Here is a 143,258-nt window from a genome sequence, read left to right on the forward strand (position 1 = left end):
ATGCTGTTTCTCTCTCTCTCTCTCTCTCTCTCTCTCAAATAAATAAATAAATAAATAAATAAAATCTTAAAAAAAAAAGAAGAGGAACATTGTTGGGCACCTGACTGGCTCAAGTGGTAGAACGTGTGACTCTCAATCTCAGGGTTGTGAGTTTGAGCCCCTCACTGGGTGTAGAGGTTACTTAAAAAAAAAAATCTTAAAAAAAAAAAGGACATTGTGGACTACTAAATGATCATAGTTTTTTAAAAATTATTTATTTATTTATTTTGAGAGAGCGAGTGAGAGCGTGAGCAGGGGTATGGGGCGGGTGTAGGGGCAGAGGGAGAGGGAGAGAATCTCCAGCAGACTCCATGCTCAGGGCAGGGCTGGTGCGGGGCTCAACCTCACAACCCTGAGATTAAGACCTGAGCGGAAAACAAGATTGGGACGCGCAACCTACTGAGCCACCCAGGGGCCCCAAATGATCGTTGTTTCTTGTCAATGGCATTACATGACTCAAATAGAAAAGTGCTTGGTTCCAATGATATTGGTTTTTATTTTTTATTTACTTATTTATTTACTTTTGGTGGGCAGCAAAGCAAGGTTTATTGAGAGATAGCAAAGTAATAGCACAAAACACCCAAGGAGGAAGGGGACCTAAGAGGGTTGCCACTGGAGTTTCTAAGTCTAGGGAATGATATTGGTTTTTAAAAATTCAATTCATTGAAGTTCGTTCAGCCAATGGTGCTATGTCTGACATTGTGAAGGCTATTGTAAATTCATTTTAAAGTTCAACTCTAAAGAAAATGTCATTTCTTTTTCAGGTGATAATACACACAAAAATTTAATTGGAGCACAGCATCATGATAAAACAATGTTTTTATTAAATAAAAATAAGTAAAATAAAAAGCCTAAGGAAGAGGTGCCTGGGTGGCTCAGTCAATTAAGCATCTGCCTTCGGCTCAGGTCATGATCCTGGGGTCCTGGGATCGAGCCCTGAGTCGGGCCCTCTGCTCAGCCAGGAGCCTGCTTCTCCATCTCCCTCTGCCCCTCTCCCTGTTCGTGCATGCTCTCTCTCAAATAAATAAATAAAATCTTAAAAAAAAAAGCCTAAGGAAAGGTGTACTTAGAATTAATTGTGACACACACATACTTCATAGTTGTCTCTAAAACAAGCTATAATATTAAATATACGAAGGTTTGTACAACTCCATAGAGTAACAAAACTATAAAATATTTTTTTTAAATAAACCCTGTGTCACAGGCTGACTTTTTTTTTTTAAGATTTTATTTATTTCTTTGACAGAGAGAGAGCACAAGCAGAGGGAGAAGCAGGCTCCCCACTAAGCAGGGACCCCGATGTGGCACTCAATCCCAGGACCCTGGGACCATGACCTGAGCCAAAGGCAGACACTTAACCGACTGAGCCACCCAGGCGCCCCATCGGCTGACTTTCAATAGATCACAGTAACGGAGCTGCTCTGCTACGTATGGAATATAAAATATTTTCATGACAAACAAATGATTAAAAAAAAAAAAGAATCCCAGTTCACAACTCTAATTACTAGATAAGTTCCTTAATATATTCCCGAGGTCCACACGAGAACAATGATAAATCCACTTACTCATTGATTTACTCTATAAATGTTTATTGAGTGCAGCCTCATTCATTCCTTTAGCAGACCCTGCTCTAGAGGGCTATGGAGGTGAACCAGACATCTAGCTTCCATTTTCGTGGAACTCATATTCTAGTCCAGGAAGGGGAGGATGGGTAATAAACAAACCAGAATGTGGAATGTAGAGAATATAGAACTTAATGAATATAGAGAAAATAGAATATTGAATATAAAGAATATTAGATGGTGAGAAGTGTTTTGAAAAAAAAAACAAAGCAGATTAAAGGCATAGGAAGTTCTGAGGATGTGGGGTTGTCAAGGAAGGTGTAGTAGAAAAGCTGGCATTTGGGCAGAAATCTGAAGAAATAAAAGAGCAAGCCTTGAAGCATCTGTGGGGAGTCCTGCAGGCAGGAAAGAAACAGCGCAAAAACTCTTGAGGCAGGAGTGAGAGTAGTACATTTAAAGACCATCAGGGAAACCAGTGGGGCTGGAGTCAAGGGAGAGGAGAGAAGAGGGATAGGAGGCAAGGAGAGCAAGATGGGGGCAGATCATGCAGAGCCATGTGCACTGTTGGTAGGACTTTGGATTTATTCTGAGTAGATGGGAGTAGCTGGAGTTTTGTGAGCCAAGAACTGACATGACTGGACTCACCTTTTTAAATGTCACTCAGGCTGCAGGGTTGAGAAAGGACTATAGGAAGGCAAGAGCAGGAGAAACTCTTATAGTGCTGATGGACTGGATGTAGGGAGGACCCCAAGGTTTTTGGCCTGAGCTAAATGCAGACAAGCACCAAGCTACTGGACAGGTGGGGCTTCCATTTGCTGAAGTGGAGAAAATGCAGGAGAAGCAGGCGGGGGTGAAGAGAGAATTGGGAGTTTGGTTTGGACATGTTAAAGTGGGCAAAATCTACAATTATCTAAGTGGAGATGGCAAGCAGGCAGCTGAACATGGAGTGTGGAGCCCAGGAGGCCCAAGATAGTGATAGTGATTTGGGAGTTGTCAACCGACAAGAAGCATTTAAGACTTACACGAGGCAGAATGAGATCACCAAGGGAATGAGTGTGGTCATCTGGAAGGAGAAGGCGTGCTTCAGGAAGCAGGGAGTCAACAGCATTGTCCACTGCTGCTGATCAATCAAGAAAGAATGAGGAGTGACCACTGACCATGGGATTTAGCAACTTGGGCAGTTTCAGTGAAGTAATGGGTACAAAAGCCTGATTTTGAGACCGGGAAGAGAGCAATTTGAGACAGGAGGTGAAAACATTTTTTTTTTTTTGCAGACGTTTTTTGTCAAGAGGAGCAGAGAAACGAGGCACTAGCTAGAGGGGGTTATAGGGTCAATACAGAAGATACCTCTCAAATTTCCTGGAAATGCTGACCCCACCCCACCTCAATGTCCCCATCACCAGGAGTGAAGGCCAGGCCTCAGAGCTCTGTGTGCTCCTCGAAAGGCCCCCTCCCTCCTTCTGAATACTCAGAGCCTCATCACTGCCACCCATCTGCTTTGGAGCCTTTCATGGCCTATCTCAACAGTTCTGTGCGTTTTGTTTTTAAAAGAAAGATATTAATCAGGGGTACCTGGGTGGCTCAGTCGGATAGGTGTCCAACTCTTGCTTTCTGTTCAGGTTGTGAGATTGAGCCCCATATCAGGCCCCGTGCTAGGCGTGGAGCCTGCTTAAGATTCTCTTTCTCTCCTCCCTCTGCCCCTACCTCCTGCTTTCTCTCTAAAAAAAAAGAAAAAATATATATTAATCAGAAAAATACACAAATAACTGTACTGAGACAATATAAGCAGAAAATGGAAAAGCAAAATGCCCTTTGAAAGAGAACAATGGAGAGAAATGGTTTATATTAGAGGTTTGAAGAAGGTATTTTTTTGAAAAGTGGCTTTAAAGCTAAAATCTGAAAGATGAGTAATGATTCACCAAATGGTAAATGATGGAAAGATCATTGCAGGTGGAAGAACATGTGCAAAGGCTCTGTGGCTTTCTCAGTCAGGAGAAAGAGACTAAGCTTTCTTGAGGGAAGGAGGACAGATATGGTGTGTCTTAACCTGGGTTCTCCAAGAAGCAGATCTTGATTGAGTGCAAGTAGTTTATTTCATGTCAGGAAGCACTTGTAGGGGAGTAGGAACTGAGATAGAGAGGGAAGGAGCCAATAAAGTAGGTGATATCACACAAGTCACCAGTGTAGGCAACTAGAGCTTAATTTCACTGGGAACTCTGGGAGCCAGCATAGAGTACAGTGATAACCTGATACCTTTAGTGATATCCTATCTAGGGAGGGGAGCAGCTGAGGGCTGCTTTCGGGGTAGGGTATTTATTAATACTCTGGTACTTTTAGACTGCCATGCTTATGGTTAGAGCAGGCTCCAACAGCCAGAGAAAGCCCCCAGGTAGAGATGCAGTATTAGCAGATGGAAGTCGGGGCAGCTTGGGCTAAAATGGTAAGACCTCAAGAGGTATGGCTGGGGCATTGATGTCCTACATTAAGTTCCACTCCTTGTTGATACCAATTCTTCTAGCTGGTTGCCAGTTATACTTTCTACAAAGAACACAAAAGGGTCTGTGGGACAAGCTACAGGCCCCACTGCTGCAATTGTCTCCAAGGTCATAATTGGTGTTCATCATCTCCTTGTATCACTACTCATTCCAGACAACCCTCACCCTTGAACAGCACTCCTGCATATTGATGTTGCTAGTCTGGTGAAGTAACTGGACCCACATCCCTGGGATGTCTGAGCCCCTGGTCACTATGCATTGGTCAAACTACAATTGCTATAATTGCCCATACTGGTAGTCTCTGGGCAGACAAGCACCAAGAGGAGCCCTAATGAATCCCTTGAGTTCTGGGCACATCCTTCCCTGATCCTATTCTCTATGAGCAGCTGTGTCTCTTCATGATAATCAGGATCTGATATCCCTCCCAGTGTAGGAACTCCTTTCTTTGCCTCCTGCTCTGTTGGCGTGAGGAGCCTAAAATGACATGGTGCAGCCATAGCTTTAGGTGTCCTTGGGAGAAGTACCTCCTCCCCATTCACCACCCAGCCACGGCCAGAAACAAGACTACTAGTCTAGCAGAGCCAAAAGTTACAGGGATTCCTGAAGGGAGTCATTGGACATGATGGTGACAAGGACCCTTCTACTTTTACTCCTTGGTTCCCATGTACTTTACCTGATGGGGCCCAGCACCATATAATGACTGCTATTTCAAACTACACATTGAATCTTTTCTCTTTTTTTAAATATTTATTTATTTATTTATTTGAGAGAGAGAGTGTGTGTGTGTGTGCATGGGGGGTGGGGCAGCGGGAGAGAGAAAGGGGAAGCAGACCTCCCCCTGAGCAGGGAGCCCCATTGTAGGGCTTGATCCCGTGACCCTGAGATCATCACCTGAGCTGAAACCAAGAGTCAGATGCTTAACTGACTGAGCCACCCAGGCACCCCTCGAAGTACACATAGACTCTTAAAAGACAGCACCACAGAGTGAAAATGGCAGAGTAGGAAACTATAAAATCTCATTCCTACATAAAAGGAGGAAATAAAATGGCAAAAGTTGCGAGAATCAACTTTATTGGAACTTGAAAAACTAATGAAAAATTTATAGCAACCAGGAGAATACTTAATTGAGGGGGAAAAAAAAACCCCACCAGAATCTTGATAGTAGAGCTTTGGAGTAATTTGAAGACAACAGCCTACATTCCTGGTATAGGTGCAGAGTACATAAGGGAGCAGAATGGATCTAATTCTCAAAGAATCCCGGTTGTTTTGTCTGTCTTGTTGCTACCTGAGAGACCAATCCAAAGGACTTGTTTTTATTTCAACTACTATTAAAATCTCAGGACTGAGGTGACTACCCAGGGGGCATTTGTCAAACATATTTAAAGGCAAATGTATAACTTGCTGCCACTTGAGGCAAGGGATAATAGTTGGGACAAACTATAGACAAATCTAAAAGGTCTGAAGGAAAATCTGAAGATTGAGACACTTTGGGGAATAGGGTTTTGAAAAGCTCCCACATATTGCTGGGAATCTAGAAGGCCATCTGCATGCCCAGGTCTGGGTACATGTTCAGGAAATATGTGAGAAGCCCTAAGCTCTCACCTATGGCTGACCTTGAGGCTCTCCATAACAGAAAGTGAAGACCAAGGCACAATAGTGAAATGCCTGGCTGAGTGTTGAAGGTAGGCCCAACACACACAGAATCTATTTACACACACTAGGAGATTTTGTATTATTCCAGGCAAAAAATAGAAATCTGTATACTTTGTCATGTATAGTCACTGAAATCTCTGTCAAATCACTAGTTTAGCACAAGCTTACAGAATAGAGATTTAAGTGGCTGTATACAAAAAGAATATAGCCTTTACAAAATTAATTCAGAAAGGAGAACAAGCACACAAATAACAACTGCAACAAGCAGCAATGATAAACCCTAAAGAAGGAGGAGAATATGATTTCCAGAGTTGCCACATTATATTCAAAATGTCCAGTTTTCAACAACAACAACAAATATGGGTCATGCAAAGAAACAAGAAAGTATGGCCCATACACAGGAAAAAAGAAATTAACAGAAATGTGCTCTGAGGAAGCGAAGACATTTTACATACTGAAAAAAAAAATCTATAAATCAACTATTTAAAATATGTTCAAAGAGCTAAAGGAAACCATGAGAATGATGGGTCAAAAATTGAGAATATAAAAAAATCCCAACAAATAGATAATATCAATACAAAGATAGAAATTATAAGAGGAACTAAAGAGAAATTCTAAAGCTGAAAAGTACAATAACGAAAATGAAAAATTCATGAAAGAGAATAAACAGAGTATTTGAGCAGGCAGAAGAAAGAATCAGCAAACTTGAAAATAGGTCGAGATTTCCCAGTCTGAGGAGCAGAAACAAAAAATAAACAAAAATGGACAAAGCCTAAGAGACCTGTGGTATAGCATTAAGTATACCAACATATGTATAATGGGAGTCCCAGAAGGAGAGCAGAGAGAAAAGAGTGGAAAGAATACCTGAATAATGGCCAAAAACTTTGCAAATTTGATGAAAAACCTGAATATACATATCCAAGAATCTCAATAAACCTCAGGATCCTCACTGAAACACATAATCAAACCACTGAAAGCCAAAGGTAGAATCCTAAAAGTAGCAAGAGAAAGATGACTTATCACATACAAGGCATCCTTAGTAATATTAACTGCTAATTTCTCCTCAGAAATCATGTAGGCCAGAAGGTAGTGACATGACATACTCAAAAGAACTGAAGGAATAAAATGGTTGACCAAGAATTCTATATCCAGAAACCTAACCCTCAAAAGTGAAAGAGAAATTAAGATTTTCTCAGATAAACAAAAACAGAGTTTACTGCTAATAGACCTACTCAACAAGAAAGGCTAAAGGAGACCCATCAGGCTGAAATGAGAAAACACTAAATAGCAACTTACATCAACATGAAAAAATAAAGAACACTAGTAAAGATAATTACATGGGGAAATACAAAAGTCAGTATTAAGGTATTTGTGGTTTGTAACTCCTCTTTTTTTCCTATATAACTTAAAGAACTACATAAAACAACAATTATCAATATATCGATGGGCACACAATTTATGAAGACGTAATTTGAGACAATAAGAACAGAAGTCAGGGGGGTACAGAACTATGTAGGAGCAATGTTTGGTATGCTATTGAAATTAGTATTAACTTGAAATAGATTGTTATGAAATAGGATGTTAATTGTCATTCCCAGGCAACCACTAAGACAATAACTAAAAAATACATCTAGTAAGATAAACGAGAGAGAAATCAAAATGGTATACTAGAAAATATCTAACACAAAAGGCAGTAATGTAATGGAGGAATTGAGGAATAAAAAATATTGACATATAAAAAAATAGCAGAATGGCAGAAGTAAGGCCATCCTCATCAGGAGTTATAATAAATGTAAGTGGTTTAAACTCTACAATTAAAAGACAGACTTTGGCAGAATGGATTTTTAAAACTGGTCTAACTATATGCCATCTACAAAAGACCCACTTTAGACCCAAAGACATAAATAGGTTGAAAGTGAAAGGGTGGAAAAAGATACTCTATGTAAACAGTAACAAAAAGAGAGTTGGAGTGGCTATACTGATCAGACAAAATAGACTTTAAGACATAAATTGTAACTAGAGACAAAGAAGGACATTATATAATTATAAAAGAGTCACTATATTAAGGGGCGCCTGGGTGGCTCAGTTGGTTAAGCAACTGCCTTCAGCTCAGGTCATGATCCCAGGGTCCTGGGATGGAGCCCCGCCTCGGGCTCCCCGCTCGGCCGGAAGCCTGCTTCTCCCTCTCCCACTCCCCCTGCTTGTGTTCCCTCTCATGCTGTCTCTCTCTCTCACACTCTCTCTCTGTCAATTAAATAAATAAATAAAATCTTAAAAAAAAAAGAGTCACTATACTAAGAGGATATAACAAATATTATAAGCATATATGCACCTAAAAACAGAACTCAAAAATACAGGAAATAGAAATTGACAGGATTAAAGGGAGAAGTAGACTGTTCAATAATTGGAGATTTCAACACTTCACTTTCCATAATGAATAGAATGACTAGAGAAAAGATAAAAAAGAAATAGAAGGCTTGAACAACACTATGAACCATCTAGAAAAAGAAGAGAATCTAAACCAAAACAAGCAGAAGGAAGAAAATAATGAAGAGATTAATGAAATCTAGAATAGAAAAATAGAATCAGCGAAATCAAAAGTTGGTTCCTTGAAAAAATTTTTTTAAAAAATTGACAAAGCTTTAGCAAGACTAAGGAAGGAGAGAGAGAGAGAGACTCAAATTACAAAAATCGAATGGAGACAACAAACAGCATGGTGGTTAAGATTCTGGACTGTGGAGCCAGACTGCCAAAGGCAGAAATGAAAGTAAGGACATTACAAACAATTTTAAAGAAATGAAAAAGGATGATAAGAGAAAACAATGAACATCAGCATGCCAACACGTAGATCATCTAAATGAAATGGACAAACTCCTAGAAACACATAAACTACCAAAACTAACTCAAGAAGAAATAGAAACTCTCAAAAGACCCATAACAAACAAAAAGATTAAATCTGTAATTAAAAATTTCCAACAAAGAAAAGCTCAGGACCAGATAGCTTCATTGGTGAATTCTACCAAATGTTTCAAGAATTAACACTAATCTTTCTCACTCATCTCTTCCAAACAACCAAAGAGGAAACACTTCTTAACTCATTCTATGAAGCCAGCATTACTCTGATAGCAAAGCCAGACACAGACATCAAAGAAAAGAAAACTAAAGACCTATATATCCCTATGAATATAGATGCAAAATATCCTCAACAAAATACAAATAAACAGATTTTAGCAGCATATACAGAGGATTATATACCATAACCAAGTGAGTTTATCCCAAGAATGGGAAAGTAGTTCCACATACAAAAATTAGTCAATATAATATACCACATTAATAGAATGAAACAAACAAAAAAACCTGTGATCATCTCAGTTGATGCAGAGAAAGAATTTTATAAAACCCAGCACACATTCATGATAAAAAATGCTGAGCAAACTAGGAAAAGAAGGGAAATTCCTCAACATAATAAAGGAAAAGTTAAGGACATCTATGAAAAACCCACAGTTAGCATCATACTTCATGGGGAAAGACTGAATGCTTTCTCCCTAAAATCACAAACAACACAAGGATATCTACTCAGTACTTCTATCCAATATTGTACTGGAAGTTCTACCCAGGGCAATTAGTCAAGAAAAAAAAGGCAGCCAAACATGGCAATACTCCCCAAAGTGATCAACAGATTCAGTGAAAACTCTGTCCAAATTCCAACCGCCTGATTTGTGGAAATTGATGAGATGATCCTTAAATTCACATGTAATTACGAGGGACTCTGAATAGCCAAAACAATCTTAAGAAAGGTACAAAGTTGGAGAATTCACACTTCTCAATTTTAAAACTTACTAAAATGCTACAGTAATCAAAACAGTATTCTACCTACCAGCATAAGGATAGACCTAACAATCAATGCAAAATAGAATTGAGAATCTAGAAATAAATCCATATATCCATGATCAACTGATTTTCAACATGGGTTCCAAGACCCTATTCCAAGAAAGAATAGTCTTTCAACAAGACTACTGGCAATGGAACAATTAGATAACTACATGCAAAGAATGAAGTTAGATCCTTAGCTCACACAATATTAAAAAATTAACTCAAAATGGACTATAAAATTCTTAGAAGGAAACACAGGGGTTAATCTTCATGACTTTGGATTTGGCAATAAATTCTTAGACATGGCACCAAAGCATGAGCAACAAAAGAGAAAAAGATAAATTGAACTTCATCAAAATGAAAACTTTTGTGTATCAAAAAGTATAATCAAGAAAGTTGGAAAGGTTACCTACAGAATGGGACAAAAGTATCTGCAAACCACATATCTGATAAGACATTAATATCTAGAATATACAAAAAAGTCCTATAATTCAACAACAACAAAACAACTCAATTAAAAAAAATGGGTAAAAGACTTGAATAGACATTTCTCCAAAGAAGATACAGCAATGGCCAATAAGCACATGAAAAGATGCCCATTGTCATTAGTCATTAGAGAAATACTAGTCCAAACCACGATGAGATACCACTTCACACCTACTAGGATGGCTATAATTTTAAAAAATGAAAAATAACACATATTGGCAAAGAAATCAGGAAATTGGAGCTCTTAATATACATTGCTGGTGGGAATGTAAAATAGTGCAGCTCCTGGGAAAGAGTCTGGCTGTTCCTCTGAAAGTTAAACATAAAATTACCATGTGATCTGGCAATTCTACTCTTAGGTATATACCCAAAATAATTGAAAACAGATGTTCAAACAAAAATTTCTACAAAGATTTCTTGGCAGCACTACTCACAATAGCCAAAAGGCAGAAACAACCCAATATTCATCAGTGGGTAAATAGATAAACAAAATGTATATCCAGACAATGCAATACTATTGGGCCATAAAATGTAATGAAATACTGACCCCATTTCAACATGGATGGACACTGAAAACATTATGCTAAGTGAAAGAAGCCAGACACAACCCCCCCCCCCCCATCTTGTATTATTTCATTTATATACAATGTCCACAATAGGTGAATCCACAGAGACATATAGCAAATTAGTTGTTAGGGGCTGGGTTGAGAGAGAGAAATGAGGACTGACTGCTGAATGCGTACGAGGTTTCTTTTGGGTTACGAGAATGTTCTGGAATTAGATAGTGGTGATGGCTGCACAGTATTATGAATGTACTAAAAGCCACTGAATTGTAACTTTAAAAAGGCTAAAATGGTGAATTTTATGTTTTGTGACTTTTACTTCAATAAAAAATACAACACCCCCAATCTTACAAGATATCACTCCTAGGCTGGCATCTTAACTTTGCTTTTAAGATGCCCTTCCAACATTCTAGCAGGCCAACAGTAGCTTCCCAGGGATACATTCCATGGGAAGATCAACGGGTCCTGTGATTGTGTGCCCACTGTCCTACATCCTTTGCCATTAAGTGGGTCTCTTGGCATAAGACAAGATAATGTGGGATCTTAGGAAGATAAGTCAGACACTTTGTAAGTTCTCATATGGTGATACTGGCTGAGGTGCTGTTGGCAGGAAAGGCAATGAGAAGTAGATGCTGGCTGCTGGAAGTTGCACCTAGATGCAATGAACCATCAAGGTCTGTTGAGATAAGGATAAGGAACCAAGAGTGCATCTTTCAAAAAAGAAGTTCAAACCCATGAAAATCTTCCTAACCAAGATGTCATAGGCAATTCTAGCACTTTTGAGAGGGGGCCCCTGGAAAAATAGGATGACTTTCTACCTCTGTCAAAAACCAAAGCCTCCATTTGTGGCACAACATGGTCAGCACCTTATGTACACTATCTCCACTGATTCTTTTAGAAGCTCCTCAAGATAAATATCCTCACTGTGCAAATGGGCAGTTACTGTCTCTAAGGCTAAGGCACTGCACTGTGATCCCAGGACTAAGAGGTGAAGGTGACCATGAACAGAGCTGTTGCACTCTGTGATTCATGCTGTTTCTTTAATGTGGCTTGGCAAATACATGGCATGTCTGCCACAATTACCTACTTTAGTGTTCCTGGCAGACATTATTAATCAATCATGGCTTCCTTTCCCTCTGAGTCTAGACTCTGCATCCTCTTCAAGACAGCCACTCTTAATTGTAATTGGCAAATAAGATAAAAACTCCTCTGCCATCCTAGCATCACACACCATACTGCCTGCCTCTCTCTGAACTGGTGTCTCCTGAATCTACTTTTGAGCCAACAGAGAGGCCCAAGTCAATTTAGAAGATCCCTCCAGATGATATGGCCATTTCTTACCTGGGGCCAGAATGAGGTGTGGTTGTGAAGCCCAGAAAGGTGTGGGCCAGCTGAAGATGGAGACAAGGATCAGGAAACGAAAGAAATAGGAGGAATTAAAGGCATGTGGCCATGGTCTCAGTCCCACATCTGCTTCATTCCAGGAGGAAGCAAGTGACTCAGGCCTGGTCAGTCAGGCCTGGTAATTGAAAGGGGCACATGACCTGGGCCAGGCCTATCCTGAATCCAGGGAGTTGGGTTGAAATTTTGGGCAAGAGGCAGGATGGCTAAACCGTAGAATGTCCACTTGGTGCTGCTGTGGCCATTTTTGCCACCATGAAGGGAGCACCTGGCTGAGAACAGAGTCAACAGCAAGTAAAGCAGGGTCAGGGATGGAGCAGGGCAGATTCCTGGTGCTCTTGCTTGAGCTCCTGGATGCAGTCATATCTACAATCAGCTCCCCCCTTGCTCATTTTTTCCCCTAAGCCAGTTGGAGTTATTTTTTGCCAATTGCCAATGAAAAGAATCCTGTTTAACGCAATCTATTTGTCTTCTATAACTGCTCTTTGCCTCGATTATAGTTAAAAAAAAAAAAAGCCCTTAATCTTCTGTGTAGATTAAGCGTCTCTTTATTTATCTTTGCCCTAATTCACTCACCCTCATCCCCACTATGACTGCTGCATGACAGCCTATAGGTTCTTCCTGGGCTGTCTGCTCAAACTCCTCCAGGGTTTATCAGAGATAGTTGCCAGGAGAGCCTCTCTGCATCTTCTGGAAAACCTCTTTATCAAAGACAGGAACTATTGTGTTTGTTACCCCATACTCCCTGTGAAGAAATCATGGCATCAAATCCTCTGAGTGCAGTGCCAGGAAGATGCAGGTCTACTATTATTTCCTTTTCACAGTGAGAAACAGGGACCCTGAGAGATTAAGTTTCTTGTCCAAGATCACACAATTAATCCATGATGGATTCAAACCCAGTGCGTGTGGCTCCTGAGCTCACTGTCACCACTGAAGTAGACTGCTACCATTCAGTAAGGGGCTATGATTGGTATTATGAACAGTAATAATCAGTCATTCCAACAAGGCTGATGATGTGATGGCTTTCTTATCCCTGATCACTGGCCCTGCCCCATCTTCCAACTGCTGTGAATCTGCTTTCTGAAAAGTAATCTATAGCTGGATGAGAGGTAAACTAGCCATGTTAGGGCCTTGTACTTCCAAATGGAGAGAGTTGGTTAGGATGGACTGAAAGCTGTCTTTGTCCATCGTTATCTTGTTCAATGCAATAAGCTTCAGAACCAGTTTATTTGGTCCAGTAGAAGCTAGGTCAATGCATACTTTATTACCTGGCTATCTCTGTTCCAGCCATTTACCAATCTAACTTGGGCCCTGTGGCTGATAAGAATTGTGAGCCTAGGAGTGAAGAAATGTAGGGGCTCCAGGCCTAACTCTGCCATTAACTATGTATAACTGCGGGTCACTTTCCTCCCCTCTTTGAACCTTACCTTCTGCATCTACAAAATTGGTAGGTGTGCTAGGGGGTTGTTTGACTGAAGTGATGTTTCCCAAAGTGTTTTCCAGCAGGCATTTTTCAGAAGTTTGAAAAAAAAGGAGATAGCACCCCCCACCCACCCAGGTCTAGTAATTTTGGGAACACTGAGTAGGGCAAAGTTAAACAAAAGTATATTTACTACAGGACTTCATGGAAACTTCAGTCTGCTCTTGTGCCTTACAACTCCTTACAAACAGGGAGGTAGAGACCAGAGTTCCCAAATTTACTTGACACAGGAATTCTTTCTGGGTGTACTGTCTTATGGGGGAGTTGTTTTGTGAAACAGAATTTGAGAAAAGATTAGGGGATCCAGAGGATCCCTTTCAGCTTTGAGAAGTTTTAATTCAAAACTCATTATTTTGACTTGGGACTCTGTGGGATGCTAAACTACATCCTGAATCATGAAAGCGAAAACAATTACAGTCAGTAAAGTTTAGATGCAGTTCTGTTGTAATCTGTAGAATTCCAGTTGCTGAAAATGAGAGTTCATGGGTGGAATGGATGGTAATGATCCAATAAACTGAACATTTATGAACTTGGACCATGCTGGGCAACAGAGGGAGCAATATTAAAACTGACCCTGCTCTGAGTTTCCTTTATGGAAATTCCAGGATACATAGATTACCCATTCTGTACCACTAGAGTCTGTTTTGAATATGAAGTCATAAACTCATGGCTGGAGGACAGTGACTTAAGAGACTCTGAGTTGTAAAATCAGAATGCCTTTGAACTTTTAGAGAGAGGAAAAAAAATGCCTGGTGTGCATGTTGTCTGCAGGAAAGCAAACAAGCAAAAATGAACTAACAAGCAACTCATTGAACCTGCCTGGGGAAGAAATTAATTCCATAGCAGCCCTTAGTACTAATTGCAAAATTGTGCACAATGCAATTGACATTCTCTTCAGGGAGCTTTATTTTCATATTTCGGTGAGTATGAAAAGTACCTATAGGAAGGGACTTCATGGACTCATTCTTGACTGAAGTCCTCCACGTCCATTTTCACTCAAATCTGAATTTTCCCATCATGGGGATTTTCAGGAGGAAGTGAGGTATAAGGCACTGGAGTCAGACATCGTGTCAATGAAGTGTATTGGGTGACCACTATGTGCCAAGTGTTGGGAATACAGCAGCAAACAAAAGAGTCAGAAGTCCCTATCCTAATAGAGCTGTCATCCTGGTTCTGTTACTTATCAGCTGTGTGAGGTTGGGCAAGTCACTTAACCTCTCTGAGCCTTCGCTTGTTACAACATGATCACAGGATTGCACATGATTCCAGGTTTGCTGGAAAATAAATGTCAGATTTTGCAAGTAGAGTGTCAAGCCTAGGGCCTGGCATTTAAGTGGCTTCTAGAAACAGCAGTCAGTATCATGGCTCTTGCAGCCAGAAGGAGAGAAGGGAGTTCAGATAGATTCAGGGAGGCTTTGCACTACAGGCAGAGCCTTTCAAGAAGGTGCAGGATGAGCAGGGGCATCTGAGAACAATGGCTTACCTCCCCAAATACAGTCCTACTTTTGTTGTCTGCCCTTCACCTGATTCCCCCCAGCTCTCCCAGGTTCACCAGTGTGGGCAGCTGCTGGGCTGGTGACCTTGATCCCAGGGCCTTGCCTGCTGGTTCACATCCTCACACAGGGAATCAGCTGACCTGTCAGACATCCAGCCCCTACTATGCTAGCCTCTTGGATATCCTCTGAGGTGACATGCCTCCATCCCAGCCTCAGGGCAGGGCATCCCTACCAGGCCCAAAGACATCCAGAGGGTGGTCAGCACAGATCTACCTGAAAGCAATTAACTCAGCACATCCCAGGAGTCTGGAGACAGGGGCTCTTTGTCCTGCCTGCCACTGCCTTGCCTCATGCCCCTGAGCTGCTCACTTCCTACCTCTGAGTCAAGTTCTCCTTCACAGACTGAAGGCATGTGATCAGACAACCCTAGGGGCAGTTCCCCGCCCCCCCCCCCCCCCCGCCGCCCAGTTTTGGCATTCTACAAAGTACAACTATTCCCCTCACAGGCCATCTGGCAGAGATTTGGAGCCAGTCAGGTTTCAGTTTGTCTGATATTACCTCCATGTTCTGAGTTGTTTTTCTGTCAGCAAAAATGGAGTTAATAATTCCTACCTTTATTTTCTTTTTTAAATTTAAATTCCTACCTTTAAATGAAGGCTGCGGACACAATGGAAAGAACATGAATCTTGAGTCAGACAGGCTTGAGTTTGAATACTGGCACTGCCATTGGCAAGGCAAGGCACTCCCTCTCGCTAGATGCCTCAGTCTCCCCATCTGTCAAATAGGCAGATAGCACCTGGCTTGAAGAATTGTGCAGGTGAGGCAGACCATGCATCATGCCTGCACATAGCAGATGATCAATCGGCAACTCTTATTGTTATTGTGGTTGTTATTTATTCTAAAAATAAGTGCCTGATTAAAAGCTGATGCTGCTCCAATTTCCACCACCGTGCTTACCCTCTCTAGGTCTTTGACACTGGGGGTCCTCCTCTAATCAGTGATGGGGCTTCTATGGCTGAAAGCTCCAGAGGGAGCTCCAGAGGGAGTTCAGTGGCCACACCAAATTCCTTTTAGGCTAGAGTCCACGGTCCATGCCACATTCCTTATTGAAAGGCGTGTCCTCAAATACACAACACCCTACTTAGCCTCTTCTCCTGGGATCCTAATTCTAGTTCATGCTTTGTAGCGGATATAAAGCCATCCTTTCTTTGAGGGATATGAATCTCAGATTTACGCATGATCTCACCTGTCACCACCTTTGTCCCCATGTGCTGCTCCACAGCTCCGTCTATTCAGAAGAGCCTGTGACACTGAAAGGGACCAAAATCCCTGAGTCTCAGGGCAGGATGAGAATGAACGTTACTTAGTTTAAACTCTCTCCTGGTGCTTGAAATTTCTCTACCCCACCCTCTGCTGAGAGTATAGCCAGCCCATTCTTACTTACCTCTAATGATGGGGAACTCACTAAATGCAAAGGTGTATCATTTCATCATCCACCCAGTGGTCAGTTAGCTGCCTGGCTCACTTGGAAAAAAGGTCACTCAACAGTGACAAAAAGGCTTCCCATGGGTAAGCAATCTGTGAGTCGTAGTTCCAAAAAACAGTACTGTTTTCTTGACCACCCCTCTCCCCAACTCCGAACTTTCTGGCCACAAAAAATGGAGAGATGACATTTTCCTTTGGAATAACAAAACTCTGTTAATGTGTCTCTTTTATTCACCCACCCGCTGGACATTCCCGTAAGGAATCTACTTTAGATGCCCGCAGAGAATGCATTTTCAATTCTAAACACAATTAGCTAACTTCCAGAAGAAGGAGGGCATTTATGGGCATAGATAAAACATATCCTTGGCCAAATACTCTCCTCTACTTTCCAACAGGGAACCCAGAGCAACTTCAGGATACGACTCAGGGGGGTCACATTGTTTTCCTTGTGTAGCTTCAGAAACCAAGGCAGAGAAGCGAAGGTCACCCAACAAATCAAGGGCAAAAGCATGCACTAAATACCAGGAATCTGAGACCTCCCAGCATAGTAATTGATCCTCTAAGATAAATATTTGTCTTGCTAACCAGGGAAATTTACTGTGGTCCTTACAGAGGGATTCTTGAGGCCCAAGATTATAAACAGGGAAACTGGGCCTGGTAATGAGTGGAGTGATTAATTGGCAAAGAAAGCTTTCAAGGAGGGAAAGGATCAATGAGCTGAAGAAAAATTAAACACCCTTCAGGAAGTTTTCCCACTCCCTTACATTGTTTTAATTCTTCATGCTCCGTCTCTTCATTAAACATTTTTTGAAGTGGGTTTTTGTTTCTTAGTTTTTGCTTTTTTGGTTATTTTTCTGGCAAGGTTATTTGATCACATCTCCAACTTATATGATTTCTCAGGCTGAATTTATCTTGACCTTTGCCCAGTGAAGCAGAACAGGCTCTTGCTTATCTGAAGTAAATGGGACCAAGAGGCCATGGAATAATCAAAAACGTAATCAGCAATGGCTGAGATATAGCACGCTCTGTTTCTGTGCCGATGAAAGGGGCACAGTGGGAAGTAGTGTCGCGGTCACAGGACACAGGTGGTGTGGCTCTGAGGGAGCAACCTGAGGAGTGGGCTGACTCACAGCAGCTTCCCTCCCTTGAGGCAGCTTGTCAGAAGCAGTCGGGAGAGCGTGGGCTTTGGACCGAGATTTTGGTCACCTTCCCAGTTGTCCCTGTTCTGGCTGTGTGACTACAGCAAGTTGGGCAACCTTTCTGAGCCTTGGTTTTTCTCAGTCAGCTCTTGCTAATGCAGCATGTCACATGGGAGTAGGGCAGGCGACTGTTGTGTTAATCAGTGTTTTCTTTGTGCCTTGCAGACAACTGGCACTCAGTCCGCATCTGCCAAATGAATCAGTGGAACAAGGGTACCATCACCAGTGCTGCAGGATCATTGTGGGGGTTAAGCGAGAGCCTGTCAATAAAAGCGTAGGGCATTTTCAGGGCGTGTGGCTGGCTCAGTCAGTAGAACATGCGACTCGTGATCTCGGGGTTATGAGTTCGATATGAGTTCGGTTACTTCTAAAAAATTTTTTTAAAAATAAAAAATAAAAGCCTAGGACATTTTAGATGCTCATTAAACAGGAATTCTTACATTTCCAGACTGTCAGTGTCAGGGCTGGGAAATAGTCTAGGTTGTGAATTATAGAGCCCCCTTGTCCTGCAGATGAGATCTGTTTGCTTGTTCATTCATTTAACATAAACCCCCAAGGTGCCTCTTACATGTCAGGCACTATACCGGGGGAGGTATTAAGACAGAAAAAAAAAAAATCTATACTTAACGAAGTTTACATTCTAGTGGGGGGAGATAATAAAGGAGTGGACAAATACATAAACAAGGATAATTTTACATGCTAACAAAGTGCTATGAGGATAAGAAAGCAGGTAATGGGATGGACAGAGTCTGACAGTGGTGGTAGGGGGCTTTGTTAGAGGAGGTGACCAGCCAGGGCCTCTCTGACGAGGCAACGGAGGAACAGAGACCTGAATGACCAGAAGGACAGAGTCATACTAAATTTGGAAGCAAGTGTTCTGGAACACTGCTTCTTCCTTGGCTTATTTTGGCGTTTGTTCCCATATGTCTTTTTTTCGAGGGGGAGGGGCATGATTTTTATTTTGATATAATTTCAAACTTACAGAAAAGTTCCAAAACAGTACAAGGAACTCTCATCTTCTAGATTCACCAATTGTTTATGTTTGCCCCACTCTTTCTCCTCTCTTCCTCTGTATAAATATATAATATATACACATACTTTTACACATACTTTTTCAGAACCGTTTGAGAGTTCATAATGCAAACACATGGTCCCGTTACCCTATACTTCAGGATGTATTTCCTAAAATAAGAACATTCTCTTACATAACCGCCATCCGTATTTAAATTTCATTAGTTGCTCCAACAATAACCTTTTGAAATTACATACATTTTTCCAGGTCCAGGGTCACATCCTGCATGTAGTTCTCGTGCCTCTTTAGTATCCTTTAATCTGGAACAATTCCTTACCTGCTGTCTTTCTTGACCTTGACATTTCTTGAGTGCAGTCCAGTTATTCTGTGGAATGTTCCCCTTGGGTTTCTTGATGATTCTTGAGGACTAGATTCAGTTAATGCCTTTTTGGCAGAAGCAATGCCATGTCCTCCTCAGTGCATTGCAGCAGGAGGTATGTGGTATTGGTCTGTCCCAATGTGGGTGATGTTAACTTTGACTGTTGGGTGAAGGTGGTCTCTGCCAGGTTTCTCCATATCAAGTTACTCTTTTCCCCTCTGTAACCAAGTCATTTGTGGGGAGGTACTTTTAGAACATAAACATTCTGTTCCTCAAACTTTCACCCATTAGTTTTAGCATTCACGAATGATTTTCTTTCTCCATCTTTCCTTCCATACTTATTAGTTAGTATTCTGTTGCAAGGAAGAGTTGTTCCTTCTGTCTCACTTATCTATACGATCATGTTTCTTTATAACACTACAAACTCATCAGTTTTTATTTTATTCAATAGGTTATAATCCACTACTATCAGATTCTTCTCAGATTTGGCCAGTGAGAGCCCTTTTCAACAGACCCCTGTGTCTTTCTGACATGTTCCATCATCCTTCAAGAATTTCCTTGCTTTCTGGCACAAGATATTTCAGGCTCATCTTGCACCTTCCCGGCACTAGGCCTCGAATCAGCCTTTTCTCCAATGAGCCCAGGTGCCTTCGATATTAAAAAGGTATTTAGAATCTGAGATTTAGAATTTAGGCGCCAGGTGGGCTCCTGCTACCAGTGTGTCATGGCTCCTAGGCTCTCTCAGGAGAGAGAGGTAGAAAGCTTCTCAAACTTTAATGTGCCTAGGAGTCATCGGGGATAACGTTAAAAGTACGCATTCTGATTCAGTTGGTAAGGTTATGAGCTGGGATGGTATCAGAGATTCTGCTTTTCTAACAAGCTTCCAGGTGATGCTGACACAGCTGGTCCATAAGCCACATCTTGAGCATCAAGGATATAGGGCAATGGTTCTCAAACCAAGGCATGCACTGGAATCACGTGGAGGGTTTGTTAAAATACATATTCCTGGGCTCTACTCCCGGAGTTTCTCATTCCCTATGTGGGGACTGAGAATTTGCACATCTAACAAATTCCCAGGTGATGCTGCTATTGCTGATCTGGGACACTTTGAGAACCACTAATCTAGACACTGGTTCTCAAACGTGGCTACACATTGGAATTCCTGTGTTGTTTTGTTTTGTTTTTGTTCTTTTGATTTTAAATAGTGACCTTTAAGGTCCCAAAGATTATGATTTAATTGGTATAGGATGTGGCCTGGGCATTGAGAATGTTATGACCTCAATAAGGTCATAATAACCACAATAAGTGGTTCTATTGCTTAGCAAAAGTTGAGAAGATTGTTCTAGAAGAGGTAGGGGTAAATACAAAGGCCTGTAAGAAGGAACAAGCTTGACATTTTCGACTGCCATCAAGGAGGCCAGTGTGGCTGAGCAGAAGGAAGTGAGGTCAGAGAGGTAGGCAGGGTTGGGATCAGGAGGGGATGAGCTGGGTCAGGCATGCAGAGGTTTCTGTGGCGGGATGGGAAGCCACTGGAGGCTTTAAGCAAGGAGGATGTGACCTGAATGCCTTAATCATGACCCTCATCCAACAGTCTTGAGGCCAGCTCTCCTGCCAGGCCCTTCTACCCAAATCAGTTTGGATTGCGACAAATAAAGTATGAAATGGCTTCACAGCCTTCTCTAAATGCCCCCCCCCCCACATATTTTAAGTATTGCCCATGGATTTTGTTTAGAATTACTGTCCAGGGTTTTTGAAATCCTTGAAAGGTAAGTTCAGGCACACTAATAAAGTATTATGTCATTGGAGAAGACTTGGCGGATAGGGGATGTCTCTAATTATTGAAAAAGACATGTAGGAGTGCTTTGCTTTAAGAAAACTAACATATATTGCACAACAATGTGAATATACCTAACACTACTGCTTAAAAATGGCTAAGATGGTAAATTTTATGTGTTTTTTACCACAATTAAAAAAAATATTCATCATATATGTGAAAGATAAATCTGCAAAGCACTGAATTCTTCAATTTATTGAATTTTTATTTGTTCTTCAGGAAACTTACCATGGGTATTTCACTACCATATGGAAAACTATATCATACCATTAAGAATAATAAAGAAGAATTTAAGCCAAGAATGAAAAAAAGAGAAAAGAAAATGTATAAAACCACGAACTTGGGAAATGGACAAAGTTGGGAAAAACTACTCACTTTAACATAAAGATTCTTGATGCGAGGGTTTTTTGCGCCAGGTTGACCTAAGTACTAGTGTCCCTCTAGGGCACTAAAAACATGATTCACTTGACACGTAGCACTGCAGAAACATAACTAGCCTGGAGAGAGAGGATGGTGAGGGGCCTTCTGAGATGTCAAGTCCAACAAAGTGATAATAACTTTGAGATTTTGCTTATCTGCTCTATCCCCTCAAGGCCATTGCACAACATGAGTGTGCTTGGGATGGACAGGATTCCTGTGACACGATTCACTTTCTATTTTGATTCTGGCAGTTGGTAACCTTTCTTCTAGGAAATGGAAAAAAACCTGTTGGTGATACTCTGTTGTCCTGAGCATGTGAGGGCAGCAAGGCTGCCCAGGGCAAACTGAGCAGAGGCAGGTGTGGCCCCTGGGTAATTTTTAGCAACACCCCTGGGCCTGATATTTGATGGTGGCCTGCAACTAGCTCTGTCAACCTGCCATGAAGATGACCTGCCCTTTCCCTCCGTCATTTGAGCCCTGGGTTTTTCCTGGGCAGGAGCTGACAGTGATGTCATCATCTCGTGATGTTGGGTGACCTTGTTCACCGAGCTGGTTCCACTCATTTCTCTTACATCCTAAAGTTGAACTGTGAAAACACTACTGAGAACCAAGCACAGGGAAGGTCGAGACTCTGCAAAAGGGATATCCCCTGGTCCTTCTCACCCGATTTCCAAACACTTATCGTGATCAGCTTTTATCTGACCCAGTTTCTAGCAATCCTCAGCCTGGAAAAGCCATAAAGGAAAAACGATGTGAGAAGAGATCAATGAGATTAGCTTTTAAGTGTAGTGGGCTCAGCAAGGCAGAAACTATGGACTCATAAAAACGACTTTGATCCCTGTTATAAAGACAGACAAGTATTTACGAGTGGTCTTTTCGCACGATGGACCAACCATAGAGGCCTGAAAGGCAGGAGAAAGGAAGCACATTATACAGAGTCGCTGGTTTAATGAAAGGAAACAATGATACACTGAACTCCTACTGCATGCCAGGCCCTAAGCTTGGATGTCTGTTAAACCTTGGCCCCTCTTCATGAGGTGGGCACTGCCATGATCCTCATGTCATGGAGGAGGAAAGAGGATCAGAGAGGCTGAATCTGTTATTCAACTAGTAAGTAGTGGTGTTGGAATACGAACACAAAGTTTCTTGACTCCAAATCTGTATTCTTTACCTAGCACACACAATGGTTGGCTTTCAGATACTATTACCAAGAGTTTATCATGAACTCCACACTTGGGCTCTTTTCATCAGTAACAGAATTATCCCAGGCCTTCCTCCATCACACAGTGTTTGAACTGAAAGGACACTGTACAGATGAAGACACCAAGGCTTTGCACAGGTAAAGGAATTTGCTCTGCAGAGTGGCAGCATCCGGCCTCAAACCCTGACCAAAGTACCCTCCAACCACCAGTCAACTACATGCAAAGGACAGAGTGCTGACAAAAGCCATCTCATTTGGAATGTGGCCTTGTCGACAATCTCATTTTAGCTCGACAGGATGTGGGCACAATCAGAAGGGCATTTTACCTTACAACTTGCTCCCTGGGGCCTAAACAGCATGTTGTTTTCTTTCCTTCTTTGCTCCTGGCAGCAACAGATACTGTTGGCTTGGAATTCCACAAACTGTTTAGACTTAAGAAAATAAATGACACAGACTTTGCTGGCCAGTATTAATATACAATGCAAACCAACAAGAGTAGCAAGTTGAAAAGCACAGAGCACAGCGCCACCTGGTGTTGACTATCGAGATAAGTCAGTTTAGGTGCTCTCTCCCAGCTAGAAGCAGCTTGACTGGCAGAAACCCCTCAGGGGTAAAACTCTCCTCTTCATTTCCCTTCTGGTGAGGAATGGTGGCCCGAAAGGCTGAGAGGCCTGCCAAAATTCACAAAACAGGAGATGAGAGAGCCGAGTCCTGTTTGGTTTCCAACTCTGTGTCGTTTCCACAGGGCCCAATTCGGGGGAAGAGAGCACGGTCATTTTGCCCTTGGTGAACATGGGCTACCAGCTCGTATGGGGTCTAAATGGCAGCTGGTACTCAGAAGGAAGATCCCTTCCTTTGAAAAGGAGAGTAACCTTGCTGGCAGTGGTGACCTCCCACAAGAACATGCCTCCTGCAAAGACCTCTTTCATCCCTCCCCAGAAGAGAAGAAGAAAAACACAAGCGCCAGCCCCAGTTCCTACACCTCATGGATGTGAAGAGCCCAGCATGGTATAAAATCACCACCATCTGTAAGCCAGGCACAAACAAGAGATGCTCCATTCTCCTCTGCCAGCCCACAGGACGAAAGGCAAGGCTTGCAGAGGGTTGCTGCTTCAGACAGAGGCAGCCCTCTGAACCAAGATGAGTGGGAAACCACCCCAATAAACACATTTTGGATAAAAAAGAAAAAGAAGAGGGAAGTGACATAGCACACGAGCAGAAGTTAGGGGGCCGCACCCCTACACAGATTACACCTTGCACAACCCCAGGGACTAGTGTGAGCAGTGCTTGCTGGAGTGAGTCACACAGTGGCCCGAGTTGAGGTTTTAGAACTAGATTAGCTTGGACTTGCTTGTGGCCGTGGGCGGGTCTCTGAGTCTTGGCCTCTTCCTCCCCATGTGTACAACGAGGGTGCTGAATTACACCTGGACCACTGAGGTCGCCAGGATCTGGTCCCTCTCTGACCTCATCTCCTCGGCTCACTCTCCTCCTGCCCACTGGCCTCTTTGCTGATCCCTGACCAGGTGAAACTGTTCTTGCCTCAGAGCCTCTGCATGGGTTCCAGCTGCGTGGACCAATGCTATTTGGCCACTTCCCAACGGGGCCGGCTCCCTCCAGCTCTGTAGATTCTGCTCAAATGTTACCTAGTTGGACAACCTTTCTCTGAGGCCCTCTGATGTTCTGCCTTCTCTCCTGCTACTCTCATGCTCCGTTACCTTACCCTCTACATCCTTCATAGCACTTAGCATTGTGTTCTCGTTTTGTTTTGTTCAGTCCTCTATTGACAGAGCCCCGCACTTAGTAGACTTTGATCACAATCTTTGGTTGAATTATATTATTTCACATTCATGATCCTCCTGCAAACTACCTAGGGAGAAAAAGAGTGGGGATAGTTGAAATAAGATAAATGAATGACCTTAGAAAATGAAACTGGCCTCCAATACAGTCTCCACTTCTGTGGTTTTTGCAACTGGTGCCTGGGATGTGTCAAGGGACATTCCAGGCACTATCCTAGGCTGTTTATATAAATGCTTTCCAATCCTTACCGCTGACCTTTGGGCATATGTAATTTGCCCAGCTGGTACATGGCACAGCTGGGATTTAAAGCCAGGTTTATGACTCTACCACACTTCCAGACTCTCTGGTCAGTTTTCCAACCCACCAAGGGTAACTCTTTGGAGGTGCTGTCAACGCCCAGAGCCCAGAAACCCACAGTCTTGGAGGTGGGTGGAATGGGAGCCAAGAAAAGAATTCCTCTGGAGTAATCAATATCAGGAACTGCAGTGGGGCATGTTGCTTCCACATCCAGCAAGCTTCTAGAAGCAGCCAAGAAAATAAGAGTCTACATGCTCTGGGTATTTAAAAATGAGCAATGGCTCTAAAAGGAATTTAAAACACTCAGCCTTGGCTTCCTCATTTCTTGGTGTTAGTTTCCTATGTAAATTGATAACTAGTTAGGTATCTGCAGTTGGCACATACTGCTATTCTCAGGTAAATGGTAATGGAGACAAGATGGCTAGGGCAAAAAAGTGGGAAGCATTGTCCAGTTTTATGGAGGACATCACAAGTATCTGGAAAAGAGTGTGCCAAGTTCACCTTGGAAGTGTTATTTCCCATGAATGGATAAAGAAGTTGTGGTGTATAAGTATATACGTGTGTGTGTGCGTGTGCATAATTCAGCCATAAGAAGGAAATCCTGTCATTTGCAACACGGGTGGACCTTGAGGGAGTTAACGCTAAGTGAAATAAGCCAAAGACAAATACTACATGGTACCACTTATATGTCGAACCTAAAAGAAAGGAAGAAGTCCAACCCTTAGAGAATAGAAAAATGTTTGACAGGGGCTGGGGGGGGGGGGAATAGGGAGAGGTTGGTTAAAGGGTACAAACTTCAGCCATAAGTTGAGTAAGGTCTGAGGATCTAATGTAAAACAAGTAACTAGAGTTGATAACCCTATATTGTATAATTGCAACTTGCTCAGAGAGAACTTAAGTGCTCTCACCAAAACAAACAAAAAACCCCAAAAAACAAAACCGACCAAATAAACAGAACAAAAAAAAAAACCACTATGAGGTGATGGATGTGTCATTTAACTAGATGGTGAGAGTCCTTTCACAATGTATACATCTATCAAATCCCCACAATGCACACTTATGAATCTTGTAATTTTTTCAATAATACCTCCATAAAGCTGGAGGGAAAAAAGTACCACTTTCCCCTTCCACCCATAGTGTTGTCACTGGTTTTCCTGTGACTCAATGACTCATTCAGCATTTATTGAGGACAAATTCTTGGCCAGCCCCCATGCCAGGGGTTGTGAGTACACGGTCCCTGCTCTTAAGCAGCAACCTGTCCAGTGGAGCTCAGTGTTCTTCACTCATATCCTACAAGTAACCCCCCTGCCTCAGAGCTCCAAGGACCCCAGTATCTCCTCTCGGCCTAATACCCTCCTGTGTGGCAGGTCCTGAACCTAACTCCCAGGGGAGACTCCAACTACCATCAGGCCCAGTCATGGAACAAGTCTAAGCTCCTCCCACACTGACTCCCCCTCAGGATCCAGGGCCTCCTACTAGATTCCAGAGCAACGGCTTCAAATCAGGGTCTCCACTCTAAGGTGTGTTCCAAGAAATTTTACCAATTATCAAGTAAACCAAAGGGGTCTTTGGTCTATAGATCAGAAGACTGCAGGTCATCTCTATCTAACAGGCATTTTTTGTCTCCAGCTCCCACCCTTCCTTTCCTCCGGTTCCCTTTAGAGAACTACCCCCTCCATGTGCAGACCATACGGCTCAGGTGGGGATAATCTTGCTCAGTTCCAGGATGGGCGTGTGGCTCAGGCCTCGCCAGTGAGAGCCCTACATTCTCAAGACCATGATGACTGGCCGTGGACCAGCACATGAACCTACGGAGAGGGACACCAGTGCTATCGGCAGGTAGGTTGTAAGCCTGGTCTGCTACAGGGTAGAGCTTGCCCACACAGTTCATTGGAACCGAGTGACAGAAACACCAACCAAGCCTCTTGATTCTGCCAGGATGACTCCGGGAATTTTCAGTTCCTTTCCCGGTCCAACCCAGATGAGCATTGCTCCTCAGCTGGCAATTGCTCCCAGTGGAACATTCCTCTCCTGAGTATAGGCTAAAAGCATTGTGGGCAATAGGTATTTTTGTAATAAAAGGGTGTACGAAACCAGTTTCTCTTTTGGTGTACAGAAAAATACTTAAGAGTTTATGCAGATCTTAGAAAAATCACTATTTGAAATGTGTGAAAATTGTCCACTTGTAGCTGATTTTAGTCTAAGTCAAGATACTCAAGTTATTTGGGTTTCAATTTGGGCACATTTCATCTCAAAGATAAATGCATGGTCCTACATTTTGTCTGTCCATCTTCCTTTGCAGGAAGCAATGACAATTCATAACAATCTCCTTCAGGAAACCACCAAGACAGGGATCTAGGTGTGGCATCTGCTTGAGAGGCTTCCAAAGGAGAGATGGTCAGAAGGCTCCCCTTGAGCTATGTGACACCATGCTGTAGAAACCTTGTCACCAGCTCCAATGACCACAGGCCATCCAGCTGGCCAGAGCTCAGAGTGCTGTGCAGCCTGGGAGTCCCAGGCAGGGCTCCAGGGTGCCCTCATATTGCATAAACCCTCAGAGGGCAGCACCGTGCAGCCCTGTAGGGGAAGCCTTGATGAGGGCTGTGTCAGGATCTGGTTGAGCTGCCCCTGTTGCAGAATGAGTCCCAGCACCAACCCTCCAGGTAGGTAGCCTGAACCACAAACGGGCTCCCCAAACCCACACTGCCTCCTTCTCCTCTGTCTGCTAACATGCGAGTGGTTGGTTATCCTGCAGTTGACCTTTTATGGCCCCTCTCCCTGTATCTTAGCAGCCAGGAGGTAGGTGGATGTTTCTATGTTGCCGGTGAGTCTTAGTGGCACATGACAGTAGCTGTGTCAGATTTTAAGGCCCAAGGTTTCTAGAAACCTTGGTGTGTGAACAACAGCCCTCACTGCCTAAAGTTCTAGTATAATCTATCACTTCTAGGAGAAAAAGGAGAAAGATGACCAAGAATAGAGAAGTATCCAGGCTCTAATCATGGATATCAGAAGCCACTAAAAATAAACACAACCCTTGAAAGAACTGGAGGGCATGGCAGAGCAAGAGGACCAGATGGCCAGTCATGTCATGGCTGTGGTGGGCATTAGGAGCAGTGTACTACCCAGAGCCAGAGTCTCCACAGCATGCCTACCACCACCTCCAAACCCCCAGGTTGGAGCCCAGCAGATGCACACCCTACTGCCCCATGCTAGCTGTGGGACCACAGGCAAGCAACGTGAGCTCTTTAAGTTTCAGTGTCTTGTAAGATTCTGCAGGAGAGTTGTTGTAAAGATTAAATAGGTATACACACACACTGCTTTTGCCTGGTGCACTGTGTTCAGTACATACGGTAATCATCCTGGATCATCATCATCATCATCTAGGCAAGCGTTCTACTAGGAAAGGGTGATCCGAAGGATCGGCCACTTGCTACCACCAGAAGCACAGGTCCCATTTTTTTCCATTTTCAACAGGCTGATGTAAACAGGTTACTTCCCGGACTACTGAAGCCTAAGGACAAAGTGTGGGGGTAAGCAGAAGCGAAGGAAGGTTCTCTCTTGTCTACTCACGTAAGATAAAACCTCTGTCAGCTTGTCCACACTTGTCTCCCCTTTTCCATTAACTTGCAGGGACAGGTACAATAAATAATGAAAATGAAACCTTTTTACACAATGTTTACCGAAAGTGTCTTTCCTGCACATGGCTTAAAATATTGTGCGTATGTTAGCATTATGTGCTGGATAATGGATTAACAAACACACATTCAGCATATTTACAGGCAAGCCATTCACATATCAGATTTTCTACAGTTCAAAATGGTACAACCTACTTAGGAGAAGATGTCAGGTTCTAAGTCCTATATAAAGTTTTAGAGACTGCAACACATACACTTTTCTCTTTCTCTTTCAAGCATTAAGTGCTGACTGACTGAAGCTAGAAATAAAAAGAGTTTGGCTTTTTAACTACTTTGTTTTATTGTGCCACTCAGATACGTTGTTGCAGTCCTGTCATCATTAATGGTCTGTGATCCAAGAGTGGGAAAATGTTCTTTGAGTCATAAAATGGGCAGCAATGGCAGAGATGACCAAGCCAAACCACACAAGTATATTACCACTGGAGCCTGACCTCAGAGATGGATCAAAGTAGAAGTAACAGAAATCATGCTTTGTAGCTCATGGCCACATTTACAATGGCATGATACCACCCCCACACCCACCCACCCACTCAACCTGTTCTTTGGGTGCTCTTCTCTGTGCTCTTATGACATCCTATATATGCATTATTCTATCAGCACTAATCTCCCTGTCCTCCAATTGTTGGTTTAAAGAACTGCCTCCCCAGAAGACTCAAAGGAAGGACACATATTGGCAAAACGGTAGTTTTCAGTACTCCACTTGGTGCCTCAAACCTAGCAAATGCACAGATAGATGTGTACAAATAAAGTCAATGTAAGATGTGTGCTTGCTTTAAAGAAGTCACAAGACAGGAGACCACATTAAAAAAATATATCAAAAAAGGAAACATCAAATTTAATTTAAAGGAAAAAAATCAGAAATTGAGAAAACAACAGAACAAATCAATTCCTGAAAAAAAGAGTTCTGCATCTTGGTGATCACATTTATTGAAAGGGTTGGAAAAAAATTAAAATGCCCTTTAGCTTAAGAATTTTTTAGTTATCCGCAAATCAACTCGTTTCAGGAGTGGAAGAATCCTTGGTCATTTCTTAATATCAAAATTTACGCAGGTTTCTCTTTTGAATGTCTTCTACATTTAAAGAGGCAATCATACAAAATCTCCTGTATTCCATACATGATAAATTCTTTGTTTCAGCCAACTCTTAAAGGAGGGGCAACTAGTACAACACCATCTCCCCGGACAAAAAGCATTGGAATATTCCGTTTTGTTGACTGGAAGAGGAAAACAAAAACAGAACACATTTATACAGATACATAGTATTATGTATTTTTTGAGAAAGAAATTTGAAAACAAAATAAAAAATAACATAGATTCATCATAACATACTGATTTAAAAACCTGACCACTTACTTACCTTTGTAGCACAAAGAACCACTGTATTAACTGTTTACTTGTTTGTCCTTGATGTCAACAATTGGGGCAAAGACTGGAGTTATCCACCAAAATCCATTCTTCTCCTCTTCCTGGCACACAGCTAGACTACGTTACTAATGTTCCCCTGCAACCAGGTGCAGCCATGGGATTGGGTTTTAACCAATGGGAAGTAAACAAAAGTAAGTGACTGACCCATTAACATTCTATGAATGCCCCACTGCGGTCTTCCCCACTTAACTAGATGAGACTCAGATAATGAACTCTGGAGATGGCAGAGTCATAAGACAGAGGAAGCCTGGGTCCTTGACTGAGTACCTGGAAGAAAGCTATCGTGCTGAACTCAAACTCCACTCAGGACTGTTATGTGGGTGAGAAATAAAATTCTGCTGTGTGGAGCCATTAGCTGTTGCTTCCATGTGCCCTGCACTCACATATGTAGAATGAATACCTTGGGGCAGTAGCCTACAGGTTGAGCCTTGGGCAGTAAGGAAACAGATATGGAATATCTGAAATCCTCTTATGCCTTAGAAAACGTAGGGTACAACTGTTCCCTGCAATGACTTGGAAAGTAGTCTAAGGGCCTCCCAAACCTATAGGTTCTAGGGGAAGAGGCTGGAAAAAGCCAAATGTTAGTTGCTGATACACTCAGCAAGGTAGTATAAGAGATGAACCCAGGCAAGAATGAGCTGGTTTTCAAGCAAAGATTACAAGAAACAGGATTCACAGAGTTCAAAAAGGCAACTGTTTTTAGATCCCAAACTGTAGACAATAAACAGGAACAAAAGCTTTGAGGACTAAGCCCAGTTAAACCTTCTCAGTGAAACAAACTCAGCCCTGAGGCAAGGATCAGATTAAGGGTGCTGCTTTCCCACCCAAATTTACTTTAGCAAATGGCCTAAGGGTCAACATTAATTAGAGGGAGAGGGAGAGGAACAGAGGGAAGAAACCAAAGAAATAAATGCACTGACAGGCCATGTATAGGCAAGAACTTTGACTGAGGTTACTGGCCCACAGAATTTATTGGAAGTGAACAGATGAGACAGAGGTGAAGGCCTAAGCTTTTAAAGAAATTGCATTCAAAGAAACTATTTCAGTCTTCCACCATAAGCAAGAACTTGGTTGTGAAAACTCTGCAGCCCCCATTTAGGGTGGCCAGATTTAGCAAATAAAAATATAGATTGCTCAATTAAATCTGAATTCTAGATAAACAGAAAAGAATTTCTTGGTGTAAGTATGTCCCAAATATCACATAGGACACACTTAACCTAAAAGACATTACTTCTACTACCAGGACAGGACCATTTCACACATGCCCAGGGGATTCTGCTGTTTCCATTCCAAAGGGAGGTTTTTTCTGGCGATTTTCCTGTCCCTGTTCTGCAACAGAGGCTGTGGGAGGGGCAATGGTAATTAATTCATCCTTTTTAAGTTCTAGGAATCTATTCCACAAGTGACCACATGTAGATCTGACAGAGTGAACTGCCTCTCTGCCAGGCAGAAAATATTAGTAATAGCTGTTGTAGAGAGCAAGATGGAGTCACTCATGTCACGGAGGGGCATGCATCAAGCAATGACACGAGCAGCTAAGTGGACTGCAGCTACCAGATACTGCCGAGACCAGCGCCAGCTGACGACACCCCAGGGACTGACCGCAAGCGGAAGAGGTCTGCAGGGGCCCGAGACTGATTAAATCCCTTTAAAACGGGAGGATTTTTGCAGCACTGTCAGACTCCTCAGACATGGACCCCTCTGTCTGACCACTTCAAAATGGTAGCTGCGGCTGAAGGCTCTCTGCCTGACTGATCTCCACACAGAACTGAGATCCTTCACTGAACATCAGAAGCAGGAAGTGCCGAGATGACCCGGACCAGACCGAGGCCTTATCTCCACTGCGTGTCCACAGACTGACCTGGCGTTCGGTTCGTTCACTTCCTGCCCTCCGTGTTATCTTGTTTGTCGTGTGGATTGTCTTATGTTCTGCTTTGTGTGTCATGTAAGAAGCCAAGTTAATTATGGGGTGAAATGTCATTGAGTCTGGAATCCTGAACCTGCTTTATAATGATGCTAACCTTGCTTTGTGACTGAATAAATCTGACATCATAGAGAGACACAACTTGTGTCTTCAGTGTGCGCCTTTACAGTGTGCTCATGATGGCTATGTTTGCACAACTTTTTTTAAAATGTAAAAACTATGTTTTATGAACTTCTTGGGTACTGGAACTAACATAAAATAACCCCTCACAGTAAAATTCAAGTAATACTTATAGGTTTAGTATACGAAACTCAAGTACACTTACTTGTCACTATCACCGAAAAAGTCATTTGACTCTTCCCTATAACACTCTCTCAGGGCAGTGGCTCTCAAATTATAACGTGAATAAAAAATCACCTCTTTAATAGCTCCTAAGATGGTTTCCTAGGCTGCAGGCCCAGAGTCTCACTTAGTAGGTCAGGTTGTGGCCCATGAGTTTGTATTTCAAACATGGTCAAAGGTGATGCCAATGCTCCCTGCTTTAAGGAACATACTCTGAGAATCGCTCTCCAAGAAACAAGTGTCATATGACTGCTGTCTATTATGAAGCAGTACTTCCTTCTGGTTTCCTTCGTGCATCTCGTTTGAGGACAGCAAGTTTAGGGAAAGAGTCTGTGCTCATCAAAATAATTGATATATTTTACTCAAATTCCTTACTCAGTGGTCATATTTCTGAACTAAAAAGTTCCTTCTCTTCCTATGGAATCCACTTCATCTGCAATGATTCTCCATTAAGTCAATGACAGTTTTCTGGAGATTCAGTGAACAGAAATGAACATGGCAGCATTTTCCAAGGCAAAGTAGCTTCTACAGTTGCCCTTAATGATCCCCATGCTTCCTGGTGTTCACACCCTTGTGAAATCCCCTCCCTTTGAGTGTGGGTGAAACTTATGCCTTGCTTCTCACCAAAAGAATGCTGCAAAGGTAATGGGATATCACCATCATGATTAGGTTACATAAGAAAGTGACTTCCATCTTGCTAGCCAACTCTCTTGCTAGGTTTGATGAAGCAAGCTGCCAAGTAGTGGAGACCCATGTGGCAGGAACTGAGGCTTTCAGTTCAACAACCCTCAAGGAAATGAATCCTGCCAACAACCATGTAAGTGAGATCAGAAGCAGATTCTTCCACGGCTGAGCCTTCACATGAGACTGCAGCCCTTGTGTAGCCTCATCAAAGACTCTGAAGCAGAAGATCTAGCTAAGCTGTGTCTGGATACCTGACCTACAGAAATGGTGAGGTAATAAATGTATGTGCTTTTAAGCTTTTAAGTTTTGGGGTAATTTGTTATGTAGCCATATGTATTCTTAAGAAAAAAGTACTGTGGTTATATAAATTTGGGAAATACTGCATACTATACACTTTTTTGGAGATAGTAATGTCAATTAGCTTTAACCTAGGCCTATTTTACTGAGCTGTTAGAATTATATACGATGTATATAAATGGACAGCATAGCACTTGACATCAGCAGGCACAAAGGTTAGTTCTCTAACCCCTCCCGTTTCCACTTTTTACTATTAGAGTAAGTTTACGTTATGATAGAATGCTTTTCTGTATCTAGTGTTATCTCTCTGAAGCTATTTTGCCTAACTGATCACATTCAAGGCACCCACAATTTTTCTGTATAGTAGGCACTTTCTAAATTAGATTTTAAAGCCCACAACAGCAGGGACCGAGCATGGTCTGCCAGATCCTAGAGATTTATAGACTAGGCAGTCTACCCATGTTAGCTCAGCTATTGCTGAGCTCTCCAGAAGAACTAGTGCTATCCTGCTAACTTCAAGATTTCACTGTCCATCAATTCCATCATCAACTACTTTGAGCCCAAGGCCCTGAAACACAGAACTGAACCCACCAGGCTTTGATCCAGTTAGGCTGGCACTGGAAATCCTTACCATATCTCTTCCTAGCTGAACTTGGGTTTCCTGGGATAGAAAGGGGGAAATAACACCACTGGCCTCACTGTTACCAGATTAAGTGTAATAAAACCTGTAAATCTTTGGCCCACAGCAGTTATTTAACATGTATTAGTTTCCTTTCCCCCCTTTCTCTATTCTCTTCCTGGATATTTTCTCTCTACTTTTATCTCTTTTTTTGTTCTTTGACTTATTATTTTTTGACTTTACTGTGGTGTGAAAGCACAAAGCATTCACAAGTAACTGTACTTCAAAATTTGAATTTTGTTCTTTTCCTGGGCTTAGTAATATGCAGTACGACACTCTCCCGTGATGCTGGGCAGTGACAGCAGCCGCAGCTCCCAGTCAGCCATGTGATCAAGAGGGTCAACAACCAATACACTTAAAACCATTCTGTTTTTTACTTTCAGTAACTTATTCAATAAACTACATGGATTATGCAACACTTTATTACAAAATAGGCTTTGTGGTAGATGATTTTGGGCAACTGTACGCTAATGTAAGTGTTCTGAGACGTTTAAGGTAGGCTAGGCTAAGCTATGATGTTTGGTAGGTGTATTAAATGTATTTTCAACTTATAGTGGGTTTCTAAGGCTGTAACCCTACTGTAAGTAAAGGAAGATCTATACTTTGTTATCTCTACTTCCTCCCCTCCCCCATATTCCTCTAACAACCTGCACATATACTCATCACCCGTAGCTAACATGGCACTATGGGGAACAGAATGAATAATGTCCTGGGCTCTGCTATCAAATAGCTCACATGATGAAAAGGGATATAGAAATGAAGAGTCAATAAGATCAATGTCAGCTCACAGTGCCAAAGGTTAGAGGATCCAATCAAATGAGGAAATGACCAAAGGAAGAAAGAAGGTCCAGATGGTCAGAGAAAGTGTCACTGAGGAGTTAGGACTAAGGCAGTTCTTGAAACAAGCTTTGCAGGAAAAGAGACAAGGGTGACATTCCAGTTAGGGGACACATTATGGGAAAAGACATAGAAGGACTACAGAGGGCACACTCTGAAGACAGTGAGTGGACCAACGTGGCCAGAGGAGTCATCAGAGAGGAGACTAGAAAGTTTCAATCACACAGTGGAGGGTCTTAACCTAGCCTGAACTTGTGCTTTGCTCTACAGGCCACTGAAAGCTTTAAATGTCTCTAAGCATGACGGTAACAAATGAAAGCATTATTTGAGGACAATTACTTTGGCAGTCAGTTGTGCATGGGCTGAAATGGAGGTGGACATAAAGGGAAGTGCCTGAGCTATAGTCATGGCAATAGGAAAGAAAATGACACTTTAAATCAGTGTGAAGGAAGAATCAACTGAAGTACTTATTGATCACTGTGACTGAAAGAGAGAAGTCCAAAAAAATTCTGCAATTTATGGTCTAAATAACAGAAAACCATGAACAGAAATAGGAAATAGAGAATGACTTTTTTTTTTAAGATTATTTATTTATTTGAGAGAGAGAGAGACAGCGAGAGAGGGAACACAAGCAAGGGGAGTGGGAGAGGGAGAAGCAGGCTTCCCGCAGAGCAGGGAACCCGATGCAGGGCTCGATCCCAGGACCCTGGGATCATGACCTGAGCCAAAGGCAGATGCTTAACGACTAAGCCACCCAGGCGCCCCGAGAATGACCTTGTCTTGAAGGTGAAGAACACCAGCAATTTAGCTTTAGATGCACTGAGTTCAAGATAACATCCAAAGTAAAAATATTTTCAATTAGAATACTGGATATGAAAGAGTGAAGCTCAGGAAAGGAAAGAAACTGGAGACACAGATTTATCCACAATCATAATGGCCACCAATCACCACATGCCAAAGCTTTACACACACCAAATTTAATGCATCTTGTTACAATCCTAGGAGACGGGCACAGTTGTCATTTTACAGAAGCCCCCAAGGCTTAGGAAGTTTCTCTAACTTACCCAAGGTCATGAAACTAATCACCAGCAGCAAAACGTTGAGCCTAGATCTGTGAAGAGCTCAAGCTTTGGTGCTGTACTGATTACTGGTATGGACTCATGGCTTATCAAATATGACAGTGACTAAATGACATGTCTGAGGGAAAAAAAAATGTAGACCAAAATTTTAAAGCCCATGTTCACAGGGAGAAAGAAAGAAAATCTGCAAAGGAGTCAGCAGTGGTTGAAGACAGAAGGAAAGCCAGGATAAAGCAGAACTACAAAAACCAACAAAGGCTAACAGTTGAACACTTACTATGTGCCTGTCGCTAATCTAAAGGCTTTTCATGTAACCTCTCAATAAATCCTCAATACTTGCATAAAGTGGGTCCTATTACCGACCCCATTTTATAGACAAGGACACTTTTCACAGACAGGCTGGGTAGTGTGATACAATTAAATAGCTGGTACGCAAGGGAGGCAAGATTTAAATCCAGTCCTACCATCCGAGTCTACATTTTAAACCACTATGCTCTAGGAGAGTCAGAGACTGGCTTCCCAATACTTCAAAGACTTAATGTGATGTTCTCTTTTTATATTTAACAATGAAATATGCCAAGTTTCAGAAGATCTGCATAACTCCACAAACTAATATTTTCCAAATGACCAGTGCCTGATGTTACAGAATCCTGCATTGTAAAAGATCCACTAAAAGGACAAAGGTAGACCAATTTGCACATAGTAAGAGTATGAAAAGTTCACTGATAATGGTCTCAGATGCCACACTGCAACTAACCTTTTTTTTTTTTAAAGATTTTATTTGTTGGCGCCTGGGTGGCCCAGTCGTTATGCATCTGCCTTCGGCTCAGGTCATGATCCCAGGGTCCTGGGATCGAGCCCTGCATCGGGCTCCCTGCTCCGCGGGAAGCCTGCTTCTCTCTCTCCCGCTCCCCCTGCTTGTGTTCCTGCTCTCGCTGTGTCAAATAAATAAATAAAATCTTAAAAAAAAAAAAAGGTTTTATTTGTTTGTCAGAGAGAGAGAGAGCACAAGCAGGGGGAGTTGCAGGCAGAGGGAGAAGCAGGATCCCCAATGAGCGAGGAGCCTGACGCGGGACTTGATCCCGAGACCCTGGGATCATGACCTGAGCCGAAGGTAGACGCTTAACCAACTGAGCCACCCAGGCATCCCACAACTAACCTTTAAGAAACTACCACTTGTTGAGTTTTAACATAGCATCAAAGGCAAATATCCACAAAAAATACTCCTTTTTCTAACTACCCCTCTGTGAGGCTGTATTTTCTTCAACTATAACATATCATAACAGATTAAATGCAGAGAAAGATGTGAGAATCTAGATGTTATCAATTAAGCCAGGCATTAAAGAAATTTGCAAAAAGGTAAAATAAAGATGCTTCTCACCATTTTGTTTTAGTAGTTATTGTTAATAAGAATGTTACTTACGTTAACATGTAACAGGCTTACTATTACTTTTAAGGAGTATTTTTAGAATTTCTCAGTTTTAATTACTGATAGCTCAGATCCACATCAAATTAAGAACACTGTCCAGCATTACTCATATATTAGCACACATAGGCATCTTACACTCACATGTATCCATGAATACTGGCAACCCTATGAGGTAAGTGGTAGTATTTTTGCTTAAGCCTGAGGAAATTAAATCTGCCAAGTTAATTCTCTGGCCCAAGGTACCCCAGATAGGACATGGCCACATCAGGACTGGAAACCAGGTCTGTCCGACCCCAACGCTTTTGCTTTTGATTGCTATACTTTACTGAGTCCAATTAGGTATCAAATCATGACAGGCTTCCTGTAAGTAGTGAGAAACTGTTGGATACTAAGAACAATTGACGTTTTAAAAGTGAGGAACAGAACTGCATGACTTACTTTATATATCTCTTCGTATGTTTCCTCATCAATTTCTATAGTAGTCACAGTTTCTTCCACATCTCCCAATATCATATTTAAATGCTGATCATAAGCCTAAAGTGGCAAGGTGAGGGACCAAGAAATTTAACAATCAAATTAAGAAACAATGAACAGGCCTTCTGCACAATACTTATACCACAAACTTTTATACGGAAGTAAAATATAATTCTGCTAGTAATACACTGTTTCTTCACAAATTATTTCCAGTGATAATTTAATTGACCTGATAAAAATGCAAAGCTGTTTATATTGGCCCAAAATGAGTTTACTCAAAATAACTTGAAAAATTTTTTTTTTAAAGTGTCCACCCTACTGGTCATCCATGGCAGTCACATCATTTATAATATTTAATTATGAAAAAAAAAGCAAATTCATCACTTCTCAGTAGACTTCTTTCAATTCCTGCTGTAACAGCATGACAAGAAAGAGGCAGTAAAGGAAATAAAATTCTTTAACTGCTAAGAAGATGGTACTGTGGTCTCCCAAAGGCATAACACGCTGCTCTTCAACCCTCCCTTGTCCTACACTAAATACCACCATGTAAAGTAAGTAGAGCAACACCTTGCCCACTTAAAACCTAGCCAAAATAAACTGTGTCTGGCACCCGTGGGCTCAATCAATAAATGTTGCAATTCCGATATTCAGGGATGTCCTCAATCCAAACTCCAAAGCTCATATATTTTACTAAAAGATCTAACTCCAGGGGCCTTGTTCAGAACCCACTTAGGCTTACTTCTAACAGTGTTAAATGGTTTACCAGCTCACATCAAAATAAAAGTAGCCCATCAGCCATGTGGGCAACTGGTAGCAAAGCACACTAAGAAGAGCAAAAATCTGTACATGAGGGCCAGAAAACAAACACACAAAAGGCTGGGGGCCACTGAGTATAGAGGCAATCAAGTTTAGCAGGGAACTGAAGAAGCCTCCAAGAGCTTAGCCAACATATCTGTCCCGGGGTGTCTGTCCACATGCCACTGGCCCAGTGATAAAGCACAATTCCATTTTTCTTGGCAAAGTTGTCACTATTCCATTTCCTGGGGTTCCTCTTCTTGTAAAGCTAGCTGCATATTAAGACTACTGTCTTCCTAGGTCCCTACTTCCTTTCCAAATACAGGAGGTTCTTTACCTTTAGGTTTTATGGAAGGTGGAATCAGCGTACTTAAGAGTAGGGCTGTAGTCAGACTGCCTAGGTTCATATTCTGGCCCTCCCTTTACTGGCTGTGTCACCTTAAGCAGGTAACTTCACCTTCCTAAGCCTGAGCTTCTTCAAATGCAAAACAGGACTAATGAGTATCTACCCTCATAGGATTGTTATAAAGGTTAAATGAGGTATTACATACAAAACACGTATTTATTTATTTTTTAATTATTTGAAAGAGAGAGAGCACAGGAGGAGGAGCAGAAGGAGAGGGACAAGCAGACTCTGTGCTGGGTGTGGAGCCTGAGGTGGGGCTCAATCCCATGACCCTGAGATCATGACCTGAGACAAAATCCAGAGTTGGATGCTTAACTGACTGAGCCACTCAGACGCCCCCATACAAAACACTTATAATGAAAGCACTTGGCATGTAATTAATGCTCAATAAATATTAGCTATTTTAAATCACTTTAAGGTAGAATGGCAGTAATAAAAACAATATATTCAAGAAAACAACAAGTCATCAAGAAAAGGCAAAACATTCAGTGGAATAAATTAGGAATTACATTCATAATTATGAATTATGAATAAATAGGACCATTTCAAAGGACCAGTCCTATAGAAATATTTGCAGACATACATAAAAAAAGGTACAAAAATACATACTACAGCATTATTTTTAATAGCAAGAAATAGAAAACAATCTTAAAAACCACTATTACTATATACAGAATTCTATAGTCATTAAAAATAAAGGAGACTTACACACACTCATGATCAATAATTTTCAAGAAAGATTAAGTGAAAAAGAAAGGTGCTCAAAAAGATGTATAGTAAGATCCATTTTTATTTAGAGGTGGTGTATACAGTGCAAATATGTGCATGTGATCACATATATGTATATGTGTGGAAATATACAGAAAAGATCTAAAAGACGACAGACCCATTTTTAAGTGGTTAGCAAAAGAAAAAATGGGATTTCACCTTTTACTCTATGTACTTCTGGGCTATTTAATTTTTCTCACAAGAAAACAAAAATTTATGTACATATCAGTAACTGAAAGAACACTGAAATAAGAATGGAGCGTAATTGCTATTTACAAATAAATAGAAGGGAAAAAATGAAAAAATGAAAATGTTCTTTAATAAACACATCATTTTTGTTAGGAGAAAACATGTTAAAAAATATGAACAGGGGCGCCTGGGTGGCTCAGTCATTAAGTGTCTGCCTTCAGCTCAGGTCATGATCCCAGGGTCCTGGGATCAAGCCCCACATCGGGCTCCCTGCTCACCGGGAAGCCTGCTTCTCCCTCTCCCACTCCCCATTTGTGTTCCTGCTCTCGCTATCTCTCTCTCTCTGTCAAATAAATAAATAAAATCTCTTAAAAAATATGAATAAAATGCAGTTGTACTTGGCTCGTACAAATACGAGTGACCTACCTTTCTCTTATCTACATTCAAAATACTCTTCTACATGGGACAGTGTTTATATTTCAAAGGAGTAGGGTTAGGAAGGGATGACAAGGAAATAATCTGATTTCAAAGTAATTTGATAAATTTACTTACATGTAATCTGCCTCGAAGCTCTCTGTCATTTCTCATTTTCACATAAATTCGCTCATCCAGGCTGAGCCTGATGAGATCCAGGGGCTCTTCTACAGTGTTGGTAGTTTGTTGCTGATAAAAGAAACAGGCTTAGTAATATAGTACTAGAGAGTGCAGTGTTCAAATCATTGCTATACTGTGTGACTGTGGGCAAGTTACTTAACCCCTCTATGCCTCAGTCTCTGAACCTGTAAAATGTGAGTAATAATAGTGCCTACCTAATACTGTTGTTGTGAGGCTTAAATGACATTATGAAGGCTTAGAACAGAGTCTGGATCATAGTAAGTGCTATATAAATGAAGGCTGAAACATACATATACAGGAAGGAGTTATACAGCAAAATAATCATGACTGTACTTCGTTTCCTCAAAATCCAAACTGCCTGACCAAATTTCAGTTATAGGAAGTCACTCTCTGAGCCTTTAACCTTATCTCAAATATCATTTAGTGATTTGAAAAACATTAATGATTACCACACACTAATCAGAATGCTAAGGAAAGATGAAAGTTTGAAGGAAGATTACGGGTTCAGTTTGGGTCAGGTTGTTTAGGGTACCAACTGGCCAGCAAGATGAATAAGTAGAATGTTGGTCGAAGGCACTAGCTTTGAAGTCAGGCAGTATGGGCTCAACTCCTGAATCTGATACTTATGAATTCACACCTGTATTATTAATTTATGAGACAGCACATGCTGTCACATACAGAGGGGCAGAAGGAGAGACAGAATCTTAAGCAGGCTCCATGCCCAGTGCAGAGCCCCATATGCGGCTTGATCTCACCATCCTGAACTGAAATCATGAGTCAGAGGCTTAACCGACTGAGCCACCTAGGCGCCCTGTGACACTTATGAATTCAGATTAAAAATCATGCCATCTCTAATTATCAGCTTCCCTGTTTGTAAAATGAGGAAGCCCTATCTTCCCTTCATGATTCTTTTGGGTATTAGATGAGCTAATATATTAAATCAACATATTTAATGTATTTAAAATAGTACCTGGCAATCTGAGAGTACTTAGAAATGGTTCTTGTTATTACCAATTAAAGAACTGTGACAGATCAGGGCTAAGATGACTTTGAGTCATCCAAACGCAAGAGATGGCTGAAGCCCGGAGTTGGTAAGATTATTCAAGGAGAGCTTCTTCAGTGAGTACATTAGGCTAGTGGAGGTATGTGACCGAATGTTACAGGCTCTACAGCCTTAAAAAGCTAGACGGGGGGAGGGCGGGGAGGGAGGCAAACCTGACCTGAACTGGTCCCCATCCCCAGTTAAACAGGTGTTTGTTAAGAACCAGCTAAGTAACTACTAGATTAGGATAGAGAGGTCAGTCCCTGCCCTCAAGCAGTTCATTCTAGTGGGGAGAGGCATATTAACAAATACACAGTAATTCTATAACACACACACCACAGAGCCCTAGTGCTCCTTTAGCGGGGCCAGGACTGGTAGTGGAGAAGCCGCTTTGGAGCGAGCCCCTCAAAACTCACTCACCTGGTCCACGTCGTCCGCCATGTTTCAAACCTTGGGCCTTTTCCCGCCTCTCGCGAGAGTACGCGAGCCCCTCACTATTGTCTAAGGAAATGCGAAACTGCCATGCGCCGGAAGGAGAAAGAAATCCGCTACACGCCGTCTTGCTTCGTACGGTTTGTATTGGTCATTTGAAGCTGAGGCGGAGCTTCATGGGCGTAGACTAGGTCTGTAAGGAAGGGCGTGGCCGTGCCTGGCCCCGCTTGGGGCGGAGCCGGCGCCCAGCTTCCCGCGGTCTTGGTGCGTCACTCTCGAGGGGAGTCTTACCTGGGCAATATGGTTCGGAAGCGCGCGGCCGGTAGGAAGGCCCAGGGACGCGAACCGTGCGGCCGGAAGGCCAAGGGCGAGAACATGGCCGGGCATGAGGAGAAGGAGGCGGGTGAGAGCGAGACCCAGCCGGGCTTAGGGGGAGATGCTGGAAGAGGGCAGGAGGCAAGGTGTGGGGAGCGGGGAGGCCGGACTCCTGGAAGTGGGGGGCGGAGGCTGCCCCGTGCCCATCTGCCGGAGGATACGACGTTACGACTGCAGGGGGAGGCAGGCGGTTGTGTCGCTGCTCTGGTCCTTACCGACGTCGCTGTGCTTTTAATCCTCGCGAGGAGTGATGCGCCCGGGGCGATTCCCCCGGAGCCCTACCTGCCCATTGGCTCTCCCGCGTAGCCTCATTCCTGCTCCCTGTTGCCCAAAGGATACAGTGCAGCCTCCTGCAGATGCAGAGGGCTGAGTAGGAAAAAGGCATTGCAAGTTATTTTGTGGCCCCAGAAGACGGATGGATCAGAGTGCTGTGGTGTGCGGCCCCCCAGAATAATATCTTCAGTTAAATCTCACCCCAGAGTTCCAGAGTCGATCCGACCTGACTTCTCCACCTGGATATCAAATAGGTTTCTTAAATATTTGTCAAGGGCAAAGCAAAACTCTTGATTTTCCTCTTTAAACCTGTCCCTGCCCCCACCTTTTCCCATTCAATAAATGATCCCTTCACCCACTTGTTAAAGTAAAGCCCTCCTTTTCCTCACACGTACACATGTAATGCGTCTGTATTTCAAATCTCTTCACCTGTCTTTATTTCCATGGTCACAATCCCTGCCTAAAGCCACCATCACTTTTCAGTTGAACGATTACAGATGCCTCTTTACTGGTCTCCCTACTTCCCTTTATCCCCCTGCAGTGGTTTTCCCACCCAGCAGCCCAAGTGATTAAAAAAAAAAAGTCGGATCATGCCATGTTCCTACTTCAAACCTGGGGCTTCCCATTCATTGCTCCTGGCCTAAAATCCAAATTCTTTACCATGGTTTGCAAGACCTTACATGATTTGGGTGCTGCTACTTCTCTTGTTGTCTCCTATGACTCTTTTCTTTGCCAGATACCCTCCTTAGTGGTTTCCTTTCCATCCCTCAAACATGCCATGTTATTTCTCACCTTGAGCCTTTGCCTTTGATGTTCCTTCCTCCATGGGTCTAGGGTGGCAGATTTCTTCTGTTCTTGAGAATTCACACCGCTTTGAGTGCCTTATCTAAGGTGATCTTCCCCAGGTACTCCTTATCACAGGCCCTCACAGCCTCTGTCATATAATGTAATGATCTTGTTAATTTATTTGCTTCTTTTTTGATCGCCTGTCTTACCACAATTTAACTTTATGAAAACGTGTTTTATTTTTTGCTGTGTCCCATATAGTTCTCTCCTTCCCTGCATTTATTAAGTGCTTAATAAATATCTTAAATAATTGCATAATGCATGCTGTAGAAGGGATTTTTCTGAGGTTCCTAAAATAATCTGGATAGATAGGTAACCAGCAAGGACTCCTATGACACTAGATTCAATAATCCTGTGATTCTTTACATAAGGTCATCATCCATTAGTAAGTAGGCAAGTGGAAGTCATTTCTAAACTTAGAAAGTGATTTACCTCACAGTTAATGCTACGAGTTCCATTTTATTCATTTACTCATTCAGATAACATTTTTGGAGTACCTGATATGTGCTGTGCACAAGCTAGTTGACATGGGAGATAGAGATTACTTGGAGAAGCTTAGAGTGCTGTAGTGTTGAGGTTTACAAAAAATACTCAAGAAAGAGTGTGATATCTTGGAAGAAGGTAGCAGGCTTTGTGGCTTCTGAAGGAATAATCAAGTTTGACTGGAGAGATTGGGAAATGCTCTCTGAAGGAGTTATGTTAGATCTGCGACTTTGAGAATGGGTAACATTTCAGCAAATGCCTGTGAAAAGGGTTTTTATTCCAGTCAGAGGGAATGTATTCTGAATATGTGGCAATTCAAAAATTAAAAGTTGTGATCTGATGGAAATTCCACCTGCCTGGGTACCACTCCTTCCAGCTGAACACTTTATCTGGACTCCAGGTTGGTACAGCTCCAACACTTAGTAGTTGTTTATATGCACTTGTGTAAATTATTTTGGACAGTTTAGCCTCTCTGAACCTCATCTCTGAAACATAATACTGTCTTTCAGGGCGGTTGTGAGTTTTCAGTGAGATAGATGCCCCTGCCATGGTCCATGTCAGGTGATCAGATGGGCTAGCTTCTATCAGTTCAGCTTAGGTGTAGGCAAGGATGCACCCAAGCTTCACTGAAACTCAGCCAGAGGAGCTACCAGTAAGTTCCCAAGGCAGCTTTCAGGAAGAGTTACAATCTCTCCTGTGGTTGGGTGGAGGAAAAATCTGGTTGTGGTTTGGGCTACAGTTGACACTGACTCGATGACCTTCAGTGTAGTTTCTAACAGCACCTCAGTGCATGCCAAAGAAAGTGATACTTGGCTGCATTCAACATTTAGGGTCAAAGAAAACAGTCTTCCACATTATTTCCTCGTTTCTATTAGGGCATCTCTAATTTCTTCATGTTTCTTCTCTGTGTTAATGCTTTCATTGATGTGAATCATTAATTCCTTCAACAAATATTTACTGAGCACCTGCTATATCTAAGGATTATTGTAGGCACTGAAATTCTAGTAGTGAACAGGACTGGCAAGGTCCCTGCTCTCATGATGCTTACACTCTCTGGGGAGGGGTTGGTAGGGCAGACAATAAAAAGTTAAATAAATTCACACGGTGATGAGAGTTACAAAAAGAGTAAAAGAGGTAGTAAAACTGACATGGTGGTGGGGAAGAAGCAGCTAAGAGTCAAGGGAGGCCTTTTTGAGGAGGTGATATTTTGAACCAATTACTGAATGTCCCGAAGGAGCTATTCAAAGGAAGTTCTCAGGAAGAGTTGTAGGCAGAGGAATCAATAAGTTTAAAGACTTAGGAGGAAGTGAAATGAGCTTGGTGGGCTGGCTGGACATAGTGAGGGGCAAATAGGAATTGAGGTGGGAAAGGTGGGCAGGACCCTTAGTTTGGAGACCCAGTTAAAGAGTTTGTATTCTAAGTGCTATGAGATGCCACTGGCAGTTTTAAGCAGGTATTTTAAAATCTCAGTAGAAGGCCAAGGAGAACCAAGTGATAATTTCTGCCTTTCTGAAATTACCACATTGAGCTCAAGGAGACTGGGTAGGTAGCTGTAGATCTTGGAGAGTCCTAGGAAATAGCTTCTGGATTCTCTGGGACCCAAAAAAATGTAAAGAACTTTTTAAAAAGTAAGTATTACAACTATCCAGAAATAATGGTATATTTCCTTCTAGTCTTTTTCTAAGTAGTGGAAACCATATAGTAAAAACAGTTTTGCATGCTTAACATTTTATCATAGGTCCTTTTCCTTTGTCTTAAAAGATGACTGATTTATATTCCAATGTATGTACATAATGATATGTCATGGTTAGCATTCATATTTTAAAAATCTGGGGGTATTACGGTAGTCCCTCTCCTTATCCGCAGGGATGTATGTTCCAAGACCCCCCTCCAGCGGTTGCCTGAAACACGGATAGTACTGAACCCTATATATGCTATGTTTTTTTCTATATGTACATGCCTATGATAAAGTTTTATTGACAAAATTGGCACAGTAAGAGATTAACAATAACTAATAAGAAAATAGAACAGTTAAAACAGTGTACTGTAGTAGAAGTTACGTGAATGTGTTCTCTTTTGCTCAAAATATCTTATTGTGCTGTACTCAGCCTTCGAATTCTTACGGTGATGTGAGATGATAAAATGCCTAGTGATGAGGTGAATGACTGAGGCATTGTGACATAGCCTTAGGTTACTATTAACCTTCAGGAGATTGTCAGAAGGAGGATCATCTGCTTCCACACTGGTTGATCCCCGGTAACTGAAACCACAGCTAAGGGAGGATGACTGTATGAAAATAATACTATGGAAATTTTTTTTATTCACAGTTTTTTGTTTCTGTTCTTGCTCCGTTCTTGCCCCCCTTTTAACTCCTCTAACTCTTCAAAGCAAAAAAATTTACACAGTTGTGCTTTTTAACCAACCAAATAAGTTTGGTGAGGAAAAAACGGTGCCTTTGAAGTATACTCCCACCTAATTTAGTAAAAATGAAGTGTTTCACATCTGTTCATAGAGGGCTAAAAAGCGTGAAAAGATCCAGAAATCCTGATTTCAAGGACATGCTACTCAAACTGTCAAGTCATAAACCTTTAAGCAGCTTCTGGCCTTGGAATAAGAAGTATCTCCAGATTCTAAAGAATTTTGAAATTGTGTTTCTGTTAAAATGTTTAAAACATTGGAATGCATAAATTCCTTTTATAAAACATTCTAAAGAAACTGAACTGAATCAGTGATTTTATCTAGTGTTAGAACAAATGCCCCTCTACTATGAGAAATTTATTAAAATTATGATTTTATTTAGATCAAAAGGGAGAGCTTTTCCCCCATGCAAGAGTATATCTTGGGAAATATAAGTATCTATCTGTAGAGTCAGTAGGACAAACTGTAAATGAAAGGAATCAATATGATGGCAGGTTAATATTGCTGCTTCTTTTGGAACCTCAAAAAAGGCTAAAGTATTTTTGTTTTCCAAAATAAAGTGAAGCAGAGTCATGCAAAGGCAAAGGAAGGTGCTTTATTTTAGATTCAGATTTATTTTTATGAATATATTTGCAAAATAGAAGATATTGTCCCCTGCCATGTTATTTATTCTTTATTGAAAATTGATTTATTAATATGCTAAGAAACAGACCATACCTTTAGATATCCTAATTTAACTAAAGCCCACAGCCTGTGCATTTTTAAATTTTCCCTTTAACAAAAACCAACAATTATTTTAAGGAAATAAAGGTATTTTTTAAATTTACTACTGTCTTTTTCCAACCCTAAGCTTGCTGAGATGGTTGGTATATGAATATACTTTTGGCTTAGATTGGAAAGGTTTCGTGAAGTATGTTTTGAGCAGGGGTTTGGTTTTGAAAGATAGCAGAAACATGGATTAGTAATAGTAAAGTTGTGATAAAACTTGGACATGTTTATGAATTCAAAACATTTCACTTAATAGTGGGTTACTCCTAAAATAACTAGTCTTGGCAGGTAATAAATAAACAAGGTATTACTTAGCAGATTGATGTATTTTTCCTTCCTGGCTATTAGCTGAAATTTGAAATTTGGAAGCCAGATTTTATTGGAGTCATGTGGCAGTTCGTGTTACCCCACAAGGGAGTGGAATAAAACCCTGATAAAGGAAGCCAGTTTTTACTGGGAGTGCAGGGTGTCAACTGGGCTGGAGGCAGGAGGAGGCTGGAGGCTGCTTGTGGAACAAACCGGGGACGCTGCCCCGGCGATGAAGATGGGGTCTGGAGGGAGGTGACAGAAGGGGGCTTTTCATCACTTGCCTGTGAAAGCACACCCCCTCCGCCTTTCCTGTGTCCCTTACCTCGTGTTCTGTGTGGTTATCTAGATGTCTTGGAAGACAAGAAACCTCTAAAGAGGAGCCTTCTCTCCAAAGTCTCACAAGGCAAGAGGAAGAGAGGCTGCAGTGATCCTGGGGGTCCAGCCAAAAAAAAAGCGGCCCAGGTGACTGTCAAATCTGAAAATCCCAAGGTCGTGAAGGATGAAGCCCTCAGCGATGAGGAGGAGTTCAGGTGAGAAGGCTGAAAAGCTTCTAGCCACGTCTTGATTTCTGCCCTCCGGGAACTGTGAGTCTCTTTTTGCCTATCTCTGGGATCTGTGCAAAAGGTGGGGTCTTTAAACTCCTCCAGCTGGAGCTCAGACCACGAGTAAGATTCTTCTTAGCAATTACCGTAGGCCCTTGACCAGCCAGGTTTGAACTGCATGGGTCCACTTCTACATGGAGTTTTTCTGATAAGTACAGTAAGCACTGTAAATGTAGTTTTTCTTGTGATTATTTAAAAAATAACATCCTTTTCTCTAGCTTACTTTATTGGAAGGATGCGGTATATAACACATATAACATACAAAATATGTGTTAATCAACTGCAAGTTATTAGTAAGACTTCCAGTTAACAGTAGCCTGGTAGTAGTTAGCCGTTTCAGGGAGTCGAAAGTTCTGTGCGGAGTTTTGACTGTGAGCAGTCGGTGCCCCAACCCTGCATTATTCAAGGGCCAGCTGTATATAGTTTGTCTCCCAGACTTCTCAGATGACTAGGAGAGCTGACAGAAAGGGGTTTATCTGGTTACGTAGCTAGACGGTGGCAAAAACCAGATGAGACTTAAGCCTTCAGACTCCTGGTCCAGTGCTCTTTCTACTGCGCAATGATAACTACATACCTAAGATATTGGCCTGCCATTCCAGCTTTCTCTTGTACTGCTCTCCTCAAGTTCACTCTGCTCCCACCCAGCTGGACTTCTCACTCACTCACCACGTGCTCAGTCAGACTTTGCTACTTCTGAATCGGGCTCGTTCTTCCTTCTACCTGGAATGCTTTCTTCCACCTTGAAGATGTGGATCAGAATCCATCCACTCGACAGTCTTCATTGATTTCTTCCCCCTTTTTCCTCTGATTTCTTGAACTTATTTGTGCCCAGGCCACGTACCCCTGCTTACTACCCAGCAAGCTCTCCGAGGCCTGGAACGACGCCTGGTTCGTTCTTGTAGGCCCTGTGGCATTTAGGGCGGGGTCTTTTGTTTGGCAGAAACTGAGCCAGGATTTTTGCAGTTGAATGAACATGCATAGTAATACGTTGGTGAACAATGACTGCAGCCTAGTGAACACTTGACTGTCCACTTCCTGGGAAAGTTGTGGGGAGGGGAGGAAGAACAGAGAGGTAGTAGGTCCTTCAGAAACCAGTCTTCCGTCTTAGTGCTGGCTTTCCCAGCAGGCTGCAGTCCTGGCCGAGGAAGGCAGCCTGGGGAAGGGCCAGCAGTAGACAGGAGCCATGAGAAAGCATGGGAATTTTGCACTCAGGTCATCTCTTCTTTTCCCTTAGACTTTTCCTGTGAATGCACGCCTCTGAGCTTCCTGCTTCCTGGTTGCCTCTCCCCACTAGTTGAATTCTTTCTCCAGAGCAATCCATGTACACATAGACCAGGATGCTGGCGGATAAAGCTCTGGGCCCCTCTTTCCCTCTCCGCTGAGAGTTGACTGCCGTCAAATCCGTAGCACATGGAAATTCCTGCTACGTTTATTCTAAGGAGAAATTTTTGCTGCTGTGGTGTTGAAAGTGGTTGCAAAGAGAACGCGTGTATTTTTAGAGCTGAAGACAGGCTCGCTTATTTTAAATGTCTGAGCTCAGATCTTAGATGATGTTCTCCCTTGATACCACACATCAGACCTTACAATAGCTAAAAGTAACTGTGCTCTAAACACGTTTATGTATGAAATTACGAAAATGGATTACGTATTAGCAACCATTGCGTCTTCAGCCAGTATTCAGCTAGCTGCTTATCTGTGTAGTTACCTACTTAACCAGGTAGCTATCCATGCTTTTGTTGTTATTTGTGACATACCTGTGTATGGACACATCCCCACATACCTTGAGGTTGGAATTCTATCAGCTTCCATCTCCTTACATCGTAGAGGTGGAGAGAAACAGTCATCCGAGTTGGCTCATGTTAGGATTGGCAAACGTGAATTCCCGCTTCTTCAGTGTGGTGTCCACCTGTGCATATATAATACACGTCACAGCTTTTACTTCTGGAACTTACATTGTTATTGTGGTTTCTTCTAACTTTTCCTGTACCACTTCCAGGCATGGCTGTGTTTTCCCTCATGCAGCTCTAGGCTGTAAGTCCATTGCATTCTTTCTGTTTGACAGCACATCTAGTGTTAGACTGATGATCAGAGCACGTCTTGAGGAGCCCTTGAGACCCACAGTGGTGGAGGGAATGAGGCTCAGAGCTCACCCATTATCTTTAAATAATTGCAACAGGTTCACAATAAATGAAAGAAAGAGTCCTTAGGATTCCATTTGGCTTAACTGTAGCATGAGGATGTGCGAGCCTTCTTCACCTTCCCCGCTGTGATCTTTACGCAGGGACTCCGCCCGTGCCCGCAAGAAGGCACAGCCCTTACAGAGAGAGGCTGCCGTGGCCAAAGGCCGCTGTGAAGGAGACGAGGAGGAGGAAAGCGAGGATGATTGGGAAGAGGTCGAAGGTAAAACACCATTGCTCTGTGATCCTATTTCCCATTTGAGGCTGCTCGGGGTCATGTCATTTAGTTGCAATTCCGTTGTTTCCTTTTAAAACTAAGTAGGACCAAATAAGGTTACAGTAGGGATTTGCTTTTGATGCAAGGAAAAATTCATGACCAGGTTACCAAAGAAGGCTGTATATTCTCTTCCTCTTGTGGCTGTCCGTGGAGTAGATTGTGAAGTAGAGAGGCAGCACCATCTTATAGAAAGCGCGTGGGCTTTGAGAGTAGTGAGATCTGGGTTCAGAGCCCAGCCTTGCCGCTTGTATAGCTGTGTGAACAAGTAAATCCACCTGTCAGAGTGGAGTTTTTTCACCGATAACAGTAAGCATTGAATGCTCACCATGAGCTGTTCACAGGCTAGGCTGCAGGATTGTAGTGAAGGAAGAAGGTTTGCGAATGTAATGGGCCTAGAGCATCATATGCTCACAATAAATGATAGCTAATGTTATCATCCCTGACTCCTTCTGTCTAGCCTAACTTTATCCCAGCTTTTGGTTTTGAAAAATTTTTTTTTAAAGATTTTATTTATTTATTTGAGAGAGAGGGAATGAGAGACAGAGAGCACGAGAGGGAAGAGGGTCAGAGGGAGAAGCAGACTCCCCGCTGAGCGGGGAGCCCGATGTGGGACTCAATCCTGGGACTCCAGGATCATGACCTGAGCCAAAGGCAGTCGCTTAACCAACTGAGCCACCCAGGCGCCCGAAAATAATTTTTGAAAACCTACAAAAAGATTGAAAATGTAGTACACTGATAATGTAGTACATAGACTCTTCACTTAGATTCAAGTAACTAACATTTGCCATAGTGAATGTATCTTTCTCTCTGTAAATATGCATCGTGGAACCATTTGAAAATGAGTCGCAGACATCCCGGCACTTGACTTGTAAATACTTCATACATTTCCTGAGACTAAGACGTTCTCCTGCATGATAAAATATTTTCACGCTTAAGAAAATGAAAAGCCCCTAATTGTTACAAAAATATCCTTCATAGCTGTTGTTTGCTTGTTTCTAATCCAGGATCTAATCAAGGTGTGAGTTATACCTCTTTAGTCTCCCTTAGTCTAGAACAGCGCACCCCACCCAGCACCTTCTTTTGCTTTTTGTAGCACCACTGTTTTTGAGGAGTCCTGGCCTCTTCTTTTGTGGGATGTCTCTTATTCTAGTTTTGTCTGATAAATAGGCACCTCAGGGTGGTGGTAAACGTGTTTCAGTATCCCCTGGGTTCTTATAAACTAAGTTAAGACTTGATTGAATTTAGGTTAAACTTTTTTTTTTTTGCAAAAATACTTCATACCTTTGTACTTCATACTGCATCCATTAAGAGGCTCCTAATGTCAGTTTGTCCTACTAGTGATGCTAAGTGTGATCATATAAGGTGGTTTTGCCAGATTGTGACAATATAAAGGTACATTTTTCCTCTGTAATTAACCATCTCGGGTGGTACTCTGATTCTGTGTGAATATCTTATTCTTCAGTAACTTTTTACTTCATGATTTTCAGTATGCATTTATCTTTACTGAATCAAAGATTTTTTTTTTTAAGATTTTTATTTATTTATTTGACAGAGACACAGCGAGAGAGGGAACACAAGCAGAGGGAGTGGGAGAGGGAGAAGCAGGCTTCCCGCTGAGCAGGGAGCCCGATGCGGGGCTCGATCCCAGGACCCTGGGATCATGACCTGAGCTGAAGGCAGATGCTTAATGACTGAGCCATCCAGGCGCCCCTGAATCAAAGATTATTTTAATGAGCATCGCAAATTGGAACTTTCTGATTCTGTCATCTTGTCATCTCATATGCATTTATCAGATGACTTTGTAAAGAAGAGCTCTCTCTTTTAAGAATTGTATTTATTTTGAGTATCACTATGAACTTAGAGATATTTTAAAAACTCATATGTTATCAGTTATCATCATTATACTTTTTGATCTTCAGATTGTCCCGGATTGGGCTAGTGAGAGCCCCTTTAAGCCAGCTACCTTACTGTGTCATTTTGACATGGCCTCATTCTCAAAAATGTTTTTGAGAACATTTTTGTTTTCTGGCACAAGAAGATGTTCCAGGCCCATCCTATATTCTTCTTGCTCTAGACCTATAATCAACTTTTGTTTCTTCAGGAAGCCCTGGCTCATTCATTAGTGACTGGTATGTAGAAACCATATCTTGGCATTCGGTGTGTTCATTGCCAATGGGGTGTCACTGCTTCTGGGCCCAGAGCCTCTTTAAAGGGGCCTTTGCTAATGAAGTTCACAGTTAGATCCAGTTTAGTGAATTCAGTTTATTTCAGCTAGTGTTTACAAGTGATAGAGAGGATAAAGAGATAAAAAAGATGCATTCCTTATCATTACAAGTTTGCAGTTGGGGCTGGAAGACCACTAAATCCTGCCTGTATATGAAGCAAATTGTGATATGCGTTATTGTAGTAATACAGAATAGGAAATTGTTCTTTGGGGGTTTTTTCTCTTGGAGAAAACTGTCTCTACTAAAACACACACATGAGCATTAATTCTTTGATACCAGAGGTGTGGTTCTAATTCAACTCAGTATCTCTGTGCCTTAGTTTCCTCCTCTAAGGGCTGTTTCTCTGGGTTGTTCAAGTTAAATGAGAAATAAATGTAAAACAGCACAGTCTGTGGCATTTTTTTTTTTTAAGATTTTATTTATTTTTCAACAGAGAGAGACAGTGAAGAGAGGGAACACAAGCAGGGGGAGTGGGAGAGGGAGAAGCAGGCTTCTCGCTGAGTAGGGAGCCCAATGTGGGACTCAATCCCAGGACCCTGGGATCATGACCTGAGCTGAAGGCAGATGCTTAACGACTGAGCCACCCAGGCGCCCAGTCTGTGGCATTTTTGAGATACTCAAAGCATTGTAGGAGTAGGGGTCTCCTAGCTTGCATCTGTTCTTCACTCCCCGCAGAACCTCCATTTTGTTCAGTATGATAGCTATCGTAATAATTATTATTATTACTAGTTTTTTAAAAAGACTTTATTTATTTATTTTGAGAGAGAGAGAGAGCGCAGTGAGGAGGGGCAGAGGGAGAAGAATCTCAAGCAGACTCCACACTCAGCGTGGAGCCTGCTGTGGGGCTCGATCCCATGACCCTGAGATCATGACCTGAGCTGAAACCAAGAGTTGGCCACTTGACCAACTGAGCCACCAGGTGCCCCTATTATTACTGATTTAAAAAAAAAATTATTGTTGATAGAACTTGGTGAACCTGTGCCAGGTGACGTGGGAGAAAATGCGGCCTTTTCTAAATCTGTCCTGCCTGTGAAACCAGTGGAGATAGAGATTGAAACGCCCCAGCAGGCGAAGGCAAGGGAGAGAAGGTAAGATTGTCTTACCTTGTCTATAGATTCCTGTCACGCATAATGAGCAAGAGCTGCTACTTAACGCAAGTTTTTAAGAAACATGCAGGAGACCGGGGCTGAGTACCAATGTGGTTAGGAGCCTCAGGTGAGAGAGTCCCAGGTTCGAGAATCCTGGTTTGTTCTCTGGCTGGGGCAGGATGCGGGAAGAGGAAATTCTTACGTCTTGAACATCGGGTGTGTGTCGAGGACTCTGTAGATTGTCTGTTGTCTTACTTATACTTGAAGATAGTGTGTGCATGAAATCGTGGAGGCTCAGAGAAGTTAAGTAACATTTCAGGAGTCACTCAGCCAGGGAGCAGATGAGCCAAGATCCAAATCCCTTTCTGGCCAACTTGACACTCATGCTTTCGCACCACATTACACTGTGCGATTTGAGCCAGTGCCCCCCTATGGTAGGGAGCCCCCACTCCATCCCAGGATCCCCAGGACCACCAGCAGCCGCTGGTGGCTTGGGAATGTGAGCACAACGCCCGGCAGTTAATTGGCGAATGAGTGCCACTCTGTGTGCACTCTCCACATTGATGGGCACATCATTAGGCACGAAGGAGGAGGACAGATGCATGGGACACAGGCATGAAAGAGATCGCACAGCAGAACAGCACTGAAGAAATGAGTGTGCCCCAGTTTAGCATGGAAGTACTGGTGCGAAGGACAGAATCCGTAGTCGGGAGGTCACACAGGCAGGGAAGCTTCCTTGGAGGGTGTGTGTTTCAAAGCACGGCTGTGAGGCATGACAGGTGGAGAATGTCCCAAGCCAAGGTGTGCAGGTGAGAAGGAGCAGAAAAGCCAGTGGAAAACAGCCAGCTTGCTGATGTGCCCAAGTAGCACAGCCTCGGGCAGGAGAACCAGGAGAGTGATTCAGGAGCCATGACGCGTGATTGGGGGCTGGGCTCAGGGCTCAGTCTCCCACTTCATTATCGGATTTTTCCATGTGCATGACAGTGAAAGGATAAAAGTGGAGTTTGAGACCTATCTTCGGAGGATGATGAAACGTTTCGGTAAAGAAGTCCGTGAGGACACGCACAAGGTAAGGGCAAGGGCAGGGGGCGAAGGGACAGTGTCCTCTCTGTCGAGACAGGGCGGTGTGGTGCACACAACTTCGGTTCTCAGTCAAGCCTGGCTTTGTTTGGCTCGTCTACTCACTGTGTGGCCTTGGCGAGTTTCTTTGTCTCCCTGAGCCTTGGTTTCCTCATCTTTGAGGTGGGGGGTGATAAGTGCCTGCCTCGGAGGGGGGTTGTGGGGATGGAGCAAACATGACACACAAGGTCCGGAGCACAGAGCCGGCACGAAGCAGGGCCGGACCCACAGGCACTCTCCTGCCATCCGTTCCTCCACCTGCCATCCCTTCCTCCACCTGTTTCCTAACCTCAGTTCCCACCACCACTGAAGAGACGGTGTCTTTGACTTCCGTGGGGCAGTTATTGAACCACGTCATGGACCTAGCAAGGTACTTGGCGTTGTGGGGTTAGAGACTTGTATAAAGCTTCTTTCCTGCCATTATGGAGCATCTGATCTCAGAGATGGAACAAGACAGACTTCAAAACAAGACATTCAAGACTCAGAACGCAGAAGGGGACCGGTGTAGGTCAGGTGGCTGAGGAAGGCGGCTTTATAAAGAGAAAGACCAGCGGGGAGCGGTGGGAAGAGGGCGGAGCTGGGGAGGCTGCCCGCGCCAAGTGCAGGGGGCACGGCGGGACAGCCCGTGTGTCTGCGTCTTGCACAGTGCGTGTGTTGGCGGCCCATGAGGGAAGGGCACTGGATGTCCCCCTGATGGGCAGTGGGCAGCCAGAGCGGGTAGAGCTGGCAGGGCTGGAAGAGACGGTGTGTCTGTGGCAGCCGCAGAAGTGGGGAGATGAGCACAGAGTAAGGACAGTGAGGAGACGAGACACCCGCCTCCCTGAGGCCTTGAGCATGTGAGACAGCTGTGCTGCTTGTAGCTTTGGGAAGAGATGCAATGAAGGAAAGAGTTCATATAACTCCGAGACGGGAAGCTCAAGTGAGGGGAGAAGAGCAGAGCCATTGACTGAAATGGGGAGGTCATCGGTGGGGAGGAAGGGAAAAAGATGTAAGGCTGTGGAGGAGGTGGTGAGGAGGCATGTGACCATCTCTGCGGCTGGCGGGGGGGGGCAGCTCGCCTTGAGGTCTGCAGCGGAAGAGACTGGGTCCTGGCGCTGAGGGAAGGGCGCAGAGAGCCGTCTGGTGAACCCACGCTGTCCCCCAGCTTGGACAGCTACTGGCACTTACGCAGTCTCTCCCTTCTCTCCCTCGACTCACTTTTCCTCCTGATCTTTTTGGAACAAATTCTGCAGCATATGTCTAAAAGACAAGGCCTCTTAAAAACAAGAAGTTTGTATTCTGCAATTTTGAGATTTGGTTATTTCTTTGAGGGAATAAGTATCTAGGGGGAAGACAGGGTGAAAAACATGGTCTTGGGAAATGGCTAATGTTGGGATTTTTACTTCCTTGCGTGTAGAAATAACAACAGATGATTCCCGCCCACAAAACGTCTCTCAGTGTGGCAGCAAAAACCCTTCTAGTTCTCGGCCTGCCATCTTCCCCTTCTTTCCAGGTTCACCTATTGTGCCTGCTGGCAAATGGTTTCTATCGAAGTAATATCTGCAGCCAGCCGGATCTGCTTGCTATCGGCCTGTCCATCATCCCAGCTCACTTTACCAGAGTGCCACCTCAAGACGTGGATGCCTGTTACCTGTCAAACCTGGTGAAATGGTATGGCCCTCCGGCCCATCCTGCAAAGCCCTAGTATGGGACTGTGTCTCTCAGAGGCTGGGGGCAGGTCAGTTCCACAGACCTTCCCTGAGGGATTCTTATATGCCGGGCCTTGAGCATAGCCTTGAAGGTAGAGACACATCAGGCGTGCTTTCTGCCCTGGAAGAGCTCCCAGGCTGGCTGGGGAGACAGATGCACCCCAGGTAGTCAGGGTAGTGTGAGGAGCGCTCGGGAAGAGATCTGCTGGGGCGTGTAGCTGCACAGAGCAGCTGAGGGGCTGGGAACCTCCCAGGGACATGAAGTCTACTAGGGTCTTCAGTGGTGAGCCGGGGTCAGCCACACAGACTGGGAAGATGAGAACAGAGGCAGGCAAGGCTCATGATTCTCTTCTGAGACTCTCCTGTCTCTTTTGCTTGGCTATAAAAGGATAGCAAGCATTCCTCTTTGCCCTGACCTGTGACACAGGGAACGCCTGGTTTCTCTCCAGGTTCGTTGGTACATTTACAGTTAATGCAGACCTATCAACCAACAAGCAAGATGGTCTACAGACGACATTGGAAAGGAGGTTTGCTATTTACTCTGCGCGGGATGATGAAGAGTTGGTCCATGTAAGTGATTCCTCCTGGCGCCACTATTTTCTAGTACTGTGAGCTAATGACCATGGCAGTCACGTGCCAGATACCATTCCGGTGTTTTCCATGTTCTTCCTTATTCAGTCCTTGTGAAATAAAAAATAGGTTCTGAAGCTCAGAGAGGCCAAAGAGCTTTCTCAGGGTCATTCCGCTGGTAAGCACTGGAGTCAGGTTCAGGACCAGTGTGTGGATGGAAAGCCCACATTCGCTGTTGCTTGGTGTCCTGGGGCATTAAGCACTTACTTTTTGGTCATGTGCCCTAGAATTGTTTCCATTAACTATTCAAAAATTATGTTCAGAAGTCCCAAGGAAATGTTTTTTCAAACCTTGTCTGCTGAAATCTGTCAGAAAGCTTTTCCCTACCTTCCGACTGGAGAAGTGACATTGGCTGGCAACAGTGCAGTGAGGAGAGTTCTGTCTACCGAAAACAGGTGGAAATACGGCTTTATCCCCGAAAGATTCCTATTCATTACATATACTTGTATCTGAGCTCCAGCTTCTCTGTTTGTTTAGGGAAAGAGACCAGACTTCTTGGATCTTAAAAGCCCAAATGACTGGCATCTTTACCTCTCTTCTGATTCGACTTGAAAAAGTCTTAAGATATCTGACGTGGCCAGTGATATTGCCCTAATACCACCACCCAGGGAAAAGCATTAATATTTGAGACTTATCCTCCCAAACTCTGTTCCTGTGTATATTTCCAAAATGTTTTACGCCCCCCAAAAGGCTACCATGTGCCCATTAAATAGCTACTCCCCATTCTACTCCCTCCAGCACCTGGCAGCCACAGTCTGCATTCTGTCCCTACGCATTTACGTATTCGGGATGTTTTTCATGAAAGAAGTATCATGTGACCTTTTGTGTCTGGCTTCTTTCACTTAGCATCGCGTTTTCAAGGTTCATCCATGTTGTAGTGTGTGTCAGCACTTTGTTTCTTTTTATGGCTGAATATTATCCCATTGTATGGCTAGACCACATTTGTGTATTTGTTAGTTGATGGACATTTAGATTGTTTCCACATCTTGGCTGTTGTAAAGAGTACTACTATCAACATGTGTACGTACTTGAGTACTTGTTTTCAATTCTTTTAGGTATATACCCAGGAGTGGCGTTGCTGGGTCATTTTATGTTTAACTTTCTGAAGAATTGTCAAACTTTTCCGCGGATGCCCCATTTTACATTCCCACCAGCAGCGTACAAGGGCTCCAGTTTCTCCAGATCTTCTCCAACACTTGTATTTTCCTTTTTTCTTTTTTATTCTAACCATCCTAATAAGTGTGAAGTGCTAGCTCATTGTGGGTTGGATTTACATTTCCCTGGGGACTCATGATGGTTATTGCTTTCATGTGCGTGTTGGCCATTTGTGTATCTTCTCTTCTTCAAACTCTATGCCCGTTTTTCAGTTGTGTTCTTCGTCTTTTTGTTGTCCGGTGGCGAGGGCCCCTCCTGTATGCTAACCCGCTCTCAGATATGTGCACGTATCTTCTCCTATCCCGTAGGTTGTCTTTTCCGGAGAAAGTGTGTTGAGGCACAAAAATTTTAATTCTGATGAAGTCTGCTTTTTCTGTTTTTCTTTTATTCCTTATACTTTTGGTGTCATATTTAAGAATCCAGTGCCAAATCTAAGGTCATGAAACTTTTCCCCCTTACGTTTTCTTCTAAGTGTTTTACCGTTTCAGCTCTTACATCCATTTTGAGTCTTTCGTACATTTTGAGTTACTGTTTATATATGATGTGAGGTTGCTGTTCGACTCCATCCTTTTTGCATGTGGATATCCAGTTGTCCCGGTGTCCTTGGTTGAGGAGACTATTCTTCCAACTGTTTGTTGTGTTATCTTCACTACTGGTTGAAGAGACAAGTCTTTAAATGGGGGTTCCATGGCCTTGGCACCCTCATCAAAAAACAGTTGGCTGTCAGCATCTGGTTACTTTGAATTGCCTTTGGCCATCAGGACTCCTTCGTCTCCTCCATCTGACAGTTTGTGGGTCTTCCCTCATCCTTCCTATCTTGACACTTTTCAGACTACTGCTTAGGAATTTTGTAGAGTGTCCCTCAATTTGGGTTTCTTTGATGTTTTCTCATCCTCCCCACCAAGCCGCTTTTAACTCCAGCAGAAATGGGCAGAAGTCATTATTTTTTTTTGATACCACACAGCGTCTCACAGAAAACACGCCCTCCTGTTTTCTGGCTTTCTCAGTCGGGCATTATAGTAACTCATGAGACGCTGAGGTCTGCGTGAGAAGATCTTGCTCAGGTGCTTTATCACTGTCACCGTTTTGGAGGTTCATTCCCCTGAGGAGGCTCCCCTCCTTACAGGTAAATAGAAGTTGTAGAACTGCAGCCTCCAGTGGAAAGATTCGTTGTGGGGAAAATGGTAAATGGAATAGACTTTGGAGATCTGGTGATAATGATGTTTTCCACTTTTTCTTCTCAAAGTGATACTTCATTTGTTTTATTTTATTCATAAGCACAACACATGTTGAATGCAGGAGCTAGGTAAGCTGAAAAAAAAAAATCACCTGTAAACACCCATAACCCAAAAATGGGTTTAGAAAAGGTTCTAAATACACATATATGTTTATATGCTTTTTTTTACAAAAATTAACATTACACATTAAAAACCAAATTCCCTTTCCCTCTAATACGTAGTGAACATCTTTGCATTTTTCTACAAAGATAAATCTCTTCAGCATCATTTTTAATATTGTGTAGGGTTCCTGGCTCCTGTTGTTCAGTTGTTTCTAACTTTTCCCTGTTATAAAAAATAAACTACCACAACAGACACCGTGGAATTAGTTAAATCCTCGATATTTTTTTAGGATAAATGCATCATTCTTTTTCCCCTGCAGATATTTTTACTGATCCTCCGGGCCTTGCAGCTCCAGACCCGACTGGTGCTGTCTCTACAGCCGCTTCCTCTGAAGTTACCTGCAGCAAAGGTGGGGTTCTCCTAAAAGGCAGTTGGCTCAGTGGGGGGGGGAGAAATTACCAGACTTCCGACAAAAAAATTGGTCATTGGACTATTTTTACGGGTTGGCATTCATGGAGCATGGGCCCCTTGGAGCCTGCCTTGCTCACCCCTGTGTTGGGAAGACTGGACACCAGTGGGCCTCCAGCAGCCTGAGCCTGGCGTGCACAGAGGGGCCCGAGGGAGGGCCTGGTTCCCTGGTGGGTTAGTTTCTGCCTTGTGATGCAGTGGATTGGCCCCATCCTCCTGCTCCTTGGCTGTGCAGAGTGGTAAGGGGTGAGGGACTCTGCATTCTGCTGTCATCTAAGGAGGAGGCTCAGCATTAGACTCGCTGTGCTGTCAGCACCGTCTGAAACTTAGTGGTCCAGAGGAGGATTTAATTCCATATTCTTAATGCTGCATCTTTATTAAGTCCATCAGCATTTGCTCTCAAGGTACGTTATGTTTGAGGTGGGTATTGCCGAGGAAACTGAGACTCAGAGGTTTACACGTAAGTAATAAATATTTGAGAAAATGTGAATAAACGTATATATTGTTGACTGAAACCACATAATGAATGGGAAGCAGAACTGGAGTTGGAACCCAGGTTGGTCTGTTTCCCTTGCTGCCCCCGCTCCCTTCCCCGAGCCGGGCACTAGAGTGGAAAGAGTTACACTGTGGCTTAGCTAAGATGCCACAGATTTTAGTGAATACACTCTTACATTCCTAAAGGATTGCCAGCTCAACTCTGTCTGAGCTGGGGACATCCTGTGTATGCTGGTTCCGTAGCCAGTGACTTAGCCCTGGCAGATTATAGGATCTCTATCATATCATGAGCACAAAAAGAAAAAAACAAAATTTCCTGTTCCATTTAAGGGAAAGAAAGCTGCCAAGGAGACATCTGCAGAGGATCCTGGAGGCTCCTTGGAAACTTGCAGCCCAGTTCCAGAAAGCCAAACCAAACCCAAGACCAGCCAAGGAACCGGACAGGAGGCCACGTCTTCTAAGGTCTCTGGAGGTCCAAGTACCAAAGGGAAGAGGAGCAAGGCAGCCGTGGTCAAGAAGAAACGGAGAGAGCCCTCCTCCAGTGGGGAAGAAGAGCACAAGGCGGGAGGGCGGCAGGAGAACACCCAGAGACGTCGGCCTGGCCGGGAGCGGCAGGTGGCCTCCAGGGTGTCTTATAAAGAAGAGAGTGGGAGTGACAAGGGCAGCAGCGGCTCTGACTTCGAGCTCTCCAGTGCGGAAGCCCCTCATTCATCTGATGAGGATTCTGAGCCTGGCCTTTCCAGGCAGAGGAGGGCCCCAGCCCCCCAGAGGACAAAGGCAGGGTCCAAGAGTGACTCCAGGACCCAACGTGGAAGGCACCCTCAGCACCCCAAGCACCCCGGCTTTCCAGCAGCATCCACAAGTTCTTCAAGCAGTAAGAGTAAGCGAGGCAAGAAAATCTCCAGTGATGGTGAGGGGGCAGAAAGAGAGAAAGCAGCTGGTATAGACCAGTGGCTAGAGGTGTTCTGTGAGCAGGAGGAAAAGTGGGTGTGTGTGGACTGTGTGCATGGTGTGGTAGGCCAGGCTCTGGCCTGTTACAAGTATGCCACCAAGCCCATGACCTACGTGGTGGGCATCGACGGTGATGGCTGGGTCCGGGATGTCACCCAGAGATACGACCCAGACTGGATGACTGCGACCCGCAAGTGCCGGGTTGATGCCAAGTGGTGGGCTGAAACCCTGAGACCATACCAGAGCCCATTGGTGGAGAGGGAGAAGAAGGAAGACTCAGAGGTAAGGTCTTGGCTGCCATGGGCTCGAAGGCCCATCTTGGCGCTCCTTGTATATGCCCGGCCCCGTGTGGGGGTATTTTTGTGTAATCCCCTGGAATTAATCACAATACTTTAGACCCGGGATGACTATTGCCTTAATTTTACCAGTTAAAAATGGAGAATCTGAGAGATTAACTGCCTTGGTATTTGGACCCACATCTCTCAGGCTTCGAAGCCGTTATACAGCATACTTTCAGTTATTGCCTAGTTGTAAATTTGGAGCTTTAAAATAATGTATGCAATCATACAAATTGCACTGAGTGAAAGAAAAAAAACTCATGAATGCAATGGCCATCTGTCACCCCGCCCCACGTGCACGCTCACAGAAGCACACACGGACATCCCTTCTTGGCTCTAGAACACTTGTCTCCTGGGAGGAAAGGGACTCAGGAGGGCGCATGGGGAAGCAGACCGCTAGAACAGTACAGTGTGTGCTAGGACTGCCCACTGACCCGAGCTCCTTGTGCATGACAGTCGAGTTGGGTGGAGCTCGGCATTTGCCCGGATTTGCCCACGAATGATTCCCACTTTCTTGGGGCAGGTGAAGCATGGGTGTATTTAGCGTCCCCCGTAGCAGTGCAGTTCCCTAGTTCCGGTGTGTTGAGAGGGGGTGTCCCTGGTTCATTTTACTTAGATGTGACTGGGTGAGTGGGAATTGTGCAGATGGTGTCACGACTATTTGCAGTGGAAGCTGACTGAGCTTAGCCAGTCCGCGCTAATCTGCTGGGGCTGTTTGAAGAGATGCCAGGGAGAGCTCAGGAGACCTTGATGACTAGCGTGTGACTTACCGCAGTGGAATTGTCCACTGAGAAATCAGAATCCTGAAAGAAGTACTGAGAGCACGAGTTCCTCACAGGGGACTAAAGAGAGTTACATGGTGCAAAGGGCCCGTTTGAGTTTCCTGAGCAGGGTCAAGTAGGCCTGCATTGCAGAGGAGGTAAGGCCTTCCTGCAGAAAACCGTGTGTCTTCCCTGAGGCCTAGAGCAGGCCCTGATCTGCTAGGGCTGGCCAGGGTGTCTGAGCACTGAGAATGAGTAGGTTAGATGACTTTTCACAGTTGCCACAAGCCACAGGATTCCATGCTTTATTTAAAACCTGCCTAGTACCAGACTACAGACGCAATGTTACTGGTGCTTGCGAAACCTCTGTTCCACCATTTCCTGAACAAGGTGGTCTAGGGAATTGCCCGCCTCAGACCTCACCTCCTCTTCCAAACATGCTCAGTGTTGTCTCTCTGGCCTTTGCAGTTCCAGGCAAAGCACCTGGGCCAGCCTTTGCCTACTGTCATTGGCACATATAAGAACCACCCTCTGTACGCGCTGAAGAGGCATCTCCTGAAATACGAGGCCATCTACCCTGAGACAGCCGCGATTCTTGGCTATTGTAGGGGAGAAGCAGTCTACTCCAGGTGCGTGAGGCAGCCCAGTGGCCCTGTGGACTCCCGCGGGCCTGGGATGAGCAGCCTTCTGCGGGAGGGGCTGCTTACGTCAGCCCTTTTGTCAAACGGGATGAGCCGTGGTGTGGGTGTGTGTGGGAGTGTGGGGGTGTGTGCGCCCACCGTCCCATGGGGGGCACGTGGTTGAAGATGAAAACCACAAGGGCTAAAAGGCCAGCAGGTGCAAAAAAGTTAATGGGGGGAAAAATTAAAAGTATGACAAGGTTTATGTGGGACAATAGAAAATATACCCTTAAGATGTAAGTTACAAAACTACAAAAGGAGGGAATACAAGATTTGATCATGAAAATTAAAGGGAGCAGATTCTTCATGGGAACAGGGCTTCTGTTTGGGAAGATGGAAAAGTTCCGGAGGTGCGTGGTGGGGACAGTTACTCAACAGTGTGAATGTACTTAATGCCACGGAACTGCATACCTAGAAATGGTTAAGATGGTACAGTTTGTGTATATTTTATCCACACTAAAGAAAATTGGCAAAGAAGAGGGGAAGGGAATAACAGAAAAATAATGTAAAATATATACAAAATTTAAACAAAAGAAATTTTTTTAAGATTATTTACTTAGAGAGAGCGTGCGCATGTGAGAACATGCAAGCAGGGTGGGGGCAAAGGGAAAGGATTTCAAGCAGATTCCCTGCTGAGCACGGAGCCCAACGCGGGGCTCCATCTCATGACCCTGAGATCATGGCCTGAGCCAAAATCGAAAGAGTAGGACACTTAACCGACGGCAGCACCCAGGCGCCCCTAAAACAAAAAATTTTAGGGCACCTGGGTGGCTCAGTCATTAAGCATCTACCTTCGGCTCAGGTCATGAACCCAGGGATCAAGTCCCACATCGGGCTCCCTGCTCAGCGGAGAGCCTATTTCTCCCTCTCCCATTCCCCCTGCTGTGTTCACTCTTTCGCTGTGTTTTTCTCTGTCAAATAAAATCTTAAGGTGAAAGAGAAAAATAGAAGCAGAATTTTTAAGAAAAATAGTAATAGAAAGAAATTACAGTAGAATACTACTCAGCCATCAAAAAAATGAAATCTTGCTGTTTGCAGTGACGTGGAGGGAACTCTAGAGGGCATTATGCTAAGTGAAAAAGTCAATCAGAGAAAGACAGTTATCATATGATCTCACTGATATGTGGAATTTAAGAAGCAAAACAGGATCATAGGAGAAGAGAGGAAACAATAAAACAAGACAAAATCGGGGAGACAAACCATAGGAGACTCTTAATCATAGGCAACAAACTGAGGGTTGCTGGAGGGGAGGGGCGTGGAGGGATGGGGTGGCTGGGTGATGGGCATTAAGGAGGGCATGTGATGGAGTGAGCACTGGCTATTATTATATAAGACTGATGAATCACTGACCTCTACCTTTGAAACTAATAATACATTATATGTTAATTAATTGAATTTAAATAAAATGTGCCTCTAAAAAACAAAACAAAATGGTAACTAAAAGAAGTGGCTTTTTAAAACACTGGAATGAAAGACCAAAAAAAAAGAGTAGAGGATGTTCTTAATAAATAGGAGAAGAAAGAGAAAACAAGGCAACAGGGAAATCACAGGAGTAGGTAGTTCAAGGGCTCTGAGTGGGTGCAGCCCACTTCCTGCATGCAGCCCTGCAGGGACTCAGCTTACACCCTCTGTTCAGGGTCTATGGCTGAGGTTTCTGTTCCGTGTCAGGAGGCGTCAGGCCTGATCAGGGCCTCAGCTATCGGCAGTTAGGAGGCCCCGGGGCCCAGTCCCCCTGGTAGAGGTCGTAAGGGACAGGCTTCCTCAGGTGGTTGAGGCAAAGCAGGTCCTGTGGGAAGGAAGCAGGTGTGGTCCACAGGGACCACCATGTCAGTCTTCAGAGAAAGCATTAGAGGTGGACAGTTTTTTTGGTAGTGAAATATACAAAACCACGTGTACCATGTAACCATTTGTAAGCATACAGTTCAGTGGTGTTAAGTACACTGACTGGATCGTACAACCATCCCCGCCATCCGTCTCCAGAACTTCTTCATCTTCCCAAGCGGAAACTCGGTCCCCATGAAACAGGATCTCGCCCCTCCCCCCCAGCCCCTGGCGGCCACCATGCCACTGTCTGCATTTGACTCCTTTGGGGACCTTATGTAAATGTGATCGTGCAGTATTTGTCCTTTTGGGACTGGCCTCCAGGGACAGGCACTTGCAGTGCTTCCCCTTTCGGCTGTGGTGAGCAGTGCCGCTGTGAACATGGATGCACACATACCTCTTTGAGATTCAGCTGTCATTTCTTTTGGGTGTATGTGCCCAGAACTAGAATCGCTACTCACATGGTAATTCTGTGTTTCACTTTTTGAAGACTCAGCCTCCTGCTTTCCACAATGCCTGCCTTGTTTTACAGTCCTACCAGCAGCATGCAAGGATGCCAGTTTTCCCACACCCTCGCCAACGCTTCCTTTCGGGTTTTTGGGTAATAGCCGTCCTAATGGGTGTGAAGTGGTTAGAAGTCGGGGTTTATCCTGACAGGGCTGTGTCCACTTCCCCGCTGTGCTCCTTGGAACATCCTGACAGTGCCCGCCTGCTTCCCCCCCGCGCCCCCATGTGAAGACCATGACTGTGACATAATTGCTCCTCTGGGTGATCAGAGCTGTGCAGCCTGCCGGGGGTCCCAGCCCTGACAGGACAGGCTCTGCTCCAGCACCCAGAAAGCGTCTGGTCCTCCTGCAGCCCGGCAAAGCAGAGAGGACAGAGCTCACTATCCCTGGCTGATAGAGGACGCCGCTGAGGCTCAGGAAGGGACAGTGGCTTGTGCGGGGCCCCCCGCCAGGCCGTGGCACAGAGGAGGCACGCACCGCATGCCTCTGATGGGGCAGGAGCTGGAGGGCCTGGTCTGCGCACTGGAAGGGAACTTCGCGCCCTCGCGCACTGGAGCCCGCTCTCTGGCCAGAGTGCAGGGCTGCGAACTGAGGAAGAGATGAGTGTGCCCTGTCAGAGAAGGCTCAGGGAGGAAGGCATTTGGAACTCTGGAAAGTAGTCTTGCAAGGCCAGGTACAGCTCTTAGCTCTGGAAGGAGAGCGAAGCCGGAGGCTCTCTGTAATCACAGGCTGCCGGGAATTTTGACTGTTCCACGGGCGATCATCTTCATTCCGTGGTAACTCAGCAGCTCCTGGTCCCAGTGTAAGTGGACACATCCCCGAGAAGGTAGGAAGTCCAGGTTAGCCGTTCGCCCACCGCAGGTCCCCTGGTTCCCTCAGGAGCCGGGCCTGAGGAGAGAGTCGAGGGCCAAGCCCTTCCTTCTGGGAGGCCTCGCACACACAGCTCCTTCGGACCGGGTGTGAATTGAGTTTGTTCTGTGTCTTCCCCTGTTGGCTCCCGCAGGGATTGTGTGCATACCCTGCACTCCCGGGACACGTGGCTGAAACAGGCAAGAGTGGTGAGGCTGGGAGAAGTGCCCTACAAGGTAACCACGGGGGGCGCCCTGCAGGCAGACGCCTGGGCACTGAGGGCTGTTGAGGGCGCGCCGGGAGAGGCATCCAGGGCTGACTTTTCTGGCTTGAGAAAGACTGGAGGAAGCAAAAAGCATTCAAATATCTTACTCTAATGGGGAATTTGTAAGATGGATCTTTCAGAGCAAGCAAGACGTGACATTTAAGGGTTGTAAAACAGGCTGCACGGGACCCTTTCCAGAAAAATGTGCCGAGCCCTGCGCTAGAGGTGCCCGGGGTGCCTGTCCCACTTCTCCTTGGAGCACTTAGGCAGCCTTCTCGCTTGTCCTCCCCAGTGAGACTTTTGGCCACTAGACATGGTCGGGGAGTGTGCGAGGGGTCCCAAGCTGTCAGTGCCTTCCAGAATGCACGACACAGCTAGTTCCTGGGTTTAAATCCTGGACCTGTCACTCACCTGGCCATGGGACTTCAGTGACTGCATCTCCGACTTCCAGTCACCCTGTTCGTGATGAAAGTAGAGAGCGTGGTGTGGCGGGTAAAAGCCTGGTTCCGGACTGTGCTGTAGGCAAATGGTTTGCAGCTCCCGGGTCGCTCATCTGGCTGTGCAGTGGAGACAGCGATGGGAGCCCCTTGCTGGGCACAGCCTGGGGCAGGGAGCATCTGCAGGTGTTGGCTAGCGGTGGCCATCCCCAGGGTCGCGCTGGTACTGGGCCCTGTAAGGGAGTAAGAAGCACGTGCCTCTCGGGTCCGTTGTGGAGGTTAGATGAGGCCATGGGTTTAGGAAAGCCCTCAGCACGGTGCCCAGTATACAGTAAGTGCTTAGGAAGCGGCAGTCCTTCTGTCAACTGGCTCTCCCTCCGGGGCAGATGGTGAAAGGCTACTCCAACCGGGCCCGGAAAGCCCGCCTCGCCGAGCCGCAGCTGCAGGACCACAACGATCTGGGCCTGTTTGGCGAGTGGCAGACAGAGGAGTACCAGCCGCCCGTGGCTGTGGACGGCAAGGTGAGGGCAGCGCTCCGAGGGGTCGGGACCGGGCCGCCTCACGCTGCTGCTGGCTACACCCGCCCTGCCACCTTCTGCAGGTCCCCCGGAATGAGTTTGGGAACGTGTACCTCTTCCTGCCCAGCATGATGCCTGTCGGCTGCGTCCAGCTCAACCTGCCCAACCTGCACCGCGTGGCCCGCAAGCTGGACATTGACTGTGTCCAGGCCATCACTGGCTTCGATTTCCATAAAGGCTACTCCCATCCCATGTGCGTGAGGGGCCTTCCCCGGCGGCCGGCCAGAGGGCTGGGGCATCCTGGAGCAGGGGCAGGAAGTCCATGTGTGGGTTGAGGCCATTTTCCAGGTTTTACTCTGCATTTGCCAAGTCAACCTTAACACTTTACCTTTTACTTCCACACTTCCACTCTGGCGACTCTGCCCCCACGCAGAGGCAGCAAAACCAATGAAACTGCATGCTCATGATGCCAGATGGAAACCGTCTCCTGGGGGCGGGGGCGGGGGAGCAAGCAAGGTCAGCACGCTTCCTGGTTAGGTGGCCTCTGTCCTCCCGGGGCGGGGTGGGGGGCCTGGGGAGGACGCGGTGCCAGAGTCCACAGGCCTGCCTTGTGCGTGGGCGCTGTCAGCAGCCGTGGCTGGGACTGCGGCGCCTGACACCGGAAAGCCTTCAGGGCTCCGAGCGCCTGGGAGCCGCTGGCCGGCCTCCGCAAGGGGGAGGAGAGGCCAGAGCAGGCTGCAGCCTCAAGTGCGGCTGTCCGCGTTGCATGCTTACAGAACCGACGGGTACATTGTCTGCGAGGAATACAAAGACGTGCTCCTGGCCGCCTGGGAGAATGAGCAGGCGCTCATTGAGAAGCGGGAGAAGGAGGTGAGCCGTCTGGCCAGGGCGGGGGCCTGAGGTGTGAAAGCAGAGTGGCAGGGGAACACGAGCCCCCAGGTGGGGCAGGTGCCTCACTTGATGGTGGGTTAAAACAGGAGAGGCCACGTGCCCCAAAGCCCTTTCCGGCTCTCGGACTTTGCAGAAGGCACCCTAGGGAGCCAGCCCCAGATAAACAGGGTCCTGCCTCCACCTCACTGTCCAGCATCTGTGTCCACCGTGTACTGGACCCCGGCTCCAGGGGCTACTGCACCTGCCGTCCACGCCTGACTCTGCTGAAGGGAACTGCTTTGGTCCAAGCCTCCTCCTTGAAGATCCTAGGGTCACTACCAGTTAAAAAGAGGCTTCTGTTTTGCTGCCTTTTATGTGCATCACTTTATAAATCACACTCCTTTTAAAACAGACTCGGCATGGTTGAGGGACTCTTTTAACCAAAAAGTCTTATTTTGGATCTTTATATGTTCATAGACTCCATCTTGACACTTTTCCTGAAAGTGACAGTACTTAACATTTTGTGTTCTCCGTTTCATCTTGCCTGCAGAAAAGAGAGAAGCGGGCCCTGGGGAACTGGAAGCTGCTGGCCCGGGGACTGCTCATCCGGGAGAGGCTGAAGCTTCGCTATGGGGACAAGGTCAGTGCAGCTCTTTTGGAAAGAAGACAAGCCCAGGTGGGAGAAGGGGACCCAGAACTATGGGCCCGGATTCTGCCCAGAGATGCCTTGTGTTTTGACACCACAGTCCTGTGTCTCTGAGACATCTGTGTGCTAACCTTGTTGGGAGAGGTGTCCCTGGAGTCCACCTCAGCTGGCTCTTCCAGCCCCCAGCCCGACCCCGACATCCCTGTCCTGCTCCCGTCTGCCACAGGCAGGTGTCTGCTGGGGGTCTGATCTCGTGCTAAACCGATCCAGGGAGAGACGGGCTCCCTGCGCCTGTGGCCGTCCTCCAAGGCCTGGGGTTGCTCACTTAAGTCATGTTTCATGGCACCTGCCCTGGGCTGGGCCAACCTGTGCGGAGTTGACATGCAGCCCTCAAGGGGCTCCCAGAGGGGCAGAGAGGCCCCTCCACGCGGCGGGTGTGGTGAGATCAGTATTGGGTCAGGCACACAAATGTGCTCTGGGAACAACCATAACCACACCTGTTGTCTCCCCGTCTCCAACCCCGAACTGCTGCCAGTTTGCCTTTAAAAGTGGCAAAATATTTTTGTCACGCTCCTCCCTCACATCCCTTTGGTGACCTCTCACCAGGCTTTATGTTGACTCCGTCCCCCCATGTGCTCTCACCTCGTGCAGCCAAAGCCTCCATGCCCAGCTCCCCCGCCCAGCTGGCCCTGCAGTCAGGGAGCGCCTCCTCGGAGCACTTGGCAGGGAGAGCTGGTCCGGGGCGGTTAAAGACATGAGTGCGCTTCTGTACAGAAGTGAGGTAAAGAAGTGCAAAGCACCAGTCCTGGGATCTCTTAGGTTGGGTTGTACGATCCTTGAGGGCAGTCTCCTGCGTAAACATCTTTGCATTTCCCAGCCCTGAGCCCAGGGCAAGTTCTCCAGTACCTGCTTGACGGAGTCCCCAGTGTGAGGCTCCCCCAGCCCCACGTGGTGCCCCTGTCCTCCCAGAGTCACTGGCTCAGGGCCGGCTGCTCCTGGGCGCTTGACCGCCCCCTGGCGGTGCTCCCTGCCATCTGATGGCTGACTCCCGGCCTGCTGTTGTCCCTCCCTCTCCAGAGTGAGGCAGGAGCTCCCCAAGCACCTGCCGGAGATGGACTCTCTTCTGATGAAGAGGAGGGAACCAGCTCTCAAGCAGAAGCATCGAGGATCCTGGCTGCCTCCTGGCCCCAAAACCGAGAGGCTGAAGAAGAGCAGAAGCTAAAGTGCCCTAAGAAGACCAAAAGGGAGAAGGCGGCTGCGGCCTCCCACCTGTTCCCCTTTGAGAGGCTGTGATGGGGGTGGCCACCTGTCGCACCCTGTGCGACGCGGGGCCCCCGGGGGGTGTGCCGGCCCTGGTGGTGGTGGCGTCTCCCCTGAGAAGACCCAGAAGCTGTGTGCACCGTGGATGAGGGCTGGGGGACAGAGGGGTCAAGCTGAGGTGGTGTCGTGGGTCTGGGCTGGCCCCGGGCCTTGTCAAGACAGACCCAGGGTAGGGCTTTCAAAGCTGTCTGCTCCCACACCCTATGCTTTGAGCTCCAGAACACTTCCTAGGAGACTGCCCCGCCACCTAGATGTTGCTTGGCCCACCTTTGAAAACATGAGTCCGTTTTTTTCACAGAAACCAGTGGGCAATTTAGAAATGCAGCAGCAGTACCTTCTTCTAGGTGAGTTCTTCATCTGTCAGACCCTCGTGCTTTTGCCTCTCCTGCAGACATGGGACCCTTTCCCTGCAGGCCACACCTTTTTCCCTCAGCCAGGTGTACTAACACTGCCTGACGCTGCCTCTTTGTGGTGTGGGGGAGAGCAGGTGGGAAGTAGGGGCATCTCAGATTAATGGTGGTGGTGGGATCTACTTTTTGGAAGTAATGCTTCAGGGTGGCAGAAGACTGGAACAAAGAGCTAAAATCAGGGAAGAAAAGAAAAAACACTGAAAGTTAAAGAAATGTTAGTCAAAGTGGATCAGTGTTCAACTAGATTTTATTCATCATGGATAAGTTTATAAAAGCTCTATGCATTGTAGATAATTCAGGAGAAATAACTTTTGTAACACTTTGAGGAAGAAATAAAACATTTATCTAAAAAGACTCAGCTCTGCCTTTTCTTCCAGATTTATGGTCAGCTAAGAACACCTGCATGACAGTGATTTGTGCGCGTGTTGAGACTAAAGACCAGGTTTGGTTCTCAGGTAGACTGGGAACTCCTCATTCCACACATGGAAATTTTTCTTTCTACGTTTAAGCGAGGAGAGCTGTTACTTAACCTTTGACGGGAGCCATTAAAACTCTGAGCCAGTTCTCTCCAAGGGAAACAAACAAAACACTTGCGGTGTGACTCATCTGCAGCAAGAGCTTGGCTGGAAGGCTGGTGTGGAGAAACCAACCGGGGTTGCCATGGAAACCACAGTGCCTCAAGCTTCCGGCGCCAGAGCGCACTCTCTCCTGGAAGTCAGCAACTTGTTCTTCGGGCAGATGTCAACTCCTTGGAGGCATGAGGGAATGGAACCTCAGGTCTGAGAAAGAAGAGCAGGTTTTGGGAAATCACCTGCTTCAAACCTTGTCACAAAAAGTGACAGCTCCAGAGTGGCCCGTCAGCAGCTACCTATGGATTCCGAACAGGAGGCAAAAGGGAAAAGCTGCTGGGCCGTCCATCAGGCATTTCGTGGGCCTGAGCTCATCGAGTCCCTGCTGCAGCGCCGTAGGGACAAAAGCCATTTTCACTGCCATCTTCTAGATGAGGAAGCTGAGACCCAGAGATCGCAGACTCGCCACTGTCACAGCCAGGCAGGGGTAGGCTTGGGGCTGGAACTCGGGTCTGTGCCAACCTAAAGCCTGGGCGGGGGGTTGGGGGTGGTCAGACGATGTCCCACTGGGGCTCCAGCCACCTCTTCTGACGCATTCTGAAGCTGGGGGACGTTTGAGTCCTTTAAATCAATCCAAAACAGTGGGCTTTGGTAGATAAGGCTTGTAAGTGCTAAAAATACCGAGTTGCCCTTTTAAGAAAAATTGAAACCTATTTTAACCACTAAAAGCTACTTAAGAACTGAATTCTAAAAATTCATACGGTTCTTAATCAGTTCTACGGCTGAATTGTTTAAGATAGAAATTTCAAAAAAAGAGTAACGGCAAGGTCCTGTAAAAGCTATTTCGAAATTTATTTTGAAGTTTTTCAAAAAATACAAAGATAATACAAATTTCATGGTTTCCCAAAGACTTCAAATATTTCTTAACATTCTTTTGCTCTTTTTAAAAACACTATTGAAATTCGTAGTAATTTAAAATCCGTACTAGGAAAAGTTACACAAACCAAATCCCAGATTTTGTATGTAGCTACCACCTAGTTATATTTATTTCCAGAAGCATCCTTTAAGAGTTGAGAGATTCAGTGACAACTGCAGTAGTGAATACTATTTCAGTTCTTAAATCCAGAGAAGTCATCTCTGGGGCCGGCTGTTGTCGGCATGAAGAATCTCAAGCCACACCACAGACCTCGCAGGCTAACGAGAGATTGTCAGGCTGCTAGTTTCAGGAGTTCTTATCACTTACTCAACCACTGACTAATTTGCGAAAGCAGCTGCTCCCAGCCAGGAAGAACGAGTCCAAGTCATAAAAAGATAAAGGGTACAGGAAAGATCTTTTAAACCATCAAAGTGACAACATACTTGCTCTTTCACTGGGGGTGAGAGGGGACGGGGTGAAGTGCAGGTAGACTGTACGTAGGAGTGAAGCTGCAGACGCACATGTGACAGGAGTCAGAGGCAGGTGCCGGGGCCCAGCGGCTAACTCGAAAGCCCCCACTCCACACCCCTCCATGGAAGGAATGAGGCCTGGGAACTGCACAAGCCTCAGGTCAGGCCTCCAGTTCCTGATTCAGATTGATGGGGGTCACTCTGAGGGAGCCCACTTAGGATCAGAAAGCTTCCAGCCTCTTCCTTAAAGGTTGACTAAAAACTCAAAACTCATCTTCAAGGAAATCGGTAGTTTCTGATGCCAAAGGATGAAAGGAAATGCCTTTCTCTGCCTTGTACAAATCCCATCTCCTCCCAGAGTGGAATCCCTTGGCTAACACTGGCTTCAGAAGCATCTTCAAGCCTCCCACTGGCCCCGAGTACTGCCAGAGGTAACTTTTTAAGCCAGCACGTCACACCCCGGTGTAATACCTTCCTGTGCCCGAATTAACTTCAACGGACAGATTACAAAGTTTTTCTGTAACAGTCTGAATTGCTCATCATTCAAGCAGTGCTTTGTTTCTTTAAATCTTGATTTGAAACAACCCCGTCTTCGGGTAGGAGATTACCCATGAAGTGTAACAAAGGCAAACATAACCGACGGGACCTTTGGAAGTCCTACACACGAAGAAGTTTCTTGCCAAACCATAAAATCCGTGTCAGGCCCACCAAACGTCCAATTTTGCTCCCAGTGACCTCAGTGGTGGTGTTATTTTTGAAGTACCAAGGCGGGTTCTGTGCCCAGGCTGGGTGTGTGGCGCCATGCGTGGGTGGCGTGCCGTTTAGTCCGTCCTGGCACTCAGCACTGCTCAGAGACAGCCGAGGACGCTGGCCCCGTGGGCTCACAGAGCGGGTGGCAGCTGGGGCAGAGCCCTGGCACCTGTCTCCAAGGAGGAGGGGCAGTGAGTGACCAGGCAGCAGGTCTGTGCGGAGTGTCACCACCTCCCTGTCTGCAGACTTCAGCTAAGCGAAACACGTGAACCGGCCATACGCGGTCCCAAGGGAAGGGAAGGAAGCAAGGAGAACGCCTGTCACACCGCCAGACAGGAGCTGCCTTCTGCGCACCAGAGGCGCCCACTGGCAAGCAAAAGGGTGGGGAAGACGTGAACCGGTGAACACCAAACCTGACCTCCATGCACACTGCCAAGTCTGGCCCCTTGAGGAGCAGAGCAGGCGCAGAACCCAAACTGACTCGCAGTCAAGAGGGGCGGGGTGGGGGGGGGGAAGGAGCTGGATCCTGAGGATCATGCAGGTGTGGGGCGGGTGCCGGCGCCTGATTCACTCCAGCTTTTTGGATGGCACCCGCGTCCGAGCAATGATGATGGGCACCAGGGCCAGGGAGCCGATGAAGAGAGCCCACAGGGGCCGGTAGAAGAGCCAGCCGGCCGCCACGGTCAGCAGGGTCAGCGAGGTGGCCACGCAGAAGGCAAAGGCTTTCAGGCCGATGTTGACCAGGTCTCGGAAGACAGGGAACCAGTCCACTGTAAGGAAGAGAAAGGTGGTGAGGCTTCCGAGGCCACCACGCTCTGTGTCACAGAGGTGAGCAGATCATTCCTCTGTAGACGAGGATGGGCCCGTGTTGCCTGGTCCGGGACAGGAGAGGGCTCAGGGCGGAAGGCAAACAGCCTCCTGTGAGAGCTGGAGGACCCAGGTAAGGCGTGCACCCCTCGCGCCTCGCCCCACACACTGCTCCCGGGAGCAGGCCGGTGGAAGTGCCTTGTCGCCCCTAAAACTATGGATGTTGCGATCAGTCTGAGGCCCAATAGAAAACATCTGCCCGTGATGGTGGCACATTCCATTTGCTGCACACTAACAAAGGAGACTGGGCAGAACCTTCTGTGGGTGCCTATTCGGGCTCCTCGGCCATTCCTGGAGGTGTCTGTTCACTCCAGTCATTACCAGTTATCTCTGTGCCCAGCTCTGTGCAGGGCGGAGGGAAATAAGCCTGAGCCGGCCCCCCTCAAGGATTTCACTAGCTCCCGGCCCAATATGGTAAAGTCTAGGATCCAGCTAATCCACCTGGACTTACACTGTCCTTGGCCTGTCTAACCCTCCAGGTTGGCATCCCATAGCTGACGTCAGTCCGTGGGGGGAGCCTTCCCTCAAGTTCCAGGAGGCCCCAGTGGTCTGCTGCCACTGGGTTTGCAGAGCAAGGCCAATTGCCCTAACATGACTAAAGGACCGTGCAGGCCACCTCTTGGCTCATCTTGGTCTGTTCCCACATATTGCCCACCTTGGCCCCCCTAATAAGCAGAGTTCATGTTTTTGTGCATTGACCATGCATCGGGCACTATGTGGACCATCTCCTCAAATCCTCGTGCCTGCCCAGGGAGGCTAGTACTCTCCTTACCCTCATTTTACCCACAAGGTCACCAAGGCCCAGGCAGTTCAACTTGTCCAATGTCCTGGAGCTAGAAAGTGCCAGAGCCAGGATTTAAACCCAAAACTGTCTGACCCCAGAGCTGAGCTCTCAGCCATGGTTCTGAGCCTTGAAAGGGACAGGGACCTTCTCTGTCCTGCTCACTGCATAGTCTCCAGGGCCTAGAGCAGTGTTCTGCACACAGCAGGCACTCAATAAGTACTTATTGCCCGAACAGAGGAGTGAATGAGTGCTTCTGTCTTGTAGCTTCCCCAGTCACCCCACCTGCACTTCCGACCCCTCTGCACTCTGACATCTGTTCTGGGTCTGAGCATCAGCATTCCAGATGAGGAGAGAATCAGAGGGCCCTCTGAGCCGGACTCCCACTTCCTCATCTGACGATGGGGGATGAGGCTCCAAGTGGGGAAACGGCCTGCCCAAGGTCACCCAGCCAGGAGGGGCTCAGTGCAAAGGAAAGATGGAGGATTCTGATCAGATTCCGATCTCTCTCAAATGGTGTGCAAGATGCGGCTGGCTGTTCTGAGCCCAACTCAGCGGTCCAGAGAAAGCCTTGGAGGGGAAGAACTGTGCTTTTCCCTCCTAGCCTGGGAGATACTGTGGCCAGACCTCTTCCCAGCGGGAAAGGGTAAATGGGGGAGAGGTTTCTGTGGGGCCCAGCGCAGGCTGGACGCAATCATCGGGTGGAGTAAAGGTTTGTATGCAAGTCCCCTGAGACGCGCCATGCTGCCAGATCAACAGTGTGGGGCCAGCACTTACTCAATCACCCAGGGCCTCAGTCCTACGCCAGGCTGGGTCACTTGGCAACTGCTGGGCTCACAGGTGCCGACCGGGCCAAGTGAGTGGCCCAGCACTCTGCCTTGTGCTCCAACTTGTTGGCTGCCCCAAATCAAGCCCAGGTCTTGGGGTGGGGGAAGGAAGCATTATGGTTTGGGGGTGTTTCCTATTTGTCAAACATTCAGAAAACTCTGCCCATGAGGTGTGAGGTCACTGAAACTGAGACGGGAAAGGGAACGGCCCAGGTGTCCAGAGCTCTGGCGTAACCGATTCTGGGGCTGGCTCAAAAGGCTGGCTAGTCTCCTCGCTGTGCCCACTCACTTGTGGAGTGAAAGGCTAGGAAGCAGCAGGAGAGCTGGGGCCAGACAGGCCAGACCCTCAGATCACGAGGCCTAGATCACCCTCCTAGGAGCTGGCATTCCCACCCCCACCCCTGAAGCACCTGTCTCTCGTGTCTGCCTTCCTCGGCCCGTTCATCCCAGTGCCGTGCAGTGGGACACAGACATGGCCAAATGCCCGGTCTCTGCCCTGAGGATCACTGCAGCAGGCCGAAAAGGGCCAGGGGTGGCGTGAGAAGCGGAGAAGGCTCACGGGCTGCACAAGGGTGAGCAGGACCACCCCCGCACCCACCGGCCTGTCTCCGCACACCTACCCAGGGTGTAGAGGATCCGGGTCATGAGGTTGAGGCCCATGAACATGGCCATCCAGCCAGCGGCCCGCAGGCCCCATGTCTTCATGGAGTTGCTCTTCTGTTCTCTACGGAACACCTCCTGCAGGACAAGGTGGGGGATGGGTGTCACGCCTCATGTCTCTGAGGGGCCCCCAGCCTCCCCAGTTGGTGGCGCAGGTGCTGAGGGATACATCCACACCAACCTAGGAGCTTTTGGCCGTTTCTAAGCAGAGGAGGGGAGGTAAGGGCACCTCTCCCACCCAGGCCTAAGCGTCGGCCCGTGTGGCACAGCACAGGACGGGGCAGAAGACAGCAGTGTGGAAGGTCAGGAGTCCTTGGCCCAGTGCGTCAGCTGGAATGCACCCGGCCCTCCCTACGACAGTGCTTCCTTTCTGGGGTCGTTCACCGCCCCCGCCCCCACCCCCCGACAGCGTCACGTGTGGTGCTTCACCTCGGACACTCTTCCCGTGACTCTGGGACACCTCGCTCTCCGCATTCCCCCTGCTTCTCAGTGGGCTGCCATCTGCATGCTGCACTTCTGCGGCGGATTCAGTCTCTCACCTTCCCCGCCAGCTCCATCATTTCCTTGGCGCCTCCCCACCAGTGTCCCCCGGCTTCGAGCTGCAGCCCTGGGCCTTCCACTGCCCACTGTGCCGTCCGACACCGACCCTGCAGCCTCCCCCATCCCCCCAACCTGTTCCTCTCTGTCGAGTCCACCTCAGCGAATGCTACAGCCACCTCCCACCTGCACAAGCCAAAACCGGGGTGTCACACTTGGCTCGCTCCTCCCTGCAGGGACCACCTCCCATCCGGCCATCAGCAAATCCTGTCAATGCTGTGTCCCTGTTTCCCCAAATCGCTCACCACCGTCACCCTCTCTCACAAGGACCACTGCAAAAGCCTCCTCCCCACTTCCACCACCTTCTCCCCACGGCCACCTGCCAAGGCCCTGCCGCCTGTCCGGGAACAGGTCAAGGGTCCTCCTCCTGCCCCCGGGTCTTTGCACATGTGCTAGCTCTGCCTGGAGCAGGTTTGCCCCCAGTCATGCCTGGCCAGCTCCTACACATTGTTCTGGTGTCAGCGTGAATGCCATTTCCTTAGAGAGCCCCCCGTCATTATCTAGGACAGTAACAGTAACAGCAGCTAACACTTACTGCCTACCATCTATTAGCTGCTGTCCTCAGTGCTTTCCAGTATTGCTTTACTTAGTCCTCAAACTAACTTCACAAGGTAGACACACATCTCCAGTGTACAGATAAGGAAACTGAGGCTCGGAATAAGTGGATGCATAATCTTTACAACAACCAAATAAGGTAGGGATCATAAGTCTTATCCTCCAAGAGGATAAACAACTGGCTTTAGGTCCTATAGCCCATGCAAGGCAGAGTGTGGCTTGAGCTGGGGCTGTCTCCAGTGTCCACACTTGTCCACGTTGAGCCCTCCTGCCTCTGGGACTAGAATCTGGGTGTGCTGACTTGCAGGGTTCGTGTTCCTCCTCAGGGCCCTCGCTACCTCTTCAGCTCAGGACCTTCTCTCCCTGCTTGGCAGAGACCCCAGACACTGTGCCGGAGGCCCACAGTGGTCAGCCGGGTCTGAGCCTTCCCTCCTGGGAAGCTTGGAGGCCACTCCTCTCTGGGGAAACAGCTGGGAGACCCAGACCTCCACCTGCAGGAGGCTGAAGTGTGGGGTGGGGCCGGAGCTGCCGGAGAGAAAGGAGGCTTGGGCAGGGCCTCCTAATTTTAGAAACTCGCTGAGAGCTGCCGATGGAAAGGGTGACTCATGCCTGTCCAAGTGGGAGGTGGGAGCCCCTCCCTGAGCTGGTAACTGGGCCCGTGCGCGGCGGCCTGTCACACCCTGGTCCTGGATAAAGGAGAAGGCGGGGCCCATCACCACCTGGGGCTGGGGGCTGAAGTGAGAAGGATGGCAGCAGAGGGCCTAATAACAGGGTCATAGGGCCACAGCCACGCCCTGTCCCCTCCCCACCACCTTTCCATCTCAACGCCTTATGGATTGAAAAGTCCTGCAGTCCTGCTCCAGGCAAGAACAAAATTTCCCACCGGTGACACACTGTTCATCAACAACACAAAACGATTTTTCCATTAAAGAGAAAGGTTTTTGGGGTGGCTGAGTAGCTCAGTCGGTTAAGCGTCTGCCTTTGGCTCGGGTCATGATCCCAGGGTTCTGGGATCGAGTCCCGCATCGGGCTCTCTGCTCAGCAGGGTGTCTGCCTCTCCCTCTGCCTCTCCTCCTGCTGGTGTGCGTGCACTCGCGTGCTCTCTCCCTCTCTCTCTCTTCTTACTCTCCCTCTCTCTCAAATAAATAAATAGAAATCTTTAAAAAAATAAAAAAGAGAAGGGTTTCTGCCTAGAGAAGAGAGGCTAAGTTTTAGGGCGTGCAACTGAACTGACCGTAATCAGCACAAGAATGGGACTCAGGTGAGGCATGACCCTCCCCAGTTTACAGATGGGGACAGGGTGCCGGCCCTCACTCCAGTGCCAGGACCCTGGAGCTCTAACCCCCACCCCTCACGGGGGCCCCGGCCCGCCTCCTGTCCTGGCGGCATCCTCAGGAGTAATCCTGGTGCTCCTGTTCCTGCCTCAGTGACTGCCTGGCCGCCCCCATGCTGCCGGCTCTGGCCCCTTTCTCTTCACTTGTGACACAGCCCAACTGTCACTCAGGGAGGCCTGCCCTGACCACTGTCAGAGTCAATCTCCCATACCCCTGTCTGCTTTTCAGGGCACCCGCCCCCGGTTCACAACCCTCAGCACAAGGGGGTCCTCACTCTTTGGTTCTCCTGACGAGCGGCCCCCGCCCCCCGCAACTGCCCGCAGGAGACGGAAGCCCGAGAAGGAGGAGTCTGCGGGGCCCTCTCTTCCACCCGTCGGGCTGCGCAGCCCGCTGCAGACCCTCACGCCCTCCGTTTCCTCTCCCCGCCTGCGCACCGGCTGTGCCCTCTCGGGCGGGCGCTTATCGAATAACCCCGGGCAAGGACAGGGAGGGGGAGACTCCTGCCCCTCACTCACACAGATGGGCGACAGCGACTCACCTCTGCTGAGAAGTCCCCATGGTGTAGGAGAAGCAAGGTGTCCCCAGACGTGGTGGAGTAGGGGAGTAGCTGGTCACCCCGCTGCCGGGCGATCACAGTGACCTGGTCAGAGACCTCAGCGTCAGAGCCGAGGGGATCAGCCGGCCCAGCCCAGCACCCCTCGCGCTGTGTGCCCGCTGCGGGCGTGAGTGAGGAGATCCTGCTGGCCCTGAGCTTGGCAGGGCCGCTTCGTTCCAAGCTCAGGGGAGTACCCGGCGCAGCAGCCTGGGGCTAGGGCTGGGACTGCAGGTGACAGGGTCAGGCACCTGAGCCAAAACTAGGGCTGGGGGAAGAAAAGCTGCCTGCGATTGGCAGCACTCTCACCGCATCATTAGGAGGTCCCTGTAAAGCCGCAGGGGAACAGCCCCGTAACCTGGGGCCCCCAGATGCCCACGGACAGCTGCGGGGCACACAGGGCTCCAAAGCCGCTCAGAGGCACGGCCGAGTGTAGAGGGAAGCGCATGTGCACGTGGCCTAGAGGAAGGGCTCTGAGTGCTCAGGACACCGCACACAGGGGAAGGGTAGGAGGCCCTGCCTGGCTCTGCCCCCGGAAAGCCGGTTACCACGTGAGCTGGACCCAGGTCAGGGTCATCGCCGCTCAGCCCCGCATAGGAAAAGGACACGCGCAGGTCTCCGACCTGGGAAGAAAAGCAGGCTGAGTGAGGCCGGGAGCAGCCAGCCTGGGCCTGTGTCCCTGGCACCGTCGAACCCCAAAGCTCACACGCTCTTCCCGCCTCCACGCTGTTGCCCAGCTGCTCCCATCACCTCGAGGCCTCTCCCCTCCAATCTCATTCGGCCAAGCAGATTCAACTGAACCAAATCCACGTCCCAAGCAGGAATGTGCCACCTGTGTGTTGTCCGAGGGGCAGCACTCCCAGGGCCCTGATCTCCGCTACGTGAACAGCTCACGCCCCTGCGTACCTCTGGATACTTGGGGTTTTCGCTATGGTAGAAGTAGTCTCCCCGGCGAATGATGTCCACATGCGGGTCCTCCAGCTTGGACAGGCTCAGCGGTTTGAAGTTGTCAATTTTGTCAATGAGGCCTGAGGAGGGTGCAGTGGTTACAACAGTAGTGTGCAAACGAACATCACCCCCCATCTGCACACCCCTCAGCCTGACCTCCTTCCCACCATGAGTGCCCTTCTCCAATCCCTCCTTCCATATTGCCGGCCCCCTTTAGTTTCCGCCTCCTCCAGGAAGCATCCCTGCCCGCCGCCCCGGCCAGCGGGAGCCACGGCAGCTCTGGGAACAGCCTGAGCCCCGCACCTGTTCTGCCTCGGATGCAGTCACCCGTCCGTGCCTGGCTCTCCCCAGCTGCGTGCAGTGCACTTGAGGCCGGGGCTGCCCAGCACAGCAGTCCCCAGCTGAGCGACAGGGCAGGCGGCAGACAAGCCAGGCGCTGGAGCATCCTGGCGGAGCACTGGGCCTCCACCGCTCCTCCCTCACCCTGGCTACTTGGGGCCTATGTGTTTTCTCTCCCACCCCAGGTGCTGTCTTGTCCCTGGACAGCCTCTCTTTGGAGTCACTTAGGTGGTGGTGGGCGGGGGGGGGGGGGTCGCTTGCAATGAACTGCTAGATGCCGGGTGGGGCTCAGAGGCGGAGCCCTTGGGGGGCAGCCTTGTCTCTACCACTGGCTCTGGGGCTGCTTGAGGGCTCTCTGCTCCGTCTGGTCAGATCGGGCAGCAGGGCCTGGCAGTTCTCCTCAGGAAGAGCCCGTGTTTCAGAGGAGCCTGGCCGGGGTGGGGCTGTTCTACACAAGGCCCCCACCTCCTGGGGACCCGCCTTCCCTCTGGCCCCCAGCCCAAAGTTCGATGCTGGGAAAGTGCAGGCTCATCCCACACCCCGAGCTCCTGGGAGGTGGCCAAGTGGAAGCACAGGGCCTCTGGGTACTGCTGGATCATGTGAAGGGCCAGAGACTTACCTGCCGAGAGGAAGAATCTGCCAATCTGGACAAAGGGGGCCGTTGCTGTGAACGACTCCACTGCCATCGCGCTGTGGGAGAGAAGGAGCTATTGGCAGAGCAGGGCGCTGGCCAGGGTCTCTCTGGGTTATGCCTGGCAGGGTTCCCACCCAGGGGGCTCCCGCAAATCCAGACCAGCCCAGGCACTGTGGACATCTTGTCTTCACCAGGCCTACCCCCCAGGGCGTTCCTGTCCCCCTCACCTGAGTGGAGCACCCTCCTCCCATCTCCTCTCCCCCAGAGCTTCGTACCTCCTTGCCTAGACCCCTACCGGCCTGTCCCTCCCCAGGCACCCGTTATCAGATGGACCTTCTGTGGACTTCACACCCTCCCTGACCCTTCCCAGCCCCAGGGAGCTCCGTAGCCGCCCTGCCCCAGCCCCTCCCCCTGCCCCGGGCACAGCCGCCCTGCCCACAGCTCCAGCCCCACTCCACGCTAAGCCCATCTCACCACCTCCGTGTCTCTGAGCTAACCGCCCTCTGCCAAAAGCCTACAAAGGCCCACATCAAATTCCACTGCCTCCTGAAAGCCCTTCTTGATTGTCTTCCCACCCCCGCGGCTGTTAACAAAATGCCTCCCTAGCACTGGACATGCAAGTCCCTTCAGGCACTCAGTCCAAGCCTTACATTCATGACTTGTTTGAGGGGAGCCTGTGTGGGCTCAGGAAGTTGGGTCTTGCTTCCATGTTCCTGGGGCCCCATGCAGGAGCTGGCCGCAGAGCCACATCCCAGACTTCCATGAGCTCAGGAGACAGAAGGAACTCAATCCCATCACTCAGATGAGGAAGCTGAGGCTGGGGACCTTCCAGTGGCAGCCAAGACTATGCTCAGGCCTGGGCACCCAGCTCTCACCTGGGATTCTTGTGGCCAATCTCTCGGTCGAAGTTTCTGCTGTTGACAATTTCTGACCTCCATTCGGTGTCTGTCACAGGGAGAGGGAACAACTCAGAGACCATGGTTAAGAGTGGCCATGTGTCTGAGGCCCACTGGCTCTGTGTCCTGTCATCCAAGCCCATGGCCACTCCAGGGCCAAAGGGGCGGCTCCTGGAGCCTCGCTGGAGGGATGAAGAGCAGGACTCTTGAGGCCTAGCACCCAGGGTTCCCTACGTCTTGTTCCACACCTTCCCCAATGCCGTCAGCCTCCGCTGAGGGCAGAGACCACATGTGTGCGGGGATGGGGGGGCCCGGTACTCACTGTAGGAGTACCTTGTCTCTGTCTTCACCTGCCCATCTTCAGTGTACTCCCTGCGGGGAAAGCACAGGCAGCCCCAGAGTTAGCCACTCACCCCGGAGGCATTCGCATCTCTAAGCATCTGCAGCTGGAAGCAACTGGGGGTGACCAGGTCAAAATCCCCAGATGGAGCCGCCTTGTCTGCAGCAGCCAGGAGACAGGGTGCTTACTCCCCGCCACACAGCCAGCTCCATCCCTCAAAGGCCCACACTGGAGAAAAGAGCTTTTTTATTCTGAGCTGAAATGTGCCTCCACTCGGCCCACACCAAGGGCTGCAGCCCTGACCTCTGGGCTCAGAGACCTGGCTGCACCGTCTGCACCAGGACAGACCCACCGGAGGGCCCCGTGCCAGCTGCCCAGGCTCCCCAGCCACCTCCCCACCTCTCACTCACAGTCCATGCCGCTCAGCTCCAAGTGACCCCTGCCTGCCTAAGGACACCTGTCCTCAGACTTGTGCTAGAGTGGACAGGACGTAAGCCAGGGCCACGTCTGCTCTGGCCTGGGCAAGAACACAGAGCCCCCACATAGGAAAGCACTGTTTGCGGCCTGGATCTGGGCATGCCCGGACGGTGTCCTCCAACGGTGTCCTCCACAAGGGGGCTGATTCATCCTCCCTCCTTCTTGGAACCACTCTCATTAGATTGCTGCCACCGCCAAACAAAAGATCCCTGATGGGGAATTTCAGGATAATCCGACACTTCTCGGACAGGAAGATTTAATACTTTAAATTTCAGAAGTGTCAAAATCAAAAGGCACCTGCATCGTATCCTCACATGTGTATCTCCGTTACCCCTGCCTGAGGCTTCACACCCCAGCACCTCACCTGGACGCCTCGGTTTCCACCCACTGGTACATCTCCACGTGCCGCCGCAGCTTCACAGCCGGGAGGTGGACCCCATAGTTTGGATCAGACAACAGCTTCAAAAAGAATCACACAAGTCAAAAAAACAGAATACAGGCCAAGACTCACACGAGCCCAGGATGCCAGAGGAAGTGGGACTGGACAAGAGACATGTACAGAGGCCAGGGACAGGATGGAAACCACCACGGCTGCTTCAGGCGGGGGAGTCAGGTGAAGCTGCCTGGCCTAAGTCCTTCACACCCACTGCCTGGGGACCAGGAGTCTCACGGTCCCAGCTCGGGTGGCACGGCCCAATGGCATGGTGCCAACAACAGTGTATTTAGGGTTCAAACAGGAGAGGTCTGATAACCAGAGTACCTTTCAGCCCTGCACTAGCCACACATGCAAAGCATAATTGTTAAAGCACCTCCTTGTAAGGTTCTGGCCGTGTGCCAAGCACCATGCCAAAAGGTTAGCTATCTAATCCCACTAACTCTTAAAAGCCTCCCCCCCCGCCCGCCCCCAGGTTGTTACAGGTACTCTCTGCATTTTACAGATGAAGATGCTGAGACTTGGGAGTGACTGGTTCACATAGCTGTTGAGTGGTGCAGCTGGGAGTCACACCCGTGTGTCCATCTCCAGAGCCCATGTGCTCAAAATCCTCAACCAGACAACATCCAGCAATTTGCCCTGAGCATCTGGTGCCCTGAGCAATGTGCCCTGAGGATCCCCAAACCTACCTTGGACGTCCGCAGGGCCCCAATGATGTGCACCAGCCGCCCCTCGTTCTCTGGGGCCACGCTGTGGATGCTGTCGGGGGACACGACAAGCGAGAGCCCCTCGGCCAGGGAGGTTGCTGTCTTCAATGCGTGGCCCTGTGAGCAAAAGGGAGTGAGGATTTCAACTCAGGTGTGGTTCAACACAGCTGTGCTTACTGCAGTGCATTACGGGAAGCATGGAGACTCATATCCCCATTTTACAGTTGGAAAACCAAGGACCAGCAAGTGGCACAGTTAGAACTGGAGCCAAGGACTCCTGCTTTCCCAGGCAGCCCTCTTCCTGCTGCACACCCCACCCTCCTAATTCTCAGCACTACTCCACGCTGGGAACAGCTGGTGCTTGTCTGTTGTGTGCCCCTTCCCCCATCTTTCTCTGCCTTCTCCCCTCCCCCCCTCAGTCCTTGTAGTTTATATGGGCCCTCTGTACTGCTGCCCAAAACATGTGACCCAGGCCTAGCCAATCAGAACATGGGCCCACTGCCACAGGGATTTGTTCAGAGAGAGGACTGAGACAAGCCAGGACACTGAGATACCTCTCTGCAACTGTTGCTAAATTGATTTTAGAAGAGATCAGGCTGCTAAGTTGTTGGATGTGACCCTGGAGTTGCTGGGCCACCTTTACCACCACAAAAGGAAAAGCCTGTCAAAGAAAAATCCGTAAGAGAGAAAAAGAGGCAACAGATGGAAAAATGGAGATTCCCAGTGACCCAACATGAACACCTGGATCCAGCCATGCCTGAAGCTGTTGCTACCCCAGGATTTCAGGCATGTGAACCAATTCATTCATCTTCCTACTTAGGTCAGTTATGAGATGGGTCACAGAGAAAGAATTCTGATTAATTCAGCACCATTACCCTCCCTCCCCCCTCCACCCCACCTGTTGTAAAATCTAGGTCCTGTTACCACATCTAGCCTCTGGATTCATAGCCTTTGCTTTCTAATACTGCAGGGATCCACACTCTGCACAAAAGGATGCCAAACATTTTACCTCATTGGCGAAAATTAAGTAGAAGGAGAGCAGGAAGGTCATGAGCCCCACAAACATCCCACCCGAGGTCTCGCTGAGCCGCTCCAAGAAGCCTGGCTGGGGGTTGGTCGTCGTTTTGACATGTTCTCTCCTGTTAGTCGTACTGGAATACTGAGGAAAAAAATATTTTAAAAAATCAAAATGAAACTTAGTTTTTTAAAAAGTAAACTGAATTTTGCTATTTGTGTATACTGTTCTCATTGAGTTTCCATTATATACAGTAAAATGCACAGATATTAAGCATACTGTGTGATAGGCTTTGACAGATGCTTACCCCATTTGACTGACATCCAGATCAAGATACGGAATGTTTCTATTATCACAGAAGGTTACCTTGTGCCTCTTTCCTGCCAATATTCCCTGCTCCCCAGCCCCTAGTGGTAACAACTATGTGAATTTGTATCATTATAGATTAGTTTTGCCTCTTATAGAACCCAATATAAATGGGGCCATCATACAGCACTAGCTCTTTTTTGTCCAGATTCTGAGGGTCCTCTACACTGTGGTGTATAGGGGTAGCTCATTCCCTTACATGGCCGAATAGTACTCCATCTAGGAATATACCACGTTTGTTGACTCAGTCACCAGCGCGTGGGTATTTTGGTTGTTTCCAGTTTTTAGCTTTTACAAACAATGCTTCTATGAACATTCCTGTACAAGTCCTTATGAAGACCTGTGCTTTCATTTCCCTTGGGTATTGGGTAATGAATACTAACGTAGGAGTGAAATTGCTGGATCACAGGGACGATGTGTGTTTTTAAGAAACTGCCAAACTGTTTTACAAAGAGGTTATTAGACATATATTATTAATTCAATTCGCCAAATGGTGGCTCAGCTTCCCAAGGGCCATGCAGGGTCTTCTTGTAGGGGTGAGGCAAGGAGACAACAGGCAGCAGGGCCATCAAGTTGCAGGCACAAACAGTACTAAGCCATGCTGAGTGCTTGTTGAGGAGCAGATCCTGTGCCAAACGAGGGACCCCTTCCGGCTGGGGGATCACAGCAGGCTCCCCAGAGGAGGTGGCATTTGATTGGGATCTCAGAGGCAGACTCTGGAGTAAGGGCATCCTTAGCAGGGGGAACTGTCTGAGCAATGGTGAGGGAAGTGCTTCCAGGAGCAGAGCTGCCTATCTGCTCTGGCTGGGTTTGGGGAGGCCTGGGTGGAGGGAAATGAGGGCAGCTAGACACATCCACGCAGGTTCATGAGAGGCCTCAAGCTCCAGCGTCAGTGGGTCAAGTTTTATCCAACCAATAACAGAAGCATGGTTTGAAGTGTGTCCACTGCTGACTGTGATTATCATCGTTAAGGGCAGAATTCCAGAGCCAGAAGGAGTGGGTTTCAATTCAAGCTATGGGACCTTGGGTGAGCAATTAACCCCTTTATGCCCTCCATTTCCTCATCAGTAAAATGGGGATAAAAATCCAGTACACAGGGTTCTGGTGAGAACCAAAGGACTTAATTATCAGACAGTTCAGTGCCTAGGACATAGGACGTGATGTACAGGCGCTGAGGGTGGGAATGTTAACAGCTTTCTTTGCAACTGACACCAAGACTGGTGCCATGGCTGGGGGTAAGCTGACAAAAGTCACAAAGGTGTAAAGTGGCTCTGAGATGTGCACTCAGAGTGAGCCAAGGCCCTGGCACAGGGGGCGAGAGGAGAGATTCAGGTTAGTCTCTGCCTGAATAAGGCTGATGCCATATATTCTCTGACTGTCCCACAATGTCCCCAGCCCAGGCCTGCCAGAGTCCAGATGTCCACTAGATTCAGAAATGGTCTTAACTTTCCATACCATTGGGAAACATTAGTAGAGCAGTTCACTGCCGGCAGGTAGGTGACCACCAACCATCAAAATGATGACAGCGGCAACATTCCAGTCTATCACAGGCAAGCTATCACTATCCCATTACACAGATGAGAAAACCGAGGCTCATCAGTTAAGTCATCAGCCCAGATCACTCAGCCTCTAAGAGGGAGAATTAAGTTTCATATCTGGACAGAACAGAGGCCACTCTCCTACCACTTTGCTCCAAGCCTCATTCCTCACTTCTTGGGCTGTAAGGAGAGCTGAACACTGGGAGCCAGCTGCAGAGACTGGCAGGAAAAGGAGCCCGTCCTGCTATTAGCAGTGCAGCCCCAAACTTGGTAGCCAGAAAGCATAACTTCCTTCTGGGCCTCCCCTCAGCATACATCTAGGAGCCAACGTCAAAGAGAGGAGCCCATGGAAGGCCTTGGAGGGAAGAAAGAAAGGCACGGGAGGGTGTATCTCAGTCTACGGGAGGGGTAGGCTGGGTAGTGACAGGACACACTCGGCCCACATTCCAAAACAAAATCCTAGTAACCATTGGAGGGTCTTGGAATGGAGGATGATGGTGATTTCCTCCACCCATCTCTCACTACCGGACTATTTCCCTAGCCTGAGGGAGACCCTCCAGTGCCTCTCTTCTTCCCCTTCAAGGCCATCTTTGAGCCTCTTATCTTGATGTTGGCTCCTTGATATGTGTTGAATACATACAAGTGTCCTCAGTAAGCACTCTAGGCCAAGGAGCAAAGAGCAACGAGTGATGGTATAGAGGTTGATACACAGGCCCTGAAAATTACTTGCTGTGTAACCCTGCGTTAGTTGCTCTACCTCTCTGATCCAGTTTACTCACATATAATATGGAGATGGTTCACAGTACCTCTGTCACAGGGCAGTTTTGCTGTTATACCAATTAAGAAATTTTGTCACCTCCCTGCTCCACCCCACCATCTTCAGATCTTTCTTCCTCACCGGGCCTGGTGGCTCCTGTAAACATGCACCCAGCTCCTGGATGACTCAACAAAGGTTTGGCTGCAGAAAATACCCACATTCATACACATTCCTTGGCAAAGGTCAGGTGCCAATATACCCAAGACAGTCTCTCCCCACCAGGGCCATCTGTGTCAGACTGTGAACATAGATTTTTTTTCATGTATTAAGCACCCTCTATGCACCAGGCACTGTGCTAAGCACAGGCTGACTCCCTTAAACTTCACACTAACAGGTCCCACGAAGAAAAACAAACCCAGAGTGTTAGGCCACACAGCTTCTAAGAGGAAGAAACTGGATTTGCCCCCAGGTCTGCCTGACTCCAAAGCCTGCTATCTTCAGCATCTTCCCATGAAGTAGCTGGCCAAGCTGGGCAAGCGCCTTCACCTACTGGGGAAATTCTCCATCTGTAAAACATGGTATGGGGGCAGACAGGAGTCTACCTCTGGGGGCACGCTGGTCTCCTGACTGTCCTCTCCCCTGGCAGACCCTGGGTCTCGGACCATCTCTGAGGCTTTTCTAGGTGCAGCATTCACAGTTTCTAGGTCTCCCAGACAACTCCAATTGAGGCAGAGCACACTAGGGCTGTCAGTGATACAAATCCTCCTCTCCAAGGGTGTGGGGGGCAGAGAGGGCTCTTGGGGACAGAGGAGGGGCTGGAAGGAGGGTGTAACAGTCCAGGGGAGAGTGGCTAGGACACTCCAGCAAAGCAGGAGGGAGGGAGTGTCCTGGGGCTGGCAGGGCACCAGGGCTGGCTCCAGAAGCACTTTCACAGAGGAGGGGAGTGGTGAGTCACCAGACTCTCCCACACCCAGCACCCCTGGTGGGAGGTGCTGTTCGGTTTGTTGAATGAATGTTGGGCTTAAATCTTAAATGGAAAGATTCCCGAGACAGGCTGGCTGCACGGAGAAACAGCCAGAAGGCTTTTGAAGGGAACCACCTTCAGCCATGGCCTCTCTAACCAAACACACCTAGGAGGACAAGGGGCCAGGCAGTGGGGAAACGCTCCCTCTCACAATCATCCTAACTCCTCCGCTCCCAACCTCGCCCGCACCCCTTTGCAGCATCACAGCCTCGGTTTACATGCTTCCCTAGGGCGTGGAGCTCCCTGCCCGCCCGCACGGTCCAGTCTGTCACTTGATGGACAGCTCCACCTGAGTGGTGTCGGCTTCCCCACCCTTCCCGCGGACTGGCTCCCCCGGAGGTCGCGTCCAGCTCTCACAGCCCGCAAATGAGAAGCCCAAGGGCCCAGGCGGGAACTGAGAATGAAAGGAGGGGCTGCGAGAAGGCGCCTAGCACAAGGAGATCCCAATGCCGGGAACAACAGCTCCTGAGTCTCCCTCCCCGCAAACGTGCGGCCCGACGAGGAGGTCCCGACAGACCAAGAGAGGTGAACGGACGGGCTAGCTGCCGGAAAGCCGGAACAAGGGCATGCAGAGGGAGATGGGGCTGGCCGCACAGACGAGGGGCCGGCAGGCAAGATGGACCCAGGAGGCCCCTTCGGGGAGAGGGGGAAGTATGGGTGGGGTCCGGCCGACCAGGAGACACTCACGTTCGTGGCCATGGTGGGACCCGGCTGGGCGCTCACCGTCGCTCTGCTCAGCTACGGAAGGGGTTAACGGTCTGAGTGCAGAGCCCAGCGGTCTCTCGCCCGACGAGAAGCTGCGAAAATCCGCGTGAATCCTAGAATCAGGGAGGACGCGCAAAAGTTGCCGCCCCGTGAGCCACAGCTTTTCTGCTCATGCGCGCCGCAGGGCCTCCTGGAAAATGTAGTCTGGGATCAGGCGCGTTAGCCCCTAAGTTGCAACACGCACCGTACCTCATTGATGCGCCTGCGCACTGCAAGTCATTCCGGGATATGTAGTTCCACTGCCTTGAAGAGTCACCGACCAGCGCGCGGCTTCCTGGGAAATGTAGTTGCCGGCTGACTGGGGCCGGGGTAGGGTTGGGAGGGCGCAGAAGCAGGCGCGCGGCGGGCAGGCCTGGAGGGGGCGGGTCCGCGTGGGCCTCGGAGCCGCCCGCCCTGCCTGAGAAGAGGTCACAGCGTGAGCCCGCCGCTGCCTGTGCCGCCGCCACCCCTATCGCTGCGAGGTCTGAGCGCCGGGGCTGCAGCCATGGCCTACTGCCGGCAGGAAGGTAGGCAGGGCGGGCTGCCATGGAGACCGGCCTACGAGGGCCTGCAGGGGCCAAGCGATTTTGCCACCCCCGCGGCCACGCAGGCCCGGCGCCCCGCGACCCCACTGCAGGCGCGGGAGACTCGAGGCGCGGCCCGGGGTACCCTCTTCGGGATCCTTGGGAGGGCTGAGCGGTGGGGTCGCCACCTCCGTTTTGCGGATGAGAAAACCGAGACTGGGAGGAACGAGGCTGGTCCAAGGTCACTGTGAGACTCGAACCCGGACCTCAGAAGGACCAGCACGTGGGAGATTTCATAAACTAGGCCAAGGGGGCACGGGAAGTGCTGAGCACGCTTCCTTTGGCTCGTAATTGGGAATTTACTGTTTTTACTATCGCTTTTACCACCCACCACCCGTGTCCATTTGTACGCGCCTTTCAACTGTCCCTCCTGAAAAGTTGCCACTCGGGTTAGGGGCTGTGCTGGAGTGGTAAAAGTGCCACCCACGTGGACATTTACTGAGCCCCTACCACCGTACCAGACACTGTTCAAGAGTCTTTATATGGCTTTTTTCATTGATCTCGCAGCGATTTTTAGAATTATAAGTGAGGCTCTGTTACCCACATTTTACCGAAGAGTGGACGTTAAAACACAGAGGTGACTTGGCCTGAGGCAAGTACTTGACCAGTGGGTCAAGTACTTGTATCCTGGAGCTGGGGTTCAAGCTTCATCAGTCTGATCACAGAAACTGCACCTTTCAGTCTGGTGCCCCCTGGATTCCAGGGAGCTCTCTGCTAGGACCGCCCCTCCCCCGACCTTTCCAACAAAGTGCCCATCTCCTCTGCCTATCTCCTCTGCTTCATCTGTTCTCACCTCTACTGAGGAACCCAGGAGTCTCTTGGCTGGAGTCCCAGGGCCTCCCCACACACTGGCACTAACTAGCTTTTTGTCCCTGAGCTGTCACCTAACCCTTCCAGGCCCCAGTTTCCACTCTTGTAAAATGGTTTTCATTCATTCAGCAGATACTCACGGGCATCTTCTCTGTGCCTGGCAATTATGGTGGACACATGAGAATGTAAAACTACAAAGAGAGTTGGAGCTCACTCAGATTCTTTGGTGACTAGTCAGTCTGATTCCCTCAGTTTAATTCAGGGAATCTGAAGACCAGAGAAGGGGATGACCTACCCAAGGTCATACATCCGATTAGAAGAACAGCTCAATCTCAATCTAAAATATCAAGCCTTTCCTCCAGTACCTCATTCTCCTAATAGAACCACTCCTTTCCTGGGTCATAAAGCCATAATACTCACTGATGTCTCTCCTGGGTACTCTTTTTATTGATTAATAATTGTGCCATGAACAAAAGTCCTCTGCCCTCACTATTTTGTTAGTAGGTCTCTTGTTTTTAATTTTCTTTCTCTGGGTTTCTGATTTACTTCATTTAGGAAATAATTTTGAGCTTTTTCGGTATAATGAGGCTGTGCCAGATGAATAAGGCCTCTCCTTGCCCGTGAGGATATCTAGGAATCACAGGTTCTTTGGGAAGGAAAGGCATTTTCCATTCTGCCACCCAAAACATGGATCTTCATCTTTTCCTGGGTCAAAGATCTCTCTCTTAGTTTGGGGATGAGAATTGAAAGCCCCTGCGTGATCTGGCTCCAGCCTGACTTCTAACTACCCCGTCACTGTTGAGCTACACTGGTGTCTTAGTTGTTCCTTTGCCTGGTACCTCTGTCCCCCAGCTCTTCCCATGGCTGGCTCTTCATTCTGGGTTCTGAGTGAGTCACTTGCCTGAGCAAATTTACTTCAGGGGTTCCCCCCCCCACCACCACCCAGATTTCAGGTTAAAAGTTTTGATATCCAAGTGTTCCATGGCGTGGACTCAGCCTCACTCCCTGGCCTTAGACCACCCACACTTTCTGTATTAGTGCCACACTAATCCTTTCTTTACTTCCCTCTTTTCTGTTGCTGTCTGCCTTCTCCAGTTCCTCAACAAACATTTATTGAACACATGTGGTGTACCAGCCCCTGAGCAGGGGCTGGTGAGTGCAGGTGACATCATCTGCTTCCTGGCTTTGGGGAAGAGATGGGCTCTCCATCTGGGTTGGATCTGCTGAAGATTTTGACATGTACAGATCCCGTGCATGTTCCTATTCCTCTTTCTGGGGGAAATGAGACCACTTATCCAAGGTTGTTTTGTTTTGTTTTATTTTGTTTGTAATCTACTTAATGGTGAGAACCATTCTGTCTTCCTGCTTTCTCCTGAGGTCTTCAGTTTGGTTTCTCCTTTCATTTGTTCAACAAATATTGATTACCCACCATGTTCTGGACACTGTTCTAGGTTCTGGGGATACTACAATGAATGGAATAGACAAATCCTTACCCTAGAAGAGCTCATACTTCAGTGGGGGAAACAGGGAGTAAGCAAATACGTAATATGTTAGGTGAGGAAAAGTGCTTTGGAGAAAAGGCAGGCCAAGGGAGATGGGGAATGGTCGGAGAAGGCAGCATCTGAGCAGGAGGTATGAAAGCAGGGAGAGGGTGGCTGTGGGGATATCTGGAGGGTGCTCCCGGAAGTGAGGACAGCCTGGGCCCAGGCCTAGAGGTAGGTGTGCCCCCAGTGTGTCTAGCAAAGGCAACGAGGTGTGGGAATGGAGGGAGCGAGTAGTGGGAGATGGGATCTTGGCGGTGAGGGGGTGAGGGGTGCAGATCTTTCTGGCTGTATCTGAAGGTAGAGCCAACCAGATTTGATGATGGAGGTTGAGAGAAAGGAATCAAGGATGGCTGTACAGAGAGTAAAAAGGATGAATTGGGGGTGTCTTGGTATCCAACTGTTTAATCAGACTTCCTGTTCTCAGTTTTTCCCTTAAGTCCTGCTTTCGGAGTGGGCCCTGGGGCCCCTGATTCCTGGCCCTTACCGGGGTACTAGGGTGAGGATGGATTTTCTTCTAGCTGACTTCCCCTCCTTGTGACTTTGGGTTCAACTTTGTGTTAAGTCAGAAAGCACTCGCTCTCAGCTTGCCCACTTCCCAAACTATCCTGACCTCTCTAGCCTGTCGTTGTCTCTCTTTTTGGCCCTTTTATCCTTGTCATTTAATGCCTTTTAAAAAAATTACTGTCCCTAGAGTGGGATTTCAGGTGAGAGCAGAAACTCATTTCACCTCTTTTGTTTAAGCAAAGTCTCATGATTCTTGCCCTGACCATGGGAGGAAGAGAGGCTGAGCTGCCGGGGGACAAGAAGGTGCCTGAGATCACAGCTGTTACGTGCTTATGCTCACATTTGAACCCCAGGCCTAAAACTCTGTGATACCGATGCCACTGAGCCAGACCTCCCGAAGCGGGTCTTCCATCTCACCCTTAGAGCTGTGCTTCTGTTCTTTCTACAGATGGTTTCTAGCCCTTAATGTTATTTGTCCATGAAACAAAAGGAGCTCCATCTGGAAACCAGGATTGGGGATGCAAAGATACATCCCTGCTTAGAAACCACAGTCAGATCACCCAGGGGATCTTCTTCCTGCAGTTTTCTGGTACGAATGTGTCCCCCCAGTTTCATAGGTTGAAATCCAAACCTCCAAGGGTGATAGTATTAGAAGGGGCCTTTGGGAGGTGCTTAGGGAATGAGGGTGGAGCTTTCATGTTTGGGATGAATGCCCTTATAAAAGAAGCCCCGGAGAGATCTCTAGCCCCTTCCACCCTGTGAGGACACAACGAGAAGGCAGCTGCTGTGACCCAGGAAGGGGCCCTCCCCAGAAGGTCACCATACTGGGGCCTTGATCTTAGACTTGCAGCCTCCAGAACTCTGAGCAGTAACTTTCTGTTGTTTTTGAACTACCTCAGTGGTGGTATTTTGTTATAGCAGCCTGAATGGACAAAGACACCTATCCAGGGTAGGAAAAGTGCCACTCAGGGAGGCTTGGAATCCTTACTTTCTCTGCCAGCCAGCTCAGCGGGACTGTTCGCCCCACACTTCATTTCTGTCAGCGAAGCCTCTAAGACTTAGGTGAAGTCACCATAATCAACTAAAGGTATCGATAAACTTCAACCTAATTTAAAATGTGTAAGTAAACATCCACTAAGTAAAATGACTGGTAGAAGAGGCAAGGAGCAGCAAGATCCAGGACTTTGCTCTCAGGCTCTTGGATCCGAAGGATGGTCCAGATGAAGCTATTTTTGCTCGTGTAATGACAGAACGTGGGTGCCGAACGTGGGTGCCGACAAGGACACCAAACCTCAGTCAAGGACCCAGAGGGGCTGCATCGTGCTTTGGTGCGAATAGCAGGCAGACGGGCCTTAGCTTCTTGTACACTTACCAGCTGTGTGGCCTTGGCCGGACAGAGGAATTGAGGAACCCAACCGTGGAGTTCACGGTCAGGGACAGGACTGCATTTCAGCACACGGAGAGAGAGCTAGTTTGACAGGCAGGAAGGAGCTGGTCACAGGACGGCCGAACCACGGGTGGACTGGAGGCCCAGTCCGCGAGCATGCCAAGGGTCGGCTGTCCTTACTGTTCGTTACCCCATGTGGGAGACCCTGTGGAGGCATGAGAAGGGTGCCTTCCCTCTGTCCCCTGAACTGTCTTCTCTGGAGGTGTTGCTCTGCTTTTAGCCCCTGTACTTTCCTCAAGCCTCTTCCGTAAATACTCCAGCTTGGTGTGGGCCCAAACCTTTTTCTTTGGTTTCTCTTAACAAGCCTGTGATGGAACTTTCCTAAGTGTAAAGGGAAAAGAACTGAGATAATCAGCGAAAATGCCAGCAGCTCCCAGAGAGCCAAACTTCAGCAGGCCCAGCCTCTGCCCCCATTGTAGCTGACTCACTGCAGGCCTCTGATGAAGGCCCTGCCCGAGGGCCAGTGGGGTTGCGACCTGGAGAAGGCACTTCCCATGCCCTTCCAGATGAGGTCCCATTGTCCCACATCTCCTGGGTGAGAATGGGTAGTCAGTAGGTTTGTTGCATTTGTCCTTGCCCTTCACCGCGTGGCTACCCAGGAGCTTAGAAGAAAGCTCCTGTTCATTCACTTAGCAAACATTCTCTTGATTCTCAGCTTCTTGGGGCTTATTGTACAAAACATTTATTCCTGCTGCAAGCACACAAAGCTCTCAGGACAGTGTCTGAGTCATGCTAAGTACCCAGTGTTAGCTATTGTTTTTATTCTTGTGTGTCCTGGGGGTGGGGGTGGGGCAGTGTGGGTCTGGCTAAAGGATCTCCACAGCGTGGCCTTTGGAAACACACAGAGCTGGGTTCAAATTCCAGCCTGGTGTGGGCTCAGGTACATCCACTTCCCGTAGCCCTAGGCTTACCACCGTAGAATGGGGCTCCTGCTGGCTCCTCTCAGGGTGGTGATGGGATGGCAGGGGCTAGCTGACACGCGGGACCCAGAGAGGGGCCGGCCTCAGTCTGCCCTCCAGGAACAGCAGGGGAAACTGATGACATGCAGTGTGTGGGGTGCTGAAGACAAAGTGCTCCCAACCACAACAGGAATATCAGACAGACTGTGGTTAGCTGATGGCCACAGGTTCTAGGAAGGTGAGGTGTGTGGACAGCTGTAAGGTGTAGGGGAGAGAGCCGGGAGGGTGCCGGGTAGCAGAGGTGCCTGCCTTGCCCTTTCCAGCTGGTTGACTTTGAGTAACCACTCTCTCTGGGCTTGGTTTTCTATTGTGTAAAAAGCCTCGGATGACACTCATACCAGTTCAGTCAACACTGATTCCCGTTCCTGTGCCTATGCAGCCTCCCACGAGGAGCTTCTCCTCACACAGCATGCATTTGGCTCCCGCCAGCCTGGAGGCTCAGGACCCTCTGGCAGCCAGGCACATACGGCCAGGGGCTCTGGCCTGATCGAGGTTCACATGAAGAGCTGGCTTCCTGATGCTGGTCCTTGCAGGGCCTCAGTCCTGACCCTAACACTCAGCCTATCATGCTTAGGTTGGGTGATTGTTCTAAAACATAACTGCAGATTGTTACAGAAGTTGATAACATCAGCACTTCATAAAAATCCGCCTCCCGCCCCGCCCAGTCATTCCACGTGTCGGGAAATCTCCCCAGGCCTTGGGGGCCACGGGGAACCTCCGTAATGTTCCCTACCACCATGACCCCTTCTTTCTGGCCACGATTTGGGGCCAAGAGGCCAGAGGGAGTCTTGATTGTGGGCACTCTCAGACCACCTGTGTGCCCAGCCTTTCAGGCAGGTGACTGGGATATTTTTGCACAGGGCATCTTCTCGGACACACTTCGGTGGCTACATCAGCCGAGTGGGCTTTGGTGGGCTGCTGGCCAGGCACCCACATCACTGCCCTCTCTTCTTGTCAAAGTTCTCAGTCTCCTCAGACTTCATCTGCATTCTGAATGCTGTGGGTAAACCCTTACAGGGCTAGAAGCAAGTCTTTTCCTGCATGCCTTTTTCCTGTCCCTTCCACCCCTTCCCTGCGCACATGCACTGGAGCCCTAGTGGAGTGGAGCGGGGTGCCCAGCGGCAGGCACTCTGAGGCCCTAGTGAGTCTTCTTCATTCCACTAGAGTTGTCTGAAGGCTGACAGCTTGCAGCTCCCTGCTGCAAGGGAGGGAGGGGAGACGGCGGCAGGTTGATGAGGCCTTCATAGGTTGATGGGACATAATGGGGACAGTCCGAGCACCATGGGAGTTCTGAGATGAGACTGCCCCTTTCTTGATGGGAAGAAGGAAGAATTTGTTGCACAACTCTGTTATCAGCAAATCTGGGGCTAAAGCAGCTGCATTTCATTGGATCAGGCATTTTGTCTCTTACCTTGAGGGTGCCTACGGCATCTTCTTCCTTACCCATGACCTTGGTGGAGTTTTTGTTCCAGTTGTAGGCACTCAGTACAAGTGGCTGCTAGACCACACACAGACTCAGTGAAAGAACCCAGGAAGGGCAGTTTGATGGTCACCTCGCTTTGGGGTTTTGCATAGGACAGTCTTAAAACTTGCTTTCTGTGGTTTCTTTTTTTTTTAAATTTTTTAAATTTATTTTTATTTTTTATTTTTTTATTTTGTTTTAGCTTTTTGTGGTTTCTTTGGGTTTGGGGCTGTTTGGCTGCTCTTGAGTAAAATGTTTCTTTCTCTATTCTCCAAACACTAGGGAAGGATCGAATCATATTTGTGACCAAAGAAGACCATGAAACTCCAAGCAATGCAGAGCTGGTGGCTGACGATCCCAACGATCCGTATGAGGAGCACGGTAAGTGACATGGTCCTCCCAGGGACCCACGGACCCTTCCTGGGGAAAATGTCCATAATAGTTTTCCCATTTTGTCCTGGCCAAGGTTGGGTTTTCAGGTGTCCTTCCCAGCCATGGACTATCTCCAAGGACAGTGCTTTCTAGCCCTCATGCTGATGCACTCCCCTGGCTATTGGGCCAGAACCTAAGTTTCTCCTGAATTGAAGTCTTCTGTCTAAGTTTTACACAGACTGAGTTGGTTGGATGCTTCCCGATGATGAAGGTTTAGGCCAGGGTTGGGGGGTGGCCATGGATTCCAGCGTGGCAGGCGGGCAAGGATCCTGCACAAAAAGCTCACTCGAGATTGAGGGACAATTTTCCAGTGGCAGGATCCAGCTCACCTAGTCAGAACTGTTGCATACAACTTATTAATGGTCAGTGGTCTTTTGGGCCTGGATGCCATTCCAAAGGCTCTAGACTGCTGGGCTCACTGGAACTTCCCTGGTGTGTGTAAGACTGACCAGTGTGTGTGTAGGATTTATAAACAGTCCGTATCATAAACAGTACTCAGTTGACCAATCTAAAGCCATTTCTGACACCCGTGATGATGATTAGCAACCCTTCCAGTGCTGACTGGTGGTGAATGTGGTCGAAAGAGTTTGCAGCAGCAGCCCATGGAGTGTAGGCTCCCGACTGGAATTTTTCAGATGCTAATTGAAGCGTATGTTCTCAGGGAGAACGTCTTACTGCTCCAGGGGGTGAGAGTCAAGTCCAGGCTGCGTGTTGAGAGCACTCCGTTGGAAATGGTGGGAGGCACAGGTCTTCTACGAGAAAGGCAGCTATGGGAGTAATCTTGAATCAGCACTCTGGCGAAGAAAAACAAGTCGCCAGTGTTCTGCCTCTCTTGAGGTCCATATTAGTTAAGCACATTTTGTGGGGCCTACAGAACAAATCAGGCCGGATTTTGTTTGTCTCGTGGCGTTTTAAAATTGAATGTGTCTCTGCTGAGCCTGTGCATTCGCCTTCAGTTCCTGCCAGGCCTTATCATCCCTCTTGTTTTCTGTCCTACCTGCTCTGTCATTTATAATAGATCTGCTTGGACATAGAGGTATTTGCCTTTGCAGCCCCTTATAGTGAATGATTGTACCCAGAAGCATATACAACAGAGAGCTGTGGGACCCAGGTTCTGAGCTCTCAATGGCAGAATCACTCAGCAGACTAAGTAGGCCACCAATTCATGCCAGCCGCCTGCATCCAAGCACCCCAGCTCTGTGGCTAAGAGCACTTGTTGCGGCTTAGAGTGGCATTAGAAAGGTGGCAGGGGTAATTTTCATCCACTCAAAAAGACTGGGGAGGGCCTTAAAGATCACCTGGTCTGGGGGAAAACTGGGGGTCCAGGAGGAGGTGAGGACTGGCCAAGAAAGTGGCAGGGACTAGAACTGCAGGGTTTTGATTGTTTGTTCCCAACCTGCTGCGTCTGAGCCTAATTTTAAAATGTTGACATCTGTGTGTGTTTACATTTTGTCCTTGAAATGCAAATTGGCTCCCAAAGCGCCCTCTGGGAGGAGCTACCTCATTCTAGCATGCCTTCCCCTGAGAAATAAGGAAGCATAGACTTCCTGCAGACCTGGGCTGTTATTTTAAAAAGTTGGTACTACTATTTCATTTGGAAATTGGCTGTGCAGGTTTCCTGGTCTTGAGCCTTCTGAGGGCAGCATTTGTATACAGGCCTGGTTTTATTGCACTTTGCAGATACCACGCTTTTTACAAATTGAAAGTTTGTGGCGACCCTGCTTGAAGCAAGTCTGTTGGTGCCATTTTTTCAACAGCATTTGTTCACTTCATGTCTCTCTGTCACATTTTGGTCATTCTTGCAGTATGTCAAACTTTTTTGTTATTGTATATGTTATGGTGATCTGTGATTGGTGATCTTTGATGTTACTGTTGTAACTGTTTCTCGGGTGCCATAAGCCATGTAAGATGAGGAATTTAATCGATAAATGTGTGTTCTGACTGCTCCACCGACTGGCTCTTCCTTGTCTCTCTCCCTCTCCTTGGGTCTCCCCATTCCCTGACACGACAATACTGAGATTAGGCCAGTTAGTAACCCGACAGTGGCCTCTAAGTGTTCAAGTGAAAGGGAAAGTTTGCAGCCTCTCATGCCACATCAAAAGTTAAGAAGTCATCGAGCTTAGTGAGGAAGGCCTGTCAAAAGCCAAGATGGGCTGAAAGCTAGGCCTCTTGCACCGAACAGTTAGCCAAGTTGTGAACGCAAAGGAAAAGTTCTTGAAGGAAATGAAAAGTGCTACTCCAGTGAACACACAAATGGTAAGAAAGTGTAACAACCTGAATGCTGATATGGAGAAGGCTGTAGTGGTCTGGAGAGAAGAGAACACCAGCCACAACATTCCCTTAGCCAGAGCCTAATGGGGAGCAAGGCCCTAACTCTCCGTAATTCTGAGAAGGCAGAGAGAGGTGAGCAAGCTGCAGAAGAGAAGTGTGAAGCTAGCAGAGGTGGTTCTTGAGGTGGAGGAAAGAAGCCGTCTCCATAACATAAAAGAGCAAAGGGAAGCAGCAAGTGTTGATGTAGAAGCTGCAGCACGTTACCCAGGAGATCGCGCTGAGATCGTTAATGAAGGTGGTTACACTAAACCACAGATTTTCAGTGCAGATGAAACAGCCTTCTAGTGGAAGAAGATGCCATCTAGGACTTTCAGAGATAGAAATCAATGCCTTCTTTTGAAGCTTCAAAGGACAAACTGACTTTCTTATTAGAGGCTAATGCAGCTGGTGACTTGAAGTTGAAGCCAGTGCTCACTTACCATTCCAAAAATCTTAGGGCCCTGAGGATGGGCCTGGATGACAGCACATCTATTTACAGTGTGGTTTACTGAATATTTTAAGCCCACTGTTGAGACCTACTGCTCAGAAAAGATTCCTTTCAAATTATTACTGCTCTGTGACAGTGCACCTGGTCATCCAAGAACATTGGTGGAGATGTACAAGATTGTTTTCATGCCTGCTAACACAACATCATTCTGCATTCCGTGGATCAAGGAGTCACTTTGATTTCAAGTCTTGCTGTTTAAGAAATACATTTCATAAAGCTATATAGCTGTCATGGATAGTGATTCCTCTGGTGGATCTGGGCACAGTCAATTGAAAACCTTCTGGAAAGGATTTACCATTCTAGATGTCATTAAGAACATTTGTGATTCGGGGCGCCTGGGAGGCTCAGTTGGTTAAGCGACTGCCTTCGGCTCAGGTCATGATCCTGGAGTCCCTGGATCGAGTCCCGGATCGAGTCCCGCATCGGGCTCCCTGCTCAGCAGGGAGTCTGCTTCTCCCTCTGCCCCTCCCCCCTCTCATGTGCTCTCTCTCTCTCTCTCTCTCTCTCTCATTCTCTCTCTCAAATAAATAAATAAAATCTTTAAAAAAAAACATTTGTGATTCATGGGAAGAGGTCAAAATATCACCATGAACAGGAATTTGGAAGAAGCAGATTCCAAGCCTTGTGGAGGACTTTAAGGAGTTCCAGACTTGAGGGGAGCAAGTAACTGCAGATGTGGTGGAAATAGCAAGAGAACTAGGATTAGAAGTGGAGCCTGAAGACGTGACTGAACTGCCTCGATCTCCTGATCAAGCTTTAACTGATGGTTGCCGGGGGAGGAGTGAAACGGGTGAGAGTGATTAAGAGCACACTTACCTTGATGAGCACTGAGAAGGGTATAGAATTATATATTATACACCTGAAACTAATATAGCGCTGTATGTTAATTATATTTCAGTTAAAAAAACTTTATCAGGTGAGAAGTTGCTTCTGATTGATGAGCAAAGAACGTGGTTTCTTGAGATGGAATCTACATCTGGTGGAGATGCTGTGAAGATTGTTGAAATGACAACTAAAGAATATGACATAAAGCAGTGGCATGGTTTGAGAGGATTGATTTCAATTTGAAAGAAGTTCTGCTCGGGGTAAAATGCTATCAAACAGCATCACATGCTACAGAGAAATTATTTGTGAAAGGAAGAGTCCATTGATGCAGCAATTTCATTGTTGTCTTATTTTAAGAAATTGCTGCAACCACAACCTTCATCAGTCAGCAGCCATCAGCATCAAGGCAAGACCTTCTGCCAGCAAAAATGTATAACTCACTGAAAGCTCAGATGATGGTTAGCATTATTTAGCAATAAAGTATTTTCAATTAATATATGCATGTTGTTTTTATACATAATGCTATTCACTGAATTCACTGTGGTGCAAACATAGCTTTCATATGCACCGGGAAACAAGAAAGTAATTTGATGTGCTTTATGCGATACTACCTTTATTGTGGTGTCTGGAACCCAACCCACAATATCTCTGAGGTGTATCTGTAGGTTTCCAGCACCATGCTGGCCTGTGTAGGGAGAGGTGGTGAGATGTGGGGGGAGACAGCTTGGGCTCTGGGAATCCTTTGGGCCCTGGCTGTAGTCCTGACTTGGACCCCACTGAACCACAAAATCTCCTGTGCAAACTGGGATTTGTAGTACGTATTGAAGAAGGTTGTCAAAAAGGATTATGTGTTTTACCACAGATAGTGTGGTACTTGAGAGTGTGCCCAGCAGCTATTGATGGTCTAGTGGTGAACTACCTGCTCGGGGTGCAGTATCCATTGACATCTCCACTGTTAGCCCATTTTACAAGTAAGGAACTGCAGTAGCAGATCTTTTGATCGTTGAAGTTTCCTGGGCTAGAATGAAGAGATGGGGTTCAGCGTAGGCCTAGGACTTTGGACACTAACTCAGAGTGCCACCGCTGGGTACTTGGTTAGAGTGAAAAATTGTATAATTTCACTGGGCATTTTAGAGTCTTACAGAGTGCTCCCGGTCCTATAAAAGACTCATGTGAGAAACTTCTGTATGAATCGTATTTCCCTGTCTGTTACAAAGCTGGAAATGAAGTCATCATCTTGAAAGCATTTTAGAAAACCAGGAAATACTATTTAGATGTGAATAAGGTTCAAAGACAAGAAAATGTAAAATTCAAAAGTAAGGGGGCCTATAGAATATTGCAACTGAATGTCAGTCTGTAGTTGCACCCCTCCCTGAAACACACATGCTGTTTAGCCGTTGGGTTAGTATGGTTAATATCCCTCTAGGTTTTCTCACTGTTACAAGACTAGAACCACACCATCTGGTGTGCCACTAGCTTTTTCCTTATACGACATGTCTTGGATATCTTCCCGTCAGTGCAGAAGGCTCAGCCTCCTCTTTACCAGTCCTCACACTGAGCTGAGCTTCTGAGAGCAGTTGCAGAGCCAGAGGGGCTTGAGGGGGCAAGGTGCCTTTTTTGGAGGCAGAGTGTGGTCTGGTCCTGATCATTTGAATGGGAGCAGAGCAGAGAGCGAAAGGAGATCAATACCTCAGCTCCTTAAAGTGTTGGGGCTTTGAAAAAGCTTCTTGCTAACCAACCCAATGATGGTTTCTTCTTTGGATTAAATGGTTTCCAGTATTTAGCTCTTGGAGCACACAGCCAGAGCCATGGGAGGTGGCTGAAAATATAGATCAGGGTAGAAAGTTGGCATTGGTGGCTTCTCTCCAGCCAAGCCAAGGGACGCTGTGTTTGCACAGGCATTTGAACCCAATCCAAATTGAGAGGTAGGCAAGGGCCTACCAGGCAGCAGTTCTGTACCTCCCAAGTATCTTTCAAGGACTGGACTTGGTTTTGCTTTTTCAGAAACCTTCGAGACTCTGTCTCACATTTTCCTTGCCCATTTTCCCGTTCTAGGATTGATCCTGCCAAATGGAGACATTAACTGGAACTGCCCGTGCCTTGGGGGAATGGCCAGTGGCCCCTGTGGGGAACAGTTCAAGTCAGCCTTTTCCTGCTTCCACTATAGCACAGAGGATGTCAAGGGGTCAGACTGTGTAGACCAGTTCCGGGCCATGCAGGAATGCATGCAGAAATATCCCGACCTCTATCCCCAGGAGGACGAGGAAGAGGAAGAGGAAGAGAAGAAGCCAGCAGAACGTTTAGAAGAGACAGCTGCCACTGAGGCCACTGCAACCAAAGAAGAGGAGGGGTCAAGCTAATAAAGGCCACAAGGCACTGGGCTCCAGTCCTTCTGCTTCAGAGTGATATGAACCTTTTGCAAAATGCCTTTTGGTCATTCTCCGAGAAAGTGTTCCTCTGTTCTGTGCACTATAATGTACAAAATAACTTATTTTGATGATCAGGGATCTTGGTCCTTTGAATACACACTGGAAAAAATGTATGTGTGTCTCACATAAACCTATCAGCAAATGTAGCTGTTACTTTTGAATTCTCTTCTCAGATTACCCTGAATTTTGCCACTTTGAAATAATGTGCTGACTATGCTCAGCAACCACCAATCATTATTTGGGACTGTCTTGTGAGTGAGCTGATTTATTCTGATTGATTATATCCCTTTTAGATTTTTATACCCCTTTGGGAAATGAAATAGAAACAAAAACAGCTTTCTTTCAAAATGCTGGACTGGGGCCATTCCTAACACAAGAAGCCAGCTGATCAGATACTTATTTCTCAAGAACCATCTTGACCTTGAGTATATGAGGAAGGTACTATATTTCATTTCTGATGCATTTGGTTTCCATTTTTACGTTGAGCTCCAGGTTTTCTGTGTTTGGAAATTGGAGCTTTAGACCCTCTAATTCAAAATCCCTTTCCGAGTGAAGAGAAAGGCTGGTTTTGCTGTTCTCGTTATTCCAAAAGCCCTGGTTTGGGGCCTGTGTTCACACCGGCTCTGTGTCAGCCCGTTTAGATGCAATGTTCTTGAGAGGTGGGGACCTAATTGTTACCAAAGTAGCAGCCAAGAGAAGAAATGGTGTGAATTAAGTAGTCAATTAAAGGAAAATGTGATTTTTACCTGATGTTGAGTATGTCCTGTGTTTTTACTAATTACAAATATTTTTGATACAAGGAAATAGAAATACGAAAAATTCCCTAAAATTCCTCCTTGAAGATACTGGTAAGCTGGTTTGAGTCTTAAAATTTTCTGTTGAATTCCTAGCAAGCCAGTTGTTTTTGTCAATGAGCAGATCCTTCATACAGATACCACAGTTAATTTGTGAGGCTGGGAAGGCTCTTCCCATCTTGAAGATAAGGAACTGCAGCCCTCACAGGTTAAGTAACTAGCCCAAAGCAACTGCAAGACAAATTTCAGGCCAGGGTGTAGTAATACCTCGTTTGTCCCTGGTGTATTATCTATTCCCATGTAAAAAATTACCTTAAAACTTAGCAGCTTGAAACAAACATTTATTATTTCACAGTTTCTGTTGGTCAGGGGTCTGGGCACAGCTTACCTGGGTCCATGGCTCGGAGTCTCATGAGGCTGTGATGGAGGTGTCGGCCAGGGTTGTGATCATCTCAAAGCTTGACAGGCCTCCCAAAATCACTCAGGTAGTTTGGGGCAAGATCCAGTTCCTTGTGGGTGCTTGGGCTGAGGGCCTCAGTTCCTCACTGCCTATCTGCCAGAATCCTCCCTCAGTTCCTGGTCACATAGGCCTCTGCTTAGGGCAGCTCATAACATGGCAGGCGGCTTCTGTGAGAGCAAGTGAGAGAGCAAGATGGAAGCTCTCAGAAGAGCTTCTGTGACTCAGAATCACAGTGATTTGCACCAGCTACCTACACACAGTGTTTTCTGTGTTTTGTTATTTTGCGATGCAGGCCAGTGCAGCATATCAGCCAGGCTTCTTAGCAGAACATTGTTCTGTTCATTTTTGTTCTCAGTAAGTTCTATGATCATACAGATTTTAACTTAACATTTTGGTAAGCCATAAATGTTATTAAAATAACATTTTAATAGCCCAAACTATTAGGAAGTAGCCCTTATATAAAAATAAAAGCCTTCTCATTCACCTGGAAGAACCAAAGAAAAGTCACATGCATTAGATAATTTCACTCATAACTTTCAAGAGCTGCTATAGGCCCAGAATAGTAATTGTAGAAATTACTTGTTAGTGTGATATAAGTAGACAGACTTTTTCCTCTAATCAACCAAAGGGGAGAAAAACAGCGCATAGTTTGTCAAAATCGGGCATTAAGAAGACAGAGTAGGGCTGTTCGGTGCTGGGTGCAGCCTATCAATAACCGGTGTTGTGGCTGGACCAGCCCTTATCATTCTTATTATATGTTTACAAGATCCCCTGTAGCAGTAACCATCAGGAAACTGGGGGAAAAAAAAAAAGTTTATTACCTACAGGACCTGAAATTATATGTGCCACACAGGTTGGGGGGAAAGTTGGGGAGAAGAAAGAGAGTGAGTGAGCAGGCCTGGGGTTATGCTTTTGTCGGGGTTGAGGGTGGGGCCTAGGGTTTCATGGGCTCACATTTTATTGGTGAATTTAAAACCTAAGAGTGGGAATTTAAAGTGCTGGAAGAGAAAAAACAAGTGGCCTAAATGGTCAGTTATAGAAACCAACTAGGATCCCTAAAACTAAGCCTGGGGCAGAGGGGAGTACAGCCTGGCTCCTTATGGTGGTGGCTGGCAATGTGTGTATTCGAGACTGCCATCTTTGAAGTGGATGGCTAGGCAATCAAAGCTTCAACCAGGCACTTACCTTACAAAAAAAGAAAACCCAACATTGTCAGGGCTTATACTACAAGGGGTATCTATGAACTATTAATTGAATCACTCTAATTTCATATCTGTTTGAAATTTTCCATAATGGATAGTTAAAAAGAATATGCTAAGCAAGAATGTTTAACCACTCCTCATTACCTCAAGTCAGTGGAGGCTCAGAGCCAAATTACTGCTGTCCAAAATAATGGCCCTATAGATATTTCTCTAAAGATACGTAAATGGCCAACACGGAAAGGTGCTCAACATCATTGGTCATTAGGGAAATGCAAATCAAAATCACAATGAGATAACCACTTCACACCCATTAGGATGGCTATTATTTAAAAAAAACCAAACATGAAAATAAGTGTTGGTAAGCATATGGAAACGTAGGAACCTTGGAGTTTCTTCAAAAAGTTAAACACAGAATGAGCATATTATCCCACAATTTCCTTAGGTACATTCCCCCCAAATTGAAAATGGGTATTGAGTCACTTGTTCATTAATGTTCATAGCAGCACTCTTTACTGTAATCAAAAGTGGAAACTACCTAAATATCCATCAGTAGATAAATGGATAAGCAAATTGTGATATATACATATAGTGGAATATATTCAGCCATAAGAAGGAATCCAGTACTGATACATACTACAAGTTGAATAAACTTCAACAACATGCCAAGTGAAAGAAGCCAGACACAAAAGGTCACATACTGTGTGATTCCATTTATATGAAATTGCTAGAATAGCCAAATCCAAAGCAACAGAAAGCAGATTAGAAGTTGCCAGGGTGAGGACTATTGGCAAGATGGCGGAGGAGTAGGAGACCTAGATTTCGTCTGGTCTCAGGAATTCAGCTGAATAGGGATCAAACCATTCTGAACACCTACGAACTCAACAGGAGATCAAAGAGGAGAGTAGCAACAACTATCTGAACAGAGAAGCGACCACTTTCTGGAAGGTAGGACATGCGGAGAAGTGAATCCGAGGCGATATTCGGGAGGATAGACGGCGGGGGAGGGGCCTCCGTCGGCCGCTTCTGGCAAGTGATAGAGCCGCGGAGCACAAAATCGGACCTTTTAGAAGTCGGCTCCGCTGAGGGACGTCGCTCCAGTGGCTAAGCGACGGGTGGAACCCTCGCGGGACAGTGGGGTCTCAGGACCCTCGGGGTCACAGAAAGACCGGGGGAGCCTGAGTGCGCCAGAGCTCCCAGGTATCGGAGCGGGGAAGCCAGCTGCAGAGACGGAGCCGAGGCGCGGGCTCTCAGATCGGGGTTGCCATAAACTGTGATCCGCGGCCCAGTCGGGCCACTGCTCCTGCAGCAGGGACCCAACAAGCGGCAAATCCGGGGAGACTCCCCTTCCTTCCCGGGGAGGAGCGGCGCGGGAACGCACTGCAGGGATCTGCTGGGTTTGGAGACTCCACACGGGGTCGGGTGCCAGAGATATAAACGCTCGGTCACAGGCCGGGTGAGCACGGAGAGCGGCCGGAGACTGGGGACAAGGGAGTGACTGCTTTTCTCTGGGGGCGCACTGAGGAGCGGGGCCCCGAGTTCTCAGCTCCTCCAGGCGGAGATTGGGAGGCCACCATTTTTGCCCTGGTCCTCCAAGGCTCTTACGGAGAGCTTGCAGGGAACAAAAGCTCCTGAGATCAAACCCGAGCAGCTTGCTTAGCCCGGACCGACAAGGGCGGGGCAATTCAGCCTCCGGCAAAGACATTTGGAAACCACAGCAACAGGCCCCTCCCCCAGAAGATCAGCACGAACAGCCAGCAAGCCAAGACCAAGTTTACCGATCAAGGAGAACGGGAGAACTCCAGCGCTAGGGGAATACTGCACATAGAATTCATGGCTTTTTTTTACCATGATTCATTAGTTCATCAAAGTTAATTTTTGTTAACTTTTTTTTCTTTTTCTTTTTCCCTTTTTCAACCAACATCTTATCAATCTTTTAAAAAAAAAAACATTTTTTATTTTTCATTTTTAGAGTCATATTTTATCCCTTCATAGTAGTTACCCTTATTTTTGGCATATATATATATAAGTTGTTCTCTCTTTAAAATTTTGAGATACAGCTTCTTCTGACAGATAAAAATATACCCTAAATCACTAGTGTATGGTTCTATTCTAGTCTCCTGCCTGATCACATTCTCTCCCTTTTTTCTTTTTTTTTTTAAATCTTCTTTCTTTTTACAAACAACTTCTTATCTTATCAAGTCCTTTTATAAAATCTTTTATAATTTTCATCTTTACAGTCATCTTCTATCCCTTCATTGTATCAACCCTTATTTTGTACATATATGTCTTTCTTCCTTTAAAATTTTAGGAGGCACTTTTTTCTAACAGACCAAAATACGCCCAAAATCTAGTGTGTGGCACTGATCTATGCACTAGCCTGATCATATTTGATCACATTCTGCTTTTTTTGTATTGTTCTGTTTTTGTTTTTATCTTTTTTTTCCTTTCTTTTCTTTTTTTTTTTTTTTTTCTCTTTCTTTTTTCTTTCTTTCCCTTTCTTTTCCCCTGGTTTCAGGTCTTTTCTGATTTGTATACAGTATATTTGCTGGGGACGTTGTAAACCTGTTAGCATTTTGTTCTCTCATTCATCTATTCTCCTCTGGACAAAATGACAAGACGAAAAAAATCACCTCAGCAAAAAGAACAAGAGGTAGTACCGTCAGCCAGGGACCTACTCAATACGGACATTAGTACGATGTCGGACCTAGAGTTCAGAATCATGACTTTAAAGATACTAGCTGGGCTTGAAAAAAGCGTGGAAGTTATTAGAGAAACCCTTTCTGGAGAAATAAAAGAACTAAAATCTAATCAAGTCGAAATCAAAAAGGCTAATGATGAGGTGCAATCAAAAATGGGGGCACTAACTGCTAGGATAAATGAGGCAGAAGAGAGAATCAGTGATATAGAAGACCAAATGATGGAAAGTAAAGAGGCTGAGAAAAAGAGGGAGAAACAACTACAGGATCACGAGGGCAGAATTCGAGAGATAAGTGATTCGATAAGACGAAACAATATTAGAATAATTGGGATCCCAGAAGAAGAAGAAAGAGAGAGAGGGGCAGAAGGTATATTGGAGCAAATAATAGCAGAGAACTTCCCTAATATGAGGAAGGAAACAGGCATCAAAATCCAGGAGGCACAGAGAACCCCTCTCAAAATCAATAAAAATAGGTCAACACCCCGACATCTAATAGGAAAACTTACGAGTCTCAGAGACAAAGAGAAAATCCTGAAAGCAGCTCGGGAGAAGAGATATGTAACGTACAATGGTAAAAATATTAGATTGGCAACAGACCTATCCACAGAGACCTGGCAGGCCAGAAAGGACTGGCAAGATATCTTCAGAGCACTAAACGAGAAAAATATGCAGCCGAGAATACTATATCCAGCTAGGCTGTCATTGAAAATAGAAGGAGAGATAAAAAGCTTCCAGGACAAACAAAAACTAAAGGAATTTGCAAACACGAAACCAGCCCTCCAAGAAATATTGAAAGGGGTCCTCTAAGCAAAGAGAGAGCCTAAAAGCAGCAAAGATCAGAAAGGAACACAGACAACATACAGTAACAGTCACCTTACAGGCAATACAATGGCACTAAATTCATACCTTTCAATAGTTACCCTGAATGTAAATGGGCTCAATGCCCCAATCAAAAGACACAGGCTATCAGATTGGATTAAAAAACAAGACCCATCCATATGCTGTCTGCAAGAGACTCATTTTAGACCCAAAGACTCCCCCAGATTGAAAGTGAGGGGGTGGAAAACCATTTACCATGCTAATGGACACCAAAAGAAAGCTGGGGTGGCAATCCTTATATCAGACAAACTAGATTTTAAAACAAAGACTGTAATAAGAGATGAGGAAGGACACTATATCCTACTTAAAGGGTCTATCCAACAAGAAGATCTAACAATTGTAAATATCTATGCCCCGAACATGGGAGCAGCCAATTATATAAGGCAATTAATAACAAAAGCAAAGAAACACATTGACAACAATACAATAATAGTGGGGGACTTTAACACCCCCCTGACTGAAAGGGACAGATCATCTAAGCAAAAGATCAACAAGGAAATAAAGACTTTCAATGACACACTGGACCAAATGGACTTCACAGACATATTCAGAACATTCCATCCCAAAGCAACGGAATACACATTCTTCTCTAGTGCCCATAGAACATTCTCCGGAATTGATCACATCCTAGGTCACAAATCAGGTCTCAACCGGTACCAAAAGATTGGGATCATTCCCTGCATATTTTCAGACCACAGTGCTTTGAAACTAGAACTCAATCACAAGAGGAAAGTCGGAAAGAACTCAAATCCATGGAGGCTAAAGAGCATCCTACTAAAGAATGAATGGGTCAACCAGGAAATTAAAGAAGAATTTTTAAAATTCATGGAAACCAATGAAAATGAAAACACAACTGTCCAAAATCTTTGGGATACAGCAAAGGCAGTCCTGAGAGGAAAGTATATAGCAATACAAGCCTTTCTCAAGAAACAAGAAAGGTCTCAAATACACAATCTAACCCTACACCTAAAGGAGCTGGAGAAAGAACAGCAAATAAAGCCTAAACCCAGCAGGAGAAGAGAAATAATAAAGATCAGAGCAGAAATCAATGAAATAGAAACCAAAAGAACAGTAGAACAGATCAACGAAACTAGGAGCTGGTTCTTTGAAAGAATTAACAAGATTGATAAACCCCTGGCCAGACTGATCAAAAAGAAAAGAGAAATGACCCAAATCAACAAAATCATGAATGAAAGAGGAGAGATCACAACCAACGCCAAAGAAATACAAACAATTATAAGAACATATTATGAGCAACTCTATGCCAGCAAATTAGATAACCTGGAAGAAATGGGTGCATTCCTAGAAATGTATCAACTACCAAAACTGAACCAGGAAGAAATAGAAAACCTGAACAGACTATAACCACTAAGGAAATTGAAGCAGTCATCAAAAATCTCCCAAGAAACAAAAGCCCAGGGCCAGATGGCTTCCCAGAGGAATTCTATCAGACATTTAAAGAAGAATTAATACCTATTCTCCTGAAACTGTTCCAAAAAATAGAAATGGAAGGAAAACTTCCAAACTCATTTTATGAGGCCACCATTACCTTGATCCCCAAACCAGACAAAGACCCCATCAAAAAGGAGAATTACAGACCAATATCCTTGATGAACATGGATGCAAAAATTCTCACCAAAATACTAGCCAATAGGATCCCACAGTACATTAAAAGGATTATTCACCACGACCAAGTGGGATTTATCCCTGGGCTGCAAGGCTGGCTCAACATCCGCAAATCAATCAACGTGATACAATACATTAACAAAAGAAAGAACAAGAATCATATGATCCTCTCAATAGATGCAGAAAAAGCATTTGACAAAGTACAGCATCCTTTCTTGATCAAAACTCTTCAGAGTATAGGAATAGAGGGTACATACCTCAATATCATAAAAGCCATCTACGAAAAACCTACAGCGAATACCATTCTCAATGGGGAAAAGCTGAGAGCTTTTCCCCTAAGGTCAGGAACGCGGCAGGGATGTCCACTCTCACCACTGCTATTCAACATAGTATTAGAAGTCCTAGCCACAGCAATCAGACAACAAAAAGAAATCAAAGGCATCCAAATCGGCAAAGAGGAAGTCAAACTCTCACTCTTTGCAGATGATATGATACTATATGTGGAAAACCCAAAAGACTCCACCCCAAAACTGCTAGAACTCATACAGGACTTCAGTCAAGTTGCAGGCTATAAAATCAATGCACAGAAATCAGTGGCATTCCTATACACCAACAACAAGACAGAAGAGAGACAAATCAAGGAGTCGATCCCATTCACAATTGCACCCAAAACCATTAGATACCTAGGAATAAATTTAACCAAAGAGGCAAAGGATCTGTACTCAGAAAACTATAAAATACTCAGGAAAGAAATTGAAGAAGACACAAAGAAATGGAAAAACGTTCCATGCTCATGGATTGGAAGAACCAACATTGTGAAGATGTTAATGCTACCTAGAGCAATCTACACATTCAATGCAATCCCCATCAAAATACCATCCACTTTTTTCAAAGAAATGGAACAAATAATCCTAAAATTTGTATGGAACCAGAAGAGACCCCGAATAGCCAGAGGAATATTGAAAAAGAAAAGCAAAGCTGGCGGCATCACAATTCCGGACTTCCAGCTCTATTACAAAGCTGTCATCATCAAGACAGTATGGTACTGGCACAAAAACAGACACATAGATCAATGGAACAGAATCGAGAGCCCAGAAATGGACCCTCAACTCTATGGTCAACTTATCTTTGACAAAGCAGGAAAGAATGTCCAGTGGAAAAAAGACAGTCTCTTCAACAAATGGTGTTGGGAAAATTGGACAGCCACATGCAGAAGAATGAAACTGGACCATTTCCTTACACCACACACAAAAATAGACTCCAAATGTTGAAAGACCTAAACGTGAGACAGGAGTCCATCCAAATCCTAAAGGAGAACACAGGTAGCAACCTCTTCGACCTCAGCCGCAGCAACTTCTTCCTAGAAACATCACCAAAGGCACAGGAAGCCAGGGCAAAAATGAACTATTGGGATTTCATCAAGATAAAAAGCTTTTGCACAGCAAAAGAAACAGTCCACAAAACCAAAAGACAACCGACAGAATGGGAGAAAATATTTGCAAATGACATATCAGATAAAGAGCTAGTATCCAAAATCTATAAAGAACTTATCAAACTCAACACCCAAAGAACAAATAATCCAATCAAGAAATGGGCAGAAGACATGAACAGACATTTTTCCAAAGAAGACATCCAAATGGCCAACAGGCACATGAAAAAGTGCTCAACATCGCTCGGCATCAGGGAAATCCAAATCAAAACCTCAATGAGATACCACCTCACACCCGTCCGAATGGCTAAAATTAACAAGTCAGGGAACGACAGATGTTGGCGGAGATGTGGAGAAAGGGGAACCCTCCTACACTGTTGGTGGGAATGCAAGCTGGTGCAACCCCTCTGGAAAACAGTATGGAGGTTCCTCAAACAGTTGAAATTAGAGCTACCATTCGATCCAGGAATTGCACTACCGGGTATTTACCCCAAAGATACAAATGTAGGGACCCGAAGGGGTATGTGCACCCCAATGTTTATAGCAGCAATGTCCACAATAGCCAAACTGTAGAAAGAGCCAAGATGTCAGATGAATGGATAAAGAAGGTGTGGTATATATACACAATGGAATATTATGCAGCCATCAAAAGGAATGAGATCTTGCCATTTGCAACGACGTGGATGGAACTGGAGGGTGTTATGCTGAGTGAAATAAGTCAATCAGAGAAAGACATGTATCATATGACCTCACTGATATGAGGAATTCTTAATCTCAGGAACAAACTGAGGGTTGCTGGAGTGGTCGGGGGTGGGAGGGATGGGGTGGCTGGGTGATAGACATTGGGGAAGATATGTGCTACGGTGAGCGCTGTGAATTGTGTAAGACTGTTGAATCACAGATCTGTACTTCTGAAACAAATAACGCAACATATTTTAAGAAAAAAAAAGAAAAGAAAAAGAAGAAGATAGCAGGAGAGGAAGAATGAAGGGGAGTAAGTCAGAGGGGGAGACGAACCATGAGAGACGATGGACTCTGAAAAACAAACTGAGGGTTCTAGAGGGGAGGAGGGTAGGGGGATGGGGTAGCCTGGTGATGGGTATTAAAGAGGGCACATTCTGCATGGAGCACTGGGTGTTATGAACAAACAATGAATCATGGAACACTACACCAAAACAAATTATGTAATATATGGTGATTAACATAACACTAAAAAAATTTTAAAAAATGAAAAAAAAAAAGAAGTTGCCAGGGTTTAGGGAGGAATTGGAAGTGATTTTTTAATGGGTATGGGATATATGGGGGTGATAAAAAAGTTTTGAAACTAGAGAGAGAAAGGTGGTGGTCGCACAATATTGTGAATACACTAAACACCAAGTTGTACACTTTAAGACAATTATATGTTACATGAATTTCACCTCAATTTTTTAAAAATTGAAATCTCAATTACAGGGAGAAAGGAATCAAGTACAAATGGTACAAGTACAAAATGGCATAACCATTTTGGAAGAAAGTTGGGCAGTTTTTAGAAAGTTTAAACGTACACCCACCATATGACCCAGGCCTTTCATGCCTGCCTGTTTATTCAAGAGAAATAAAAGCATATGTCCACACAAAAACTTGTGCATGAGTGTTCATAGTAGCTTTATTTGTAATAACAAAAACCTGGAAACTACTAAAAAGTCCATTAACAGGTGAATGGTTACGGTATATTCATATAATGGAATACTCAGCAATAAAAAGTGAAATGTTGATACAACATGGATGAATCTTAATTAAGGAAGCCAGATAAAAAGTACATTCTGTATGCTTCCATGTCTATAAAAATTTTATAAAGTGCAAACATAATGATAAGAAAACAGATCAGGGGTCCCTGGGTGGCTCAATCAGTTGATTTTGGCTCAGATCATGATCTCAGAGTCATGAGATAGAGCCCCATGTTGGGCTCCGCACTCAGCATGGAGTCTGCTTGTCGCTCTCCCTCTGCTCCTCCTCCTCCTCTCTCTCTCTCTCTCTCTTTCAAATAGATAAATAAAATATTAAAAAAAAGAAAGAAAGAAAACAGATCAGTGGTTGCCTGGGGATAGGGTTGATCAGGAGGAAGAGGCAATTCAGGAAACTTTTGCAGGTGATGATATATTATTTTAATTGTTGTCATGGTGTCACGGGTGCATACATATGTCAAAACTCATCCAACTGCATACTTTAAATAGGTTCATAGTGTATCAGTTATACATCAATAAAACTTTTTAAAAAAGTATTTTATCCCAGGAAAGAAAAAAAACAAGCAGCGTAATATTCCATTGTAAATGTATGTACCACATCTTTATCCATTCATCAGTCGATGGACACTTGGGCTGTTTCCTTAATTTGGCTATTGTAGATAATGCTGCTATAAACGAGAGAAAGAGAGAGAGAGAGAGAGAGAGAGAGAGGCAAACCAAGAAATAGACTCCTAACCATAGAGAACAAACTGATGGTCCCCAGAGGGGGGCGGGGATGGGTGAAACAGGTGAAGGGGATTAACAGTACACTTACGATGAGCACTAATATGTAGAATTGTTGAATCACTACATTTTACACCTGAAACTAATATTACACTGTATGTTAACAGGAATTTAAATAAAAACAAGCAGAAATAAATACAGGTAGATATGAAAAAAATTAACACTTATAAATAAAAAAAGGAAAAATCATTGAAAGGAAAAATTCTTCAAAAGTCAAGACCAAGTTTAAACTAGTCTCATCACCAGTGGCCAGTGGTTTAACCCATCGTGCCCACATAAATTTTTGCAAAATCCCACAAATTACAGGATTTGGGGAGCTTCTTTACCAGAATGCAGCACAGACTTTTTTTGTCCTCAGGTAGAGGTTGCACACAAGTAGAGAAGCTACCAAAAAATCAAGAATGAAGAAAAAAATCTTAAATATCTACAAGGGAAAGAGACTTTTCAAAAAATCAGTAAAAATGACAGTGGCTCTCTCATCAGCAAAATAGATGAGCAACAAGACAAAGTGAGTAAATGTCTCCAAAATGCAGAGGGGTCATAGTAATTGGTAGCTCCCAATAGAATCTACATACAATTAAAACTCTTAGGGGGAAAAGGGCACAAGAATACTTGCAAGTATATGAAATCTTAGTACTTACATAGAGCCTTGTTGAAAATTTAAAAATTCTAAAGGACATTTTTTCAACAAGAAGAAATACTCTAGTCAGAAAGAGCTTTCCTGCTTATATGTGAATCTGAAAATGACTTGGCTGGAGTTTAGAGTTAGCTCTTGGGTGGCAGAGCAAACCACCACTTGTGCTATTTGTCATGTGGCCCCTCCATTTCCATGCCATCCTGTGGGACCAGGTGCGTGGGGACCTGATAACATGTACCTTCACTCTGAATCCATCTGGGCTTGTTGCATCCTTTCTGGTTGACTCTGTGGAAAGTGTAGCAAGCCAGACTTGCTGCTACGTAAGCGATCCCTGTGGCCCTGTGAGCCACCACGCTGCTGATTAGGGACTATTTGACTGCTTGACAGTGGGTGATGGAGAATGACCAAAGGTTATTGTAAATATCATCATGTGGTGATAATTTGGAGCTATGATTCTAAACACCTGGGTGGGGCTCGAGCACAGGTGATGGCCAGTGGAGAGGAGGCAGCTGTGGTGCAGGGCATTTGGGGGATGGATCCAGGCATGTGCTTTATTTTCCATTCCCGCTGATAATAAAATAAGAAAAGGGCATTTATAAGGCAAGGACAAAATTACCTTGACTATCTTGCCCTAGTGCTACACCCATTCTTCTCCTCTGTATTATAATAAAGTCTGGGGGGAGCTTTTTCTCTTTATATGCACCAGATCATCATGTTGGTTCATGATGCCATGCTAATGGGATCTGGTGATCGGGCATTAGGAAGCACTCCAGATAACTGTCCTATTAAGACCATTAAGTGTGTCGGATGGTGGGAGATAAAATTCAGTAGCATTGTCAAATAGTTGGAGTTTCTGAGAGTCCAAGATTCTGGAGCACATGGGGATATTCATAAGAAAGTGAAAGATAAGTTGCTGCATAGTGTACTATCCACAGCAAAGAAAGAGACAATGGTGAGTGTCTCAGGATTTTGGAGGCAACAAGATTTTACTTTGGGACATGCAGGGCTGATCCATTTACGAAGTAATCCATAAGGTTCCCAGTTTGGAATGGGACTCAGAACAAGAAAGGTCTCTGCGACGGGAACAAGTTGCTCTGGTTCTTGGTCCTTAAGCCCCAGCAAACCTAGCTGTATCAGAGGTGCTTGGGGCAGACAGATGGCTGCAGGGTTCCGCTGGTAAAACCTACAGTAGAATCAGTGCTAACCATAAGGGATAAGACTGTGCCTTTCTCCTTTTCTGCTGTCCACTACTCTCCATTTTAAAAGTTGTTCCCACTTTCTATGAACACCGCAAGAGACAAGATACCTGGTCATGGGACAAGTGAACTGAACTTCTTATGAATTGGGTATAATGTGATACACTGAATCACAAAAATGCATGTAAAATAAATATAAGTTGATTTGAAAGACACAAGTAAAGTTCATGAACTGGGAGCTCAGACAATCATGGTTCTCTCTCCTCTACTTTACCTTCTCTCCCTCAATTCATACCTATAGTCACACGGAGGGGGGGGGTTCCCTATGACCAGCCAAGAGTACAGGAAAAAATTCCAGGGCCTGATTTATGGATAGATTTCCGTGATTTGCCAGCACAAGCTGGCAGTGTTCCGTTGTAGTACTACGACTTCACACAGGGATGGTCTCTGAGACAGAGTGCTATAAAGAAACACTCCTACTAGACAGAACTTGGGGTACATCTGGTTGGACACCTTGTATGGAAGAAAAGATGGCCTGAGGCATAGATCTACAGTGATTCGTGGGCAGTGGCTAAGAGTTTGCCTTTGCTGATCAAGGCCTTGGAAAAAACAGTCTTGGTGTTGGTGACCAGCAGGTCTCAGCAGTGGAGGTGGGGGGGGGGTGGTATGAGGATCAATCCTGCAAGGTAGGCAGAATATGAAGATAGTCATCACCACACAAATGCCCCCCAGAGGCAGCCACATCAGAGGGAATTCTCCATAATCATGATCCTATGGATATCACTTAGCTTCTTGCCCACCTTCCTCCATATTCATTGTGACCATGCACAAAATAGCCATGGCAGCAGAGATGGCTCTGTGTGGAGTGAACACCGTGACATTCTGCTCACCAAGGCTGATCTGGCTATCACCTCTGCTGTGCACCCAATTTTCCAACTGTAGAGGTTGATGCTGAGTCTTTGATACGGAAATATTCCATGGTGACAGGTTGGCTGTATTGGACCTCTCCTATCATGGTGGGGGATGGGGAGGGAAGGTATACCTTATTCACTGGGGTAGACATAATCTGAGTATGGATTTGACTTCCCTGCCCACAGGTCTTCTCCCTGCACAATGATTTGGATGTGAACATCCAAAACCTTGTGGGTTTGAGATACTGCCACACACAGTGTTGTATTTTCAATAAATGGAGCTGCTTACCTCAAAGCCAGAGTGCACAGATCTGGAAACTTGAGGCAAGAAGTAGGCCTTTTTATGATTACATGGAGTAAACCACTTGAAGAATTTTTGGTTCCTGTTTTTGCAGGCTTGGGCTTGGTGGTTTTGGAGGCCTTGGTGCCTCTGTATTGGCTTTAGAATCAGGCTTCAGATATGGGCAGCGGGATCAACTCCTACGTCCTCGTTAGAGGTACATCTGGTAGAAAGAATAATGTCTTTTTTGGAACCTAACACGAAGTTCATTTCCCTGATAGGCTCATGATGGTTCATGTGGTTATCTATCAATCAGTCTGTGTAGATGAGATAAACTTTCTGGCTTTGACCTTTTTAGAGGTCTTCCTCATGAATTCAGTGATGGAGTCAAATCTGCAGAATTACATGGAGTGGGAAAGGGGGAGGGATGGTTTTGCAGTGAATAACTGAGATACTTTTCACCTACAGGGATCTACTGTACTCTCTGACTCACTTTTAATTCCTAAAAAATGGCATAGCCGATGGTTCTCTCTTCAAATCATCTATTTCTAGATCCTATGTCTATCTACATGAACTACATGCTTTCTGGGACATACATTCTGCACTTCTACACATATCTCTAATCCTCATAGGCCATTGCTCAAAATTCCTATAATACCTTTGACATATTCTGTCCTTTAAATACTACATCTGTACTTCATGGCATTCACCATATTTATCTTTTACATTTATTTGTGTGAATATTTTATTAATGTCTGGCTCTCCTATTAGGCTGTAAGCTTTTTTTTATGAGGGCAGTGACTGCATGGGTTTTGCTCACAAATTCATCCTGCTTCCACAGGTGCATGCGTATGTTCAAACCCATCAAACTCTATACATTAAATATGTGTAGTTTTTTTGTATATTAATTATACCTCAATAAAGCTGTTAAAAAATAAAAATGAAAAAAAATTACTCTTGAAAGCCTTACTCAGTAGCTGGCACATACTAAAGGGCTCAAGAATATTTTTAGATAAATAAATATATAAATGAAAAAATATGGAAGACTGAAAATGGCATATATTTAGAATGAGTAGGGAATAAGGAAGAAATGCAGGGAAATAGATGAATTATCAGGTTCTGCAAAATACAAGGTAAGGCATGTAGCCCAGGGAAATAATCCAAAGTAAGGTGACATGGCTCAGGGCTTCTCAGACATGAATAGGCTGACTATAGCTAAGAGCAGCTCTCGAAATCTCATAGTGGAACCAGAAAGGTAGAAAATCTCTTCCTTGCCTTTCTGACATCATGACATAACTAGTCCAAGTCACACTGTAAATGGATAAGATTGTAATGTGGGATAATGCATATGAGAAATGACGTTCATGCCTTTGAGAACTAGGAATTTCGGAAAGTTTAGAGAAGTATTAATTCTTGGTCAATTATATGTCCTACAAATATAATCTCCTGGTTTGCAATTTGTTGTTTGTGTGTGTGTGTGTGTGTGTGTGTGTGTGTGTGTGCTGTTTTTTTTTACCATTTTCCAACTTTTAAACATTTTATTATAGCAAATTTGAAATATAAACAAAAGCAGAAAGAATGGTATAATATCAGAAAGAAACAAATACATAAAATTGATAAAGTGAAAACCCTTAGTTCTAATTTGAATTTAAATTATCATTGTAAACTCATATGTATTTTTTCAATAAAATATTTTTTAGTTTTTGATAAAGAATGCCTAGAAAAAATGAGAAACCCAATAGCAATGAATTTCGCTAGCACCCAGATTGTGGTCTGTACAAAGCATTTTTACTAAATGGTCCCAGAACCTCTTGGTGAAATGGCTGACTTCAAGTCTGGGGCAGAAAAGATAGATGAACTTGGAACTTCTTATACAAAGAAATGTGGATGCTATGCTATCAAATACTATAAGGGTCATATCAAAGGACCCAGAAGCCAAAATGAATAGACTTCTATATACCAAACACAGGATAGTTTGATCATCAGTAAGGATAATAAATGTGATTTGTTGAAACACATTAAATATGTTTAAGCTTCTGAATTCATAATAATACAAAAATAACTCTTTAGTCACTTTGGATAGTGCTAGGAAACAAAGTAAATGGTAAAAACCAAAACTGTCCCAGACTACTTTCTTGGGATGTATGGACACTGTTTTAAAACGCATATCAATCATTCACAATGTAGGTACTTTACTTGGACCAGATTCAAATAAACAAACTGGAAATATATAACACAATACAGAAAATATGACCATTTGAAATTTGATGATATATCTAATTAACCTTAAATTTTTGGGTGTGATAATGATATTGTGATTCTGTTTAAAAAGGAAAATTCCTATATTTAATAGAAACATTGACTTTTTACTGATGAAGTAATTTATTAGTGGTATTTGTTTCAGCATAACATGGGAGAGTAGTGGGCTATAAATGAAATGAAATTGGCCATGAATTGATATTTTTGAAGCAGGGTAATGAGTACATAGCTGATATTATACTACCCTTTCTGTTTTGGTTTATATCCCATAACTGGACCACTTTCTTACACCATACACAAAAATAAACTCAAAATGGATGAAAGACCTAAATGTGAGGCAGGAAACCATCAAAATCCTAGAGGAGAACACAGGCAGCAACCTCTTTGACCTCGGCTGCAGCAACTTCTTACTATATACATCTCCAGAGGCAAGGGAAACAAAAGCAAAAATAAACTATTGGGACTTCATCAAGAATTATCTACATATATAATCTGTGAAAGGCACTACATATCTTTTTTTTAAAAAGATTTTATTTGTTTATTTGACAGAGAGAGAGAGAGTACAAGCAGGGGGAGTGACAGGGAGAGGGAGAAGCAGGCTCCGGCTGAGCAGAGGGCCCGACACCAGGCTCAATCCCAGGACCCTGGGATCATGACCTGAGCCGAAGGCATCTGCTTAACTGACTGAGCCACCCAGGTGCCTCAGGAACTACATATCTTAATGATATATTCATATACATATATGGCAACAACTTTAAGATGAAAAGCAAGGAAAATAATTTAATGATCAAGATAGCAATTCATTTGGGAGAAGTTTTTTATTTTTTGTTTTGATTTTTGTTTTCAATGCACTTAGAGAAAGATGCCCAGGAGCTTCAAATATATGAATAAACTCCCATCTTTTAATAAGCTGAGTGGTGGTTTTAATAGGTCTTTAACATACCATTTCCCAAATTAAGAGGTAAAAATGGAAACAGAGATCCCTTGGAATTTTTTTGAAGCATTTGTAAGGACATCACAAAATTGGTATTTCTCATGAAACACTATGGCCTAACAAAGAATTATATAGCTAGTTTAAAAGGTTTTTCTTTCATATATAAGTAGTGGTTCTTCTGGTAATCTAATAGACTAGAAACACAGAAGAACTTTCCACTGCTAATGTGTTATAAGCCATGTATAAAGCAACCTTTTAAAAAATGCATAACAGTGTACAAAAGTGTGGGAAATCCTCAGCAGGCTAATATGAAGAGGGATCTGAAACTGAGAAACTGGGGTTCCTCTTCAGTTATTTATTGAACCTAGAAATGGCGATCTTAACAGCTATACACAGGAGACAATGTCATGAATCCACACAAGGCAGAAAGGAGGAACAGGACTCCTACATAAAGCCTGTGTTCATAAGGATTGATGTCTTTAGCAAAAATGTGAACTAGGAAAATCTAGTAAAGGAGTTTAATAATGAAATTACTCTGCCACTTTGTTGGCTTCTTTTGGGGAACAAAATCTTGCTTTCATGTTGGCTTGGAGTTCAAATTCATCCCATGTGTGTAGAGTCCAGGAAAATCTAAACAAAAGATTAATCTGAAAATTCCCCAGACTTGTGCCATATAATAGGAGGACAAATACATCTCAACTAGGATGTTCAATTTCCCAATAAATTAAAATTTGCCAAATATGAAACCATAATTTAAATTTTTCAAATGCTAAGAATAGCCCTCAAAAACTAAAGTGGAATTATATTTCCATGGATATCAGATATTGGTTATTAAGTAGGGTAAACATTTTTTAAGAGGCATACATACAAAAAATGAAGAAAATATGTAATTATAAAATGCTACCAGGCAAATTAAGAAAGACAAATGAAACTAACTCTTGGGAACAAAAAATAAATAAATATAATACACTATTACTGGATGTGTGAAATAGCAGTTTAAACACAGCTGAAGAGAGAATTAGTGAACTAGAGTATTAGACTGAAGAGATTATTCAGGATAGAGTTCATAGAACATATGGAAAATATGAAGGAAAATATGAAAAAGACTAAGGAATACAGAAAATAAAATTATAAGGTTTGACACACACTGAATTGGAACTTCACAAATACTGGGGAAAAGGAGAACAAGTATTTGAAGCAACAAAGACAGAACTTCCCAGGAAGGATAATCACTTACATGGATTGAGGCTTAATAAGACACATATAACAAATATAGAAAGAATATCCACATGTAGATACATTTTAGCAAAAATAAAGAATACTTTAATACAGGAAATTAAAACTACCAAGAGTGGAGGGAATTGTCCTAAAAAAAAAAAAAAGATAAAGAAACAATCTTTCCTAAAAAGAATTTTCATAAAGACAACATAATTCTCAAAAAAAGACTGCTCAAATTATCTACAATGTACTTTTTAGCCATATATATATTAAGATTACCATGTTATGACAGAAAATTTATAATGCCATATTCTAATCAGTTTTTTCAGAGAGAAAATTCTGTGAAACATAAGATTGCTCTAATGAGAGTGGAAACATTGTTCTCTTAAAATGTTTCCATTGCTGTTTTGTTAAACAAAAATATTTTTTGTATTTTGACCTTTCCTCCCCCACATGGTTTGCATAATTTTTATTATTTGTTTCTGACCGCTGATTAGCACCAAAGGACTAACTCTACCATGGCCATTGGCCATGAGCATCTGGGTACATACCAAGATTGGGTCATTTGTCCATGTCTTGCCCATGGAAAATGAAATGATGAAGTCCACACAATATATGATCACAAAACAACTCATCAGCAGCATAATTGTCTGAGTAGCCCTTTTCTCTGGGCAGCTTCTTGGAGAGAGACTCTTTGCTGTGAAGATGCTATGAGTGCTGCCTATGTCTGCTCAAGAGAATTATCATGTATCCACTTGAGAGGAGCATAACACCCATGAAGAAGACATCTCTGAATGCCATCAGTGTGAAGAACAAGCCCCTGTTTGGCTCATGGGCAAAAAGGAACAGTGCTCAGTAAGGAACAAAAACTAGCCTGGGTCTCATTGGGTGTGGCCACAGTACAAAGGAACAGGTTGCTACAGATGGATATGTTCAGGACCCACAAGAAGAGAAATGGAATTTGGAGACTTAAATTTGAATTTAGCCAACCAGGAGCTGCTGGGGCTGATGGTGATAGCCTGAAGCACACTCAAGAGGCAGGTGGTACAAATAGAGTCCCCTCAGTACTTTGTTAAGGAAGACAGTCATTCAACAGTTGAAGTCACTTGGGATATCCCATGTCCCCAAACGTCTGTAGACACCAAGAACCCCATGGTGAGGAGTATCATTATATGGATTATAGCTAAGTGGGTAATGGTCAGGTCAATGAGCTTGGGCTTGGGTCCCACAAAGAAAACTAAAATGTGGAGGAAAAGAAGTGAGGTGTTTTCTGAGATCCCTATACCAGTGTAAAGATAAAAGGCATTTTCTAATGACAAAATAACTGGAACATTTGTTCATCTTTATGTGAATGTTAAAGCAAACAATGTTATTTCTGGAAAGAAAAATAGATTCTGACAACAGTAGTGTTTTCATTATTCTATGAATCATCACACCATCCTTTTCAATCTCTAGAATCATCATTTTAACCACAATAATTCTACATAAATATGACTTGCTCTTATTCAGCATTTGAGTTTCAACTCACTCAGGCCTCCAAGGAAATCATTTTTGTGGGTCTCCCCTTCACCTCATGGTGGCACTAACATCACACTTTTCTCTGTGAATCTATAGTACCTACAGTCTTCTTTATAGCACACATTATCCTATTTAATGGGAGCTTTTGTTTACTTTTCTATCTCTCCTGCGAATTCCTCAAAGGCAGAGATTCTGTCTTATTTGTCTTTGAATCCACAGCATCTGGAACACTGATGCTTACATAACAATTATTCACTAAAACCTGTTTATGTAAATTGTGGACAAGGGCAAATAAGAATCTTCCAGATAAGCAATCCCAACAGGACCATTCTCACCGTTTATTTATAGAAGTGCAAAATTATGAAGGATCTAGTTTGTACCCTAGATTCACATGGCCTCTGTTTAAACCCAGATTCCACCCCTGACTAGCTGGGTGAGCACTGTTCTCTCACTTAACTAATTTTGTTTCTATTAACATCATGAGTAAAAGGGGGATAATAATAGTACTTTCATCATAGTATTGTTGGAGGAATATATAAGTAAATATATGAAAAGCACTTAGAAAATGCATGACATATATGAAGCACTATAGACTTAACAATTGACATTATTTATCACCACCTAACTTTGGCTTGAGAGAGTTGTATATATGTATAATGACATATATATGCATATATGATATATATAACATATATATATATATTTCTTCTTGGAATCTCCCATGTGAACAGTAAGAATGGTAGACTAAACGATTCTAAAGATCTGTTATAACCATCTAGTTTTATCAATATACATTTCTTTTTTAAAAAATATTTTATTTATTTATTTGTTTACTTGACAGAGAGAGAGAGAGCGCACAAGCAGAAAGGGAAGGGGCAGAGGGAGAGGGAGAAGCAGACTCCCCTCTAAAGCAGGGAGCCCAATGCAGGGCTCAATCCCAGAACCCCAAGATCATGACCTGAGCCAAAGGCAGACACTTAACCAACTGAGCCACCCAGGTGCCCCATAATTTTATCAATATACATTTCTAATGGAAACCAGGGGTAATAAGAATCCATGCCCTTGACATAATGCTCATGAAATCAATGCCAAACCCACTGAGAGAAATACAGAGAAACAACTGGCACAGTTAAGGGAGGCCAAATATCCCCTCTGTGGAATATACAAATGCTATGTGACTAGGAGAAGAGGAATGTTTATGTCGTCAGGAAGTGTGATGCTTTTCTTTGACTGTCAGACTCTCCCTTGGAATATATCTTTCTATTAAGAAGAGAGAGAGACACTTTTGGGTTAAACAAATGAAGCTGACTCTGATGAGAGGTGGAGCAAATAATCTTCCTTGCTACTGGAATTTACTAGCGTTAAGGCATTGATATGTGTTCTGTGAAGAAGTAGGAGGACAGAAAATGGTACTGTAGACTTAGGAGATGGGAAAACAGGAGGAGCTCTGTCACAAATACAATGCTAAATTTAGCTAGAAGCCTAAACACCAAATCTGGAGATGTTTTGTTTTGTTTTGTTTTAAGATTTTTTTATTTATTTGACAGAGAGAGAGACAGCGAGAGAGGGAACACAAGCAGGGGGAGTGGGAGAGGGAGAAGCAGGCTTCCTGCTGAGCAGGGAGCCCGATGCGGGGCTCGATCCCAGGACCCTGGGACCATGACCTGAGCCGAAGGCAGACGCTTGACCGACTGAGCCACCCAGGCGCCCCCTGGAGATGTTTTTGTAGCAAAGAACAAAGTGGGACATTCATTATACCACCTGCCAGTTCTTTTGTATCTCAGCAGATAGTGGCAGGGAATAGGTTACATACACATTCTCATAAAAAATGAATGAAAGGGTCAATTTCTAGGAAAACCAAGTATTTAAAATCTATAATCCAGATGCTGGTGTTTAAGATGGCAGAGAAGTAGGGGGACCCTAAGCTTGTCTTGTCCCTCAAATACAGCTAGATAATTATCAAATCATTCTGAACACCCAAGAAATCTATTGGAGGTCTGAGAGAATAAGAACTGCAAGTATACAAGTAGGAAAGTGACCACCTTAGGAAGGTAGGAAGTACCGAGCGTTTTCTTGGAGGAGATATAGCTGTGGGTATGACAGCAGGAAGGGAGCCTGCTTATGCAGCCTACTGCCAAGTATTACAAGCAGCAGGTGCAAAATCTGAACTTTTAGAAGTCTGCTACTGTGGGGAACGTGCCTGGCTTAAAGGTGCTCAGGTAGTGAAGCAGGGTGGAATCCCAGGAATGACAGGATGGTCTGAGGATCCCCAGGGTCACGAGAAGAACCACTGGTGCTGAAGTGCTGCATTATTCTCAGACATAGGAGTGGGGAAGCTGGCTGAGAACACCCGGTTTTGGTACCGGCTCTCTGCTCTGTTTTGCCATAAACTGCAAAATGCTGTGTGGTCGTGGGACTGCTTTCCTGGCACTGGCCAGCAAACAGCAAAAGCATGGTGAGCCCCTCCAATGGAACAACATGGGTCTGCGCCCTGCAAGTCCCTAAAATTTGGAGTTTTGAAACTCAGTCTTGCACCTGAGATCTAAAAGCTTGGATATAAAAGCTGAGATATAAAAGCAGGGTGAACACAGGGTTCAGACGGAAACTGAGGACACAAGAAGGGTGACTGATTGCTCTTCTGTGAGGGCTCACTGAAGAGTGAGGGGCTGGAGAGAGGAGCGCAGCCATATTTGCCATGCCCATCAGCACTGGAAGCCTTCAGGGAGCAAAACTGAGCCACCTCACCACCTCATGGAGGCCAGGCCAGAGCCACTTACACCTAGTCCTGTCCCACCTGCACCCTGGAGGTACCCTTCGGGCATTAAATTCATATAATTCAATAATTACTCTGAATGTAAATGGACTAAATGATCCAAACAAAAGACAAAGGGTAAACACGGGTTAAAAAAAATACCCATCAATATGCTGCTTACATGAGATTCATTTTAGACCCAAAGACACCTCCAAATTGAAAGTGAGGGGGTGAAGAACCATTTATCATGCCAATGGACATCAAAAGAAAGCCGGAGTAGCCATACTTATATCAGACAAACTAGATTTTTAAAAGAAAGACTGTAACAAGAGATGAAGAATGGTATTATATCATAATTAAAGGGTCTATCCAATCAAGAAGATCTAACAATTGTAAATATTTGTGCCCCCGACTTGGGAGCACCCAAATAGATAAATCAATTAATAATTAACATAAAGAGACTCATTGATAATAACACAATAATAGTATGGGACTTTAACACCCCAATTACAGATCAGCTAAGCAGAAAATCAACAAGGAAACACTGGCTATGAATGACACACTGGACTAGATGGACTTAATAGATATATTCAGAACATTTCATCCTAAAGCAACAGAATCCACATTCTTTTTGAATGCACATGGAACATTTCCTAGAATAGATCACACAGTAGGTCACAGATCAGCCTTCAACAAGTACAAAAGATTGAGATCTTACCATGCATATTTTCAGATCACAATGCTATGAAACTTGAAGTCAACCACAAGAAAAAATTTGGAAAGACCTCAAATACATGGAGGTTAAAGAATATCCTACTAAAGAATTAATGGGTTAACCAGGGAAATCAAAGAAGAAATTTAAAAATACATGGAAGCAAATGAAAATGAAAATAGGACAGTCCAAAACCTTTGGGATGCAGCAAAGACAGTCCTAAAAGGGAAGTATATAGCAATACAGGCCTACTTCAAGAAGAAAAACCTCAAACACACAACCTAACCTTACACCTAAAGGAGCTAGAAAAGGAAGAGCAAATAAAGCCTAAATTCAGCAAAAGGAGGGAAATAATAAAGATTAGAGCAGAAATAAATGATATAGAAACAAACAAACAAACAAAAAACCCAGTAGGACAAGTAAGAGCTGGTTCTGTGAAAGAATTAATAAAATTGATAAACCCTTAGCCCAGACTTAGCAAAAAGAGAAAGGACCCAAATAGATAAAATCATGAATGAAAGAGGAGAGATCACAACCAACACCACAGAAATACAAACAGTTATAAGAGAATACTATGAAAAATTATATGCCAACAAACTGGGCAACCTGGAAGGAATGGATAAATTCCTAGAAACTTACAAACTACCAAAGCTGAAACAGGAATAAATAGAAAATTTGAAGAGACCCATAACCAGCAAAGAAATGGATTCAATAATCAATAATCTCCCAACAAACAGAAGTCCAGGTCCAGATGGCTTCCCAGGGGAATTCTACCAGACATTTAAAGAAAAGCTAATACCTATTCTTCTCAAACTGTTCCCAAAAATAGAAATGAAAGGAAAACTTCCAAACTCATTCTACGAAGCTAGCATTACCTTGATTCCAAAACCAAAGACCCCACTAAAAAGGAGAATTACAGGCCAATATCCCTGATGAACATGGATGCAAGAATTCTCAGTAAAATACTAGCAAATTGAATTCAACAGTGCATTAAAATAATTATTCACCATGATCAAGTGGGACTTATTCTGGGGTTGCAGGGGTGGTTCAACATTCGCAAATCAATCAATGTGATACCTCATGTTAATAAAAGAAAGGATAAGAACCATATGATCCTCTCAATAGATGCAGAAAAAACATTTAACAAAATACAGCATCCTTTCTTGATAAAGACCCTCAACAAAGTAGAGATAGATGGAACATACCTCAACATCATAAAGGCCATTTACAGAAAGCTCACAGCTAATATCCTCAATGGGGAAAAACTGAGAGCTTTTACCCTACAGTCAAGAACAAGACAAGGATGTCCACTCTCACCATTACTATTTAACATAGTACTGGAAGTCTTAGCCTCAGCAATCAGACAACAAAAAGAAATGAAAGGCATCGAAATTGGCAAGGAAGAAGTCAAATTTTCACTATTTGCGGATGACATGATACTCTATGTAGAAAACCCAAAAGATTCCACCAAAAATTGCTAGAACTGATACAGGAATTCAGCAAAGTTGCAGGATATAGAATCAATGTGCAGAAATCTATTGCATTTCTACACACCAATAATGAAGCAGCAGAAAAAGAAATCAAGGAATCGATGCCATATGCAAATTGCACCAAAAATTATAAGATACCTAGGAATAAATTGAGGTAAAAGATCTGTACTCTGAAAACTATGGAATACTTATGAAAGAAATTGAAGATGACACAAAGAAATAGAAAAGCATTCCATGCTCATGGATTGGAAGAACAAATATTGTTAAAATGTCTATATTACCCAAAGCAATCTACACATTTAATGCAATCCCTATCAAAATACCACCAGTATTTTTCACAAAACTAGAACAAACAATCGTAAAATGTGTATGGAACCACAAAAGACCCCAAATAGCCAAAGCAATTCTGAAAAAAAAAAAAAAAAAAAAAAAAAAACTGGGGGCATCACAATTCTGGATTCAATGCTGGATTTCAAGCTATATTACAAGGCTGTAGTCATCAAGACAATATGGTACTGTAACAAAAACAGACACATAGATGAATGGAACAGAATAAAGAACCCAGAAATAGATCCAGAGCTATATGGTCAACTAATCTTGGACAAAGCAGGGAAGAATATACAATAGAAAAAGGACAGTGTCTTCATCAAAAGGTGTTGGGAAAACTGGACAGCAACATGCAGAAGAATGAAACTGGACCACTTTCTTATACCATACATAGAAATAAATTCAAAATGGATTAAAGATTAAATGGATTAAAATATTATGTATATAATGCCACTAAATTTGAGACAAGGAACCATCAAAATCCTAGAGGAGAACACAGGAAGAAACCTCTTTGACCTCGGCCGTAGCAAGTTCTTATTAGACACATCACCAGAGGCAAGAGAAACAAAAGCAAAAATGAACTTTTGGGACTTCATCAAGATAAAAAGCTTTTGCACAGCAAAGGAAGCAATCAACAAAACTAAAAGGCAGCCTACGGAATGGGAGAAGATATTTGCAGACATATCTGACAAAGGGTTAGTATCCAAAATCTATTAAGAACTTAACATTGTTGGTGGGAATGCAAGCTGGTACAGCCACTTTGGAAAACAGTATGGAGGTTCCTCAAGACATTAAAAATAGAGCTACCCTATGACCCAGCAATTGCACTACTAGGTATTTACCCCAAAGATACAGACGTAGTGAAAAGAAGGGGCACCTGTACCCCAATGTTCATAGCAGCAATGTCCACAATAGCCAAACTGTGGAAGGAGTTGCCCTTCAACAGATGAATGGATAAAGAAGATGTGGTTCATATATACAATGGAATATTACTCAGCCATCAGAAAGAATGAATACCTATCATTTGCATCAACATGGATGGAACTGGAGGGTATTATGCTAAGTGAAATAAGTCAGAGAAAGACAGTTATCACATGGTTTCACTCATGTGGAACATAAGGAATAGTGCAGAGGACCACAGGGGAAGGGAGGGAAAACTGAATGGGAAGAAATTAGGGAGACAAACCATGAGAGACTCTTGACCCTGGGAAACAAACTGAGGGTTGCAGAAGGAAGGGGGGTGGGGGAATGGGGTCACTGGGTGATGGGCATTAAGGAGGGCACGTGATGTGATGAGCACTGGGTGTTACACAACTAATGAATCATTGAGCACTACCTCAAAAACTAATGATGTACTATATGTTGGCTAATTTAACTTAAATAGATTAAAAAAAATCCACTGACTTAAGTGTAAATCCCATCCAAAACCCCATGCACGGAAGCATCAGAATAATGTTTGAGCAAATATCTGGTCACTGTACCTAGCCAAGTTGACACATAAAATTAACCATCACAATATCTTTAGTCATTAGAGAAATGCAAATCAAAACCACAATAAGACACCACTTTAGACCCACAGGATGGCTGTAATTAAAAAAAAAAAAAAAAGGAACAAGTGTTGGTGAGGAAATAGGAAATTGGAACTTCATATTGCTGGTGGGAATGTAAATTGGTGCAACGGCTGAAAAAATGGTTTGGTGGTTCCTCAAAAAAATAAATATAGAACTACTGTATGACCCAGAAGTTCCACTCCTAGGTATAGACCCCAGAATATAAAGAATTGAAACAGAGACTCAAACAGATACATGTATATGAATTTTCATTGTAGCATTTTTTATGATAGCCCATAGGTGAAAACAGCCCAAGAATCCATGAACAGATGAATGCATAAATAATATTCTTTTTTAAAAAATTTTTATTGTTATGTTAATCACCATACATTACATCATTAGTTTTGGATGTAGTGTTCCATGATTCATTTTTGTGCATAACACCCAGTGCTCCATGCATAAATAATATTCTGTTGTATGTATATACTACACAAAGAAATATTATTGAACCATGAAAAGGAATAAAGTTCTGATACATGGATGAATCATGAAAATATTCTGCTAAGTTAAATTAGCCAGACACTAAAGGACAAGTGTTGTATGAATCCACCTGTATGGAATATCTGGAACAAATAAAACTGATGCAGACAGAGTGTACGTTAGAGGTTACTAGGGTCTATGAAGAGAGGGGTTGGGGAGTGATTGCTTATTGGGTACAGAATTTCTGTTGGGGTGAGGAAAAATTTTGGAAATAAACAGTGGTGATAACTGCACAATATTATGTATATAATGCCACTGAATCATATACTTAAAAATGGTTAAAATGGAAATTTTTATTTTATATTTTTCCAAAATTAAAAAAGAAAAAGAAAAAACACCTTTTGCTCTGTGAAAGACAAGAGGATTAAAAAACAAGCTACAGAGTGGGAAGATATTTTCAAAGTACATATCCAACAAAGGACTGATATTAGAATATATAAACAAACTCTAAAAACTCAAAAGAAAAAAAATTTAAAACCCAAATTGAAAACCGACAAAAGACATGAAAAGACATTTCACTGCAGAGGATACAGATGGCAAATAAGCACATGAGGAGATGGTCACTATCAGTGGCTATTTGGGAAATGCTAATTAAAACCACAATGAGATTTATTACACATCTTTCACAATGGTTAAACTAAATAATACTGGAAATACCAGATGTTCATGAGGATGCAGAAAAATTGAATCACTCATACATTATTGGTGGGAGTATAAAATGTTATAGCCACTCTTGAAAAACAGTTTGGCAGGGTTTTTTTAGGTTTTATTTATTTATTTGAGAAAGAGAGAGAGATGAGTGAGAGAGCACAAGCTGGGTGGGGGTGGAGGGGCAGAGGGAGTGGGAGAAGCAGGTTCCCAGCTGGGAGGGAAGCCCTACATGGGGCTGGATCCCAGGACCCTGAGATCACAACCTGAGCCGAAGGCAGATGCTTAACCCAGGTGCCCCAGTTTGGCAGTTTTATAAAAAAATTAAACATACAATAACAAACTACCATAGACCCAGAAATTGCACTCCTGGTCATTCATCCCAGTGAAATGAAAATAGCTTCACACAAAAACCTATACTCAAGTGTTTATAGTACATTTATTTGCAATAGGCCCAAGCTGAAAGTAACCAAGACAGGATTTAAAAGATGGTTAGTGAAACAAACTGTGGTACATTCATGCTTTGGAATACTACTCAGCAATGAAAAAGAATGATCTGTTGACACACAGATAACTTGAATGCATCTCTAGAAAATTATGCTGAGTGAAGAAAGCCGATCTCAAAAGGTGACATACTATATGACTCCCTTTATATAATACTTTTGAAATGAGAAAATTTGAGAAATGGAGAAGAGATTAGTGATTCCCAAGGATATGGAGTGTGCAGAGGGAAGAAGGTAAGTGAATTTGGCTATAAAATGGCAACATGAGGGACCCTTATGGTGATGGAAATGTTCTGTATCTTGACAGGGTCTTGTCAGTACCCTGGTTGTGATGTCCTGTTGTTTGCTAGATGTTACCATCGGGGGAATCTGGATAAATGGTACATGGGATCCCTCTGTACTACTTTTTTACAACTGCATGTGAATCTATGATGAACTAAAAATAAAATGTTTATATAGAAAATACCATCTATTCAGGTATCATAGCCTCTCCTTGAGATACCAAGACTATATTTTGTATAAGTAACCAACACTTGAAAATTATTCAAATTGTGAAATGTAGGACAGCAACTCTGTGGCCTGTAGAGTCCTACCTTCCGTGTAGAAAGTCAATTCCTGGCCCACTAGGAACATGATGATTTATGGCACTTTTTATTAAGCCAATATTCTTAGTGGTCGATATTTAGCCTAGCTAGGTGTGTAAAGATTTATTTTCTTGATCATTTAAATCAGGAAATTTCTCTTAATTTCTGTTTAATTCTTTGAATGGGCAGAAATTTTTGTCCCCTTTCAGGTTCCTTTCTTAACGAATTTAATAAAAACAAAAGTTGAGAGTTGCTCAACATCAAGATATGTGACATTTTTCCTTTCATAGAATGTTGACATTTGGTTCCTCTATTGCAGGAAATCCTTTTGGTCAGCACCACACTGGTTCATTATGATGCATTTCTCATTTATTGCCCTGGAGGGCTCAAGGATTGGATTTCCCAGTACCTCAGGCAGGGAATGCAAAAGGTTCCCAGCTCTTCGCACACATTTGTATTCCATCTGAGAAAGGACCTGGGGGTCATCAGTATGCATGGAGTGCAGATTTATATCAGATTTAGGGCCACTCTAAGGACTCCTGGAAAATGAAAAGAAATTGGCTTCAAATGGATTTTTCTGCCTTCACCTATGTCAGTGAGGGATATTTTAAATCTTATTTAACTGAAAGAGAGCTTGAACATGTAAGCTTGTAAATCATGGAATACCTGACTAATAACACCTGGAAACCATGTGCTCCATCAGAGAATCGACCTAGGGATGAGGGTGCCTATCACATACTATAGAGGGAAGACCCTCAGAGCCACACTGAACTCACATCATGCGCCAGGAATCTCTCACTCCAGTGTAGTGGCATTACAAAGTCTGAAATGGGATTGTACTCATTTGATTTTAGGATCGAAGAGAACTTAGTAACTTCTACCATGATTGTGACCCTTCTGATCCCTTCATGCAGATGTGGCAAGGGATCTCAGAAAGTTTTCAGCTCAGCTCTTTCCAGATTGTTATTTTCCGGGAGAGAATCAAGTAAAGTTAAGAGACAGGTAAAAGGCTCCCATTGGGGACCCAGTGGTTCTGCCCTCCCCAGCTTGTCCCTGTCACCCTTCTACAGACACTAAAATTACAGACCTGGGGGCACCTGGGTGGCTCAGATGGTTAAGCGTCTGCCTTCGGCTCAGGTCATGATCCCGGGGTCCTGGGATCGAGTCCCGCATCGGGCTCCCTGCTCAGCGGGGAGCCTGCTTCTCCCTCTGCCTCTCTCTCTCTCTGTCTCTCATGAATAAATAAATAAAATCTTAAAAAAATAAAATAAAATAAAATTACAGACCTGAAGAGAGATGAGCTAATTACATCCTTGCCTTTAAACTGTGCAGGTTCTTCTGGCTTGCACGGATCGCCCTACACCTCCACCCGGGTAAGTGCCTCTTTGTTCCTCAGACTTAGAATCAGTGCATGGACAGAGTCCTAGGTAGGTGGTGGAAGAAGGCAAATTGGGTCTAAGTTAAGTTTTTGGTAGCTTCTGATGAGCCATCCGACTCCAACCATCTCCCACAGCTCAGAGGATTGTTTTCTCTACTGTGCAATGGGAAATTTTCTTAAAAATTGGCTGATTTTGGGGACCCCTGGGTGGCTCAGTTGGTTAAGCGTCTGTCTTTGGCTCAGGTCGTGATCTAGGGTCCTGGAATTGAGTCCTGCCTCGGGCTCCTTGCTTAGTGGGGAGCTTGCTTCTCCCTCTGCCTCTGCCTGCCACTCCGCCTGCTTGTGCTCTCTCTATATGATAAATAAATAAATAAGATAAAATAGTTGATTTTTTATGTGAAATAATTAATTTTAGGTTCCTGTTCATTTCTCTGAATAAAATGAATTTCATTCTTATGTTATATTATCTAGTTATTTAGACTAAAACTTTACCAATTTGTATTCACACTCATAATCATCAGATTGGATAATAAGTTTTAACAAAATATACTCAGTGATGGACCTTAAGGAGGGCACATGATGTGATGAGCACTGGGTGTTATACACAACTGATAATTTATTGAACACTACACCTGAAACTAATGATGTCCTATCAGTTGGCTAATTGAATTTAAATTAAAAAAAAGAAAATACTCAGTGTTGCTTGTTTCATCTTCAAAAAATAATTAGAACTATTAATTTTAAAGTACCTTTCAGTACTTTGTGTAGTTAAAAAATAAATTAATACAAACAACTTCTGTTTACAAAGAAATGAGGGTTTTTTTTTTCCATAAGATCACCTTAAAAAGGAGTTTAATCCTACATTCCAAAAATATCTAAAAGTATCTTCTCATGAAGACCTTTCTTGTCAGGGCTTTAATTTCAAAAATTTCACATTAATGATGTCAGCACTCAAGCTTCTAATAAGAAATTTTTAAAGAGGACAGTGACAATGAGTCTGTAATTACACTAAAAGTAAAACAAAGTGAGTGATTTTTCTGCCTGGCACGTAGGACATAAGAATATAATCTCATGGAAACCGGCGAGGAGAAAGAGTATTTCTGTCTGTTATTTTTTGTATATTATTCATTGTAAGATAGTCTTTTTCTTTTCATTGACAATGGATGTGCCAGAACCCATTTAGTTGGGGGCAGAATTTAGGACCAGGTGAACCACCTCTGGCTCCGATATCTTTGTGTAGGTTTTAGAATATTTTTCCCAGCCTATATCTTATGCACTTATGGTGAACAGATAAATATGAATCAATTATACTCTCTTCTTACTAAGAAACCAAGAATGGTATTAAAAGATAAAGTAGAAACTATTTAGCAAGAAAGCCAGACTTGGCTCTTGTTTCATTATTGGGTTGACTAGAAAACAGATTCACATACAGGACTTGCCAGGACTGACAGTCAAGTGTGATGAAGCACTCAAAGGGGCTCTGGTTTCGATACTTTGGAAAAATACTTTTTCTTCTGATTTTTCTCAAAATAGATTTAAAAGTCCTGGCACTAATAAATTTCCTGTGTGCGAGTACTGTGAGTGGTCTTATACATTTCAATTTTCAAACAACGGATAATTCTCACTAGGTGTTGAAGAATAGCTGCCATCCATTGCCCTGGTGTTCTTCATGTTTTCCTTCTTCATTCTCCTGGAGCTTGCCCATTTCCCAAATATCTTAGTACACAGCACTGGCATCCAGCTGGCGACAGTTTTACCTTTCCTGACTGATGGCTGTTTCTCTACAGTTCTCTTGGTTTTCCAGCTGGAATTGGTAGAGCGTGTTGCCCAATACATCCGCAGCCCCAACCCATGCCCATGGTGCATGATCAGTATCAGCTTCCAGATCCTTTTTGTCTCTTTTTTACTTTAATTGGAAGAAAATGATGACGGTGAGGACAATGATGGTGAAGTTGACCCGTATGATAATGACAAAGCAAAGTATGCTCTTTGTATATCTAAGGCACTTTGCAAAGTGCTGGACATAAATCCTATCATTTACATTTCACCTCTACGTAAGAGGTATGGGTTATCATGCTCTTGTTGCAGATGAGAAAACAGATGTACTCTTCCTTCCCTTCCCTTCACCCTGTAATCTTGTCCCGCCCACAAGGCCATAGATACCCAAACTAGCAATGGGCTCTGGGGAGGGGTTTCCTCCTTCCATTACACTCTCCACTTCTCTTCTGACCGTTGGCTCCACTGCATTGACTTTAGCAAACTTTACTAGTTCGTGGTCCATTTAATGGTATATGTATCACATGAATATCCATGATTTAGGTAACTGCAGGATGACACAACGTCTAAAGCGAATGCTTCCTTGATCAGAGTATTAAAGGTAATCTTAATTGTGTTACTAGTTCCCTGAGGGTACCCCAGCCTTCGCTATTAACTAGAAGAGCTCCTGGTGGTGAATTTTCAAAATGATTGCTCCCATTTCCATTTGACATTTCTAACTCCATTTATGTTTTCTTTTTTCCTAACTTGCTCATGTGGTCTTTCCTTCCTCTTTCACAATGTGGCATCTCCAAATGGGACTTATTTCAGCATTTTCTTGCCTGTTATTTTCTCTGTGATCTATCTCATTATACTCTAGTCTCCCTGAGTGCACCTTGTTTTCTCCAGGGTATAAAATGAGATTTTTTGCTTGCTATATTAGGTAATTCAGGTACCATCTCACTATCGACCATGTCTCAGAGACTTATTTGAGGAAGGTCTCTTAGATCATCTTGCAGTTGGCAGAGTTTCTATTCTGTCATCCAGTGGTGTGCAATTTAGATGGTGAGCATCATGAAGCATGGCTGAGAGAGGACCCACTAATAGAGTTTATTTAGCTCAGGGGCGCCTGCGTGGCCCAGTCAGTTAAGATCATGACCTGAGCCAAAATCAAGAGCCACACGCTTAGCCAACTGAGCCACCCAGGCACCCCTAGATTAACTATTTCTAATGCTACTACGCCATTTTCATTTTAGAAAATCCAAATTTTCCAAGTGTTTCAAATCAAGTATCTACCTAGGCCCTCAATTCATAAGTGCTATCCCATCTTCATGGCTTCTGAACATTTCTGATTCCCCTTAATCATTTACCTTATAGAACCAACTACGATGCTCTGAGTAGCTGTGAAAAGTTAGCCTTACATCCTTGGTTTTCAGATGACAAATACGCAAGAGTGCATCTGGACCCATTTCACAATGTTACGTATCTCCTATTTATAAGGCTTGAATTAAGACACATACCTGCATTCCACAGGGAAATAGTCCATGTGCACTTCCTCACAAAATTTTCTAGTAAAATTTTACTCACGAGCCCCATGACTTTGGAGAAATATCATTGCTCACTTGAAGGAGACATGAAATCTTGGACATCTAGGAAAACTGTCTTTCAGGGTGGGGATGGATACCTATTTTCTAATTAAAACCTTAAAAAGGAATGACTTGAAATCTAGTTAAGTTGTGATTATTTTTACCACATGGTACCACATGACCACGAATGGAGAGAAAAGAAATTTTGAATGCATTCCAGCTAATGATCAGTAATTTGACTCTGCTCAAACTAATTTTTTTCTTGCATGAGAACTGAAATCTATAAGTTATATAATTATCTTTGGGGACTCCGTGAAGACTTAAAATCTCATCAGAGCCCTGTGAACAGAGATTGTTAAATGAATTTACTATTTTGGTAGTTATGTCTCCTATCTCTTTTTGGCAGGGACAATCTTAAGAAATCCTTAAGAGAACGGAGTTAATAATCTCATGACATATGTACAAAGAACTACATAATCATAAAAATAATAGTTAATATTTTTATCGGGATCATTATATGCCAGAAATGCTTCCATGCTTGGTACTTTAATCTTTTTTATATTCATAACATCTCTAAGGTGAGGGTAATAGGATTGTCCATATATTACGGAGGAGGTAAATGGAGCTCAGATGTGTTGACTGCTCAAGATACACTTTAAGTAATTGGCAGATCAAGGATGGAAATGGAAGCAGTCTGACATCAGAACCCACACTTGCCAGCATTTGGTCTATTATGTATTAAGAATAATTGTTTGGCAATTAAAAAAACAGCAGAATAGAGATAGCACTGAGATAACAACTATGTGGTAGGCTATCCAGCTGATACTCTTTGGGAAGGTCATATTTCCACTTTTCTGCAATCATCCTCATTTAAATTCACCCAAAATGATAGAGCTCTTACTATGTATTCAGTACTTGGTCAAGATGATGCAGACACAAGACATTGTCCCTTCCCTTTGAAAAACTGAAAAATAAGGTAAAAATAAAATGCTTTCCACAATATATGGCAACTTTTATTTTTTTAATTCAAATTCAATTAGCCAACATATTAGTTTTTGATGTAATGGTCAATGACTCATTAGTAGTGTATAACACCCAATGCTCATCACATCACATGCCCTCGTTAATGCCCATCACCCAGTTACCCCATCCCCCTACCCACCTCCCTTTTCACAACCCTCAGTTTGTTTCCCAGAGTCAAGAGTCTCTCATGGTTTGTCTCCCTCTCTGATTTCTTCCCATTCAGTTTTATGGCAACTTTTATTATTTTGTTGTTTTGTTTTGTTTTCTTATTTGCATATTATTCCAAGGTTTCTTCTTCTTTTATTTTTTTAACTTAAGTTCAATTAGCCAAGGTATAGTTTTGGCAACTTTTTAAAAAATTTTTTATTGTTATGTTAATCACCGTACATTACATCATTAGTTTGTGATGTAGTGTTCCATGATTCATTGTGCATAAAACCCAGTGCTCCACGCAGAACGTGCCCTCTTCAATACCCATCACCAGGCTAACCCATCCCCCCACCCCCCTCCCCTCTAGAACCCTCAGTTTGTTTTTCAGAGTCCATCGTCTCTCATGGTTCGTCTCCCCCTCCGATTTACTCCCCTTCATTCTTCCCCTCCTGCTATCTTCTTCTTCTTTTTTTTTTTTCTTAACATATATTGCATTATTTGTTTCAGAGGTAGAGATCTGTGATTCAACAGTCTTGCACAATTCACAGCGCTCACCGTAGCATATACCCTCCCCAGTGTCTATCACCCAGCCACACCATCCTTCCCATACCCCCACCACTCCAGCAAACCTCAGTTTTTTCCTGAGATTAAGAATTCCTCATATCAGTGAGGTCATATGATACATGTCTTTCTCTGATTGACTTATTTCACTCAGCATAACACCTTCCAGTTCCATCCACGTCATTGCAAATGGCAAGATCTCATTCCTTTTGATGGCTGCATAATATTCCATTGTATATATATACCACACCTTCTTTATCCATTCATCTGTCGATGGACATCTTGGCTCTTTCCTCAGTTTGGCTATTGTGGACATTGCTGCTATAAACGTTGGGGTGCACATAACCCTTCGGATCCCTACATTTGTATCTTTGTGGTAAATACCCAGTAGTGCAATTGCTGGATCGTATGGTAGCTCTATTTTCAACTGTTTGAGGAACCTCCATACTGTTTTCGAGAGGGGTTGCACCGGCTTGCATTCCCACCAACAGTGTAGGAGTGTTCCCCTTTCTCCGCATCCCTGCCAACATCTGTCGTTTCCTGACTTGTTAATTTTAGCCATTCTGACCGGTGTGAGGTGGTATCTCATGGAGGTTTTGATTTGGATTTCCCTGATGCTGAGTGATGTTGAGCAATTTTTCATGTGTCTGTTGGCCATTTGGATGTCTTCTTTGGAAAAATGTCTGTTCATGTTGTCTGCCCATTTCTTGACTGGATTATTTGTTCTTTGGGTGTTGAGTTTGATAAGTTCTTTATAGATTTTGGATACTAGTCCTTTATCTGGTATGTCATTTGCAAATATCTTCTCCCATTCTGTCGGTTGTCTTTTGGTTTTGTTGACTGTTTCTTTTGCCGTGCAAAAGCTTTTTATGTTGATGAAATCCCAATAGTTCATTTTTGCCCTGGCTTCCCTTGCCTTTGGTGATGTTTCTAGGAAGAAGTTGCTGCGGCTGAGGTCGAAGAGGTTGCTACCTGTGTTCTCCTTTAGGATTTTGATGGACTCCTGTCTCACATTCAGGTATTTCAACCATTTGGAGTCTACTTTTGTGTGTGGTGTAAGGAAATGGTCCAGTTTCATTCTTCTGCATGTGGCTATCCAATTTTCCCAACACTATTTGTTGAAGAGACTGTCTTTTTGCCATTGGACATTCTTTCCTGCTTTGTCAAAGATTAGTTGACCATAGAGTTGAGGGTCCATTTCTGGGCTCTCGATTCTGTTCCACTGATCTATGTGTCTGTTTTTGTGCCAGTACCATACTGTCTTGATGATGACAGCTTTGTAATAGAGCTGGAAGTCCGGAATTGTGATGCCGCCAGCTTTGCTTTTCTTTTTCAAGATTCTTCTGGCTATTTGGGGTCTCTTCTGGTTCCATACAAATTTTAGGATTATTTGTTCCATTTCTTTGAAAAAAGTGGTTGGTATTTTGATGGGGATTGCATTGAATGTGTAGATTGCTCTAGGTAGCATTGACATCTTCACAATGTTTGTTCTTCCAATCCATGAGCATGGAACGTTTTTCCATTTCTTTGTGTCTTCCTCAATTTCTTTCCTGAGTATTTTATAGTTTTCTGAGTACAGATCCTTTATCTCTTTGGTTAAATTTATTCCTAGGTATCTTATGGTTTTGGGTGCAATTGTAAATGGGATCGACTCCTTAATTTCTCTCTCTTCTGTCTTGTTGGTGTATAGGAATGCCACTGATTTCTGTGCATTGATTTTATAGCCTGCCACTTGACTGAATTCCTGTATGAGTTCTAGCAGTTTTGGGGTGAAGTCTTTTGGGTTTTCCACATAAAGTATCATATCATCTGCAAAGAGAGTTTGACTTCCTCTTTGCTGATCTGGATGCCTTTGATTTCTTTTTGTTGTCTGATTGCTGTGGCTAGGACTTCTAATACTTTGTTGAATAGCAGTGGTGAGAGTGGACATCCCTGCCGCGTTCCTGACCTTAGGGGGAAAGCTCTCAGCTTTTCTGCATTGAGAATGATATTTGCTGTAGGTTTTTCACAGATGGCTTTTATGATATTGAGGTATGTACCCTCTATCCCTATACTCTGAAGAATTTTGATCAAGAAAGGATGCTGTACTTTGTCAAATGCTTTTTCTGCATCTATTGAGAGGATCATATGATTCTTGTTCTTTCTTTTGTTAATGTATTGTATCACGTTGATTGATTTGCGGATGTTGAGCCAGCCTTGCAGCCCAGGGATAAATCCCACTTGGTCGTGGTGAATAATCCTTTTAATGTACTGTGGGATCCTATTGGCTAGTATTTTGGTGAGAATTTTTGCATCCATGTTCATCAAGGATATTGGTCTGTAATTCTCCTTTTTGATGGGGTCTTTGTCTGGTTTGGGGATCAAGGTAATGCTGGCCTCATAAAATGAGTTTGGACGTTTTCCTTCCATTTCTATTTTTTGGAACAGTTTCAGGAGAATAGGTATTAATTCTTCTTTAAATGTTTGGTAGAATTCCCCTGGGAAGCCATCTGGCCCTGGGCTTTTGTTTCTTGGGAGATTTTTGATGACTGCTTCAATTTCCTTAGTGGTTATAGGTCTGTTCAGGTTTTCTGTTTCTTCCTGGTTCAGTTTTGGTAGTTGATACATCTCTAGGAATGCACCCATTTCTTCCAGGTTATCTAATTTGCTGGCATAGAGTTGCTCGTAATATGTTCTTATAATTGTTTGTATTTCTTTAGTGTTGGTTGTGATCTCTCCTCTTTCATTCATGATTTTGTTGACTGGGGTCATTTCTCTTTTCTTTTTGATAAGTCTGGCCAGCGGTTTATCAATCTTGTTAACTCTTTCAAAGAACCAGCTCCTAGTTTTGTTGATCTGTTCTACTGTTCTTTTGGTTTCTATTTCACTGATTTCTGCTCTGATCTTTATTATTTCTCTTCTCCTGCTGGGTTTAGGTTTTATTTGCTGTTTTTTCTCTAGCTCCTTTAGGTGTAGGGTTGTGTATTTGAGACCTTTCTTGTTTCTTGAGAAAGGCTTGTATTGCTATATACTTTCCTCTCAGGACTGCCTTTGTTGTATCCCAAAGATTTTGAACAGTTGTGTTTTCATTTTCATTGGTTTCCGTGAATTTTAAAAATTCTTCTTTAATTTCCTGGTTGACCCATTCATTCTTTAGTAGGATGCTCTTTAGCCTCCATGTATTTGAGTTCTTTCCGACTTTCCTCTTGTGATTGAGTTCTAGTTTCAAAGCACTGTGGTCTGAAAATATGCAGGGAATGATCCCAATCTTTTGGTACCAGTTGAGACCTGATTTGTGACCTAGGCTGTGATCTATTCTGGAGAATGTTCC

The 143,258-nt window shown here is 44.9% G+C and overlaps 4 protein-coding genes across 8 annotated transcripts; 2 read left to right on the top strand and 2 right to left on the bottom strand.

Annotated features, from left to right (window-relative positions):
- Positions 1–29,269: 29,269 nt before the first annotated feature.
- LSM3 (LSM3 homolog, U6 small nuclear RNA and mRNA degradation associated) lies at positions 29,270–41,928 on the bottom strand. Its single transcript, XM_027582101.2, has 4 exons — positions 41,772–41,928; positions 40,247–40,357; positions 37,501–37,596; positions 29,270–29,580 (listed from the first exon to the last, which is right to left on the bottom strand). Exons 1-4 carry the CDS (start codon positions 41,790–41,792, stop codon positions 29,500–29,502), a joined length of 309 nt encoding a protein of 102 aa, XP_027437902.1. The 5' UTR covers positions 41,793–41,928; the 3' UTR covers positions 29,270–29,499.
- Positions 41,929–42,014: 86 nt separating this feature from the next.
- On the top strand, positions 42,015–71,245 carry XPC (XPC complex subunit, DNA damage recognition and repair factor). 3 transcript variants are annotated; one of them, XM_027582096.2, is made up of 16 exons: positions 42,015–42,047; positions 47,602–47,785; positions 50,139–50,257; positions 53,501–53,624; positions 54,609–54,693; positions 56,236–56,393; positions 56,881–57,001; positions 59,876–59,965; positions 60,850–61,752; positions 63,038–63,198; positions 66,580–66,661; positions 67,514–67,648; positions 67,729–67,898; positions 68,422–68,515; positions 69,066–69,155; positions 70,239–71,245. In XM_027582096.2, the coding sequence occupies exons 5-16, from the start codon at positions 54,649–54,651 to the stop codon at positions 70,452–70,454; spliced, it is 2,265 nt and encodes a 754-aa protein (XP_027437897.2). In that variant the 5' UTR covers positions 42,015–42,047; positions 47,602–47,785; positions 50,139–50,257; positions 53,501–53,624; positions 54,609–54,648; the 3' UTR covers positions 70,455–71,245. The 3 variants fall into 3 exon arrangements, with proteins under 3 accessions (XP_027437897.2, XP_027437895.2, XP_027437896.2); XM_027582094.2 differs by lacking the exon at positions 42,015–42,047 and adding an exon at positions 42,053–42,186; XM_027582095.2 differs by lacking the exon at positions 42,015–42,047 and adding an exon at positions 43,855–44,160.
- A 1,048-nt stretch (positions 71,246–72,293) lies between these two features.
- Positions 72,294–90,149, bottom strand: TMEM43 (transmembrane protein 43). The gene is made up of 12 exons (XM_027582097.2): positions 89,971–90,149; positions 85,593–85,742; positions 84,566–84,700; positions 83,808–83,902; positions 82,949–82,998; positions 82,606–82,675; positions 81,716–81,786; positions 80,716–80,837; positions 80,358–80,432; positions 79,756–79,857; positions 76,692–76,809; positions 72,294–74,366 (listed from the first exon to the last, which is right to left on the bottom strand). Exons 1-12 carry the CDS (start codon positions 89,980–89,982, stop codon positions 74,164–74,166), a joined length of 1,203 nt encoding a protein of 400 aa, XP_027437898.2. The 5' UTR covers positions 89,983–90,149; the 3' UTR covers positions 72,294–74,163.
- On the top strand, positions 89,666–104,591 carry CHCHD4 (coiled-coil-helix-coiled-coil-helix domain containing 4). Of its 3 annotated transcripts, none has more exons than XM_027582100.1 (3): positions 89,666–89,808; positions 97,620–97,718; positions 101,486–101,900. In XM_027582100.1, the coding sequence occupies exons 1-3, from the start codon at positions 89,730–89,732 to the stop codon at positions 101,653–101,655; spliced, it is 348 nt and encodes a 115-aa protein (XP_027437901.1). In that variant the 5' UTR covers positions 89,666–89,729; the 3' UTR covers positions 101,656–101,900. The 3 variants fall into 3 exon arrangements, with proteins under 3 accessions (XP_027437901.1, XP_035580892.1, XP_035580903.1); XM_035724999.1 differs by lacking the exon at positions 101,486–101,900 and adding an exon at positions 103,468–104,591 and having other exon boundaries at positions 89,674–89,808; XM_035725010.1 differs by lacking the exons at positions 89,666–89,808; positions 101,486–101,900 and adding exons at positions 90,299–90,554; positions 103,468–104,591.
- Positions 104,592–143,258: the final 38,667 nt, after the last annotated feature.

This window comes from Zalophus californianus, chromosome 1, assembly GCF_009762305.2.
Source record: "Zalophus californianus isolate mZalCal1 chromosome 1, mZalCal1.pri.v2, whole genome shotgun sequence".
NCBI classification, from domain to species: Eukaryota; Metazoa; Chordata; class Mammalia; order Carnivora; family Otariidae; genus Zalophus; species Zalophus californianus.

Coding starts and splice junctions, on each gene's coding strand:
- LSM3 (XM_027582101.2), bottom strand. CDS start 41,792: ATGGCGGACGACGTGGACCAG. Junction 40,358..41,771: donor TGGCGGACGACGTGGACCAG/GTGAGTGAGTTT, acceptor TTCTTTTATCAG/CAACAAACTACCAACACTGT. Junction 29,581..37,500: donor CATACGAAGAGATATATAAA/GTAAGTCATGCA, acceptor TTCCTCTTCCAG/TCAACAAAACGGAATATTCC.
- XPC (XM_027582094.2), top strand. CDS start 42,084: ATGGTTCGGAAGCGCGCGGCCGGTAGGAAGGCCCAGGGACGCGAACCG. Junction 42,187..47,601: donor GCATGAGGAGAAGGAGGCGG/GTGAGAGCGAGA, acceptor GTGGTTATCTAG/ATGTCTTGGAAGACAAGAAA. Junction 47,786..50,138: donor AGCGATGAGGAGGAGTTCAG/GTGAGAAGGCTG, acceptor ATCTTTACGCAG/GGACTCCGCCCGTGCCCGCA.
- CHCHD4 (XM_035724999.1), top strand. CDS start 89,730: ATGCCGGGAACAACAGCTCCTGAGTCTCCCTCCCCGCAAACGTGCGGC. Junction 89,809..97,619: donor GTCCCGACAGACCAAGAGAG/GTGAACGGACGG, acceptor TCCAAACACTAG/GGAAGGATCGAATCATATTT. Junction 97,719..103,467: donor CGATCCGTATGAGGAGCACG/GTAAGTGACATG, acceptor TTCCCGTTCTAG/GATTGATCCTGCCAAATGGA.
- TMEM43 (XM_027582097.2), bottom strand. Junction 83,903..84,565: donor GGGCCCTGCGGACGTCCAAG/GTAGGTTTGGGG, acceptor TTCTTTTTGAAG/CTGTTGTCTGATCCAAACTA. Junction 79,858..80,357: donor ACCTGGGTCCAGCTCACGTG/GTAACCGGCTTT, acceptor GTCTCTGACCAG/GTCACTGTGATCGCCCGGCA.